This window comes from Silurus meridionalis, chromosome 10 (assembly GCF_014805685.1).
Source record: "Silurus meridionalis isolate SWU-2019-XX chromosome 10, ASM1480568v1, whole genome shotgun sequence".
NCBI lineage: Eukaryota > Metazoa > Chordata > Actinopteri > Siluriformes > Siluridae > Silurus > Silurus meridionalis.
Genome location: NC_060893.1, coordinates 26312801 through 26427600, shown reverse-complemented (window position 1 = coordinate 26427600; position 114800 = coordinate 26312801). Strand labels below are relative to the sequence as shown.

General features: G+C 40.0%; 4 protein-coding genes across 5 annotated transcripts; 3 read left to right on the top strand and 1 right to left on the bottom strand.

Moving 5' to 3' along the window:
• Positions 1 to 25391: 25391 nt before the first annotated feature.
• LOC124392123 lies at positions 25392 to 49187 on the top strand. Its single transcript, XM_046858822.1, has 6 exons — positions 25392 to 25536; positions 42603 to 42686; positions 42802 to 43143; positions 47870 to 48181; positions 48330 to 48371; positions 48545 to 49187. The coding sequence occupies exons 2-6, from the start codon at positions 42641 to 42643 to the stop codon at positions 48640 to 48642; spliced, it is 840 nt and encodes a 279-aa protein (XP_046714778.1). The 5' UTR covers positions 25392 to 25536; positions 42603 to 42640; the 3' UTR covers positions 48643 to 49187.
• Positions 49188 to 57247: 8060 nt separating this feature from the next.
• LOC124392126 lies at positions 57248 to 73683 on the bottom strand. The gene is made up of 6 exons (XM_046858824.1): positions 73554 to 73683; positions 72993 to 73346; positions 58421 to 58576; positions 58292 to 58344; positions 57649 to 57780; positions 57248 to 57411 (listed from the first exon to the last, which is right to left on the bottom strand). The coding sequence occupies exons 1-5, from the start codon at positions 73621 to 73623 to the stop codon at positions 57688 to 57690; spliced, it is 726 nt and encodes a 241-aa protein (XP_046714780.1). The 5' UTR covers positions 73624 to 73683; the 3' UTR covers positions 57248 to 57411; positions 57649 to 57687.
• On the top strand, positions 60648 to 72803 carry LOC124392115. The gene is made up of 3 exons (XM_046858804.1): positions 60648 to 62151; positions 68334 to 68477; positions 72195 to 72803. The coding sequence occupies exons 1-2, from the start codon at positions 60648 to 60650 to the stop codon at positions 68345 to 68347; spliced, it is 1518 nt and encodes a 505-aa protein (XP_046714760.1). The 3' UTR covers positions 68348 to 68477; positions 72195 to 72803.
• A 13481-nt stretch (positions 73684 to 87164) lies between the features above and the next one.
• Positions 87165 to 106058, top strand: LOC124392116. Of its 2 annotated transcripts, XM_046858805.1 has the most exons (7): positions 87165 to 87433; positions 93499 to 93582; positions 93698 to 94039; positions 95149 to 95466; positions 96199 to 96228; positions 96402 to 96848; positions 104752 to 106058. In XM_046858805.1, exons 2-6 carry the CDS (start codon positions 93519 to 93521, stop codon positions 96752 to 96754), a joined length of 1107 nt encoding a protein of 368 aa, XP_046714761.1. In that variant the 5' UTR covers positions 87165 to 87433; positions 93499 to 93518; the 3' UTR covers positions 96755 to 96848; positions 104752 to 106058. The 2 variants fall into 2 exon arrangements, with proteins under 2 accessions (XP_046714761.1, XP_046714762.1); XM_046858806.1 differs by lacking the exons at positions 87165 to 87433; positions 104752 to 106058 and adding an exon at positions 88129 to 88404 and having other exon boundaries at positions 96402 to 96754.
• The last annotated feature ends 8742 nt before the right edge of the window (positions 106059 to 114800 follow it).

The window sequence follows — 114800 nt, the reverse complement described above, 5'->3', positions numbered from 1 at the left end:
TTAATCACTACAGAACACTGGAGAGTGAGAACTAACATGAGCACTGGAGTGTGTGATTATGACTGATGTTCTTTCTACAGTCTGTTAATGTCTAATCAGCATCCTGATCTGCCACACCTGTGAGGTGGATGATTCTCTGGGTAAAGGAGAAGAGCTCACTAACAGATTTAGACAGATTTGTGAACAATATGTGAGAGAAATAGACTTTTTGTGTACATAAAAACGGTTTTAGATCTTTGAGTTCAGCTCCTGAAAAATGCGGCCAAAAGTCTAGTGTTTATAATTGTGTTCAGTAGATCAGTATATCTTGCATCATATTTTAATTATTTTATTCTAAGTGCATATTAATTGTGTTATTTTGGAACAACTTCAATGGTATTGAGAGTTAAATGATACGTTTAAGATGAATTTAATTGCAATATATATATTTTAATATACTTAGTTATGTTTATATGGAACAACTTTAAGTACATTTAGTGTAACTGAATTGTATTTCTGATTATATCTTAATATCTGATTTATAACACACTTTAATGTTCTACTTGAAGTACAGTTGAAGAATATTTGAATCTTGACATTCATGTGTTCCCAGAATATTTACATTCTCATATCAGCTCATTAGTAATGTATCAGCAGAACAACTACAAGAGCTGCAGGAATGTTTTATAGAAAAACACACACACACACACACACACACACACACACACACATACACACACACACACACAGACACACACAGACACAATGTACTACAAAACTAAGCGCAGAAGTAAGTAAAGTATAAAACAAGCAAACAGTTACAGAACAAACATCATTCCATCCAAACAAAACACAAATGTCACCAGATCTTTACAGTGAAGGGCCACATTTCTTTCAGTGAGCCTCGTTATACTCTATACCAGGGGTCACCAACCTTTTTGACACCAAGAGCTACTTCTTGGGTACCCACTAATGTGAAGGGCTACCAGTTTGATACACACTTCAGAAATAAAAAATGTGCTTAATTTACCTTTAATTATATTTTATTATTAATAATTAATTATATATATCATTATCAGGGTCAAACTCAATTGCACACTTTAGGTTGCGGGCCGAACATTTTAAACATTTATTGAACACACTAAAACAATGTTTTTAGTGTGTTCAATAAATGTTTATAATGTTGCTCTCCATAAAAATATCTCCTGTGGAACACCAGACTTGTCACAGCTTCATCATGCAGCTCTTCAGAACCTCTCCCTCAGTAAATAACCTGCTGATGAGACTCTGATTTCTCCTCTGTTTTCACACCAGCTTCACTTTGGGATTTTGCTCTGGTGAAAAACATCTGCTGAAATGTCAGATTCTTCTTTAACTCTTCTACTTTCTGTATCTTCTGCTCTGCATTCAGGTTTTTCAACTTCTCCTGATGTTTTGTCTCGTAGTTCAGTCTCAGATTCAATTCCTTAATTAAAGCCACATTCGCTCCACAAATAAGACACATGTGTTTACCGCCAGTGTCAGTAAACATATACTCAGAATCCCATGGGTTTTCAGAATCAACTTTTCTCCTCACCATTTTGAGGGGCTTCACAATAACTGTACAATAGGGTTCAATACATCAACAGAAGCTCGACTTGATTGACGCTGGAATGTTCTCAGGTAGTCTAGTGTTCGGTAAGACAGCTGAAGCGATGCATTATGGGATCTGTAGTTTGTGTTATCAGCGCTTCATATCGCCAGGACATTCATAACAATAATAATAGATCTTTATAAAATCATCTCGCAGGATGTAATTGTACGTCGGGTCAGATGTGACACTGAGTTTCACACCCCTAATCTATGTGAAGACACTGATCATGTTAATGTTTTCTCACAATAATTATCAACAATCATTTAACAAGGTAGGAACCAGCTATTTTTAGAAAAGGCTCGCGGGCGACTCGTGGTCCTTGCGGGCAACCTGGTGCCCGCAGGCACCATGTTGGTGACCCCTGATCTAAACAGTGGTGCAAAAAATTAAGCCCACTGTCTCCCACTTAAGATAAGAGAGGCCTGTAATTTTCATCATCGGTACACTTCAATGAGAGACAAAATGAGAAAACAAAATCCAGAAAATAACATTGTCTGATTTTTAGTCCAAATATTTTTATTGATGCACTTCAAACAGAAAGACACTTAGGCGAGAGAGACAATGAAACAGTGGTTAATCTAGTCCAACAATAAAAAATTGGTCTCTCACCTTCTAAGTTATACATACAATCCCAATCATGAATGTGAGCATCATGAACAGGAGAAAGAAAGAAAAAATTAAGCAAAAAAAAAAAATTAAATTAAAACACAAAAATTAAAAATAGAAATAAAAAAACAATAAAAAATAAAAGAATTGCAACTAAGTGCATTAACACTCTTAACGATATACGGTCTCCTTTTTCCTTTCTACATCTACCAAGAAGTCAGGGGCAAAGGGAAGAGCTCAAAAAGGCTAAACAAAGAGAACAGGATATTATTTTTTCCCTGTTCCTCTTTCTCTTAAATACAATAAGAATGGTTGCCAGGTGGTGTAAAACTTTTCCGTAATACCAAGTAATGTAAATCTAATATTTTCTATTTAAATAAATTAAGATTGCTGATAAAAAAAGACTAATGTTCATGGAGCGACTTCCACCTACGTCTAATCACCACGAGGCATACCGGAAGTCTCCTACATTGTCTGATTTTTTGACTGACAAATTATGGTCAATAAAGGATGGAGATGGAAATGTGTTGACTAGTGAGGAGAGTGTGTTGAGAAGATGGAGGGAGTATTTTGAGCAGCTGATGAATGAGGAAAATCAGAGAGAGAGAAGGTTGGATGATGTGGAGTTGGTGAAGCAGGATGTAGATAGGATTAGTAAGGAGGAAGTGAGAGCAGCGATTAAGAGGATGAAGAGTGGAAAGTCGGTTGGACCAGATGACATATTGATAGAAGCATGGAGATGTTTAGGAGAGATGCAGTGGAGTTTTTGAACCAGATTGTTTAACAGAATTTTGGAAGGTGAGAGGATGCCTGAAGGAATGGAGAAGGAGTGTGCTGGTACCGATCTTTAAGCATAAAGGAGATGTGCAGTCTTGCAGTAACTACAGGGGAATTAAGTTGATCAGTCACACCATGAAGTTATGGGAAAGAGTAGTGGAAGCCAGGCTGAGAGAAGAGGTGACCATCTGTGAGCAACAGTATGGTTTCATGCCAAGGAAGAGCACCACAGATGCCTTATTTGCTTTGAGGATGTTGATGGAGAAGTATAGAGAAGGACGGAAGGAATTGCATTGTGTATTTGTAGATCTAGAGAAAGCGTACGGCAGGGTGCTAAGAGAGGAGTTGTGGTATTGTATGAGGAAGTCAGGTGTGTCAGAGAAGTATGTGAGGGTGGTGCAGGACATGTATGAGGACAGTGTGACAGCAGTGAAGTGTGCAGTAGGAACGACAGACTGGTTCAAGGTGAAGGTTGGACTGCATCAAGGATCGGCCCTGAGCCCTTTCCTGTTTGCAGTGGTGATGGACAGGTTGACGGACGAGGTCAGACAGGAGTCTCCCTGAACTATGATGTTTGCAGATGATACTGTGATTTGTGGTGAGAGTAGGGAGCAGGTTGAGAAGAGCCTGGAGAGGTGGAGATATGCGCTGGAGAGAAGGGGAATGAAAGTCAGTAGGAGTAAGACAGAGTACATGTGTGTGAATGAGAGGGAGGGCAGTGGAGTGGTGCGGTTGCAGGGAGAAGAGATGGAGAAGGTGGAGGAGTTCAGGTACCTGGGGTCAACAGTGCAAAGTAATGGAGAGTGTGTTAGAGAAGTGAAGAAAAGAGTGCAGGCAGGGTGGAGTGGGTGGAGAAGAGTGATAGCAGGAGTGATTTGTGATAGAAGAGTATCTGCAAGAATGAAAGGGAAAGTTTATAGGACTGTGGTGAGACCTGAGATGTTGTATGGATTATAGACAGTGACATTAAGTAAAAGACAGGAGGTGGAGCTGGAGGTAGCAGAGCTGAAGATGGAAGTGACGAGGATGGACAGGATTAGAAACGAGTTTATTAGAGGGACAGCACATGCTGGACACATGCCCTGTACAGAATAAAAACTATTATATTAACAAACAAGTTATAATATTAATTACATGCAGTGGAATACCTGGGACAGGCTTTTCACCTGGACATTAACAACAAGTGCAGCTACACGTCTGGTAAGATTTTCACTTGATGGTGGTCCTTCCTAGACATAAATACATAATTATAGTTGAAATGACCTCACATAGTGTTCTATAGCTGTCTAACATTATTATGGAAACCAGCCAACATTACCTGCTGATCAGGCTGTTGAATAGGAAACCATTAAGCTCCTGCTGTGCTCCTGCCCCATTTCATTTGGGGTGTCAGGTGTGTTGTTTTCACTGCTGGTCCTTTGCATGCCTCTTGTTTGAGTGGTACAGTCCGAAAACACTGGTATATCAAAGTGTTTACCTCCAACTCTAGATGGCTTATTTGTAGCTGTCGTCATCCATGCAGTGTTTGGCTGCCCACTCACAAGATAAAGAGCATGTGAGCATCTGATATGGTAGTAGAAGGAGTTGAATACTCTATATTCTTCTGCACACCCATCAATTCCATCAATTCCGCATATAACATGGAAATCCGGATTGCGACTATGTGCTGTGTTAATATGGCTCAACAGAGACTTCAAAGTTAAGGCAATGAAAACGAAACAAATCACGCACCTCCAACAGGCCATTGTGAGAAAATGCAGTGTGTGCAAATGTGTTCTGACAGTAAATTAGTTCTTAATGAAAACTTCCGCTAATGGCAAAAAGTCTTGTTAGCACACCAAAAAATGCATACAATATACTTATACGACAAGCAGTGGAAAGAAACTGAGACTGTTACATGAGTAGTTACACGAGTAAGTATGGTGCCACAAAATAAGACGTGGCGATTTTTTAAGCGAATAAAAAAGAGAACTATATTGTATGGCGGAAGAGCACTTAGTTTGCAGCACTTGCACCTCGGCATGCAGTAACACCAGTAATAACCTGAAAGAAGCAATAAGGTTAAAAAAAGGTAAAAGGACAATTAATATTTGGTTTGTCTTTACAGCTGCCAACATTGATGAGGCTTTGCTCCACACCCTTTGTTGTGATGATTTGAGAGACCTTTTCCCTGGCCCAGAACACTTTCTCAGGAGAAACCGAGTGTGGGCTCTTATTAGCCCAAAGGTAACTTATAGTTCGTCAGATGACACATAGCACTTCACACTGGCTTTGTAAGTCTTGTACATTTTGTTATCTGCCTTTTTACTATGACATTCCCACCTTACCCGACAAAGCTGGTCCTAGTGTGTCTACACTTAAAGGAACGCCTCCAGTCAGGGAGCAGTACCGATAATGGCCACTCTGCATGTAAGTTGTATATTGATTGCTATAAAGATGTGAAATATTATGATGGTTTTCCTATAATTCAGTGCTCATCCGTGCAAGCATTTTACTCACATATGACACTTAAAATAGACGGAAAAACCTTTAGCATGGGTGTGAAGGAAACATCACAGTCCTAAACGGCAGCCTATAGATGGTTTTAACATGAACAAATGGCTTTTGCGGACCAAACTTAACTTTCAGTAGACTTTCACATAGAATCAATAACAACAGAGTCGTTCAAGAGTAGATTATTTTCAGATGCGTAACTGCATCAAGGCGCGTGTGTCCAAAGAAACCACCTGTAACAAAGGTCTTAATATCTTCAGTAGTAGTGTAAGGATGGTCAGATCTGTTCATGGTACTAGACCCCGAGAACTGCCATGCAACTTAATGATGCCAGACCCCGAGAACTAACATGCAACAAAACAATAAACCTTCTAATCTGAAGAGAGGATCTCTTTGAGGAGAGAAAGCCATTTGTTCAGCTGCCCAGTCACCCATCCTTGAGCCCCCCTCTTTCCCTCCTAGGGAGATGGCCGGATAAGAAGATCCTTACCAGGTGGTCTAGGTGACATTTGGTTTTAAGGTCACATCCTGTCCCAAGAAAGGGTGTGCAAAGCTTTATCACTTTGAATTTACAAGTGTTTATGATGGTTTGGGTTTTTAAGAAAATTTGGCGAAAGAGTCCAGGAAGCATTCGATAGTCAGAACTTCCCACACAGTCTCTGTGTGTCTCTATTGCCAGGTATAGTGATTCTTTAACAATTCTTTAGTAAACTGCATTGATTAATTATTTGGTTTAATGTTGATCATGTTATGTAACTTTCTTCTGTTATTTGTTTAGATGTGACATTTGTTTATTGAGTATTACCTGGCAAATAAATGTAAAATTCTTGATTAACTCTAAAATTTCCTGAAATCATTTATATCTAGTTGATTATGTAGTCCAGTATTCCTTATGCATGAGCAAGCATTGGCGGCCTACTTGAAGAATATTAGTTTACTGTTATATCCTCTGACTAAGGGACAGTCTGGCGAGTTTGTGTCCGTGAGCATGTGTAGCGGCTATCACTGACTTGGCAAGTTATGACCAAGTAACTAAATAAATTAATTTTAGTTTACCGTTATATCCTCTGACTAAGATTCGGACTGGCCAATGTGCCTCCGTGAGCAGGTATAGTTAGCCGAGCACAAGGTTCTAAGCGACTCCAGGACCATAATAAATAATAAATAATTAAATAAAAAGACGGGATGCTTAGAATAATTTACTCAAATTAAAGAAGAAGTACAACCAATAAGGTGATCAGCTTGAATTAGAGATATTAAAGTTAAATCTTTATTATAAATTGGAGTCAGATTAGAGGTTAAAATTGGATTAATATAACAATATGCAATCTATTTAAGTAATCTTTTACAGCCGCACTAGAAGGACCAACACGCAGCATACCTTCACCCACACCAGTGGATTCTGTCGTTGGGCCATTGGGTGGGCGTCCTACAGTAGTAATACCTTCAGTTCATTAGTAGGGCTGGGCGACATGGACAAAATGTCATGGTTTCTTTTTCCACTGTGGGGCTGATAATAGCTTCCTGGAATGTAATGCAACATTCATTGCCTTTGTAAAAAATAACCTATGTGTAATTATTTATAAACGTATTAACCTTTTTACCCCTTCTCTATTTTAGCAAACAGAGGTTTTTTTTTTTGGAAAAAAACAAAACCCCACCAAGGTGCAGTCTCCCACATCCTTGACCTTGAGTTTTAAGCAAGACGAGCCTTCATTCACAGTAATGCCCTGAAAGAAGAGGAAAGGCCCTCAAAAATCCTTCATGCTTATTCATGTTTCAAGGAACTTCATAATGTAAGCAATAAAGTTCTTTTTTTTCCTTTAAAAAGCAGACATACTTGCAAATTTGAACACTTATTTGTATAGGTGATGGGTGAGCTGTGTCGGATCTTGAATAAAGGCAACAGCTAATTCATTGATAAAATAAAGAAAAGATGGGAAGATGGGAAGACTTATGTGGCAAGGTGCAGTTTTACGCTGTTTGGAAGAAAATGATGAAGCCACCCATGACCCTGGATGGAGGTAAGTCCCATGTAGTAGACTGCAGCAGAACCTCAAATAAAAAGTATTCTTTAGTTGTTTATTGGGAATCGTTGGAGAAACCTGATCAATATTTTTAATTTTAAAAAAGCATGATTTTAAAATTATCCACAACTGTGCTGCTCTACTTTCTATGGTGACAAAAATAAGAATTGTGTGAACCCACCATCGTCCTGATAGTCATCTTGTTTAAAATTTTTATACAGAAGACTTGTATGTTTTTTTTTGTTTTTTTTTCCTCTTGGGCATCTCTGTTACAAGTTGTTTTGAAGTTTTATTACAGTGTCAGATTCTCATGTTGATGTACTTTTTTATGTTACAGTAAGCTTTGTTTTGTGCATGGTAACTATTCTGTGTAAGAAGACATTTTCATTTGAATAAATAATTTTTGACTCTCACTGCATGGTCTTGATTTTAGTTTATATAGCCTTGTTTTAAGTTTAAATGCTTTACTCATTTTAAGACAGATTACCGTATGAAAAAACCTAAATTAAGAAGAATTGTCTTGTGTAATAGCTCTGGTTTTAAGATCTTTTCACACAAATTAAGAAAAGCAAACTCTTACAAGTAACAACTTAGTTTTAAGTAAATTACACTAAATATACTGCCTCAAATAAGTATTTTAATCCTTTGTTTTTTAAAACACTTTGCTATTTTCTGAAGGCTAGGCATGTTTTCTTATTTTAAGAAATCTTATCAAGTGCAATTATCTTACTACACTGACATAATTTGACTTATTTCTAGTTTAGAGCTTAAATAATGCATTTATTTCTTATATTTAGACAGTTATTTTTTGCAGTGTAAATATTTTTTTGCCTCACTGTAGGAATAAACTTGACTTGAACTTTGCTCTTAGATCTCTGGTCCTGGACGTCTGATTTATGAGAAGTTAAAAGTTGGCATTCAGTCAAGCAGCCTAGTGAATGTGGAAGGATACAAATGATCATCTGCAATTGGTCACTTTGTTTCTGAATCTGTTCCCAACACAGGAAATGTGAGTCAGTGTTTTGCACTGGGTTGCATCATGCAGCATCCTGAAACTTCACCCTGAACTTCAGCTTTAAGTCAAAACTCTTTTTCAGGCGTCTGAGACATTTTTTTCAAAGAAACTCGAAAAAAAAGAAAAAAATAAGTCAAAAGTTAAAAGTATTTGCTTCTCTTCATTTTTAGTTTACAAACTCTTAATGAAATGCTTTTTTTTCTAATGAAGCAGTAATGAAACTTTTATTAGGTAGTCATTCTTAAATGTTTTCTTGTGATGCAATACGACTTATTTATTGACATTTTCAAGTTGGTTGTAGCTGATAAATGTTTTGAAAAAAGTACATTATTAAAGGGAAAAAAAGCTGAAGACGAAAACATTCATATAGAAGCATATTGTTCATGTGGAAAATAAGGTTAATAAATGTGGACAACATGCTTTTGTAACATAGCTGTTATTACGGCTCTATAATGACTTTTAATCTCCATGCTGGGCATAAAGACATGAGACATTTACATTTGCGGCATTTAGCAGACGCCCTTATCCAGAGCGAAACACATAATAATAAATCTACACTGGTACGCCAGATTACAAACTTAATATAAATATAACTCTTGAATTCTACAAAGCAAACTTGGAAAGTGCTAATTTAAGTGTTTCAGGAAGAGGTAGGTCTTAGTAGTAAATAGACAAGTTTATTTGTATAGCACTTTTCACAACAGACATTGTCTTAAAGCAGCTTTACAGAAATCAACAGTCAAGGTGAATGGTGTGTATTTTTCCCTGATGAGCAGCCGTGGTGACTGTGGCAAGAAAAAACTCCCTTAAATAGTAATCAGGAAAATCAGGGACTCCGCTGTACGGACATCTAGGAGAAGTTCATTCCACCACCTCTGTGCCAGAACAGAGAAGAGCCTTGAATTGTACTTACCTCTTATTCTGAGAGAAGGTGGTACCAGTCGAGCAGTGCTGGAGGATCTCAGGCAGCGTGGTGCAGTGCAAGATGTGATGAGGTCACTGAGGTAAGTTGGCGCTGGTCCATTTCTTGCCTTGTAGGCAAGCATCAGTGTTTTGAACCTGATACGTGCAGCTACTGAAAGCCAGTGGAGGAGCAGCAGTGGGGTGGTGTGGGAGAACTTGGGCTGATTGAACACAAGCCGTGCAGCTGCGTTTTGGATCATTTGCAGTGGACGAATAGTGTTCAGGGGAAGACCTGCCAGCAGAGAGTTGCAGTAGTCGAGTCTTGAAATGACAAGAGACTGAACAAGCACCTGGGCTCCTGTGTGGACAGAAATGGTCAAATCCTTCAGATGGTGTAGAGAAGAAATCGACAGGAGTGAGCCACATTAGCGACATGTGGAAAGAAGGACAGTTCATTGTCCATAGTTACGAGCAGTGGCTGAAGGGGAGAGCAGAGAGTCATGAAGTGTTATTTGGAGATCTTGACCTGGAGATGAATCACCTGGGATGACCAGCAGTTCTGTTTTGCTGGGATTAAAACAAAACATAAAAGAGACATAAAAACCCTCTCAAATAGACTCCAACTTAGAAAGAATCAACTGGTCAAACACACACTGTAACCTGCAAGTGTTACATTATAGAGCCATTTTTACCTAATCTTACTTTTACATTTAGTTTTGTTGGTGTAACTGAATATATTTATTTATATATTGATTCAGGATTGATCATTTTTATTTCAATGAAATTAATTAATTTAGATAAATGTGACTAAAGCAATTTTTTACGTTATCATTTTCTCTGTGCCTCATATCAGCTTCAGTTTATACTTTTGTCTTCCATCACATAAATCTAAATGAATAGATTTTATTAAAATAAAAATGATGAAAGAAAGAGAGAGAGCTTGTTGTTTTGCTTGTTGTCTCTGGAGGATAGTTTACAGTATGAGGTAGTTAAAACGACTATACGTCGTGCTTATGAGTTGGTCCCTGAAGCCTACAGGCAAAGGTTCAGGAACCTTAGAAAACTTTCTTTACAGACCTTTGTTGAGTTTGGCCGAGAGAAAGAAACCTTGTTGGATAAGTGGTGTGCTTCTAGCAGAGTAAATGATTTTGACTCCTTGAGGGAGCTTGTGTTGCTTGAGGAATTTAAGAATTGTCTACCTGATTGTGTTGTGGTCTACCTAAATGAGAGGAAGGTTTCCTCTGTTTCAGAAGCTGCTGTCCTCGCAGAAGAGTTTGTGTTGACTCATAAGAACGTCTTCAAGCAGACTAAGGTAGAACCGTCAGTAACCACTGATAAGCTTTTAAAGATGACTCGGTCTAGTCGCTCAAATTCTCCTCCTAGCTCTACTAGATGCTTTTACTGTCATAAGCCTGGCCATGTAATTGCAGACTGTGCAAGTTTAAAGCAAAAGCAAGACAGGCCGAAACAAGCTCCTAGTTCTTCCCAACAAATTGCACTAGCGAAAACCATTAGTACTGCTTCAGATTTTGTTGGACCGAATGTTGAAGAATCTGTTAATTCATGTTATCAGCCATTTGTAACAGACGGTAGATGTTCTTTAGTTGGGAAAGATCAAACTCCAGTATCTGTTAAAATTCTTCGACAAGTAGCATATTTTGTGGAGAACAATCTCTTAATGCGGAAATGGTCTCGTATTGATTCGCCTTTTGACAGTGTCTTTCAGATTGTGGTACCTTCAGTTTAAAGGCAAGGTGTACTTCAGGTAGCCCATGATCATTCTTGGTCAGGCATTACAAAAACGTATTTGCGCGTTCTCAAACATTTCTTTTGGCCTGCTCTAAGGAAAGATGTTGTGCAGTTTTGTCGGTCTTGTCATGTTTGTCAGTCTACTGGGAAGCCAAATCAGGTTATTTCACCAGCTCCTCTTTACCCTATACCAGTACTTGGGGAGCCATATGAGCATGTTCTTGTTGACTGCGTTGGTCCTCTGCCTAGAACTTAGTCTGGGAATCAGTATTTGCTAACAATATTGTCTGCTGCTACTCGGTTTCCAGAAGCGATTCCCCTGCATAGAATTACCTCTTCAGTGGTGGTCAAAACCCTTATAAAATTTTTCACCACTTTTGGGCTGCCCAAGGTAGTTCAAACGGATCAAGGAACTAACTTCTTGTCCAAGCTGTTTTCACAGGTTATGAAAACACTAAACATAACTCATCACATGTCCAGTCCTTATCATCCTGAGTCCCAAGGTGCATTAGAAAGGTTTCACCAGTCCTTGAAGTTAAGGAAATACTGTTTAGACACTGAGAAAGACTGGGATGAAGGAGTGCCTCTTCTGCTGTTTGCAGTAAGAGAAGCTGTTTAAGAATCTCTTGGATTTTGTCCTGCAGACCTTGTTTTTGGTCATTCAGTTAGAGGTCCTCTGAAAACTCTTAAGGAGAAGTTTCTAGTAGATAGTGGTAAGAAACACAATATTTTAGACTATGTAAGCAAATTTTGTGAGCGTCTGCACAAAGCCTGTACCCTAGCCCGTGAAACCCTAGGGTTGTCGCAAGGTCGTATGAAGCAGTGGAATGACAAGAAGGCAGTCTCCTGGAAGTTTCAACCTGGTGACAAAGTAATGATTTTACTTAATTTACATTTACATTTACATTTGCGGCATTTAGCAGATGCCCTTATCCAGAGCGACGTACAAACGTGCTTTAATATCTCTAGTAATTAATAAATCTACACTGGTACACAAGATTACAAACTCAATATAAATATAAATATAACAATATAAATATAATTTATAAATATATCTCAAATTCTACAATTCCTATTCCTGGTTCATCCTTGTCTGCCAAGTTTTCTGGTCCATACTCGGTTAAAGAAAAATTCAGTGACACTGACTATGTTCTCTGCACCCCTGACCGAAAACGCAAGACCCAGGTTTGTCATATTAACATGCTGAAAGAGTATCACGCCCGTGAAGGTGTCTCAAGTTCTGAGGACTTGTGTGGTGATGAGGCAGTTTCCGCTGGCTTGGTAACGGTAACACATAGCAGTGTGGAGCCTTCTGTTGGTTCAGATTCAGATGGGTTGATTTTACGAGCACCACAAACCTTTTGTCGACTCTTAAACTCTGATATTTTATCCACCCTCTCTTCCTTCCTAGGCCATTTGCCTGACCCCCAGAAAGCTGATATTGAAAACCTAATTAGTTTGTTTCCAAGAATTTTTCAAGATGTTCCTTCACAAACAACAGTCTTACAACATGATATACAAGTTACCACCACTGCACCCATTAAACAACATGCCTATCGAATCAATGCAACTAAGAGAGAAGTTATGAAAGGGGAAGTTAAGTACTTATTGGAACATAAGTTGGCCAAACAGAGTTGCAGCCCTTGGAGTTCACCTTGCTTACTAATTCCTAAACCTGATCATTCATACCGGCTGTGTACCGATTATAGACGTGTTAATGCTGTTACAGTCCCCGATTCTTATCCCTTGCCAAGGATAGATGACTGTATTGACAATGTAGGTTCAGCTCGTTTTGTGTCAAAATTGGACTTGCTTAAGGGTTATTGGCAAGTACCACCTGCTTTTGTCACCCCTGACAGTTTTCTGCAGTATACAGTTGTGCCCTTTGGACTTCGAAATGCTCCAGCTTCCATTAGACAATGTTCCAGCGTCTTATTAATATTGTGTTGAAAGATGTTCCTCACTGCTCAGCTTATCAAGATGACCTTGTTATATATACCAGGGACTGGGCCACACACTTAGATGTTCTAGAAATGGTTTTCAAACGACTAGAACAAGCATCATTAACATTAAACTTGGCAAAATGTGAGTTTGCCCAAGCAACTGTTACATACCTTGGCAAGCTAGTAGGCCATGGACAGGTCCATCCAGTAGATGCTAAAGTGACTGCCATATTAAATTTTCCTGTGCCTTCAACGCTTCGAGAGTTACGGAGATTTCTTGGAAAGGCAGGATACTATCGTTGTTTATGTAAAAAAAATTCTACTGTTGTTGCATTCCTTACGTCCTTGCTTAGTGCATCCAAACCCTTTGTTTGGACTACAGATTTCCAACATGCTTTTGACAGTGTAAAGGCTATGTTATGTGATTCACCTGTACTTGCAGTTCCAGATTTTTCTAAACCTTTTAAGCTTGAAGTGGATGCAAGTGTCATAGTGGCCAGAGCTGTGCTGTTACAGGAGGATGCCTGTGGAATTGACCATCCTGTATGTTACTGTCCACGTAAATTTAACAAACATCAGGCAAAATACTCTACAATAGAAAAAGAAGCTCTAGCATTGTTACTAGCTTTACAGTTTTTTGAGGTATATGTTGGTTCTGCACCTCTACCAATTATTGTGTATACCGATCACAACCCTCTAGTCTTTTTGTCCCGTATGTACAATCAGAATCAAAGGCTCATGAGATGGTCATTGTTAGCCCAAAATTACAACACTGAAATTAAACACAAAAAGGGTTCGGAAAATGTTGTTGCTGATGCCCTGTCACGAGTTTAAACAACGTTTAATATTGTATACTGTTTTGTTATTTCGCAAACAAGTTTGCTCTTTGGGGTGGGCGTGTTACGTGTCTGCTGTTGTTTTTCTACTGCTCTCCCCCTCCCCCCCTTTTCTTCAGCTCTTTACTGGCTATAGGTGGAGCTACCTGGTAATTGAAATGGAGGCCTGGGGAAAAAAGGACCAATGATGAGCAAGAGCCCGACCAGAGGAGGCGGAGCCTTTCATTTAAAAGCAGCTCTGGATTTCCCCGGCAGGTGAAAGAAATAGAGAGAGCTTGTTTGCTCGTGGGTTGCTCGTGGGTTGCTCGTGGGTTGCTAGTTGTTTGCTAGCTGTCTTGGTTATCCTAGCTCACCTGGTATAGGAACAGGTAAGAATGTGCACGCACCGCACATTCCACCACGTAGGGTTTGCTATTGTTTAGACACCCTAGTTAGAGGGCAAGTGCCACCCACTGTATTTTCTGGTAGCATAGCCTAGAGTAGTCAGCTAATCTGTTGCTGTTTGTTAGTTCGGTTAAGCTTCCAAAATACAGCCTAGAATAGACCCTTTTCTTGTGTTCATTTCTTTAGCACTGTCCATGTTCTTTTGCCAGTGTGAGTCTAGTCTTCTTGACTCTGTGAAACACCCTTGGGAATTGTTTCTTACCTTACTGCACTTGACCATTAAAACAATAACTACTCCAAACTCTGGTCCTGCTTTTTGTTCAAACAGCCCGTAACATCTAACTGGTTATTGTTCCCACACTTCCCTAGGTCTAGCCAAGGTGGAAACGTAACAGTTGACAAACTTTCAGCCGAGTGACCTGATGAATGTGAATTGAGTTCCTGCGACAAAGGATTATCTGTAATTGGTCACTTTTGGAAATGGAGAGATTTATCAATAAAGTAGAGAATAACTGCAGTTCATTACTTCTAATGCTACACTGTAAACTACACTGCACTCGGCTGCAGCACTAGTATTAATACTGGGACTGTTTTCATGATGGCTGGTCTGCAACCACAGTATTTTCCACATTTGACATTTAAATATGAAGCAAAGGACATGTTCTGCTTCCGGACGTGTGGGTGTGTACCTTCTCTCACAGCACACAGCTGCTTTTGCCAATAATCCCCTGACTAATCACCCCTTGGCCAAGGCAGCATGAAAAAATGAACCCAAGCGAGACGAGGAATCAGGAGACTGCAAGATCCCAACAAGATATAGCTATTGTTGGGTTTGTCAGAAGTATGCAGCATTTCACTAGTCAAACTACACACCATGTAACATTTAGGAGTTAAAGTAGAGATGCAGTCAGTACTCTGAGTACTCTGTATTTTGTCACTCCAGTAAAAGTTTCACTTGAGTAAAAGTACAAACGTTTTTGCCTTCAAATGTTCAATATGTAAATTATTCAAAGTGCTATAATGTAGTATTACTATAATGTTACTGTAGCCATTATCTATCTCTCTCTCTCTCACACACACACAAACACACAGACACACACACACACACTCACTCCCGCTGCACAGACTCTCCTGTACTCCGACTCTAAATCGGGGGTGATGTTCTCGGGTTGTTCTCTCCAGCTCTTGAATCTTTACTCACTACACAATTAATAAAAGTTTTTAAATAAAAATAAACTCATAAATACAAGGGAACGATTGATTTTGCAAAATGTAGTTGAGTAAAATATGCATATAATAATAAATATAAATATGTATAATATTTGAGTTTAAAATGTAGTGAAGTTAAAGTTTCCCTGAATGGAAATACTTCAGTAAAGTACAGATAAAAGAAAAAGCTACTTAAATACAGTAACACATTACATTTACTTCATTACTGTCCATCACTGATGTCTCTGTAGTCTGCTGCACTTCATGTTGAGCTGAATCTCTTCTCAGCACAGGAAACATGAGTCAGGGTTTGGCATCACACAGCATCCTGGAACTTCGCCCTGAACTTCAGCTTTAAGACAAGTCTCTTTTCCAGGCGTCTAAGACATTTTCCCCAAGAAACTCAGGAAAAAAAAAGAAAAGGAGTCAGAAGTTCAGTCAGTAAAAAGTTTTTGCTGATCTTCATTGTTAGTTTACAAACTCTTAATGAAATGCTTTTTTTTCTAATGAAGCAGTGAGGAAAATCTTGTGATACAATACGACTTATTTATTGACATTTTTAAGTTGGTTGTAGCATGTTTAAAAAGGTTCATTATTAAAGAGAAAAAAAACTGAAGACAAAATTCATCCATATAGATGTATATTGGTCATGTGGAAAATAAGGTTAATAAATGTGCTCTATGATGACGTTTAATCTCCATGCTGGGCATAAAGACATGAGACATAAAAACCCTCTCAAATAGACTCCAACTTAGAAAGAATGAACTGATCAAACACACACTGTAACCTGCAAGTGTTACATTATAGAGCCATTTCTACCTGATCTTACTCTTACTTTTAGTTTTGTTGGTGTAACTAAATAGATTTATTTATATATTGATTCAGGATTGACCATTTTTATTTTAATAAAATTAATTAATTTAGATCAATGTGACAGGAACAATTTTTTACGTTACCATTTTCTTTGTGCCTCATATCAGCTTCAGTTTATACTTTTGTCTTCCATCACATAAATCTAAATTAATTGATTTTATTAAATAATAAAATAAATTTAAAAAATAATAATTATGAAGCAATGTTTATGGTGACTAATGATTTCCTCACTGTCTGCACAGACATACATAATTTTAACATACAGACTACAACAATTGCATTTAACATAATTTAACATAATCTATAGGTCAGATTAACAATGCAAAAGATAGAATGAGCTAAACTAATTCTATATTAAAAAACCTGATCATGGTTTAAATCAAGGCTTGAACCATTAAATAAATATGTTTCATATTTACATTTTAATTCTTGTTAAATTACCTTTCAGATCTTTGTCTACATCATCATTAAGATCGACATGAGTTTTTTTAGAATTTGACATTTCTAGAAACTGACATAACATAATAAATTACCTTCAGGGGTGGTACATTCTTGAGATGCTCAGACACAACAATGCAGAATGATCTTAGACATCTGGAAAGGAACATTTTGCTAAAATTCCCTTCTAAGACAAACTGTTAGATAATTTTGTTCTATTATCTCATATATTGGAAATGTAGATGAAATTAAAACATTGCTTACTGCTCTCTTCCCTGATCTTCTGTTCTCTGTATTTAAACAAGTTCATTTCAGTGTAATTCAAATCATCAGATAATTTAATTTCTATGTTAATTTTGAGAGACTTCTTTAAGTTGGTCTCTCATTACAACAGCAGCTGCACTTTGAGTTTTACTTGTGACATAAAAACAAAAAGGAAGGAGAAAAAAAAATTGCAAGCAAATTACTGCTGCTAAACCGTCGCTCAACAATGCTGACTGGTAAGAAAATCAAAATCATTTACAGCATCAGAAGCTTTTTTCCCCCTGTTTTGAACTGGTCTTCCAGATCTCTGCAAATGTTTTGCCCAGAAATGAAGATTTTGTCATCATTTCAGAGTGAACACCAGGAACAGTATCAGTGTGGGGTTTTGTTGAACAGATTGAACATTTACTGATTCTAACATTCTAATAAGTTTATTTACCACATCTGAGTTTTAATATTCAATACATTCAATAAACTTAAATATTCCTAAGGTTATTTTTGGTTCTGTTATTTCTTATGTTTTAATATTCATGTGTGTAAAAAAAAAAAATAATAATGATAACCACTGGAGGTGTCTCAAATGGAGGAGGCCAAGTGGAAGCACGTTGGACTCTGCCACCATGAGACCCAGCAGCCTCTGGAACTGCTTCACAGTGAGTGTTTGGCCTTCTTTTACTCTCCCGACTATTGTGAGAATGGCTGCGATCCAGGCAGGAGACAATTCTCCCTGCAACATGGTCAAGTTCCACACTATGCCCAAGAAGGTTGTTCTCTGCAATGGAGAAAGCACACTTTTCCCTGCTTTCAACCCCAGCTCCTTCATGCAGGCAACATCTATATATTTACATATATATATATATATATATATATATATATATATATATATATATATATATATATATATATATATATATATATATATATATATATATTTCTATATATCTATATCTATATCTATATTTCAGAATGCGAATGCTCTGAAGCCGTAGTGGAGGGAGGCTGCACTTCAAGGTACATCCTGTGATGGAGCTAACAGCCTGGCCTTCTGGTGGTGACGAGTAGGTATGTGCACCGTGCAAGGTGTAGACCGTCCCCCTCGATGTAGGGCACTCTGTCAGGGCCGCTTCACCACCGCACATTTGCTCGAGGAGAGGACCACCCCCAAGTTTGGCCGGCTCCTTCGAACTGGGCGTAGAGCGTCGCCACATACAGACTGTGCAACAGTTTCTTTGTGCAACAGCTCACAGCAGACTACACATTGTAATGGTCTTTTCCAGAGATGTCCAGGTGAGACTTGATGCCAAGGGACCAGGAGTGCCAAAAGTATGCAACAAAATAATCGCAATGTTGTATGGAATGATGGCAGATTGCACCCTGTAAGTATAATAATTACTACTTATATTTCTACAACTTTAAGACAAAACCAAGAGACTGATTTAGAGTATGTTTCTGCCTTTGTGCTACTGTAGGCATCCAACTAATGCAGAGTATATTCAAGTTGCCAAGGCACTGATTGTGAAGTCGCTTTTCCTGGGAGATCATGAAGGCAAGGACATAGTTTTAGATTAAATTAGATTAGATTAGATTTAACTTTGTCATTACACATGTACAAGTACAAGGCAACGGAATGCAGTTTGGGTCCAACCAGAGTGCAATAACAGTAAGTGCAGGATATACAGTTTTTACATGATTTACATAAGTTAAATAGAATGGTAATATAGGACTATAAACAGTAATTTACAGATGTACAGTTGTGTTCAAAATTATTCAACCCCCAATGCTGTAAATGGTTTTAGGGAATTTAGTGTACATTTGTAATTGTATTCAGAATGAAATCCTACAAGGACTTCTTAAAGAACCATATGCAACTAAAATGACATCAATTAGTTTTGTAATACAGTAGTAAATGTTTCTTTTGTGAATTCTTCATTGACATAATTATTCAACCCCTTAAAGACTGCCACTCTGAAGAACAGAGGTTCAATGAAGTGTTTTCAATCAGGTATTGAAAACACCTGTGGATATCAGGGAGCAGCAATAAAGCCTAATAAGCACCAATTAGGCAGCTTTAAAATCACTGTGATACTCAGCTCCTTCTAGACATTTACTGGTGTGGTTACAAACATGGTGAGGTCAAGAGAATGGTCCAGGAAGACAAGAGAACAGGTGATTACTCTTCACAGGAAGGGCAATGGCTATAAGAAGATTGCAAAGATGTTAAACATACCAAGAGACACCATAGGAAGCATCATTCGCAAATTCAAGGCAAAGGGCACTGTTGAAACGCTACCTGGTCGTGGCAGAAAGAAGATGCTGACTTCGACTGCTGTGCACTACCTGAAGCGTAGAGTGGAGAAAAGTCCCCGTGTGACTGCTGAGGAACTGAGAAAAGATTTGTCAGATGTGGGTACTGAAGTTTCTGCTCAGACAATACGGCGCACCCTGCGTAATGAAGGCCTCCATGCCAGAACTCCCAGGCGCACCCCTTGCTGTCCCCAAAGAATAAGAAGAGTCGACTGCAGTATGCCAAAAGTCATGTGGACAAACCACAGAAGTTTTGGGATAGTGTTCTGTGGACTGATGAAACAAAATTAGAACTGTTTGGGCCCATGGATCAACGCTATGTTTGGAGGAGGAAGAACAAGGCCTATGAAGAAAAGAACACCTTGCCTACTGTGAAGCATGGCGGGGTCAATCATGCTTTGGGGCTGTTTTGCTTCTGCAGGTACTGGGAAGCTTCAGCGTGTGCAAGGTACCATGAATTCTCTTCAGTACCAGGAGATATTGGATGACAATGTGATGCAGTCCGTCACAAACCTGAGGCTTGGAAGGCGTTGGACCTTTCAACAGGACAATGATCCCAAGCATACCTCCAAGTCCACTAGAGCATGGTTGCAGATTAAAGGCTGGAACATTTTGAAGTGGCCATCGCAGTCACCAGACTTAAATCCGATTGAGAACCTCTGGTGGGACTTAAAGAAAGCAGTTGCAGTGCGCAAGCCTAAGAATGTGACTGAACTGGAGGCTTTTGCCCATGATGAATGGGCGAAGATACCCGTAGATCGCTGCAAGACACTTGTGTCAAGCTATGCTTCACGTTTAAAAGCTGTTATAACTGTAAAAGGATGTTGTACTAAGTACTAAGATTGAATGTCACTTGGGGGTTGAATAAAACTGATAATGATGTGAGCTCAGAAAAGACATTTGTGGTTATTTCATTATAAATGTTATGTTATATTTGTCCGACCTACACGTGCCTCTTTGATTTAATTGTAAGCAGGATGACTGAATGATCATAATCAATGTCAAACCGACCAAAACAATCAATTTCAGTGGGGGTTGAATAATTTTGAACACAACTGTATTTGTACTATGAATATGCAGATGAATATATATATATATATATATATATATATATATATATATATATATATATATATATATATATATATATATATATATATATGTATATAATATACAAAAAATATATATGTATTATGAATATAATATACAGATGAGTATATATGTACTATGAGCATGATTTACAGATGCCTATTACTATTAACAGAAGTTTACAGAAAGATGTGAATGGTGAGCAGCAATACAAAGGGAGCAGTGTGCAAATAAGCATAGTTTGTGTAAACAGTCCATTAGTGCAATAACAAGGTGTGAGGTGAGAAATGAGCAAGTGTCCAAGTGAGCATAAGTTTTTGGGTAGACACTCCATTAGCGAAATAACGAAGTGTGAGGTGTGGGGGGAAATGTGGTAGTGTATCAGCGAGGGGCAGAGTTCAGGAAAGAGACAGCTCTAGGAAAAAAGCTGTTCTTTATTTGGCTGGTCCTGGTCCGGAGGCACCTGAAACACCTGCCAGAAGGCAGAAGAGTAAACAGTCTATGGGTGGGATGAGAGGAGTCCTTAAGAAAGCTGCGAGCTTAACGCAGACAGCGTTTCTTTTGGATGTCCACCATGTCTGGGAGTGGAGTCCCTGTGATGCAGTGGGCAGTTTTCACCATTTCTTCAACAGAGCAGCTCCCATACCAGACTGTCACACAGCTGGTCAGGATGCTATTTATTGTGCAGCGGTAGAAGTTCACCAGCATATCTGAGGAGAGCTGATTTTTCTTTAGTGTCCTCAGGAAAAAGAGGCACTGGCGAGCCTTCTTGAAAAGGCTGGAGGTGTTGATAGTCTAGGACAGGTCCGCCGAGATCCTGTATCCCCAGGAACTTGAAACTGGAGACGCGCTTAACAGCCATCCCATTGATGTGGGTGGTGTCATGTGTATCTCTTGACTCTTTCCTGAAGTCCACAATGCGCTCCTTTTGTCTTGGAGGTGTTAAGGAGCAGGTAGGTTTGGACATTTGGTGCAACCCAGATGAGGATGGGTTCCCTCTTGAGTCTGGTTCCTCTCAAGGTTTCTTCCTTATGCCACCTCGGGGAGTTTTTCCTTGCACCAGTTGCTCATCAGGGACAAACATACTTACAAAGAACATATTTACATTTAATCACCACATTATCTGTGTAAAGCTGCTTTGAGACAATGTTCATTGTTAAAAGCGCTATACAAATAAAAATGAATTGAATTGAATTGAAGTTATTGTTGTTGCACCATGTGGCTAGGTGCTGGATCTCCTCCCTGTAGGCAGTTTTATCATTGTTGGTGATGAGACCGATCACGGTAGTGTCATCTGCAAACTTGATGATGGAGTTAGATCCATTCACAGGCCTGCAGTCGGAGGTGAAGAATCAGTAGAGAAAGGGGCTCAGCACACAGCCCTGTGGTACACCAGTGTTGAGTGTGATGGTGTTGGATCAGATGGAGCCAGATTGAACCTGCTGGGGTCTGTTGGTCAGAAAGTCCATGATCCAGTTGCAGGTGGAGGTGTTAATGCCCAGATCTCCAAGTTTGGATATTAACTTGGATAGAATGATGGTATTAAATGCTGGGCTGAAGTCAACAAACAGCATACGTGCATAAGTGTTCTTATTGTCCAAATGTGTGAGCACAGAGTGCAGTGCCATGGAAAACTGCATCTTCTGTGCTCCTATTGCTGCGGTAGGCAAACTGGTGAGGGTCTAATGTGGATGGCAGAGAGTCCTTCAGGTGTGCCAGGACCAGCCACTCAAAGCACTTCATGGCCATGGGTGTCAGTGCTACAGGGCGGTAGTCGTTCAGGCACGTTGGTTTGGAGTGTTTTGGCACTGGCACAATGCAGGTGCTTTGAAAGCAAGTGGGAACAGCTGCTTGGGCAAGAGACAGGTTGATGTCAGTAAAGACCCCAGCGAGCTGCTCAGCACATGCCCTTAGTACGCGTCCAGGGATGTTGTCTGGTCCAGCGGCTTTGTGTGCGCTGATCTGGCTCAGTGCATTGCAGACATCTGTGGAGGAGAGTTTGATTGGAGACTGATCAGCTGAGAGTTTGAGCTTTGTGGCAGTTTTTTTGTTGTCTCTCTCTCAAAGCAAGCATAGAAGTCATTAAGCTCATTCAAGAAGACGACATCAGTGGCAGCGGGGGTGGAGTGGGAGGATTTGTAATCACTGATGGCCTGGATGCCTTGCCACATGCGCTGAGGGTCAGAGTTGGAAAAATGCTCCTCTATCTTTTGCTTGTAGCAGTGCTTGGCCTCTTTGATGCCCCTCTTCAGGTTAGCTCTGGATGTGCTCTGTAGGCCTGAGCGTCACCTGACCTGAAGGCAGTAGTGCAGGCCTTTAGCAGGAGGCGCACCTCCTTGTTCATCCATGGCTTCTGATTTGTTTATGTGATGATCTGTTTCTGGGTAGTAACACTGTCTATAGTCGAACTGATTTAGTTCAGTACATAGGAGGTGTAGCAGTCGATGTCTGTGTGAGAGTCACTGGTGGCCTGAGTTGCATAGTTGCATAGTTTTTAATCCACTCGTTTTCTCTTTCTCCATAATCTCACCAGATATTATTACTTTAGCTTTACTTGCTGGAAAATGGTGAACCGTTAAGTGTGTGTATTGTTTTGATATCGATTATTGTAGCAGACACCAGCATAGAGAACCAAAATAACAGACATGTTCTTTATTTCTGCACTCTCCCCGCCCCAATCCCCACAACACATGATAGTGCATCAGGCTGGTAATTGGCAGACTATTCACATATCATGACATCCCCCTTATTTTTTTTTTTTTGGAAGAGCAAAAATAACAACAAAAATTTGACAGCACTGTGTAAAGCCTATCACTCTAAACAAAATGTCATACCAGCATGAAATGCCAGCATATTTCAACAGGCCACATTTCCCTTTGTCCCCGTTATTTTTTTTATTTATTTTTTTAGTGACATTAACATGAACCACTATAAACATAGGCCATGAATATTCTATACAGCTTCTCCTCAATCATGTGGCTTTGTGACAACTTGCCCACTTGCAGTCTTAACAGGGAAACTTGGAGACTTTAGATCTCTTTAGAAATATTCCCACTGTGGGACGAATCGGAAGTCTAGTTCTTACTCGTCGACCCATCAGCAGTTGAGCTGGTGATGCACTTATATCCTCAATGGGGGTGCTCCTCAAATTCAGTAGAGAGAGATATAAAATTTGATTTGATTTGATTTGAGATATGATCTTTCCTTTCAGATTTAGCTTTCTTGAGCATGAGCTTAACCCATTTAAACCCCAATTTTTCCCAGAGATGACATATATGAATTTATGTTGTATTTGGAAGTATATTAAACAATCATTGGCAATAATGTAAAAAAAAAAAAATTTAAAAGACCGTGAAAAAATGTGTTTTATCTCTGGTCACAATTGTGACCGGTGGTAGAACACAGGGAGTCTAAGTCTATAGTGTATATAAATACATAAAAAACTCCAGAAATTCGTTTAAAGACTGAATTAAATTGTTGAAGTGTTTTATTTGATTAACAAATAGGTAAACATTGTCTGGCTCAGTTTCAGAAATAGCAGATTAAAAAAAAAAACTAATGATAAAATAACACATTATAGGAAATTGCTTAGAATTTATATATATATATATATATATATATATATATATATATATATATATATATATATATATATATATAAATCACAACTGTGTCCTGGTGTGGAACTCATTGATAGATAACTCCCTCAGATGTTATGAAACATTTTGAAGCACTCTATATGCTTTGGCCTGGCACACTTTTCACAACCGAATGATGTGCGACCATCACAGACATGACAGCTGAGAAACCCATTCCTTTCAAAACAAAATGAATAATTACACAATGATTTCTCTTTTGTATAGCTTTTGGAACACATTTGCAGGTGTTAAATGTTATGATAAAAACAAATCTTCAATTAATCTGCCTACCTGTGTTTATCGGCCAGTGAGCAACACCCTCAAACCTGGTAATATCAGTCACAGCAGCTGACATTGAGGATGGCTTCCCTTGTCCTTTTGGTGCAGTATCAAATTTTTTCAGATGACTTTGGGCAACTACTCGCTGAAATCCAAGGAGATCATAGTCACCATTCATGACACCTCTGTGGAACAGCCAACTGTTGACCACAGCACAAGAGCGTCCAGACAAAAAGGTGAAAGAGAAGTTTGGCTGTATAAAGTAGATCAGAGTCACCAGTGCATCTGCAAGTTTGTGTTGGAAGCCAGTGAAATTCTTATATGTACTGTAAGTCCACTGCCATATGCAGAATCTATTTTTGCACTGTTAATAATTTTACATGATCACTTAGTGCAGGACAGTGTAACACAGATACTACAGACATTTCAATCTTTATTGCCTACTTTTTCTGTTTATGCAGTTCAGTGTTGTTTTTATTTTATTTAAAGCATCTTGTTGATTAATGAGTGTTTAGACATTTTGCATATCTGTCTCTATCCATCACAGTAGAAGCGTTATCTGTTTCTGTTATTCTAATGAAGGAAACGTGTTTGGGAGGATTCAACATCTGTTGAGGACCATGTGAACGTGCTACAATGTGAGTATCAGGAGACAAAACGAACAGCATTTTAAGAAAGACAATTGCTTTTCAGTTTTTTGACGAGGTCGACCAAATCCATCCTTCTCCAAGCAGATCGCCAAACTTGCCAAGGGAAAATCCCCCTTAACAAAACAGTGCACTGAAACAAGACAGGATGCTCTGGCTGAAGATCTACCAGGTGGAGATGGTCATCTCACTGAAGTTTTTTCTCCCTCACTGTAGTGTGTATGAGTCTGACTGCACGTAGAGCTGCCGAGTCTCATGACGACAGAACATCACAGCAGAACAGAGCAGGGAGGAGCAACATTTACATGAGAGATGTGAATGGACCAGCACACACACACCCCCCACCACCACCACCAATACCAACATTTAAAAAAAATAAACCCACATGCTGCTGATCTTCTGGCATGAATGAATGACCTGAGCCACAAGACATTTTCTTCTCTCTCCAAGGTAAGACTTTTCACTTCTTATCTATGTTTTATAAACATTAATCTTCATCTGTGGACTGACAAGACACCGTTATGTTGGCGGTAAAAAATTAACAAAAAGTGAATTGATTTCAGAGACAAGAATAATTTTTTATGGAGGTTATAAACATTTACATTACAGATCAGGATAATCAGTGTTCAGGTTCTCCACTATGTGCTTGTATAAAAACTGATGACTTCGTGTTCCTACATGAGATATTTTGTACATGAACAAATGTATATATGATGTGTGTGTGTGTGTGTGTGTGTGTGTGTGTGTGTGTGTGTGTGTGTATGAGTGAACTAAAATATGTGTTTTTCACTTTATTGTTTTTAAAACTAAAACCAGTAGAGATGATGTAATGAGGAGAAAGAGCAGGATATATACAGTATGTATCAGGTTTTTGCTTCATAAATCAGATGTTCCTGTTTATTTTCTTTTATAAAATGTTTACTTTGCTCGCTACACATTATCATTTTTTTTCCCCAGAACTGAGGTTTTCTCACAATTTGCTTTTCCACAACATATTTCAAACTACACAACTGTGACCTGAAAATACTCGGGGAAAAGTTGAAGTACTGATTATACTTTTTTACTCAAGTAAAAGTAAAGAAGTTTTGGCTCGGACATGTACTTCAGTAAAAAGTAGTTATTACTACTTTATAACTTTGTCATTGCACTGTACAGGTACACAGCAACAAAATGCAGTTTGTCATCTACCAGAATTGCAAAAAGTAGCAATCATGCAAAGTGAAGATACACTGCTACAGCAGTGCACAGATGTGTCGACATCATTAAGAAGAACAGATAGATGTTCTAGGCCTCTGGCATTGAAGAGGAAATGTGCAGAAGTGGAAGGTTATAATATTATGGCATTTATGAAATATGCAAGCTGAATAAACAAGTAAAATATATATATATTATATACACATATGTACATGAATGTGAAATGTTGGGCAGAATGTACAGTAGGGATATAAAGATATAAAGATACATATAGATAAAAATAGTGTAGATGTAATGAGGAGTAATAAAGGTTTACTATGTAATATGTAGATTTTATGTATAATTGTACAGAGGCTGTCAATCAAATTAAATATTTAATCGCAACTTAATCGCACATTTCTATCTGTTCTAAATGTACCATATATTAATACTTCCTGTTGTAATACTTTAAGCAACATGGACATGGAGAAATATGGATGCAACACAGAGCATGAAGACAAAAAATTCTAGTAAATGTTTTAAAATAATAATGGGGGTTTAAATGACGTAAATCATCAGGACACCAAACGGAACCTTTACTATGTTTCCACACGGACAGTTAATGAGGTGATACCAGAAAAACTGCACCTCTTAAAGTCAAGAAGCTTTTATATATAATCATAGACATTTTACAGATTAGAATGATGTATTGTTTTTCTCTATACGATCAATACAGTAATTTAAGTTTGTTTCGACATATTGAGGGAAAAACCCACAAAACGCCACCAGAGGGTAAATTATGTGAATCGTGGTGGATTTGGTGTTTGATTTGAGACTTGGCGCAATAATAAAACAAATGTTAACGGATTAAAAATATTTTCGGGTGGAGTTTATTTATTTATTTTATATCTAAGTAAAAAGGACGTTGTGAATAAGTGTATGTTTTGCTGAAGGTTTTAATTTCGCCTCTTTTATATTTAGTTTTTTATTTATGTATTTATATTTTTATAAAAATTTGTAAAAAACAGAAATGCGCGATGAATTAATGTCTCATCCACTTAAGCTTTATTTCTTATTGCTTTCTGCCTGCTGATTCTTAGTTTCGTAATCTAGTCTACATCTGTGGTGAGTGAGAGACAGGACTTTATACACCAGTTTATTGAAAAAGACGCACAATGACAGGAAATTGGTTGGTGGCTGAAATCAACGCTCAGTGGAAAAAAACTAATTTACATTTCACTAAATCAGTGGATTAAAACTAAATTAACGAGATGGTTTTGAAAATGTAAGAAGTAGAAAGTACAGATATTTTTGTAAAAATTTAATGAGTGAAAGTAAAATGTCTAAAAAATAAATAGTGGAGTAAAATACTGATACCAGAAAAATCTATTTGTACTTCATTACTTCCCTCCTCTGGGCTTAATAGCAGTAGATCTTTTTCAGAAATAAGTTTCTTCTTTTTTATTCGCTTTTTCACAGCTTATATTAAATCTTCTTTACACAATCACACAGATTTGCCACTTTTCCTGCATTTCTATATAAAAATATTAAAATGGAACCTTTGTGTGTGATGTATAACCCACAAATGATTGTTTAGATTTATTTTACAACATGAAAATATGCAAACTGAACACAAATAAATAAAACTACTTCACACTGGACGTCTTCTCAGCAAGATAAACCTGTACATAGTGCAATAAAACTCTAAATAAACAAATTATCAGTGATAACAAAACTCTTCCCCCATGTTCACTATGTTCATAATAATCACCTTTTAAAGCACTTTCAGTAATTCAGGAACTAATTGATGAAGTTTCTGTATTCAGCAAAGACACTTTCACATTTCTCACAGTCAGTGGTGGTTGCATGGACTTTGCAGAAATTGCAGCAGCAACAGGTTTTGTAGGCCAGTGTGCAAACTGGTCAGTGCAAACATCATCTAGAACTCCAATATAGACTTCACTGGTGGTGTTGCTGGTGGTAAAGTTCTTCCACAAACTGTTGGGCAGCTGCTTTGTGAATGCAAAAAATTGAGGCTGGTGGCCTCTGACTGGAAGCTGCTTTATTTCAGTGGCTTTTGGACACCAAGTAGTTTACAGTTACACTGGGAGATCAACCATGCAACATGCTGGTTTACCAGAACAGCTAGAAATACCACCTACATGGCACATGCACCAGTGGAGTCTCATAAATGTGTTCCCAGGTTAAAAGGATAAAAAATATACTTAGGTTTTACTATTTTTCATGCAATTATCATATTTTAATTATTTTATTCTAAGTGCATATTAATTGTGTTATTTTGGAACAACTTCAATGATATTAAGTGTTAAATGATATGTTTAAGATGAATTTTAATTGCAATATCTATATTTTAATATACTTAGTTATGTTTATATGGAACAACTTTAAGTACATTTAGTGTAACTGAATTGTATTTCTTATCTGATTTATAACACACTTTAATGTTCTACTTGAAGTACAGTTAAAGAATATTTGAATCTTGACTTCATGTGTTCCCAGAATATTTACATTCTCATATCAGCTCATTAGTAATGTATCAGCAGAACAACTACAAGAGCTGCAGGAATGTTTTTTAGAATATGTTTTACAAACACACACACACACACACACACACACACACACACACACACACACACACACAGACACAATGTACTACAAAACTAAGAAGTAAGAAGTAAGTAAAGTACATTTACATTTGCGGCATTTAGCAGAGTATAATAAAGTATAAAGTATAATTTCAACAAAGAAGCAAACAGTTACAGAACAAACATCATTTCATCCAAACAAAACACAAATGTCACCAGATCTTTACAGTAAAGGGCCACATTTCTTCAGTGAGCCTCATTATTACATGTTCTGAAAATGAAGGCTCCTGCCTCAGACACTGTGACATTCAGGAAATCTTTTTTACTGTAAAAAGAGAAAAACAAACTTTTTAAGTATAAAAGCATTTTTTTCTGTTTTTATTGCAATACATTTTGTTGCTATAACATTTCTCCGAGTTTTCTCTTTTTTTTCAGATGATAAAAATGAAATGTTCTTCCACACTGCACCCACTTGTGATGAGTATATATACAAATATAAAAATGTTAATGTAAATTCAGAATAGGATTTTATACATAAAATATGTAGAAACAAATAGCAAAAACATGAAGTCTTGCTGAACCATTATGAAGTCTACAGAGAATTTCACAGTTTGACACCAAAAAAGAATGAATTTCTTCAACGTTGTGTACGTACTAATGTACCCAGCCCACAATTACTGTATAATAATGTATAACAATTTCAAATGTATTTATTTTTAGCATTAATAACAATTTTATTCAGTCCACTTTGACATGTAGGTGGGTCAAAAAAAATACATAACCGTTTTCATGCTCGCAGGTCTGCAACCACAGTATTTTCCACATTTGTTGTTTAGCCAAAGGTCATGTTCTGCTTCTGGAATTTTGGGTGTGTTCCTTCTCTCACGGTTTTGGGCAGTAAAAGAGCTGGTTTGAATGGCTCTGTACTCTGCTGCACTTGAGCTGAATCTGTTCTTGGCACTGGAAACGTGAGTCAGGGTTTGTCACTAAGTGGTTGCACACAGCTTGCTGAAACTTTGGCCGGAACTTCAGCTGTAAGATGAGTTTTTTTGCATTAAGAAATGCTACAACCCCATGATGCTTGAAAAAAATAATAATAAATAAAGCAGTAAAAAGTTTGAGCTGCTCTTCATTTTAAGTCTCAATCTCTTTTTTAATACTAAAGAATTAATGTAACTTTAAAAGGATTCGTAAATAGTAATTTTTAATATTTTCTTGTGCTAAAATTGGACTGATCAAGTGACATTTTTAAGTTGGTTGTAAAGGTTTTTAAAAAGTGAACTATTTAAGGAAAAACATTCATCCATGTAGATTTATATTGGTCATGTGGAAAATAAGGTCAATAAATGTGGAATAAAAACAACATGCTTTTGTAACATGGCTGTTATTATGGCTCTTTGATGACTTTTAATCTCCATGATGCCATAAAGACCCTCTCAACTTAAAAATAATTAACTGGTCAAACACACACACACACACACACACACACACACACACACACACACACTGTAACCTACAATTGTTATATTAAAGAGCAATTTCTAGCTGATTTTACTTTTAAATTTAGTTTTGTTGGTGTAACCGTATTTATTAATATTTAATAATAACACATCCAATGACATCCTCTACAATTGTGTCTCCCCAATTGGCAGTATCTTTGGCAGTATCTTTTCCTGCACATGTCTTACCATTTTCTCTGTGCCAAATATCAGCTTTAGTTAAATACTTGTGTTTTCCATCACGTAAATCTAAATGACATTATGAAGGGATGTTCATAAAGACCTCCTCACAGTATCCACAGGCAAGTGTTCATGCTAAAATGTTTAACTTTTAACATACAGAATACAACAATTTTCATTTAAAACATTAATTACACTAAATTTATAAGCCTTATTATCTGTGAATTTTCTAGAAACCGATATGAAATTATACATTACACCCATGGATGTTACATTTCTGACACAATTGCTTGAGATGTTCACAAAATCACAATGCTTCATGTCTTTAGAAAAAAGCAGCATATGATCCTTTTAAACATCTGTTTCCAATCGCAAAGGAAACTCAGACTTTAGACATCTGGAATGGAACATTTTGCTAAAAATAGTTTTCTAAGACAATCTGGCAGATAATCTCACTCTATTACCTCAGATATTTAATGTGAAATTAAAACATTGCTTACTGCTCTCTTCCTTGATCTTCTCTTTTCTGTGTTACTGCTGTCTTCAAGTTCATTTCAGTTTTATCCAAATCATCAGACAATGGAGATTTATTTCTTTGTAAGTTCTGAAAGACTCCTTTAATTTGGTCTCCCATTTCAAAAAGTAAACATAAAAAATTGGCAAGCAAATTACATTGTTCAACATAATGACTTAGTGACAAATCATTTACAGCATCAGGGGTTTTTCTCCATGTTTGTAATATTTTCCAGATGTCTTCTCGACTCTTGAAAGCATTACCGTAATTTCCGGACTATAAAGTGCACCCTTATATAAGCACCCACTGAATTTTACAAATGAATTTTAACATAAATAAGCCGCTACACTAATGTACTTTACACAGGCTTTAACAAAAGACACGTTACACACGGTAAATGAAGGATGTGTTTAAGACACAATAATAAGGATTATGTCATTATTTTCTGAAGCTGATTTCTAAGTTACTTTGACTAACCCGTAACGCTGTTGCCAAGAAAAATAAAAAAGCACGAGTTTTGGAAACCTGTCTGTGTTTATATGATTTCTGTTGTAACTGGAGTTAGCGAGCTCTCCCTTCACCCAGACTCGTTACAACGGCTTGTATCTAAACAGTAGCCAACCAAGAAAGTCGTTGTTCACTGTCTTCCTCCTTCCTTTCACAACTATTTCTCTCAGGAGTTTATCTTTTGGCATCTTCGTGTGTTTAAAAAAAAAGTTTTTTCTCTCGAAGCCGAGCAGCTCAGAACACGGGTGAGGTGCGTTTTTTTCATTTCCGTTCGGAAATTTCATTGGTCTAATGTTATGGGGTTCAGTTTTTTGGCTTGAAGTTTGTGAAACCGGGAAAAACCCAGGAAAAATTCATAAATTAGCCGCTTTGATGTTTAAGTCGCAGGCTTCAAAACGTGGGAAAAAAGTAGCGGCTTATAGTCCGAAAAATACGGTACATTTTCACAATAGAATATTTGTACCCATCAGAAGATAGAGGCATCCACATGGAGATGAGGCAGGGTTTCAAATCAAATCAAATCAAATCAAATCAAATCAAATCAAATTTTATTCATCACATACACATACATACAGGGTACGACATGCAGGGAAATGCTTTATATGACGGTCCGGCATGAGGGGAATAGGATGGAGATAAAGAAAAGAAGCAGATGAATAAAGTATAAAAACTATATAAAATAAAATATAAGAATATAAGATATAAGCGTAGCTGGAGCAGTCGTGACGGCAGCCGACCTCACCGGCGCCATCTAACCGAATCTAACCGGGTTTCCATGCCCATGTCTGCTTTGACATGGCAGATGAACCTCTACCTAGTTCTCTTCACTGCTAAGTTGTTTACAGGATCTAACCTGGTATTTCACTCGTCTGTGCTCTCCTCCTATTTTATCAGTGCTGTTCACCTTTTCTTCTGTAGCTCAGAGTCAGTAAAATAAAACAAAGCAAAGCTGAGAAAAAACATGATTTCTGATAAAACATCAGATTTGTCTGCTCAATAAGGGGTACTTTTATATGGCAGCATGCGATTAAGCGATTACCTGTTGATTTGAAAAGCTTGGCTCTGGATGGTCAAACTGAATGTTGCAGAAGTTTTAACTGCGGTTATTGCCATTGCACGCTGAAGTGACAAAAATTTTAAAAAGACACATTTTACCTGGAGTCGAAACAAAAAGAGATTCTGAGAACTCCATACTGTAACATCGACGCTTGAAGCAGGAGAAAAATAAAGAGGTAACACTGAATTTTCTTCAACTTTTTTTAAGGCTTTGTTTTTTTTATAGGATTTGTTAAGATAAATATATTTTTTGCTGTGATTGAAGAATGTAGCCACCTATGAATCTGCAGTAAATACTATATATTACTGCTTCTTGACTGTGCATTATCCTGCCACATACTGTAGTTTCACCTTCACTGCCAATTTCTTTCTTTGCAGAATTCAGTCCGAGCAGGTTACAAAAACCTTGTTTTTAGCAATGATTCTGAGGTCCAAAGAACAAGTGAACCCAGAAGAAGAAAAACACTGGTAAATGGCTGAATATTCAGTGTTATATTGATGAATCCTGGAGGTCCCCTGGTGGTCTAGTGGCTAGGATGCGGCGCTCTCACCGCTGCAGCCTGGGTTCGATCCTGGTCAGGATCCACTCTAGTGAGAGTCCCAAGCCCCGATAAATGGGGAGGGTTTCGTTAGGGAGGGTTAAGCATCCAGCGTTGCCAAATCAAACATGCGGATGATCTGCTGTGGCGCCCCCTAATGGAAGAAGCCGAAAGAAAGTTTTATATTCATGATTACTGGAACATAGATGTGTTGTGTAACAACAGATTTTTAGTCTACTGGGAATTTGCATAAAGGTTCATTCTCATACATAAAGCCTCAAGTGTACTTTAATAAATTATCATAAAGAGATGATCACAACAACTCGATATGTTTTAGGTTCCTGTTAACTACACTAACAATGAGGCAACCATGAAAATGACAGTGTCCATTATTCTCAGTGCTCGAGACACACAAAAAAAATACAAAATAGAAGACAAAGTGCAGGTAACAGCTGACTGGCTAGAAATATAACGCTGTATTAACATCAGGAAGTCATCAATTTATATTTAGGGTAAAAACAGTCATCCATAATTTGGAAAAGGAATTTTATAGTACGTTTCTTGTTTAGAGTGTAAATGATGTGACCAATAATGATGGAAAAGGGCAGCGTCACCAGATCAACTTGTCTGAGTCTCTTGGAAACCACCATTAAGAACCAAAAACCAATTGTCAGGTAAATACATAACTTATTAACCACATCCACAATTCAATGTCTTTTGTCAGACTTCTGTCAAAGCTTGAAAATCTTATATTTCCTCCCTGTATTGGCTGTTGATCACACCATGACCATACCACTGATTTGCAACCAGCAGCTCAGATACCTCAACCCAGACAAGTTCCAAACTCAGATGTGTCACAGTTTTTGTTATAAAGTACACATATTAAGCCTTTAAATGGGTTATGTGTAGCATCTATGATATGCATCCATATTGTTATGGAAATAGAGACAATTATCATTTATTTACCATTTCCAAAAAAATCTGCATCATTGAATGGAATAAACCAGGTGTGGACATTAATGATTATTCAGGACAAGAGAATTAGTTTGAAGGGGAAATTGAAGGAGAATTGCCCCTACAGCCCTAAACCTTAACCTCACATTCCTAGGCCTTTACATACAGCTACTTCTGAGGGAGCTGCTGCAACATGGATCAGACATGCAGGGTATGTTTCTCCTGGGATCATGAGAACATTAGGATGTTGTCCATGTAGACAAACACAAAGCAGTTAAGCATATCCCCCAAGTACAAATGTAGGTATTCATAACTTCCTGTAGGCCCCATCAGAAGATAGAGGCATCCACATGGAGATGAGGCAGGGTTTCAAATCAAATCAAATCAAATTTTATTCATCACATACACATACATACAGGGTACGACATGCAGGGAAATGCTTTATATGACGGTCCGGCATGAGGGGAATAGGATGGAGATAAAGAAAAGAAGCAGATGAATAAAGTATAAAAACTATATAAAATAAAATATAAGAATATAAGATATAAGCGTAGCTGGAGCAGTCGTGACGGCAGCCGACCTCACCGGCGCCATCTAACCGAATCTAACCGGGTTTCCATGCCCATGTCTGCTTTGACATGGCAGATGAACCTCTACCTAGTTCTCTTCACTGCTAAGTTGTTTACAGGATCTAACCTGGTATTTCACTCGTCTGTGCTCTCCTCCTATTTTATCAGTGCTGTTCACCTTTTCTTCTGTAGCTCAGAGTCAGTAAAATAAAACAAAGCAAAGCTGAGAAAAAACATGATTTCTGATAAAACATCAGATTTGTCTGCTCAATAAGGGGTACTTTTATATGGCAGCATGCGATTAAGCGATTACCTGTTGATTTGAAAAGCTTGGCTCTGGATGGTCAAACTGAATGTTGCAGAAGTTTTAACTGCGGTTATTGCCATTGCACGCTGAAGTGACAAAAATTTAAAAGACACATTTTACCTGGAGTCGAAACAAAAAGAGATTCTGAGAACTCCATACTGTAACATCGACGCTTGAAGCAGGAGAAAATAAAGAGGTAACACTGAATTTTCTTCAACTTTTTAAGGCTTTGTTTTTTTTATAGGATTTGTTAAGATAAATATATTTTTTGCTGTGATTGAAGAATGTAGCCACCTATGAATCTGCAGTAAATACTATATATTACTGCTTCTTGACTGTGCATTATCCTGCCACATACTGTAGTTTCACCTTCACTGCCAATTTCTTTCTTTGCAGAATTCAGTCCGAGCAGGTTACAAAAACCTTGTTTTTAGCAATGATTCTGAGGTCCAAAGAACAAGTGAACCCAGAAGAAGAAAAACACTGGTAAATGGCTGAATATTCAGTGTTATATTGATGAATCCTGGAGGTCCCCTGGTGGTCTAGTGGCTAGGATGCGGCGCTCTCACCGCTGCAGCCTGGGTTCGATCCCTGGTCAGGGATCCACTCTTAGTGAGAGTCCCAAGCCCCGATAAATGGGGAGGGTTTCGTTAGGGAGGGTTAAGCATCCAGCGTTGCCAAATCAAACATGCGGATGATCTGCTGTGGCGCCCCCTAATGGAAGAAGCCGAAAGAAAGTTTTATATTCATGATTACTGGAACATAGATGTGTTGTGTAACAACAGATTTTTAGTCTACTGGGAATTTGCATAAAGGTTCATTCTCATACATAAAGCCTCAAGTGTACTTTAATAAATTATCATAAAGAGATGATCACAACAACTCGATATGTTTTAGGTTCCTGTTAACTACACTAACAATGAGGCAACCATGAAAAATGACAGTGTCCATTATTCTCAGTGCTCGAGACACACAAAAAAAATACAAAATAGAAGACAAAGTGCAGGTAACAGCTGACTGGCTAGAAATATAACGCTGTATTAACATCAGGAAGTCATCAATTTATATTTAGGGTAAAAACAGTCATCCATAATTTGGAAAAGGAATTTTATAGTACGTTTCTTGTTTAGAGTGTAAATGATGTGACCAATAATGATGGAAAAGGGCAGCGTCACCAGATCAACTTGTCTGAGTCTCTTGGAAACCACCATTAAGAACCAAAAACCAATTGTCAGGTAAATACATAACTTCTTATTAACCACATCCACAATTCAATGTCTTTTGTCAGACTTCTGTCAAAGCTTGAAAATCTTATATTTCCTCCCTGTATTGGCTGTTGATCACACCATGACCATACCACTGATTTGCAACCAGCAGCTCAGATACCTCAACCCAGACAAGTTCCAAACTCAGATGTGTCACAGTTTTTGTTATAAAGTACACATATTAAGCCTTTAAATGGGTTATGTGTAGCATCTATGATATGCATCCATGTTATAATTATATTGAAATAAACCCCTAGTTTAAAATAAAACATAATTAATGATAAAGATGTTCAGTTGGAAGAACTGTTAGAAAGTGGTGGGAGATGGTGGTGGGGCACTTGCCCTGGCAGAGATCTGCTTTCTGTAAGTGCTCTTTTAGTTACTGATCTGCTGATTTTTTTTGTTGTTGTTTTTTTCTACAGGTCAGAAGATGAAGAGCTTCTTTCTCCACCAATCTCCAGAGGACAGAGTCTGCTTCTTCTTTGTCCTTCATTCTGAATCACAACCTCAAAGGAGCAGCTCTTGAAGACCTTCTTAAAATTGTTTAATGAACATTCACATTTATGGCATTCAGCAGATGCCCGTATCCAGAGCGATGTACAAAAGTCGCTATCAGTAAAAAAAAATTTACACTCATTCATCGGATTACAACCTTATATATAATCAGCCTACACATTTTTGAGAGTTTTTTTTTTTATTCAAGAGAGTGCAAACCTGCAAAAGTGCTAGTTTATGTGTTTAAGGAAGATAAGGATCCTCTCCCATTACTTCAAGATATCCGGTGACTTCCCTGTTTGTCATCCTCAAGATCTAGAGGAAGTTCGTCTTCATCATCAGTACCTCTTTCTCTGAGAGAAGGTGGTGCCAGTGCTGGAGGATCTCAGGCAGTGAGGTGCAGTGTGAGGAGTGATGAAGTCAGAAGGTGCTGGTGAATTTTTAGCTTTCGCTCATGTGAGCGAGAACGAAATTTTGATGCCGGACAACTAATTGATCTGTTTGAGCTAATATAGCTAATAACCAATCATCAATATAGTTTAAGATGTGGATGCCCTAAAGTCTCAAGGGACCCAGAGCCACATCCACACACTTCATGAAGGTGAGAGGGCAAGACCAAACAGAATGACCTGATATTGGTACGCTACGGACCCAAAAGCAAACCTCAGGAACTTCCTGTAAGAAGGGAGGATAGATACATGAAAGTATGCATCCTTTAGATCTACCGTGACAAACCAGTCCTCGAATCTGATCTGAGACACGACCTGCTTGAGAGTCAGCATCTCAAACATTTAAAGACCTGCTGGAATGCTGCAGACTGTTTCTTGGCCTCCTGAAATTGGTCGAACAGGCCAGTTGGCATTAGAGGTGTGTTCAGCAGTAGAGCCCTATTCCTATTAGAAAGATCCAATAGGGTAAGCCATAAATGTCTTTCCGTAGAGGCTAGTCAATTCAAGTTTATTTCTATAGAGCTTTTCACAACAGACAAAGCAGCTTTACAGAATTTTAAGAGTTAAGGTAAATGGTGTGCACTTATCCCTGATGATGGTGACTGTGGCAAGGAAAAATTCCCTTAGATGTTATAAGGTAGAAACCTTGAGAGGAACCAGACTCAAAAGGGAAACCCATCATTTGGGTGACATCAAGAGTGGGACCATAAATCTTTAAACAATACAGAAGACTGGAGAGTGAGAACTAACATTAGCACTGGAATGTAAGATTATGAGTAATGTTCTACAGTCTTATACAGTCATTTGTGGTTATAAAAACTTGGAGATACTGAGCAACTCAGAAAATAGCTCAACATTTGCGATCATCACAGATCCAACACCAGCTTCTCTGTGCCAGAGCCTTTAAACACTCAAGGAGGTCCAGTGTCCCAACTCCATATGAAGTGGGATCCAATTGGTGCTGGTACGTCTCTAGATGGTACGGGATGTTTGCGGGGTCAGCATCTATTTCTTTAAAGTGTTCTGTATTGTTGAAAGATTTATGATCAAACTCTTGATGTCACCCAAATGAGGATGGGTTCCCCTTTTGAGTCTGGTTCCTCTCAAGGTTTCTTCCTCAGTACATCTAAGGGGGTTTTTCTTGCCACAGTCGCCACGGCTGCTCATCAGGGATAAATGCACACCATTCACCTTGACTGTTGATTTCTGTAAAGCTGCTTTGAGACAATGTCTGTTGTTAAAAGCACTATAGAAATAAACTTGACTTGACTTGACTTTAAAGGTCCACAATTTTCATAAGATTGGATGTGACTGGGGCTGGAGCAACCTCAGGATGCCTCGGGATGGTAGAGAATGAGAAGCAGTGGAGAGGAATTAGCGTAGCTGCTGTTCATGATATTAACAGCACAAGTTGATAATGTGCATTTGATCAAATGTACTGGGGCACAAGGTTATGATGTGATGTGTGTTATGTGTAGGCTTTGCTAAAAAGATATGTTTTTAATCTCTTTTAATAGACGATGCAACCCCTGGGGAGAGATAGCTGGCCAGCGTCTCTTCAACCCGGGGCATCGACCCATAGCCATGTTTCTTTAGTCGCATTAAGTTGGAGTACAGCACTGCCTTGGTAATAAAAATCTGGGACAAATGCAGTTTTGCAGACACATGGAAATTCCAGTTATCCATGCATCAGCTTTGAACAATTTAGTGCCAAATCATAAACCGAATTCAAAACAATGAAAAAATAAGTGCTGACCATGTATTTGGTTTAAAGAGAAGAAGCCCAACATTACAACTCTGTTAACTCCATATATTAATGAGCTTTAGGAGCTGCAGCAAAATGGAATATAATGGACACACCCAGAACCAAAAACATTAATCTGCATTGCAGTCCCTGGGGTCTCATTTATAAACGTGGAGTACACAAAAAACAATGCTGGGAACATGCATACAGGGAGTGCAGAATTATTAGGCAAATGAGTATTTTGACCACATCATCCTCGTTATGCATGTTGTCTTACTCCAAGCTGTATAGGCTGGAAAGCCTACTACCAATTAAGCATATTAGGTGATGTGCATCTCTGTAATGAGAAGGGGTGTGGTCTAATGACATCAACACCCTATATCAGGTGTGCATAATTATTAGGCAACTTCCTTTCCTTTGGCAAAATGGGTCAAAAGAAGGACTTGACAGGCTCAGAAAAGTCAAAAATAGTGAGATATATTGCAGAGGGATGCAGCAGTCTTAAAATAGCCAAGCTTCTGAAGCGTGATCATCGAACAATCAAGCGTTTCATTCAAAATAGTCGACAGGGTGGAAAAGAAGCGTGTGGAAAAACCAAGGCGCAAAATAACTGCCCGTGAACTGAGAAAAGTCAAGCGTGCAGCCGCCAAGATGCCACTTGCCACCAGTTTGGCCATATTTCAGAGCTGCAACATCACTGAGTGCCCAAAAGCACAAGGTGTGCAATACTCAGAGACATGGCCAAGGTAAGAAAGGCAGAAAGTCGACCACCACTGAACAAGACACACAAGCTGAAACGTCAAGACTGGGCCAAGAAATATCTCAAGACTGATTTTTCTAAGGTTTTATGGACTGATGAAATGAGAGTGAGTCTTGATGGGCCAGATGGATGGGCCCGTGGCTGGATTGGTAAAGGGCAGAGAGCTCCAGTCCGACTCAGACGCCAGCAAGGTGGAGGTGGAGTACTGGTTTGGGCTGGTATCATCAAAGATGAGCTTGTGGGGCCTTTTCGGGTTGAGGATGGAGTCAAGCTGAACTCCCAGTCCTACTGCCAGTTTCTGGAAGACACCTTCTTCAAGCAGTGGTACAGGAAGAAGTCTGCATCCTTCAAGAAAACATGATTTTCATGCAGGACAATGCTCCATCACACACGCCCAAGTACTCCACAGCGTGGCTGGCAAGAAAGGGTATAAAAGAAGAAAATCTAATGATATGGCCTCCTTGTTCACCTGATCTGAACCCCATTGAGAACCTGTGGTCCATCATCAAATGTGCGATTTACAAGGAGGGAAAACAGTACACCTCTCTGAACAGTGTCTGGGAGGCTGTGGTTGCTGCTGCACGCAATGTTGATGGTGAACAGATCAAAACACTGACAGAATCCATGGATGGCAGGCTTTTGAGTGTCCTTGCAAAGAAAGGTGGCTATATTGGTCACTGATTTGTTTTTGTTTGGTTTTTGAATGTCAGACATGTATATTTGTGAATGTTGAGATGTTATATTGGTTTCACTGGTAAAAATAAATAATTGAAATGGGTATGAATTTGTTTTTTGTTAAGTTGCCTAATAATTATGCACAGTAATAGTCACCTGCACACACAGATATCCCCCTAAAATAGCTAAAACTAAAAACTACTTCCAAAAATATTCAGCTTTGATATTAATGAGTTTTTTGTGTTCATTGAGAACATGGTTGTTGTTCAAATTAAATCCTCAAATAAAATTAATCCTCAAAAATACAACTTGCCTAATAATTCTGCACTCCCTGTATACCACTTCCTACACCAAGGATGTAATTTAATAAAAACATACTTGACAGTAAGTAAACAGTAAGTAAACTGTAAGTAAACTGAGCGCTGCATAAACATCCTTGAGACACAGAAGGTGAGAATGGGGAAATGGCGACACCAATGGTGAAATGGTGAACTAAAGTCGGATTGTATAGAAAGTAAATGTGAGAAAATGATCATAAGTATTGATGCCTTTCACACATTTAATTTTACACCGTATCATACATAATATCCACTTTATCACAAATATTAAATTAACTTGTATTTGGACTTATTTTGGACTCAAATCCTAAATCAAAATATTTTATTAACGTCTCACTATCACATTGTCCACTATGGGAGTGCAGTAGGAGCAGATGCACGACTGCATGGAATACCAACACAGTCTTTTACGTGTCTCTCAGAATGAGAAGTAAGTTCAATTTAAGGCTCTTCTCTGTTCTGCCATCGAGGTGGTGGAATGAACTTCCCCTAGATGTCCGTACAACAGAGTCCCTGACTATCTTTAAGCGATGACTGAAGACCTACCTCTTCCTGAAACACTTAAATTAGCACTTTCCAAGTTTGTAGAATTCATGAGTTATATTTTTATTAAGTTTGTAAACTTGCGTACCAGTGTAGAATAATTCAATACTAGAGATTTAAAGCACTTTTGTACGTCGCTCTGGATAAGGGCGTCTGCTAAATGCTGCAAATGTAAATGTAAATGTTTATTTTGGGGTCATTTAATGTTCTATCTCAAGGCTCTGTGGTTGGTTCTCTAATGATTTGATATTGTTATTTTTAGTCATATTCATGCTGTGTGTGATTATTTTGTGTTTTCTTTGTTGTGAGTTTGTCTCTCAAACTATTTGACCTCGTTCCTTTGTAGTCTCAGTCACCATGAGGTCTCCCTCCTTTTCCTGCACAAACACACACACACACCACACACACACACACACACACACACACACAGTCCACTGCAGTTATGGCAGTGATTCTGCTGTACAGTGATGTTTGCTCAGGGGGACTTAGGACTTGGGTGTAGTTCAGAATCAGTGGCTTCTCCATAAATAAAAAGATTTTGCACACTGTACAAATGAGTTTGTTTGTTGAGAAATTTTAAGAATTTCTGCTGTTATGAATTTGCTGATATGCCCTAAAGGTGTGGGAAGACAATGTCTTTTTCTCATGTATGGTTGTATTTTGCTGTCTGAGGTTCTTGTCTGGTTGAGAAAATGATCTAAATCACTTGATTCATGAGTGTATAAATCATAAGACCCACCTGATTCATCACCATCCATGTCTATGTGTGTCTTCAGGATCAAGTCTTCATCAGAGCCACTGTCACATCCTTCATACTCACTGTCTTCTCCTTGGAAGAGTTTTAGTGTAGTTTAAACATCAAATTGTTTCCTGTACTTGTTGATGTTCTCACTAGAAAAAAGTTTAAATCACCTCAAAATAAGTTCAATTTATAATATTAGAATCTCATTTGTTATTTTAATTACAAATATACGAGTTTCATAATAAATGTATTTAACAACTTCTTAAATTTTACCTTATTTTTATTATATGTATAATATACAGAAAAGTGTAACACCTCAGAATCTACATTTATTTTTAATTTGTTTGTGATATCAGCACATGATCTGAGTTCATCACTGCTGCTGTGACTCTAAAATCCACCAACAGGGGGCAGTAAAGTCATGGTGCAGTTACTGAGGTGATGAAGGCGTAGTGAAACGTGGGATTTTAAATGAGTGATTTGTGTTTTTTCAGGGTGTAAAATTGACACTAATACTTGTTTGTGTGATTTTCTGCAGAAGCTGATCTTCCACTTATATTTAATGTGTTTAATAATCTGCCTTTGTTTGTGTTTGTATCAGGAAATCTGTAAAAACTCCACAAGAGTCTTCCAGGCATCATGATCCTCCTTTCTATTTCCATCTTCTGGCTCTCTGTCTGTGTGGGTGAGTGACCTGGTTCAAGTCCAACAACACACAAGTGTCCTCACATTCATTACAATATGCTACAATTTTTATAAAATGCTCCAAATCATGTAGATTGTAATGTTTCCCCCCACAGACCCCATCAGTGCAGATCCTCCCATTACTGTAGAAGCTCATGTGGGTTCCACAGCTCTCCTGCCCTGTAACCTGAGTGAAGACTTCACCCAAACACCACACATTCAGTGGCGTGCTGATGATAAGATTGTGTTTGAGAGAAACATTAATAGTATAGATGACGGTAAAGGATATAAAGGACGTGTGGACGTTCCTGAGGACGAGCTGCGTAAAGAAAACTGTTCTCTGGTGTTGAAGGACGTCAGAATCACTGATCACGCTTTCTACACATCCTTTGTACTGGAACATGTGGAGGCTACAAAAACTTACAAAACAACAAAAATCAACAGAGTTCACCTCAATGGTGAGTAAATTATTAAACATAAAATGTAGATATAAAAGTCAAAGTGTTTCAGATAAAAGAGAGAAATATGGACATTTTATTTGCTCACATCTGATCAAATTATTTAGAATGATCAAATAAAAAAAAAAGATATAAATATAGACGTGAATAAAAGGTGCACTATTGTATTTTCTAGAAAGCTGATCAGAAAAGGTCAGAGGTCATCTGGTTGTGATTGGAGATGTGCATCAGGACTGAGATCCTGCAGGATGGAACAGTTTAAACAAGCAGTCAGATATGAAGCTGACAGGACAAGGACACAAAGACAGAGCAGCATCCAGATGTTTATCAGGTGGTTAGGAAGATGCTGTAGTTCCTCCTCTTGATGTTTTCACAGAGCACAGTTTACACTCTGTTTTGATTTGATCATTAATTGTGAAATCCATCCAGATCACTACAATATTGTCAGGATTATGGACAGGAACTCTGTTTCCCACAAGCCACTGCAGCAGGTCTCATGTTTGTTTTTACACCTGATTCATGTTTCATGATCATTAGCACTTGTGGATGAAGATCTCACCGTTCACTGCACACTTTGTCTTCTGTTTGTTGTCTCATGCTGTCGGTTCCTGCTTGTGCTCAGGATTCGTTTTTCTACTTTACTTTCTGATTGTTCTGGATTTTGTTCCTTGGGGTTTGTTTGCACTTTCTGTAAGAAATGATCTGCACTTGTAGCTGCTCCTGCCGTGTTCCATGACAAATCTACATGAGGTTTTACTCTACAGAGTGTTACATGATATCAGATGCTGCTATCTGAGTATTTTTACTGCTAGAACTGAGTGAACACCAGGAACAGTATCAGTGTGGGGTTTTGTTGAACAAATTGAACATTTACTGATTCTAACTGTCAGGGATCCACCAGCCACACCCTCACTTGAACCACACATTCCTTCAAGCAGCTCCCCGTCCTACTAATCATGTACACCTGACTCTCATCAGCTCACGCTACATAAGCGCACACTTCCAAACACTCCCTGTCCCTTCTACCGATTAGTCTGGAGAACTTTACTGGACCTTATGTCTGCTCTGTTCCTTGGACTATTCCATATTGGATCACCACCAAGGATTTCTTTCATTGAGACTCACCTCAGTGGATATATCTATTGAACTGCTCTTTGCCTGTGCATGCTGTCTTCCCAAGCTTAATGATGGGTTGTTTTAACTTCATTCCCTTTGTTATTAAACATATCTTTGTTCTGTTGAACTTCGGCTTCTGCTCGTTCTTCCAGCCTGACAGAAGAACGGACCATTTACCGACCAGGGAATAAAGAAACAGAACAGCGTTACCTCGTTATGGATTTCCAGTCTAATGACTCAGATGATCCCATGAGAAAGCTAACCGAGGCAATCCGCGAAGCTTTCATGTCGGCCGCTTCCTGCTTCGGGTATCTTTGTACATTGAAATGCAACCCCAGCGATTTCCCTCGGAGGCAGCCCGGGTTGTGTTTTTGATCCCGCTGCTCGCCAGACGTGCGTTGGCTTGGGCGACAGCGCTCTGGAGTGCAGAGAGCCCAGCAATTATGTCATATGCTGGTTCGCAGCGCACTTTACGGAAGTCTTCTGCACGAGCACCTGTAATACTTCCATGGCCGACCAACTCCTCGAACTCCACCAGGGGGCGGATAGCGTTGCGGATTACAGCCTCTGTTTCCGCACACTGGCTGCCCTTAGTGGTTGGAACGAGGCAGCACTGCTTGGCACATACCGAAGAGGTTTAAATCAGAAGCTTTAGTTGGCAATGGCGCCATGCGACGACACCCTGGGATTAGAGGCAAAAGATTCATACAAAGATCAATGGGCATTTCCCAACGCTTGACTGCCTGCCGCACTCCTGAAGCAGAAACCACCCAAGCCTCTGCGCTATCTACATACCCAGAACCAGAACCCATGCAACTGGGCTCCCACAGACTGTCCTCCCAGGAACGAGAACGCCGTATTGTGGAGAACAAGGACACAGAGTCGACCAGTGCCCAACACGTCCTCCTCGATGGATGTTGAGTGCTGTAGACTTTCCTTCTGACATCTCGCATTTACCCAAGCTACCCGTATCCCTGATAACCCCTTCTCTCACACTCTCTGTCTCCGCTCCAGTCGACTCCGGATTCGTGGGGAACTTCATTTCCCAGGCATGCCTGGACCACCTCCAGCTACGCCGTGAGACAGGAACTCACAAGCTAGCTGTCCACACCATTCAGGGACGCCCGCTGGGAAGGGGCTGGATCAGATACTGCTCACCCTTCCTTGACATCCTTGAGTGGAGCTCTGAGTGACTGAGGAACTGCCTACACCCACTCCCCATGCCCCGCCAGGGACTGTGCTATCAACCTGATGCCTGAGGCCAAACTACCTAGGGGTCGGATCTACCCCTTATCAGCTCCAGAACACCAAGAAATGGGACAGTACATCCGGCAGGCCTTCCTACAGGGTTTCATTACCCCATCCTCATCTCCTGCAGCCTCCAGCTTCTTCTTCCTGGGCAAGAAGGACTCCAGCCCTGCATTAACTACCGGGGCTTGAACGCACAAATTGCTTCACTGCCGTACCCTCTCCCCCTGGTTCCTGCCGCCCTGGAGGAGTTACTAGAAGCCAACATCTTCACCAATTTCGATCTGCGGAGCGCATACAACCTGCTACGCATACGCCAGGGTGACGAGTGGAAAACAGCGTTCATCACCCCCTCGGGTCACTACGAGTACTGGGTGATGCCATACGGCCTGTCAATTTTTCCGGCGGTGTTTCAACACTTCATGAATGAGATCTTCCAGCCCTTCCTCCACCAGATTGTGATCGTCTACATCGACGACATCTTGATTTACTCCTGGACGCCACATGAACATCACAACCACGTAATCCGGGTCCTAGAGTTCCACTGCACGGAGATGCAGTTCCTGGGGTACAACATCGGTGAAGCAGGCATCCGGATGGACGAGAGGAAGGTAGCGGCAGTGATTGGCCAGTCCCTACTACAATAAAGGAGTTGCCTACTACAATAAAGGAGTCCCTACTACAGTAAAGGAGTTGCAGAAGTTCTTGGTGTTCGCGAATTTCTACCGCCGGTTCATCTGTGGCTATAGCCAAGTCTTTGCTCCACTCACTTTGCTCCTCAGGGGGAATGCCAAGTCCCTCACATGGGACACCAATGGACAAGAGGCATTTGAGGAACTCCGGCGTAGGATTTGCGTCGCTCCCCTCTGCCATCATCCCGAACCTTAGGTCCCGTTCGTGGTGGAGGTAGCCGTGCCTTCTTCAGGCGTAGGGGCTACCCTCTCCCAGCTGTCAGCGAATCCGCCCTGGCTCTACCCCTGCGCTTACTTCTCCAAGAAGATGTCACCGGTGGAACAAAACTATGACATTGCCAACCAGGAACTTCTTGCCATCAATCTGGCCCTGGAGGAGTGGAGGCTTTGGCTTGACGGGGCTACACACCCGTTCACTGTCATTACCGACCACAAGAACCTCCAGTATCTCCGTGAGGCCAAGAGACTGAACCCCCCGCAGGCAAGATGGGCCCTCTTCTTCACCCGCTTCCACTTCCAGATCACCTATCAGCCGGGTTCGAAGAATGGCAAGGCAGACACACTATCTCGCCTGTACGGCCCAGAAGAGCCTACCGACCCTGTACCCATCTTGCACCCCAGTTGATCGTCTGCCCCATCATCTGGGATCTTGATGAGGTCCCTGGTTCAGGACACCCAGGCAGGCAACGAAACCCTCAGCTTAGTACAAGCCTGATACTGGTGACCGGGCATGGCCACGGAGATCGCCACGTTCGTCCGCGGGTGCAGTGTTTGCGCCATGGCAAAGACCCCTTGACTTCGGCTCCCCTGTAGAAAGCTGAGCCCCAGGTACATCAGGCTCTTCAGAGTGGAGAGGAGGCTTAACAAGGTGACCTACAGGCTGGACCTGCCTCCCCAGTACCGCATTAACCCCGCTTTCCACATGTCTCTCCTAAAGCCCTATGTTCCGCCGGCGTCGCGAGGCCCAGGCGAGGCAACGGTGCCACCACCTCTGGAGATCCTGGACCAGCCCTCGGTCTACTCGGTACAGGAGGTGTTGGACTCACGTTGTCGTGCTGGCGGTCTGGAATACCTGGTGGACTGGGAGGGTTATGGCCCGGAGAAGCGGTTGTGGGTAGCCAGGCAGAACGTCCTTGACCCAGCGCTCCTTGTGGAGTTCCATGCAGCTCATCCGCAGCGTCCGGCGCCCCTGGGGCCGACCCAGGCGGCGGATCTGAACGTCGAGAGCCGCCCTTGGGGGCAGGGGTACTGTCAGGGATCCACCAGCAACACCCTTACTTGAACCACATATTCCTTCAAGCAGCTCCCTGTCCTACTAATAATGCACACCTGACTCTCATCAGCTCACGCTACATAAGCACACACTTCCAAACACTCTTAAGCTTAATGATGGGTTGTTTTACCTTCATTCCCTTCGTTATTAAACACATCTTTGTTCTGTTGAACTTCGGCTTCTGCTCGTTCCTTTACTAAAATTCGAATGAGTTTATTTACCACAATATTGTACTTCATCTGAGTTTTTACATGAAAGTCATGAAAGCTGAAATATTCCCAGTGTTTTGTTTAGTGCCATTAATTATTATAGTTTAATCTGTGTGTGTGTAAAATAAATTAAAATTAATGTTCTTACATAAAATCATTTTCTATAAGTTTTTTTTTTATATCTCTAGTTTTTCAGAGTGTATCAGCTCAGGTGGGATCCACAGCAGTGCTACCATGTGACTGGAGACATCTGTCCATCCAAACACCTCATGTTGAGTGGCGTATTGGTGATGAGACTGTGTTTAAGCGACTGGGTAAAGAGTCATTTCAGGGTGAAGGATATGAGGGACGTGTGGATGTTCCTGAGGAGGAGCTGCTTAAAGGAAACTGTTCCCTGGTGTTGAAGAATGTTAGAGTTACTGATGAAGCTCGGTACAGCAGCTACATGGTAGTGATAAACTACTACAAATTGGTCCAGAGGGTGAAACTCTCAGTCAGTGGTAAGTGGATTAGTATCAGATGATGCTGAATACGACACGTACAGTATCAGTTCCACAGTTATAAAATAAATGCTTCTGCAGTTCTGGAGTAAAAATATTTAGAAGAAAAGAATGAACAATTAAATTCTCATTGCTTTTCCCTCTACAGAAAAACCTGAAGTGAGGGACAATGATCCATCAGCTCCTCCAGGTGAGTAAACATCATATTTATTTGTTGTACTAATAATTAATATGATATATAATAATCTTCATCTCCTCTAAATCTATGAGTCAAATTCTCCGATAAAAGATTTATCACATTTCTACACAGACCTTTTAATATTTTATTAAATAATATTTAGAATAAATTATTTGTTTCTCCAGATGAAGCTGATGGAAGAAACCTGATGATCATCATTATTTACATCCTGTGTTTTCTTCTCATTTTTATTGCAATTTTTACTGTTAGAAAATCAGAGTAAGTTTATAAACTTGCAGAGACTCCAGTGATCTCAGGAGCTCCAGCTCACAGAATAATAGAAATGAGGAAGAGCTCAGTGTGTCTCCTTAAAATTAACAAGTGACCTATAAGATGGAGAACATTTCTGATTGCTCTTCACATGAAGCTGTGATGCTGAAACACCACAATATCAGCACATGAGAAAGAATCAGTATTTACCAAGAGCATTTTATACCTTACAGCTACTAGCAGGTGCTTTATTGTTTTCATATATTTACATTTACCGCACTTATCAGACGCCCGTATCCAGAGCGACTGACATTTATATCATTTATACAACTGAGCAGTTATGGGGTTAAGAGCCATTCTCAGGGGCCCAGGAGTGGCAGCTTGGTGCAGCTGGGATTTGAACTCATGACCTTCAGACTTAGACATATGATATTTTTGGTTTTGATCAAAACAAAATACAGACATTTCTATTATTCTGATTTGATTTAGTGATTATGGGGTGCTGAGTGTTGAAACAATTGAAAGTTGTAAAAGTTCAACAGTTTTTCTTCTGTATGATTTACAGATAAACGACTCTGTATCCAATTAAAATCATTATCTCTCTGATGACATGTGTTTCTGTAACTTTGTCTCTTTTCTTGTTTAGCTTGATTCTGTGATATTTTGTCTAGTTGTCTGTTGCTATTTTGTTTTTGAATTCTTGCTGTTTGTTTACAGTGCAGTTTGCTCTCTGTTTTATGTTCTCTCTTTTCATGGGTTTTTTCTTCATTTTTCTTTCCATTCCTATTGGCTATAAACTCACAATCACCAACATCACCACCATTATCTGTGCAACTGCCTCTGAGTGTCCGCACTGTATTTCACGGTGATTTCCGCATTGTGGCGCTACTGAACTACTTAAATATATCAATCAACATCCTCATAGACTTTTTTAATACAAAGAAAAAGTGTCTCGAGTTGATTTATTCAATACAAACTTGTTATCTATCTATCTATCTATCTATCTATCTATCTATCTATCTATCTATCTATCTATCTATCTATCTATCTATCTATCTATCTATCTATCATTTGTCAGAATTTTATTTGAGAAAAACTGCCAAGAGTCAAAATTTTATAGCTCTGAACAATCAGCCGTGAGGTCTGTGGAAAAAAATGACCACATTCTTCTTGTGTAAAGTAGAAATGAATCGGGGACAATGCACAGAGAACATTAGTCTAAGAAAGAAGAGATGTAATGTGCCAGGTTATAGCAAAATAAATGCTAATTTCCACCTGCAGTCCCTAGACAGATGTTACATTTGCAAATGGTCATGAAATACATACAGTACCATACGTGGAAACATTATTTCACTCACATCATTAAAATCACTAAAAACACTCTCCACTTCATAATTTAACATAAGTTATACAAGAAAAACCTTGAACCCAGCCATTAGGGAGGCACAAGCCAGTGCATTCTTAGTGCCGGTCCCAAGCCCAGGTAAATGGGGAGGGTTGCGTTAGGAAGGGCATCCAGCGTAAAAACGTGCCAAATCAAATATGCGGATCACAAATGAGAATTTCATACCGGATAGTTCGAGGCCCGGGTTAACAACGACCGCCACAGGTATCGTTAGCCGACAGGGTACCGGTGGAAAATGGGCTACTGTTGGCCGAAGGAGGACAAGGAGAAAAGGAAGACCTCTACAGAGACGACAGGGAAAGGAGCAGTGGAGGAGAGTGGAGTAAGGCCAAGAACATTTGAGGTGGATTTAAACTGTTTTATCATGGTGTGGATATAAAAAGAAATTGTGTAGGGGTGATCTTGAAGGAAGAGTACAGTAAAAGTGTAGTGGAGGTGAAGAGAGTTTCTGATAGGGTGATGATCGTGAAGGTGGAAGTTGAAGGGATGATGATAAATGTCATCAGTGTTTATGCTCCACAAATTGGCTGTGAGATGGAGGAGAAGGAAAAATTCTGGAGTGAATTAGATGACGTGGTAGATGGTGTACCTAGGAAAGAACGATTGGTGATTGGGGCAGACTTTAATGGGCATGTAGGTGAAGGAACAGAGGTGATGAGGAGGTGATGGGTAGGTATGGTTTTAAGGAGAGGAATGTGGAATGGCAGATGGTGGTAGATTTTGCCAAAAGGATGGAAATGGCAGTGGTGAACACTTATTTTAAGAAGAAGGAGGATCATAGGGTGACGATAAGAGTGGAGGAAGGTGCACACAGGTGGACTATGTGCTATGCAGGAGATGCAACCTGAAGGAGATTGGAGACTGTAAGGTGTTGGCAGGGGACAGTGTAGCTAGACAGCATCGGATGGTGGTCTGTAGGATGGTTTTGGAGGCGATCACATGAAGCTGTGATGCTGAAACACCACAATATCAGCACATGAGAAAGAATCAGTATTTACCAAGAGCATTTTATACCTTACAGCTACTAGCAGGTGCTTTATTGTTTTCATATATTTACATTTACGCACTTATCAGACGCCCGTATCCAGAGCGACTGACATTTATATCATTTATACAACTGAGCAGTTATGGGGTTAAGAGCCATTCTCAGGGGCCCAGGAGTGGCAGCTTGGTGCAGCTGGGATTTGAACTCATGACCTTCAGACTTAGACATATGATATTTTTGGTTTTGATCAAAACAAAATACAGACATTTCTATTATTCTGATTTGATTTAGTGATTATGGGGTGCTGAGTGTTGAAACAATTGAAAGTTGTAAAAGTTCAACAGTTTTTCTTCTGTATGATTTACAGATAAACGACTCTGTATCCAATTAAAATCATTATCTCTCTGATGACATGTGTTTCTGTAACTTTGTCTCTTTTCTTGTTTAGCTTGATTCTGTGATATTTTGTCTAGTTGTCTGTTGCTATTTTGTTTTTGAATTCTTGCTGTTTGTTTACAGTGCAGTTTGCTCTCTGTTTTATGTTCTCTCTTTTTCATGGGTTTTTTTCTTCATTTTTCTTTCCATTCCTATTGGCTATAAACTCACAATCACCAACATCACCACCATTATCTGTGCAACTGCCTCTGAGTGTCCGCACTGTATTTCACGGTGATTTCCGCATTGTGGCGCTACTGAACTACTTAAATATATCAATCAACATCCTCATAGACTTTTTTAATACAAAGAAAAAGTGTCTCGAGTTGATTTATTCAATACAAACTTGTTATCTATCTATCTATCTATCTATCTATCATTTGTCAGAATTTTATTTGAGAAAAACTGCCAAGAGTCAAAATTTTATAGCTCTGAACAATCAGCCGTGAGGTCTGTGGAAAAAAATGACCACATTCTTCTTGTGTAAAGTAGAAATGAATCGGGGACAATGCACAGAGAACATTAGTCTAAGAAAGAAGAGATGTTATGGGCCAGGTTATAGCAAAATAAATGCTAATTTCCACCTGCAGTCCCTAGACAGATGTTACATTTGCAAATGGTCATGAAATACATACAGTACCATACGTGGAAACATTATTTCACTCACATCATTAAAATCACTAAAAACACTCTCCACTTCATAATTTAACATAAGTTATACAAGAAAAACCTTGAACCCAGCCATTAGGGAGGCACAAGCCAGTGCATTCTTAGTGCCGGTCCCAAGCCCAGGTAAATGGGGAGGGTTGCGTTAGGAAGGGCATCCAGCGTAAAAACGTGCCAAATCAAATATGCGGATCACAAATGAGAATTTCATACCGGATAGTTCGAGGCCCGGGTTAACAACGACCGCCACAGGTATCGTTAGCCGACAGGGTACCGGTGGAAAATGGGCTACTGTTGGCGAAGGAGGACAAGGAGAAAAGGAAGACCTCTACAGAGACGACAGGAAAGGAGCAGTGGAGGAGAGTGGAGTAAGGCCAAGAACATTTGAGGTGGATTTAAACTGTTTTATCATGGTGTGGATATAAAAAGAAATTGTGTAGGGGTGATCTTGAAGGAAGAGTACAGTAAAAGTGTAGTGGAGGTGAAGAGAGTTTCTGATAGGGTGATGATCGTGAAGGTGGAAGTTGAAGGATGATGATAAATGTCATCAGTGCCTATGCTCCACAAGTTGGCTGTGAGATGGAGGAGAAGGAAAAATTCTGGAGTGAATTAGATGACGTGGTAGATGGTGTACCTAGGAAAGAACGATTGGTGATTCGGGCAGACTTTAATGGGCATGTAGGTGAAGGGAACAGAGGTGATGAGGAGGTGATGGGTAGGTATGGTTTTAAGGAGAGGAATGTGGAAGGCAAATGGTGGTAGATTTTGCCAAAAGGATGGAAATGGCAGTGGTGAACACTTATTTTCAGAAGAAGGAGGATCATAGGGTGACGTATAAGAGTGGAGGAAGGTGCACACAGGTGGACTATGTGCTATGCAGGAGATGCAACCTGAAGGAGATTGGAGACTGTAAGGTGTTGGCAGGGGACAGTGTAGCTAGACAGCATCGGATGGTGGTCTGTAGGATAGTTTTGGAGGCGAAGAAGAAGAGGAGGAGAGTGAGGACTGAAAGAAGAATGAGATGGTGGAAACTGAAGGAGGAAGAGTGTAGTGTGAAGTTCAGGGAATAGGTCAGACAGAGGCTCGGTGGTGTTGAGGTGTTGGATGATTGGTCAACGACTGCAGGAGTGATGAGGGAGGCAGCTAGAAAAGTACTTGGTGTGACATCTGGAAATAGAATGCAAGACAAGGAGACGTGGTGGTGGAATGAGGAAGTGCAGGAGAGGATAAAGAGAAAGAGGTTGGCAAAACAGAAGTGGGATAGACAGAGTGATGAGAAAAGTAGGCAGAAGTACAAGAAGATGCGGCAGCAGGTAAAGAGGGATGTGGCGAAAGCCAAGGAAAAGGCATATGAGGAGCTGTATGAGAGGTTGGACACTAAGGAAGGAGAAAAAGTTTTTTTTGAAAAGGTGGAGGGAGTATTTTGAGCAGCTGATGAATAAGGAAAATCAGAGAGAGAGAAGGTTGGACGATGTGGAGTTGGTGAAGCAGGATGTGCTAGGATTAGTAAGGAGCAAGTGAGAGCAGCAATTAAGTTGATGAAGAGTGGAAAGTCGGTTAGACCGGATGACATACCGGTAGAAACATGGAGATGTTTAGAAGAGATGGCAGTGGAGTTTTTGACCAGGTTGTTTAACAGGATTTTGGAAGGTGAGAAGATGCCTGGGAAATGGAGAAGAAGTGTGCTGGTACCGATCTTTAAGCATAAGGGAGATGTGCAGTCTTGCAGTAACTACAGGGGAATTAAGTTGATCAGTCAAACCATTAAGTTATGGGAAAGATTAGTGGAAGCCAGGCTGAGAGAAGAGGTGACCATCTGTGAGCAACAGTATGGTTTCATGCCGAGGAAGATCACCACAGACGCCTTATTTGCTTTGAGGTTGTTGATGGAGAAGTATATAGAAGAACAGAAGGAATTGCATTGTGGATTTGTGGATTTAGAGAAAGCGTACGACAGGGTGTCAAGAGAGGAGTTGTGGTATTGTATGAGGAAGTCAGGTGTGTCAGAGAAGTATGTGAGGGTGGTGCAGGACATGTATGAGGACAGTGTGACGGCAGAGAAGTGTGCAGTAGGTACGTCAGACTGGTTCAGGATGAAGGTTGGACTGCATCAAGGATCGGCCCTGAGCCCTTTCCTGTTTGCAGTGGTGATGGACAGGTTGATGGACGAAGTCAGACAGGAGTCTCCCTGGACTATGATGTTTGCGGATGATATTGTAATTTGTGGTGAGAGTAGGGAGCAGGTTGAGAAGAGCCTGGAGAGGTGGAGATATGCGTTGGAAAGAGAAGGAGAATGAGAGTCAGTAGAAGTAAGACAGAGTACATGTGTGTGAATGAGAGGGAGGGCAGTGGAGTGATGCGGTTGCAGGGAGAAGAGCTGGAAAATGTGGAGGAGTTCAGGTACCTGGGGTCAACAGTGCAAAGTAATGGAGAGTGTTAGAGAAGTAAAGAAAAGATTGCGCAGGATGGAGTGGGTGGAGAAGAGTGACAGGAGTGATTTGTGATAGTAGGATATCTGCAAGAATAAAATGGAAAATTTATAGGACTGTGGTGAGACCTGTGATGTTGTATGGATTAGAGACAGTGGCATTGAGTAAAAGACAGGAGATAGAGCTGGAGGTAGCAGAGCTGAAGATGTTGAAATTTTCGTTGGGAGTGACGAGGATGGACAAGATTAGAAATTAGTTCATTAGAGGGACAGCACATGTAGGATGTTTTGGTGACAAGTTGAGGGAGGCGAGATTGAGATAGTTTGGACATGTGCAAAGGAGGGACATGAATTATATTGGTAGAAGAATGCTGAGAATGGAGCCACCAGGTAGGAGGAAAAGAGGAAGGCCAAGGAGGAGGTTCATGGATGTGGTGAGGAAAGACATGCAGGTAGTTGGTGTGAAAGAGGCAGATGTAGCGGACAGGGTGTTATGGAGATTAATGATCCGCTGTGGCGACCCCTAATGGGAGCAGCCGAAAGAAGAAGAAAGAAGAATACAAGAAAAAAACTTACTTCACTCACATCATAAAAACACTCTCCTCTTAATGAATCTAGCACTCACTCACTCACTCACTCACTCACAGTCTACATTGTTCATATTAGTCATTTAGTGCTTACAAGTTTACTTTGTTAATAGCCACTGTTTGGTCAGGCGTGTAAATGTGCTATAGTTTTTACATAAAATAATATAATTTGGAAGTGTGTTCCAAAGGCTTGCTGCTTTATAAAAGAACGAATGTTGACCATAAGTGGTTCTGCATCATGGAACGCTGGATTCTCCTCTGACTGTCACCCGTGTGGTGACACACAAACAGAATTGAAATGAATGCTCTTACAAACAGAATTGAAATGAATGCCATCAGTTCATGAATTGCCAAATTCCAGTCCGGCTCTGTTCTGCGGGCTTGATGGACCGTGCACTCCCTGATGGTCTGCAGCATTCCCACGTCTAACAGGCAAAGGAAGCTTTGAAACATGCTTGTAATTTTATGCTGTCAGAAGATAAACAAATAGAGAATGGTAAATTTACATGAACCTCACTCTAAATGGGTGAGTCTTTTGCTGTCTGCCTCAGACAGGGCTTCCCTGTACCACGGTGCATCTTCCGTGGAGGCATGTTGGATTCTTGTTCCGTCTCCTTTTCCGATTCTTCTGAGGAGGTATCAGTGGCCTGCTGGACAAATGAAATCTCTCCTCCATCAGAGTCTGCTTCGTCCATTTCCTGAATCCAGGCCAAAGCCTGTTGTGTGGAGAGGTTCTTCCTGTGTGGCAGTGAAACCGAGGCCATCCTGATGTGCATTCTCAAAAAAATGTGAAGAAGAAATGATTCCCCCGGCTGGGTCAGTCCGCTTTTATGCACAGCACTGTGCTGTAGTCATGCAATGCCACTCCCTTACATACACAGTCACAATGGACAGAATCACGACCAACTGTTAGGAAAGTTTCCTATCCAGCTCGAAGGACAAAATGTTAGGATTTTCACTATCTGGTGTGCGCTGATCAGGGGATTATACTCGCCCCAGCGTGTCAGTCAAAACATAGTACAGGATTCAGAACACTCAACTTTACTGGGTATAGAACTGATCTTGTATGAGGTGATTCTTGCTATCTTAGCTGCTGTTCAGTAGGTTGCGTGATGCAGAATGCATGCTGAAAGGCCACTGCTGAGTGACTCTGCTGAATGGTCAGTGCTGAGTGACTCTGCTAAATGGTCAGTGCTAAGTGAAAGGTTGCACGATGTCGAATGGCCACTGGTAGTTCAAACTGTAGTTCACCATCTCCCTCAGAGTCTAATGAGTTCAGGCGACCCACCAGAGCTTGAATTTGGAGGGAGAACAGATCAAAACTGGCTGTATCTCCAGGCACTAGAGGCAGACACACAGTTTACCAAGCAATGACAAGCTGCCTAGGACATCACAGGAGATTTAGCAACTCCGTGAAGATTAGGCGGCCATTCTGGAGGAACTCTGACAACTAAGAGTCCTTTACAAGAATATGCAGAATTTAACAGTAAAGCTGAAGACAACTCTGCTAGTTCAAGCTCTAAATTCAAGCCCTCGTGGGTCTCCTGAACTCACTAGGCTCTCTGAATCTCAGTAAACAAATGCAAATGTGCCAGGCCTCACAGGTGTTGGGTGGTTTGCACAACAAAAGCAGGGGGAGAATCGAGCTGAAGAACTGTGAAAATCTCCGCAGGGGTGATTCACACATCAGGATGTGCACCAGAAAATAAAAAGTCAGTAATTCTAGTGCTAGGGAGATCATTTATATAGATGCTAAAAAGCAAGGGTCCCAAAATAGACCCCTGCGGCACTCCCATCGAGGTGGCTCTAAACGCAGATTTGATGTTATTTACTTGTACACACTGATGTCGGTCACTCGAATAAGATCTTATCCAGTTTTGGGTGTGCTCAGAGAGACAATATTGATTTAATTTACTATAGAATATCTGGTGATTAACAGTATCAAAAGCTTCACGCAGATCAAGGAAGACCGCTCCCGCCACTCTTCCCTGATCCACATATGCCACTTGTGCATTTCTAATGATTTCAAGGAAAAAAATGGCTTTGGCCTTTCTAAGCTCGGCTGTAACTTTATTTCTTAAATTTGTAAAAGAAAATCGAATAACATGGGAATGAAGTCAGAAATGTACAGCAGCTCAGCTCTTGTTGGGATTAAGTTTAAGATGATCTTCTATCCATGGTGAGATCTCTAATAAACATACTGAGATCAAAGCAGAAACATTAATAATTAAAGGAGGAAAGGAGAGGAGGAGATGAGGGTCATCAGCATTTAGCAGCTGAAAAACAAAGTGTGTAAATAATGTAAATAACAAAACAATAAAACCAAATTTAGAGGTTTCATGTGTAAACTAAAATTAGATAACCTCATTAAAGCTTTAATTTCTTGCTGCATAAATATGGATATTTTTATTTAATAAACAAAAAAGTCTATCTATCCATCTATCTATACAAACACACACAGAGACATTTCATATTTAGAAATTCTATTTAGAAAGAAAGAAATATTTGTGCACCTTGTGCTTGTCAGTGTCTCTGCAGCTGTGAGGTAACAGTTAGGAATCAGTCCTGCAGTCTGACTTGATGTTCGTAGCAGATGCAGTGGACATTCTTTTGTACTGAACAGTGGTATAATAAATGTTTTCAGCCTGCAGAGAGATTCAGGTGATGAATCAGCACTAAACTTTTTACTTCTGTTTATTGTGGAAATTTGTTTATTATTGTAGCATTGGACTGATCAATGTTATTTAATCATAAAGAAATGAGTTCAATTCATCAGAATACTTTCTACTGGATGCTTTCATAAGGACTGGGATTTACTTCAAGATCTAAAAGTTTACTTTTATTTGTTAATATTGTAAAACCTTAACATATAAGTAGACCATTAGAAATAAACATGTCGATGCCAATCCAATCAAAACAAACCCATTTCCCAGCCACATAACAGTCACTTTATAGAAACTCTAATAGCTCAATGTTCAACCACCAACTCTGAACATCTAAAAACCCCCAGTAACGACAAGCAAAACAACAGAAAACATGAATTGCAGTAAAATCAGAATAAATAATTGGAGTATTTTTTTATTATTAAATGTGAATAAAAAAAAATAAAAAAAATTGCAATGATGTTTGTTTTGCCATTAATGTAAGAGTTCCTACCTTATCAGTGGAGTCGGTGGTGTGACTGAAGAAGCTGCATGATGTTAATTTTCCTTAAAGAGAATTTCATTAGTATAAATATAAAATCATAAATAAATATTCAGCCTAAAATTTCACCTCTAGTCTCACCTAGAACCCTGCTGCAGAACACACACATGCAGATGGTTATTAGGACGGAGACGAAGCACACACACATTACAATCACATTTCTAATCCAGTCGTTAACATTTCTAGCAGGCGGCTGTGAATCTGAAGCCTCTGATGAAGATCCATTATTGCTGCCACCTAAAACACACACAGAAGCACACAGAGATCTCAGTATAGTGCTGAGGGAAACTTCAGGCTTCTGGAAGACTCAGTGTGAACTTTACATTCCACAAGCCAGTGAGTAAAGGATTTGTAGCGATTGGCCAGGCAGAGGGACCGAGCAGGGAAGGATGATCTGCAAGTTAGAGCAATAAAGGATGGAGATGGAAATGTGTTGACTAGTGAGGAGAGTGTGTTGAGAAGGTGGAGGGAGTATTTTGAGCAGCTGATGAATGAGGAAAATGAGAGAGAAAGGATGGTTGGATGGTGTTGAGATGGTGAAGCAGGAAGTGGATAGGATTAGTAAGGAGGGAGTGAGAGCAGCGATTAAAAGGATGAAGAGTGGAAAGTCGGTTGGACCAGATGACATACCGATAGAAGCGTGGAAATGTTTAGGAGAGATGCAGTAAACTTTTCACCCAGATTGTTTAACAAGATTCTGGAAGGTGTGAAGATGCCTGAGGAATGAAGAAGGAGTATGTTGGTACTGATCTTTGAGAATAAGGGAGATGTGCAGACCTGCAGTAACTACAGGGGAATAAAGTTGATCAGACACACCATGAAGTTATGGGAAAGAGTAGTGGAAGCCAGGCTGAGAGAAGAGGTGACCATCTGTGAGCAACAGTATGGTTTCAAGCCAAAGAAGGGCACCACAGACGACTTATTTGCTTTGAGAATGTTTATGAAGTATAGAGAAGGTCAGAAGGAGTTGCAATGTGTGTTTGTGGATTTAGAAAAAGCATATGACAGGGTGGAGAGAGGATTTGTGGTGTTGTATGAGGAAGTCTGGTGTGTCAGAGAAGTATGTGAGGGTGGTGCAGGACATGTATGTGTGACAAGTGTTTCTATCTCATCTAATTTACAATAGGTTTACTATAGTCTGTTATATTAATGGTTATATTAGAATACATTTTAAGGTTGTCAAAGTTAAAAACTGTATTAAGGTTGTCACTGTTAAAAACTAGACGAGTAATATTGAGAAGTGGAATGTAGATAATTCTGATCCTTCTATTGGTTGATTATTCGTCGATCTATTGGTAATGCCTCAGGGCTTCTGTAGGGGGATTGCATGCGCGCGCTTCTCTTCCTCATTCAATACAGACGAGTGAAGGCGAGAGCTGCGTCATGTGTGTTTCTTGAACCTTCTCCCGTTACTTTTCCCCTTTTTAAGGTACTTACCAATCACAAAGCAATGTAGATAATAACATATGTTTATAATGCATTTCGTTATGGTGTTATGGTTTTATATGGGTAAAATAGAGACTTTTGCGTTATTTAAAGAGTTTCATGCTAACTGCAAAGATGTGTAATTTTATGCTAGCAGTTGGAGACCTCGTGGCTCCGTCGTGACCGAGTCTCGACATATATGAGTGTGTACTGTGTCGTTTGTGTTTAAGCTAGTTACTACTACATACATGTACACATTTTTGCTGTAAAGTTATTTTGTATTTATCACTACAAGGGTGAATCCATGTGATGCTGAGATACTGAATACTGCTGGATGCTGTTAAAAGTACAATTCATTTTTGTGTTACTTGAGAACTCATTTAAAAAGGAGTATTAAAATGTATTTTGATAACTTTAAAACAATTAACATTTTATATGGTAATTAAGTTAAAAAGATAATTTAGAGAGCATTAAAAATGTCGTGACTGGTTGATGAGTGCACAAATGTTGAAATGTATGTTTTCTTGTATACATTGTTCAAAAGCATTCAATACAGACGAGTGAAGGCGAGAGCTGCGTCATGTGTGTTTCTTGAACCTTCTCCCGTTACTTTTCCCCTTTTTAAGGGTACAACATTTTGGAGGCACTGCTGGGATGTTTGGCTTGAGGATCACCCCTGAGCTGTAAGTGGAGTCCTTGCGTTGATCATCCCTTCAAACAACCCAGGTATCCGAGAAAAGAGTTCAGCAAGGCAGTGGAAGTGGTCTTCAGACAAATCTGGCATCTTGTATCCTGAAGTGAGCAAAACTGACCACTAGGGTGTAGCAAAAAGCCATTAAGTCAGATTAACCTTCATTTAACTGTCTGTGTCCTCTCTAATAAAATGGAGTCTGAATTGGAGAAACTGCAACTGGAGATTAAAGGAGCATTGTACAAACTGACTATTGAACAGCTGATTAAATTATGCAATACACTGCAGATTTCAGGACCAGGGAAAGAACATGTAACTGGTAAAACTCGCAGTCAAGTGATTTCACATGTAATAAAGTATCTTGAACGGGAAGAATTGGCCAACCTAGAGGATGAGGGTATGTCAGACCTTCTCAGTGTACACGACATAATAGATAAAATCAATACGGCAACGGACGGAAGTGAATATGAAATCTCCAGCCAAATTGAGTTACAGGAAAACCTACAGAAAGAGGTAGAGGCGTTAAGGCTTTCGTTGAAAGAAAAAGAGAACGCAATGTATGACCTAATGAAAACAAGCACGAACCCCCCTGCCAGTTCCAGCAAGCCAGAGAAAAATATGGCCTCAGCATCCCTTAATGGCTCCATGTGGCGCAAAGATTTTAAGATATCTGGCCAGATAGGTGAGCCAGGGCAAAAAGATAAGCTAACATTTTCTAGCCTGGCCAAACAAATTGAAACTGGGCTCAGCAAAGACTATCCAGAGTCAGAGATTATTGATGCTGTAATCCGTGCTATCACACCAGGTCTGCAGTTACGAAGTTACCTTGAAGGGAAAGACAAATTAACACTGCCTGCCCTTCGTAGGATCCTGAGGTGTCATTACCAGGAGAGAGGCGCAACAGAGTTATATAAACGACTCACTTCTGAGGTTCAAAATAGTAAAGAGACCCCTCAAAACTTCCTGCTCAGGGCAATGGATCTGAGACAAAAAATCCTGTTTGCTTCTCAGGAAGCTGATTCAAGTCTAAAATATGACCCAGTATTAGTCCAGAGTCTGTTTATGCATACAGTCCTAACTGGCCTCCAGAGTGACAATATTAAAGGTGACCTACAGCCCTACCTCCTCCAGACAGATACCTCAGATGAGCTGCTGTTGGAGAAATTGAACATTTCATGTGCCAATGAAAAAGAGAGGCAAGACAAAAAGAAACATGCTGCCCCATCACGTGTAACTAATGTGAATACTGTACAGTCAAGTGAAGTTCCGATGGAAAAGAAAACCGCCACCTCACAAAGTTCAGCTATACTTCCCCCTGATCTGCTTGCAGAAATCAAAGAAATGCGCTCTGACATGGTGCTATTGAAAGACTTGAAAACTGAGATCTGTCAAATCAGGGAAACCATACAAAGACCCACAACTGCACCGCCACAGTGCCTCTCACCAAGCAGAGAACCAGCAATTGTACCCTCCCCTTACCCAGTGTTTTCACCCTCACAATCCTCACCTTATAATGCTGATTCAAATGACATGCCATTTTACCACCAGCAGGCACCAACGGCAGTGCAGGAATATCGACCAGCATTCAGCCCTGGGCGGATGAGAGAGACAGCCCAGTTCCAGCAGAGGTTTGCACCACAGAGGTTTTACCCAGCACGACGCCCTCAGCCAAGGTGTCTCTCCTGTACTCAAGCAGGTGAGGAGTACTGTCAGCACTGCTTTAGATGTGGAAGCAGTGAACACTTCAGAGCAGGTTGTAAAGCACAGAGACCAGTGGAGCCCGCTCGGAGAATCCCTTTAAACTAAGAGGGGTTGCCCCCTTGGGACATGGAGCAACCAGTGATATCGATAAGTCCCATTTTTGTGCAGGCTGTAAAGAAGAGAAAGGATGTAGGGAATTAAAATGTTGTTCAGTTTGTAAAATCACTCTATACTGTTCAAAAGAGTGTCAGGGAAACCATTGGCCCACACACAAAAGACTTTGTAAGCCATATGCATGTTCAGTTATCAAGAAGCAGGCAACTCAGTCACAAGATAAAGTAAAGTGCAAGGAAAAGCTGGGTCCAGAGAAAATACCTACTGTAAGTGAGTTAGTGGGAAAGAAGTGTGTCATCTGGTGTTTCCTGCACAAACAGAAAACCCAGGCACTTTGGGATACAGGTTCCCAAGTGTGTGCTATTGATGAGGTATGGAAAAACAGCCATTTACCTGATGTTCCTCTCAGAGATGTATCAGAGCTAGTTGACCCTCTTGACCCTTTGCAATCGAAGCAGCCAATGGAACAGAAATGCTGTATGTTGGATGGCTCGAAGTGTCCTTTAAACTAACTGCTGGTGACGATGAGCTGAGAATACCCATGTTAGTGTTAAAAGGCAAACAACAACAATGTCCTATTATTGGCTTCAATGTCATCGAGCGTCTTGTCCTAGATAATCTACGAGGTCAAACGAAGCATGTGGATAAAGACAACCTTGTGATGGCAGTAAGGATGGCTTTTCCTCATCTCAGGAAAAACAAAGCCAAAATATTTATTAATGCTGTGAGTGTAGGACAGACATGTGACTATAATGTGAAGACAGCCAATGAGAGAGTCAGTGTGCCTAAACATACCTCCATCCAAATTGAGTGTCGAGTACAGGCCCCAGTTTTCAGAGAGGATAAGACTTTTATCTTTGAACCTGATGATAACCCACGTTGGCCTGAAGGACTAGAGTTTTGTGACACGCTTGTGTCAGTAAAGGCAGGGGTGACCCCAAAAATTATTGTCACTGTGCAAAACCCTACAAGTCATGACATTATTCTGTCAGGAAGGACTGTTATTGGAACTGTACAGTCAGCCGGGTCAGTGTATCCTGCCAACATATTTAAAACAGACAACCTACCAACCGCATCCATTCACCATGTCCAGGCTCAAAATTCTATTGGAAGTACCCCTACCGAAGAACAATGGGAACCTCCTGTTGATTTGACTCACCTTAATGAACACCAGAGGCAGACAGTCAGTCAGATGTTAAGAGAAGAGTCAGAGTCATTCTCCAGGTCTGATAATGACATAGGCTGTGCAGAGAATCTTCAATTGGATATTTCACTAAAAGACAGCGAGCCAGTGTCAAGAACTTACCTCTCTGTTCCAAAACCTTTATATAGAGAGATGAAAGACTATTTACAGGACTTGATAGCACAAGGGTGGGTTGAAAAGTCGACCTCTTCCTACTCCTCTCCAGTTGTTTGTGTCAGAAAAAAAGATGGTACTATGCGCTTATGTATTGACTACAGGGAGCTCAACAAGAAAACCCATCCAGACCGCCATCCCATCCCCAGAGTGCAGGACATTATGGACACCCTTGGAGGAAACACCCTCTTTTCACTGCTGGATCAGGGTAAGGCGTACCACCAGGGATTCATGGCAAAGGGAAGTAAACATTTAACAGCTTTTGTTACCCCATGGGGCCTATATGAGTGGGTTCGGATCCCGTTTGGACTCATGAATGCACCTGCAGCATTCCAACGTTGCATGGAACAGTGCTTAGAAGGCTTAAGGGATGAAATCTGTGTGCCATATCTCGATGATGTTCTTGTGTTTAGCAGAACGTTTGAGGATCATGTCAGTGACGTCAGAAAGGTGCTGCAACGGCTGAGGGAGCATGGGATTAAACTGAAACCCAGAAAATGTGACCTGTTTAAGACAGAAGTGCGGTACCTTGGGAGAATTGTGTCTGCTGAGGGAAACAGAATGGACCCTGCTGATACTGCTGCGGTAAGAGCCCTAAAAGATAAGCAACCAGGTACTGTTGGCGAGTTGAGAGCAATTTTAGGACTGTTGAGTTATTACCGGCAGTATATCAAGGATTTTTCACGTATTGCCAGCCCTTTGTATGACCTGCTCAAAACACCTGTTGAGATTGAGACCCTGAAAAATAAAAAGAGAAAGTGGCAAACAAAATGAAACAGTAGAGGAGTTTCATCCAACACAGCAATTGAGTGGTCTGATGTGCATCAAACCATATTGGAACGGTTGATAGAATGTCTTATTCAGCCCCCTGTTCTAGGTTTCCCAGAATATTCCCAGCCGTTCATCCTCCATACTGACGCTTCCAATCAGGGGCTAGGGGCGGTATTGTATCAAAGACAGAATGGAAAGCTACGTGTGATTGCTTATGGGTCCCGTACTTTGACTGCGGCAGAAAAGAATTATCATTTGCACTCAGGCAAGTTAGAGTTTCTAGCCCTAAAGTGGGCGATCACAGAGAAATTTCGCGACCACTTATACTATGCACCATTCTTCACTGTCTACAGTGACAATAATCCACTCACCTATGTACTGTCCACTGCTAGACTGAATGCAACAGGCTGCCGCTGGGTGGGAGAGCTGGCCGACTTCCATTTCACAATAAAATACCGCCCTGGTAAAGAAAATATTGATGCAGATAGTTTGTCCAGAATGCCTTTGGATGAGGAGACGTTTATGAAAGAGTGTTCAGAGGAAATGTCGTATGATGTGATTGGAGCAGCGACACAAGCAGTGGAAAGTCAGGATGAGTCAAGCGTATCTTGGTCCATGGGTATCTCAGCTGAATGTGAAAAGCTAACTACAGACACATTACTCCATCCACTAACATCAGGACAAGTTAAAAATGACCAGAGGAATGACCCCACTGTGGGACCCGTGGTTCAGTTCAAATTGACAGGAGATAAACCATCAGGTCACAAACTAAGACAGCTCAGCCCACAGATTACAAGCCTTCTTAGAGAGTGGGACAAACTGGACATGAATGAAAACGGGGTATTGTACAGGAAAACAACAAGTAGAAAACAACTGGTTCTTCCAGAAAAATATAAAAGTACTGTGTTAAAGGAACTTCACGATGAAATGGGCCACCAAGGTGTAGACAGGACTACATCACTGATCCGAGACCGGTTTTACTGGCCCTATATGCAAAAAGACATAGAAGACTATGTCACAAGGAAGTGTGCATGTCTCAAACACAAGAAGCCAAGTCGTGAGACCAGAGCCCCGATGACGAGCATTGTCACCACTCAACCATTCGAACTTGTCTCAGTAGATTTCTTGCATCTTGACAAGTGTAAAGGTGGCTATGAATATATTCTTGTAATCATTGACCACTTTACACGTTTTGCCCAGGCATACGCCACAACTTCAAAATCAGGAAAAACAGCAGCAGACAAAATATTTAATGACTATACACTTAGATTTGGCTTCCCCACAAGAATACACCACGATCAAGGTGGTGAATTTGAAAACCAACTGTTCACACAACTGAAAAAGTACTGTGGAGTTGCTGGGTCAAGAACTACTCCCTACCACCCCCAAGGGAATGGACAGGTAGAGCGGTTTAACCGAACACTACTTCAAATGTTAAAGACCCTCACAGAGAGACAAAAAAATAACTGGAAAGACTCCCTAAACAAACTGACCTTTGCATACAATTGTACTCGCAGTGAAGTGACAGGATTTTCCCCCTTTTACTTACTGTATGGACGCTCCCCACGGTTGCCAGTTGACATGTTATTCAACTTGACCTCAGAACAAGGAAACTGTAATCACCATCACTACATGGAAAAGTGGAAGGAGGGCATGGAAGAAGCCTATGAGATCACAAGAGAGAATGCTCACAAAGCTACGATTAGAAGTAAGAAACATTATGACAGTAAAACTAAAAGCTCAGTATTACAGCCTGGAGATCGTGTTTTAATCAGGAACATGGCACCTCGTGGGGGTACAGGAAAACTGAGGAACCATTGGGAGGATATTATCCACACAGTTGTGCGCCAAGTGAATCCAGATATTCCCGTTTATGAACTCAGACCTGAGAAAGGAAAAGGGAGATCAAGGGTTTTACATCGTAACCTTCTCCTCCCATGTGACCACCTGCCCCTTGAAACGACAGTGCAGCCAAGAGCAAGGAAAAGGAATGTGGAACAAATAGAGGAAGCACAGCAGTCAGACGAAGAGGATGATGGAGAGGAGTACTATCCAGTGTCACTTCAGCAGCAATCTGAGCTTTGCTCACCTGAGACAATGAACCCTGTGTGTAGTACACCTCCGGAGCTCGAATGCACACAGGCTAAGGAAAACATGCCACCTGAGCCAGATAGAGAACAAGTAACGACAAACCAAATGGAAACCTCATTGGAGGGAGAGGACAGTTTTGTTGAGGATATGTCTTTAGAGGAAGCTGTCCCCTTGCTTGTTTCAAGTGGTGAGATGCTTCAGCGGCCCAGACGACAGCACAGACGGCCGAGAGTTTTCACGTATGATAAGCTTGGATCACCAACCTGCCAAAACATTAGGACATTACAAAAACCAAATTGGAGGGTTCCGTGGACATACATTGCACAGCCACATCACTTACAATACTTATGTTACTAAGCGCATGAAAGATAGAAACTGAACTGAGTAAATGCATACACATTACACTCAAAATGGACTGTTCAGCACAGAATACACATTCAAATGGACTGTTGAACATAAGGTGGACTGTGGTTACACCCTACACTCACATTCATATGACACTGTTGCAGTGAATCACACCACACTCGTGGACCTTTGTAAAAGGGGAGTGTAATTTACTTAAAACATGTTGCACAAACAGAACTGTTAACACGGCAGTCATGTGCCTAAGTGGACACGAAATAGAGACCAAAACAGGGAACAAAGACATTAAAAGATATTGGGTACTTACCTGTGCTTGAAGGAATGTATGAAAAGAGTTCCAGTCTGTAATATTGCACTATATAAGATACGATGTAGCAGAAGTGTTAATCTGAAATAACCGTGCATTGTGTGTTGATTAATAGAGTATGGTTTAAACTTTATTTATTTTTATTTTTATTTGCACTAAAGGTCAAAGGTTACATTCGGATGTTGGGGACAACATCAATTTTGAGGGGGAGTATGTGACAAGTGTTTCTATCTCATCTAATTTACAATAGGTTTACTATAGTCTGTTATATTAATGGTTATATTAGAATACATTTTAAGGTTGTCAAAGTTAAAAACTGTATTAAGGTTGTCACTGTTAAAAACTAGACGAGTAATATTGAGAAGTGGAATGTAGATAATTCTGATCCTTCTATTGGTTGATTATTCGTCGATCTATTGGTAATGCCTCAGGGCTTCTGTAGGGGGATTGCATGCGCGCGCTTCTCTTCCTCATTCAATACAGACGAGTGAAGGCGAGAGCTGCGTCATGTGTGTTTCTTGAACCTTCTCCCGTTACTTTTCCCCTTTTTAAGGTACTTACCAATCACAAAGCAATGTAGATAATAACATATGTTTATAATGCATTTTGTTATGGTGTTATGGTTTTATATGGGTAAAATAGAGACTTTTGCGTTATTTAAAGAGTTTCGTGCTAACTGCAAAGATGTGTAATTTTATGCTAGCAGTTGGAGACCTCGTGGCTCCGTCGTGACCGAGTCTCGACATATGAGTGTGTACTGTGTCGTTTGTGTTTAAGCTAGTTACTACTACATACATGTACACATATTTTGCTGTAAAGTTATTTTGTATTTATCACTACAAGGGTGAATCCATGTGATGCTGAGATACTGAATACTGCTGGATGCTGTTAAAAGTACAATTCATTTTTGTGTTACTTGAGAACTCATTTAAAAAGGAGTATTAAAATGTATTTTGATAACTTTAAAACAATTAACATTTTATATGGTAATTAAGTTAAAAAGATAATTTAGAGAGCATTAAAAATGTCGTGACTGGTTGATGAGTGCACAAATGTTGAAATGTATGTTTTCTTGTATACATTGTTCAAAAGCATTCAATACAGACGAGTGAAGGCGAGAGCTGCGTCATGTGTGTTTCTTGAACCTTCTCCCGTTACTTTTCCCCTTTTTAAGGGTACAACATATGAGGGCAGTGTGACAGCAGTGAAGTGTGCAGTAGGAACAACAGACTGGTTTAAGGTAAAGGTTGGATTGCATCAAGGATTAGCTCTGAGCCCATTCCTGTTTGCAGCGGTGATGGACAGGTTCACAGACAAGGTCAGACAGGAGTCTCCGTGGACTATAATGTTTGTGGATGATATTTTTCTTTGTGGGTCGAGTAGAGAGCAGGTGGAGAAAAGCCTGGAGAGGTGGAGGTACACGCTGGTAAGAAGGGAAAAGAAAGTCAGTACAAGTAAGACAGAGTACATGTGTGTGAATGAGAGGGAGGGCAGTGGAGGGGTGCGGTTGCAGGGAGAAGAGGTGAAGAAGGTGGAGGAGTTCAGGTACCTGGGGTCAACAGTGCAAAGTAATGGAGAGTGTGTAAGAGATGTGAAGAAAAGAGTGCAGGCAGGGTGGAGTGGGTGGAGAAGAGTGATAGCAGGAGTGATTTGTGATAGAAGAGTATCTGTGATTGTGAAAGAGAAAGTTTATAGGACTGTGTTAAAACCTGAGATGTTGTATGGTATAGTGACAGTGGTGTTGAGTAAAAGACAGGAGGTGGAGCTGGAGGTAGCAGAGCTGAAGATGTTAAGGTTTTCGTTGGGAGTGACGATGATGGACACGATGAGGGAGGTGAGATTGAGATGGTTTGGACATGTGCAGAGGAGAGACATGGGGTATATCAGTAGGAGAATGCTGAGGATGGAGACACCAGGAAGGAGGAAAAGAAGAAGACCAAGGAGGAGGTTTATGGATGTGGTGAAGGAAGACATGCAGGTAGTTGGTGTGACAGAGGCAGATGTAGAGGACAGGGGGGGTATGAAGACGGATGATCTGCTGTGGCGACACGAATTTCCCTCTTTATTTCATGTCATTGAGGTCGACTTTCTATGTGATGTATTTCAATATGCTGTATTGTTTTATTCCTGATTTTTATTCTTTAAGCTCCATTTACTTAACATGTTTTTATTGCTTTATTTTCTACTCGATGTTATAAACCATACTCAGTGTTTCCATCCAGTCAAAATACAGTAAATATATTCTGCTGATTAATTAACGACACTACATTATTTAGAGACACACACATTTATTACACTATAACCCTAATCCTAATCGAGCATCTATTTTCTGCCTTATTCTCTGATAAAAATGGGGAAAAAAAACATGAATCAATAGAATAAAGTTTGTGACAACATCAGGAAATGGAGTGAGACTGTGTTGGAAATTGTATAATAATTATAAATAAAGAAAAGTAGAGCAGAAGCACAATCTCCATACATATATTAAAAACCATGACATTATTAATTAATTATTTTTAAAAGTACATTGTTATAACCTTAATAAATGTGTGTAAATGTTTGTTGTCTGTTTAAGTGCTGGAAAATTCATTTCCAGTGTCTGAATAATAACATTTATAAAATATTATTATATATTAATATTTACAAGTGTTACGTCCCATTGGATGTTTGTGTTTTAAACCCCATATATTATACTCGGTTTACGTGTCCTTTTCCCTGGCATATTCACAGAATGGATCACAGTATGAATGTTACAGCTTCACCCTAGACATATAAAAAAGAAGACGTAACATTTAATGGGGGCTTGTCCGGGATTATCTTCCCAAATAGTTCAAAATACTGTGGCCATTTTGTGAATGCTGGTGGAATATGACCGTGTTTGAGTTGGTATAACGAGGTGACTTGCGTGGAATTACGAAGTAGTGTCTGTTTGCTGGCTGTGCATCGTGACCATGTTTAGCTTGTCGAATTTCATTGTTTCTCCTTCATTAGAGCAGATTGATCTTTGTCGGAAGCCAGATTTATTCCTGATAGCTGACCACTACCAGATCGTTGTTAATAGACAAGGTCTTAAAAGAGACATAAAGAGTGAAATACTAGGCGCTTGGTAGAGTTAAGAATACTCCCCATGTCAGACACGGCTGAAGGCGTGGATACCGGTCAGGTTGGAAGCCGTAGTGACGTTGTTGTTGGGCCTCTCACTGTTGGAGATGAGGATCCACAGAGTGGCATAGCTGATGCTGCAGTGGAGGGCAGCCCGAAGCTAAGGCCGGCTTGCCGCCTTTGATCCATTCTCTCCCAGCTCTGTTGACTCTAGAGGGATGCGCGACTGAAAGTCCGCCTGGCTCGGTTACAATCCGATGCCCAAGAGAGAGCTCAAACACGTCAGGCTGAGATAGCCATGCGTCTGGAGGTGCGCAGGCTTGAAATAGAGGCTGACACGCAGGTAAGGCTGCGACAGCTGGATCTGGAGGCGATGAAAGGGGCTGCTGCTGGGTCCGCTGCGCAGCCGACCCGCAAGAGTCTAATTCTTCTCCTCCGGTTGATTCATCCTCGCCTCGTTTGGCGTCAGTAAGCATATTGCATTAGTACCCCAATTTAGAGAATCTGAAGTAGATTCTTATTTCAATGCTTTCGAGCGGTGCTACTTCCTTCGCTGGCCTAAAGATGTTTGGTCGCTTCTGTTACAATGTAAATTGTTTGGTAAAGCTCTGGAAGTTTGCTCTAGCTTATCGCTAGAGGAGAGTTTAAACTATGAGACCGTAAAATCTGCTATCCTTCGTGCATATGAGCTAGTTCCAGAAGCATATAGGCAGAAATTTAGGGGCCATAAGAAGAATTCTACACAAACCTTTGTAGAGTTTGCTCGAGAAAAAGGAATACTGTTCGATAAGTGGTGCACTGCTAGCAAAGTGAAAGATTTTGATTCGATGCGAGAACTTGTCTTATTAGAAGAGTTTAAAAGTTGTCTGCCGGAACGTGTTGTAGTTTACCTGAACGAACAGAAAGTAACTTCTTTGTCACATGCAGCTGTGTTAGCGGATGAGTTCGTTTTAACGCATAAGACTGTTTTCACTTCTGTACACGCTGAGAAAACTCAGAAGCTCTCTGTTTCTCTCCAATCACCACGTTTTCATTCTAGATCCAGTCCACCGCGATCTCGGGAAAATCGTGAGTGTTTCTATTGCCATAAATCTGGTCACGTAATAGCTGATTGTTTGGCGTTAAAACGTAAAACGCAATCACAACCTAAAAGTGTTGGATTTGTAAAGACTCTTAACTCAGCTGTTGCTTTGCCTTGTGAAGAAAGGATTGATGACAGTTACACTCCTTTTATTTTTAAAGGGCTCATTTCTTTGACGGGTAATAGTGAGGATCAGAAAGAAATTAAAATGCTTAGAGACACGGGTGCGATGCAGTCATTTATTGTGGCAGAGAAATTACATTTTTCTGAGGATACCTCCTGTGGTTCGAGTGTCATCGTAAAGGGTATTGAGATGGATTGTGTAAAGACTCTTTTATGTAATACCCCTGTTCTTCTGGCTCCAGATTTCTCTCAAGGTTTTAAACTAGAAATTGATGCAAGCGCTGCTGGAGCTGGCGCTGTTCTACTGCAAGAGGATGTACATGGTATAGATCACCCTGTTAGCTACTTTTCACGAAAGTTAAATTATTCCACCATTGAAAAGGAAACTCTTGCATTGTTGCTTTCTATACAACATTTCGAGGTATATATCGGATCCAGTAGTTTACCAATCGTTGTGTTTACTGACCATAACCCACTTGTGTTTCTATCCCGTATGTACAACCAGAATCAGCGTTTGATGCGGTGGTCTCTAATAGTCCAGAATTATAATCTGGAAATTAGACATAAAAAGGGATCTGAGAACGTTTTTGCAGATGCTCTTTCGAGAGTTTAGAGATGTCACCAAGCTGGTTGGTTCTTAAAGGGTGGGAGTGTTACGTCCCATTGGATGTTTGTGTGTGTGTGTGTGTTTGTCTCTCTATTGGTTTACCTTCCTGTCAATTTCTCAAGGTTCCGCCCCCTTTGGACTGCAATTGGCTGGGGAGATAATCAACGTGTGTGACCTGACTGCACCTGTGGCCAATCCAGTAAACTGTTGGGGTTTAAAAAGAGGACTGCAGGGACATTGGAGAGAGCACCATGAGCACCATTTGTTTTTGCTGTGTTGTGTTTGGAGCATTGCTTGCTTATTGTTTGTATCACATTCGTTGAATGTTATCTTGTTTGTTTTGAGTAGTTTTATTCTAACAACAACCCTTGTGTTTTCCCCAGGAGTGTTGGGCAGGTAGTATGTCACGTGACTTACATCTTGCAACACGTAGGTGATACTATGTATAGAGACACTAGCTAGGAGTGTGTGCTACTTCTGTATTTTTGTTAGTTTAGAGTAGGTAAGCTAGGGCGTATAGAGGCGCCGGAAGAATTCTGTTTAGTGTTAGGTTAGTGGTTTATTACTGAGGTAGTTGGTTTTGTTGTGTTCTTTTCTTTAGCGCCACTCTCCGCCTCTCTCTCCTGTGGGATTATTTATTATGCCTTGGTTTTTCTGATTAGTGTAAATATTGTGTATATACTCCATTCCCTCCTGTTCCTCCTTGTGTGAATAAATCCTTTTATATTATACTCGGTTTACGTGTCCTTTTCCCTGGCATATTCACAGAATGGATCACAGTATGAATGTTACAGCTTCACCCTAGACATATAAAAAAGAAGACGTAACAACAAGATATTTTATAATAAATAAATAAATAAATAAATATGCACAAAATCCAAGACATCAGTAAAGTGTGTAAATGAAGTTTAGTTACTGACCTGTAAAGTTCAGTCTGATGAGTTTCCCAAACTGAATGTGTGTCTCATCATTTCGTCCTCCACAGTAATAAAACCCCAGATCCGTCTCTCGAACTCCAATAATCACTAAACTGACTGAACTGCTGCTTTCTGTTAAATAAAAGTGACTCTCATCTACATTATAATCCACATAAAAGTGTTTGTTCAGCTTCCTTTGTCTGGCTGATATAATCTGCCTCAACCCTGCTGAGATCATCTGATACCAGGATTTCTGTGAGTAATTAGTGATGTTACAGAGCAGAGTGATGTTTGCTCCTGGAGAAACAGATATGAGATCAGCTGAAATGTTCTGAAGGAGACTCGGCCTAATGAGACCTGAAAGAACAACAGCACATGAAGAGAGAAGATTCATCTCCACTCTGTAAACTCTAGAAACACACAGCTCACAGCTCAACTCCCTTTAAAACATGTTTGTTGTAGAACTGAGTGCACTAATCTCTATACAGACGTCCTGAACACAGCTAATGTGGAAAGTACTAATGATTTAGTCCAAAATCTTCTATTTATTTGTAGTGAACTCACCAAACAGCAGCTGCAGAGTAAACAGAAGCAGATACGCTGCCATTTCTAACACACTCCCTCCTCTGAGCATGTGAACAGAGATGTTCTAGTGTTCTGCTTTAACTGCTTCACCTCCTACATCCTGTCCTTCTCTTCTGCTGTAGAGTTCAATACACTTCTTACATCTTATTTTACATACTGACATTTATATTTCCTTCATACTGAGGAAATAAATACATTTAAATACAGAACTGACATAAAAAATCTGAGGTAAATCAATGAACAGACAAATTAATAACCACATTAACAAAAGATACACACAAGGAATTGAACCAATGAGCTGATAAAGAAGGTTAAGCTAATGCTAATTTAAGAAACTTGAACACAACAAAAACTAAATTTATACAAAAAAAATAAAGTAAAAAGAAATAAACAGTGAATCTAATGAGGTAATAAAAAACATGTCTACAAAGTTAAAAAGAAAATAAAGCAGATAACTAAATAAAACAAATTAAACGTTATTGAGTGTGTCTGGGGTTTAATTCTCCAATATAATGATGACATTTCCACACCAAACACCACTCTCCCCCGAGCCCCCTCAATACATGAGAAACACCACATATTACTTTAAAAATCATTTAACTAAAATTCAGTTAATTTATATTATATTTTATTAAATATAAAATGGATGATTTTAAACAGTTAGATTGAGATTTCTGAAGATTACTGATTTACACTGAATTGAGTTGTGTATAAATAATTGTGTGTATCTGCAGATTGTTCTGTTTAAAAGCACTGATGGAGGAAAAGAAACAACTCTGAAGGGTCAAGAACAGAAACCAAAATGGGAAACTTATATTCCTATTAATATCTGCTGTTAAAACCACAAACACACACACACACACACACACACACACACACACACACACACACACACACACACAGGAGAGGAAATTACACTATGCTAAATAAGAACAGGAAAGTGCAGGTCAGTGTGAAACTCAAAGGAAGTGTTGATCACATTTGATAATTAAACTGATCACAGCTTTTACATTAAAGATGATTAATTAAAGTAATAAACATCAGAGTGAGGAAAAAATGTTCTTTTACATCTTCTATCATTTTAGATCATTTTATATATAATGTGTGTGTGATCTGTTTAGAAGCTCAAGCACGAAACACATCAATAAAAAGTGATAAAAGGACACTGTTTGTGTACATCTGCTGTTGGTGTAGTAACCACACTGTGCATCAGGTAAAAACCAGCTACATGTGTATCTGATCCGCCCAAAGACAAAGTGACAAAGTTTCACCCCTTTTCCAGATCTCCAGTTTAGACACTGCAATTTTAAGTGAATTCTTTTATCCATCAACTTCTCCACCCAGCATCCATTCAGAGCAATCTGACGCCCATTCACAGCCATGGCCATCCACCTTTCCCATCCCTGTTTTTATAATGATGTGGAGTTACATTTACATTTACATTTACATTTGCGGCATTTAGCAGACGTCCTTATCCAGAGCGACGTACAAAAGTGCTTTAAATCTCTAGTAATGAATAAATCTACACTGGTACGCAAGATTACAAACTTAATATAAATATTACTCGAATTCTACAAACTTGGAAAGTGCTAATTTAGGTATTTCAGAAAGAGGTAGGTCTTCAGTTGTCGTTTGAAGATAATCAGGACTCTGCATCTAGGGAAAGTTCATTCCACCAACTCGGTGCCAGAACAGAGAAGAGCCTTGAAGTGTACTTACCTCTCATTCTCAGAGAAGGAGGTACCAGTCAAGCAGTGCTGGAGGATCTCAGACAGTGTGGTGCAGTGCGAGATGTGATGAGGTCACTGAGGTAAGATGGTGCTGGTCCATTTTTGGCCTTGTAGGCAAGCATCAGTGTTTTGAATCTGATACGTGCAGCTACTGGAAGCCAGTGAAGGAGCGCAGCAGTGGGGTGGTGTGGGAAAACTTGGGCTGATTGAACACAAGTCATGCAGCTGCATTTTGGATCATTTGCAGTGGACGAATAGCGTTCAGGGGGAGACCTGCCAGCAGAGAGTTGCAGTAGTCCAGTCTTGAAATAACAAGAGACTGAACAAGCACCTGGGCAGCCTGTATGGACAGAAATGGTCAAATCCTTCGGATGTTATAGAGAAGAAAATCGACAAGAACGAGCAACATTAGCGGAAAAAAAACAGTTCATTGTCCATTGTTACCCCAAGGTTACGAGCAGTGGCTGAAGGGGAGAGCAGAGAGTCATGAAGTGTTATTTGGAGATCTTGACCTGGAGATGAATCACCTGGAATGATTAGCAGTTCTGTTTTTTCCTGGGGTTGAGTTTTAGTTGTTGAGCACTCGTCCATAAAGATATGTCTGACAAGCATGCTGAGATCCGAACGGAAACTGTGCTATCTGATGGAGGGAAAGAAAAGATGAGTTGAGTGTCATCTGCATAGCAGTGATAAGTAAACCCATGTGAGGATATGACTTCACCAATGAAGTGGGTATAGATGGAGAAAAGGAGGGGACCAAGTACAGAGCCTTGTGGGACTCCAGTGGTGAGTCTGCACGGGGCAGATGTGGATCCCCTCCATGTTACCTGGTATGAGTGACCTTCCAGGTAGGAAGCAAACCATTTCCATTCTGTTCCGCAGATACCAAGGCTCTTGAGAGTTAAGGCTAAGACAAGGTAATTAGGCATTTCGAAAGGATGGAACACTTCTGTCAGTTCCCAGGGACATGGAAATTGACATTCTTAAGCAACCTGCAGAAACTATATACTATATAAGCCTATCATGGAAATGAAGAGATTGACAGTGTAGCAGCTGCCTTAATTGAAAAAACACCCTGTCTCAAAGAGCCAAGCTCTACAGCTGGATGGTATGAGTGGGAAATTAGTTTGAAGTTTAAGATTACTGATTTACACTGAATTGAGTTGTGTATAAATAATTGTGTGTATCTGCAGATTGTTCTGTTTAAAAGCACTGATGGAGGAAAAGAAACAACTCTGAAGGGTCAAGAACAGAAACCAAAATGGGAAACTTATATTCCTATTAATATCTGCTGTTAAAACCACAAACACACACACACACACACACACACACACACACACACACACACACACACACACACAGGAGAGGAAATTACACTATGCTAAATAAGAACAGGAAAGTGCAGGTCAGTGTGAAACTCAAAAACAGGAAGTGTTGATCACATTTGATAATTAAACTGATCACAGCTTTTACATTAAAGATCATTAATTAAAGTAATAAACATCAGAGTGAGGAAAAAATGTTCTTTTACATCTTCTATCATTTTAGATCATTTTATATATAATGTGTGTGTGTGATCTGTTTAGAAGCTCAAGCACCGAAACACATCAATAAAAAGTGATAAAAGGACACTGTTTGTGTACATCTGCTGTTGGTGTAGTAACCACACTGTGCATCAGGTAAAAACCAGCTACATGTGTATCTGATCCGCCCAAAGACAAAGTGACAAAGTTTCACCCCTTTTCCAGATCTCCAGTTTAGACACTGCAATTTTAAGTGAATTCTTTTATCCATCAACTTCTCCACCCAGCATCCATTCAGAGCAATCTGACGCCCATTCACAGCCATGGCCATCCACCTTTCCCATCCCTGTTTTTATAATGATGTGGAGTTACATTTACATTTACATTTGCGGCATTTAGCAGACGTCCTTATCCAGAGCGACGTACAAAAGTGCTTTAAATCTCTAGTAATGAATAAATCTACACTGGTACGCAAGATTACAAACTTAATATAAATATTACTCGAATTCTACAAACTTGGAAAGTGCTAATTTAGGTATTTCAGAAAGAGGTAGGTCTTCAGTTGTCGTTTGAAGATAATCAGGGACTCTGCATCTAGGGAAAGTTCATTCCACCAACTCGGTGCCAGAACAGAGAAGAGCCTTGAAGTGTACTTACCTCTCATTCTGAGAGAAGGTGGTACCAGTCGAGCAGTGCTGGAGGATCTCAGACAGTGTGGTGCAGTGCGAGATGTGATGAGGTCACTGAGGTAAGATGGTGCTGGTCCATTTTTGGCCTTGTAGGCAAGCGTCAGTGTTTTGAATCTGATACGTGCAGCTACTGGAAGCCAGTGAAGGGAGCGCAGCAGTGGGGTGGTGTGGGAAAACTTGGGCTGATTGAACACAAGTCATGCAGCTGCATTTTGGATCATTTGCAGTGGACGAATAGCGTTCAGGGGAGACCTGCCAGCAGAGAGTTGCAGTAGTCCAGTCTTGAAATGACAAGAGACTGAACAAGCACCTGGGCAGCCTGTATGGACAGAAATGGTCAAATCCTTCGGATGTTATAGAGAAGAAAATCGACAAGAACGAGCAACATTAGCGGAAAAAAAACAGTTCATTGTCCATTGTTACCCCAAGGTTACGAGCAGTGGCTGAAGGGGAGAGTAGAGAGTCATGAAGTGTTATTTGTAGATCTTGACCTGGGGATGAATCATCTGGGTGACCAGCAGTTCTGTTTTTCCTGGGGTTGAGTTTTAGTTGTTGAGCACTCGTCCATAAAGATATGTCTGACAAGCATGCTGAGATCCGAACGGAAACTGTGCTATCTGATGGAGGAAAGAAAAGATGAGTTGAGTGTCATCTGCATAGCAGTGATAAGAAACCCATGTGAGGATATGACTTCACCAATGAAGTGGGTATAGATGGAGAAAAGGAGGGGACCAAGTACAGAGCCTTGTGGGACTCCAGTGGTGAGTCTGCACGGGGCAGATGTGGATCCCCTCCATGTTACCTGGTATGAGTGACCTTCCAGGTAGGAAGCAAACCATTTCCATTCTGTTCCGCAGATACCAAGGCTCTTGAGAGTTAAGGCTAAGACAAGGTAATTAGGCATTTCGAAAGGATGGAACACTTCTGTCAGTTCCCAGGGACATGGAAATTGACATTCTTAAGCAACCTGCAGAAACTATATACTATATAAGCCTATCATGGAAATGAAGAGATTGACAGTGTAGCAGCTGCCTTAATTGAAAAAACACCCCTGTCTCAAAGAGCCAAGCTCTACAGCTGGATGGTATGAGTGGGAAATTAGTTTGAAGTTTAAAAACTACAGACAAAAGCTGAGAGATGCAGGTTGTCAGGAACTGAAAGTGAATTCTGAAAAGAGAGGTCTTGGGGAGCCAAGAGGAAAGCGAAAACAAAGTGAAGAAACCTAGACGGTGTGAAACTGATCTTCTTTCAGATCTACCTCAGAGCAAAGACCAGGAGACTCTAGATAAGGAAAGAGAACAAATAGCTGTGGAGGTGAAGAAGAGCACTACAGACATCAGCTTTTTTGATTCTGCTATTAACAGCACGTTTTCTTTTAGAAGACAAGTCGTCGTTGAGGAGGAGTCACCAGTGTCACAAATGAAAGTTCGATGGCCAGCACTTTCACAGAGAGACAGGAAAATTGTGTTGACTTGTTTCTGTGTGCTTTGAATTTATCAGAATATCTTGGGCTATATAAAAGTTGTGCTGTTCTGGTAGAAGATATGGGCAAACTTAAAATCCTAAGATTATATGAGCACTTCTGTCATGTTGAGTAAAATGAAAATGTTTTAACATCCTGCATGATGTTTTCATTTAGTACTGTTGAAGACTGTCACTGAGACCCTGGCATCTTTGTTAAATTTGTAAATGTATTTTTGTTCTTATAGATCAGCAAAGAATTCACCAGGCTCGTGTCAAAAGACCTGAGCAAGGCCTTTTTTGAAGGCCTAGATGGTCATCTCTCGAAGCTGATACAGTTATTCAGGTCAAAGCGTTATGAGGACATTCCAGAAATGACTTCAATACTGCAGATCAGGAAGTCTATTATTAGTATTTCTCTCACCACAATTTCTAAATGATGAATTCGGTGATCATTTACTCATTTTCATGTTTGTACAAACCTCTATGACCTTTTATCATCTATGAATCATAAAACTAGTGATAGTGACACCTTTTCATACGAGTGTCTAAAAAGTAACCTATACGATTTGTGTGCATATTCCAAGTCTTCTGAAAACATACATTCTCTTTGTATGATAAAACATAAAATGTCAGTCTTTGTTTAGAATAAAGTTTGTATCGGCTACTAGATTAATATCAAACCTCATTGGTTCTTTTGATCAAATGTCGTGACACAAGAACAACTGAGGTTTGATGTATTATGTGGTAGTAACATAAAAACTCATATGATCAGTTTATTACACAAAGTTATTGTATTGATGAGACTTACACACAGAGTATCACGTTCAGAACCCCGTTTATTAACTGCTGCCGGTGTTACACACTGTCAGAACTTAACAGTATGGTTGCATTACACTGCCCTCTAGTGGCCATATACAACATACACATCGCAATACATCTCCCTTTTTTCAGATTTTTCTCAAAATTTTCTTAACTTTATACAACAACTGGTTTTATTGAGTACAAATATTGCACTAAATTATTTTCATTTATCAACAATGTGTAACATTTCTTCTTAAATTAACCTCTTCCCATTTCTTCTATTAGTCTTTTTGGCGTTATTATTTGTCTCTGAGGACGTTTTGTTTGTTCTACAGCATCCTTTCTATTTTCAGTTACAGATTCTTTAGCAATGTCTTGCATTTCTAATTGTTTATTTTGCTTTGCAATTTCCAGGTCATTTGTCTCACTTTCATTGATATTTATTTCACTCTGAGGCACTTTTAGCAAATGTCTTCTGTTTCTCCTCATTATTTTTCCATGCTCTGTTAGCACTTTGTATGACCTGGGCGTAGTCTCTTTAATCACTTTGGCCAGTGGTCCCCATTGTCCAGCACATGTCACTCGAACAATTTCTCTTTGGGCCAGTGGACTCAGTGGTCTTGCTGTTTTGTTGTAGTGTTTAATCTGTCTTTCGTTTGCAGAATTCCTCGTACTCTGAACCATTCGATGCTTTACCGATGGTAACTTTGTCCTTAATTTTCTATTCATGAGCATTTTTAGAACTTCTCCATGATTTCTTTGATATCGCTATGAGAGGCTTATGGTCTGTCTCCAGTATCACTGATCTTCCATAGACATACTCGTGGAATCTCTCACAGCCGAACACTGCACCCAATGTTTCCTTCTCTTTTTGGGCATAGTTTCTTTGTGATGATGTCATCGTGCGAGATGTGTATGCAACTGGGTACCACTCCATGTCATGTCGCTGGAGTAAAACAGCTTCTAAACCCACTTGTAATGCATCTGTAGAGACCTTTAGAGGCTTTTCCTGGTCATAAAATTTCAAAACAGGTTCTTTTATTTAAACTGCTTTTCAACCACGACCACTTTTTGCCTGCTCTTCGTTTTACTGCCCCACAGTGTCTGTTTCTAACAAACTTCTCAATGACTGTGTTTCCTGACAGATTTGGAACAAATTTTCCCAAGTAGTTTGTTAACCCTAATGCTCTTTGCAGGTCTTTTTTGTCTCTTGGCTTTGGCATTGCGTCTATTGCTCAGATTTTTTTCCTTTGTCTGGTTGTATTCCTTCTTCAGACAGTCTTTCTCCCAGGTAAGTGATTTCTCTTACTCTGAACTGGCATTTGTTTTTGTTTAACGTTAATCCATTTCTTTGTGCTTGATCCAGGACCTGGCGAAATCTTCCATCATGTTCTTTCTTAGAGCAGTCCCATATCACTATATCATCAATGAAGACTCCGATTCCTCCTATTCCATCAAAGAGCTGTTGTACTGTTTTGTGTAATACTTCAGGTGCTGAGCTGATGCCAAAAGGTAGACTTTGGAAACAATGCCTTCCAAACGGTGTGTTGAAGGTGCATAATTTTGTGCTTTCCTCATCTAGCACTATCTGATAAAATCCAGACGAGGCATCCAATTTGGAGAAATAACATGCTCCACACATTGCACTTGTAATGTCTGACTTTGTTGGAGGGCTGCAGTGCTCGCGTTGAATCGCCTTGTTTGAATCCTTTGGATCTATACACAGTCTTGGATCTCCAGCTGTTTTTTTTACTATTACGAGAGAATTCACCCATTCTGTAGGTTCTTCTATTTTTCTGATTATTCCTTCCTTCCATATGACATGGACTCTCTTTATCAATCCAAACTGTATGCACAATTTCAGTCCTAATATAGCTATAGTCTGTTTCCATCCACAAGTACAAAAAACACATCCTTCTTCTTTCCATTGTAGGATAGACTGACTCTGCATATTCCTTTTGTAGGTATAGATTTGTTGTTATATGTTTTCAGATGCACTTTTCTTTTATTTATATTTGGTTTTCTTTTCAATCTCAGAAAGTCTTTTATAGGTAGTATATTTACCTGTGCCCCTGTTTCAAGTTTTAATGTGATGTCACCTCCATTTACTTCCATGTGTGTAAACCATTCTTCTTCTGGAGTTATTTGTTCCTCTTCGATTGAGTCTACGAAGATTGTTGCTTCATCATCTTCCTTGTCACTCCTCTTTTCTACTAGCTGTACTTTTTTCTTTGAATAACAGCATTTTGCATAGTGATTTTTTCCTCCACAATTTCTGCAGTCTTTTCCAAAAGCTGGGCATTTTCTCGGTGCATGTTTATTTTCACACTTTCTGCAACCTTTGCTTTCTTGACCTTGCATTTTCTTTTTAGACATTACTCTGTCTTTAGCACGTCAAACTGCATCCACTTCTGCTATCTCTTTTCCTCGCTAAAAGTCTTTAGCTGAGCTCTTGCGCTTTCTGATGCCTGGCAAATTTGTATTGCCCTTTCTAAAGTAACGTCTGTCTCTTTTAACAATTGCATCCTCACTCTTTTATCTTGTACTCAAATCACTATTTGATCACTTATCATGGAGTCACACAATGTTCCTGTCAGGATCTTCTTCTTCTTCTTCTTCTTCTTCTTGTGGTGTTTTATGGCGGTTTGGCAGACCAACAAAAGGTGCATTACTGCCACCTCCTGATCTGGAGTATGGAGCGAACACAGAATAAGGTAAAAAAAAAAAACAAGGAAATTAAAACCTAAATTCTGTCTATAGTACCTGTATTTTTTTTAGGTATTTAAATAACAATTCTTGAATCGAGTTCTCGATTGCCCATACTCGCTTCCCAACAGTACCTTTAGAGAAATATTGCCCTCCTATCCACCTAATTCCTGAATTAACTGGAACCTGTCCCTTTCATATGCTGGACTCTTATCAAGAACTGTTGATGCTGGACACTCACTGTTTCCTGTCAGGATCTCCCGGACACACTGCGTGCACTTCCGGTTTCACGGCGCACACTTTCGGTTCCGCAGTGAGCACTGGTGAGGTTGGTGTGAGGTTGGTGTTAATCTTGCCGTTTTCCTGCGCCTCCAGGAGGCAGGTACTTGGGGCCAAATTATCTTACCGGCTCCTTAGCTCCTGAGATAACTCTTGCCACCATGCTCCTGCTCCTGCTCCTGTTCCTGTTCTTGACCCCTGGTCTGCTCTGCCTCCCTAGTTACCTTGTTTGAACTCTGGACTGTTATTTTTCGGTTTTTGTTTTTGCTCTGCATCTATTTGCGGGCTTTTGATACTTTGGACTGTTTTTCGGTCTCGCCTGGGACCTCCAACTGCAAAGTCACGCCTCAGAGTCCCTCTCCAGACGACGTCATGCCTTCGAGTCACTCTCAAGGTGATGTCTCACCCCAAAGTTCCTCTCAGGGTGACGGTTTGCCCCCAAGTTCCCCACAAGGCGACGGCTCGCCCCCAAGTTCTCCGCAAGGTGACGTCTCGCCCCCGAGTTCCTCAGAAGGCGATGTCTCGCTCCTTCGACTGCGAAGTCACGCCTCAGAGTCCTTCTCCAGACGACGTCATGCCACCGAGTCACGCACAAGGTCTTCAAAAAGGGCGTCGCTCTTTTCCGGACCTACGTGGTGGACGTCACTCCACTCCAGGCCTTCACAGGGGATGTCGCTCTGTTCCAGATCTTCGCAGAGGGCGTCGCTCCGCCTCAGATCCCGCAGGGGACATTGCTCTGCCTCAGGTCTCTCCAGACCTTTCATGGTTTCTTGGCGGTGCTTTCCAGGCCTCCTTCTTCGACTCTGGATGGTTGGTGGGCCTTCCTCGGAGTGCCCTGGCCCGCATATTGTGGGTGGTTTCGTGGCATCAGGTGCTGCCCCTGGAAGGGGCATAATGTCAGAGATCCACCTGCCACGACCCCCCTTGGTAGCTGTCACACTGCCTCGTTCTGCTGCATCCGGCATTAATGAGAAAGAGGTGTTTCTCATTACCGATTCCCCATAAACGCATTCATTCCCATTTCACTTGTGTCGGACCTACTTCATGGCTACGGACACCGACCTTACTAGAGGCTGCCAGCATTCTCTGCTGGTTCTGTGAATTACCTGTGTTCCGTGGATTACTCTTCGTTCCATGGATTATAATTTCCGTGGGGATTATACTCGCGTGGTGATTTTTCCTGACAGTGGTTCGTAGCTCTCAATGACTCTGTGTTTATAATAAACATAATAGAGCTACTTCCGCGTCCGAATCATGGTCCGCACCCTAACATAATAATACTTCATGGGTTGTATTTTGATGGAATTTGTGTAGATTTGTGTATTTGATTTCAGAAATTCCGAATAGATAACTTCGTGGCAAGTTAACTATGTACGATGTTTGTCCAGATGTACGATGTTTCAACGCTGCCCAACGAAGAAAAAAACACCCGCTAATTTTATTTTTCTATATCTCCCTTAAAGTTATTGGTATTGTTATTACTGTTAGACACACAATTAGTTGACATGAGCAGAGCAGTACATATTAGTGCTAGTACAAGTAAGTCTTTGAACTTCAACCTGTTTGTAAGGAGTGACCGTGTTTAAAACGCTGTATATTCGAAAACAATGAAAATGTGCTTTATATATATTACATGGCAAAGCACATATATTGCACAATTAATATATTAATATTGTTGCATTTTGAAATTCACTATTTTAGCCAACTTGGGTCAGAAACTGTATGGCATCATTACCGTTAGATGAAAAGTGAAACACCTTCCACTGTAAGTATTTACTTTTTTTTTGCTACCTTTTATGACCAATTCTTAGACCTAATCACAAATACTAAGGTGACTATGCAAACTATTGCAAGAAAATTTGTGTACTACACTCTAATCTGTGTAATACTCAAAAGAAAAAAGAAGTTGATTTATGAGGCTTACAATTTTAAGACTGATTTTATATTTTATATATATATATATATATATATATATATATATATATATATACACACACACACACACACACACACACACACACACATACACATACAGCAGGGAAAAAATATTGAATTCATACAAAGAAATCAGAACATTTAAGTGTACAAGTTGAGTTATAATAAATAAAGTGAAATGACACAGGAAATAAGTATTGAACACACTTTATTTAATACTTTGTAGAAAAGCCTTTGTTGGTGATTACAGCTTCTAGATGCCTCTTGTATGGAGAGACCAGTTGTCTGCATTGTTAAGGAGTGATTCTGGCCCATTCAAGCAACTTGATTTTCTTTCTTTGAAACCACTTCATTGTTTCCTTGGCCTTGTGTTTGGGATCATTGTCTTGCTGAAATGTCCACCCTGTTTTCATTTTCAGCTTCCTGGTATATGGCAGCAGATTTTTATCCAGAATGTCCCGGTACATTTCTCCATTCATCCTGCCTTCAGTAATATGAAGTCTGCCAGTACCCCTTGCTGAAAAGCAGCCCCAAACCATGATGCTTCCATCCCTAGACTTAACTGTTGGTATGGTGTTTTGGGGGGGTGGGCAGTACAATTTCTTATCCAAACATGGTGTGAAGAATGACACTTTCGCTTTCATCTGACCATACTATAGTCTCTCAATAATCCACAGGCTTTTCCAAATGCTCTTTCACAAACTTTAACTGAGCCTCAACATGCTTTTTGTTCAGCAATGGAGTCTTGCGTGGTGAGCATGCATGGATGCCATGGCGGTTCAGTGCATTGCTTATAGTTTTTTGAAACAACAGTACCTGCTGATGCAAGGTCTTCCCGAAGTTCTGCCTGAGTGGTTCTTGGCTCTTGTTGAACTCTCCTGATTATTCTTTGGACTCCTCAGACAGGGATCTCACGTGGAGCACCTGATCGTGGCCAGTTTATGGTGAACTGATGCCCTTTCCATTTCTGGATAATGGCCCCCACAGAGCTCACAGGAACATTCAGCATTCTGGAAATGCGTCTATAACTATTCCCATAAAAATGCTTTTCAACAATAAGATTACGAAGATCCTGAGAGAGTTCTTTGCTTTTACCCTTCATGAAGTCTTTCCTGTGTGCCTCCTGGGTATTAAGAAGCCTTTATAGGCCATCAATTAAGACTAAAGCAGCTGATATCATTTAACACTGATAGGGGGCAGGGTTTCTCTCTCAATACTGACAGATTTCAGGTGATCTCCTGGCTTTCTATGCCATATATATATATATATATATATATATATATATATATATATATATATATATATATTATTTGTAATTATTATAATTTAATTATTTGATTAGAATTTTTATTTTAAAATTTAAGTTGGTGGAAACCATTCTTATCCAGAAACCTGGTGAGTAGTGTATAATAAATTAATACAACCGAACAAAGTCTTTGGGGGACGAAACAAGATGGAAAATGGTCAACATCTTGGCAGCTGACATGACGGAATAGAATGGGTAATCTTCATGATCATTGGTGGATATATGATCATAAGTTCTAAAAATGTTTTGTTGTTTAAACTTATTGTAATTATTATATTTTTTTACTGCAGTACATCACCACCAAGACAGGTCAAAGAAAAACATGCCGGAGGAAATGTGACTTTGTTCCCTCACCTCAATGACCATTTTTCCAAAAATGGCTACGTAAGTGTCAGCTTTGAGTTCTAATTCTGTGTAATGCTGCTGATCTCACATACCCATGATAGAGGTGGTGTATTTTTCTGTTAAATTGAAAGACTTTATCCGTATTTTTCTCATTCTAACGAACGTCATTATGATGGTGAAAGCGGTACTGGGTACTTAGCATGGAAAATCAAAACTATACAAAGAGGCTTAAAAAAATCTCATGCTTTTTTAGTTTTTCACATATCTCATTCTGCCATCTTTGACAGGAGTTCTGTTGCAATGTTGCCTTTTTTAAGGATTATCTTCATTAATCATTCCTAAAGCAGTGTTGAAGCTTTTAAATTGTTTTGTTGTTCATCAGAACAAGGAACGTCTGCTAAAGCGGGGTCTGGTGGACCAACTGTAAGAAGGCATTTAGAGTTTAATCCAGAGATCATCTTGAGTGAGGATAAGGAGATGTTCACTTCCAGAACAAACATTTACAGATAATGTACCCCCACCCCCCAACCCCCTCTTGTCATTCAAGATGTTCAGAAATTCAACACAAACTGTAAGTTAGTAAACTATGTTTACCTCAAAGTTTCAGCCTTTTATATTTAAATACCTTAAAGATACTAAATGGAAGATATTCTGGTTTTATTTCAAGTTAAATTTAATTTCTGACAGATAAAATAGCAGAAAGAATTCAGACACAACACATTCAAAACACTGCTGCTGTGAGTCCTGTTTACACATGTTCAAACAGGTTAACAATGTAAATTCTTTGGAACTACTGAGAGCTTCATAAACAACAGGACTGCGAGGCAGCAAGAACAAGGCGTGAAGCAACTTTTTTAAATGGCTTATTTAATGATTTGATAGTAAAACTCTGTAGTGTGAAATCTACAATTCAAAATCTCTCTCAAATTCAACCCTTGAGGAAGTGAGAAGAAAACTCTACCTATTGGCTTCATTTGTTTGACACTGAACTCTAAAAACTAGCTGCTGGCAGAACCTTCAGAACTCTATTCTATAACTTCTATTAAATTATATTGAATCACAAAAAATGTTCATCTCAAAGGTAAGGCTCAGTTTAAAATTCTTATTTCTGTTTATATGAATCTAATTGTAAATCTGTGATATCTGCAGTTTAAAAATTCCACTGCTGTCAGAAAAACTAAATCCTCAGAGGATGAAAATGGTGGACTCTTTAAATATCATCCTGGACATACTTTCAGTGTAAAATTTTTTTAGAGACTTTTTAGAAGAAGGTTTTCAAGGTTTTTAAAATCAAATGTAAATATCAGAGATTTTACTCAATTCCAGGAAATGATCAGGTTAATCAGTGTTCAGGTAGAAGAATCACAGACTCTCGACCAGATTGTGTTCTTGTATAAGAGCTTCATTCTTACATGATTTATTTTGCACATGGACAAATATGCAGTCCTAAGAATTAGAGAAGTATTTCTGTGACCTCTTTAATTTTAAAATGGTGTAATGTAGTGACAGCAGGAGTTTTAGCTTTTAGCAGTGTTTACTGTACTTTGCTTACAGCAGTAGCTGAGTTCAGGTTGAGGTGTATCAAATCACATGTAATTTGGGCAGGAACACGATCTACAGGAATTACTGTTCGTTTTATTTGATACCAAATAAAAGACTAAAACTGGTATCCTGTTACTCGTAGCAGGTGAATGTGGCAGGTCTGATACAGCTCTTCCTGCCTGCATGTTGTTGGTGTAGCTCTTTGCCGATTGCCCAATCATTGCACAGACAGAGAATATATAAACTTGTTGGGTGCTGAGGTCTTGCGCCATGTTGGAATGACACCCTGGATGAGATTCTGTGGCTAGTGTTTGTTTGAGGTTTCTGCTCTGCAGTTGAAAGGTTAAGTTAGAGTTATTTGGTTGGTGTGGGTATTTGCTTGAGGTTACAGAAGTCATAACCCATCCTTCTGCATGTACATTGTCCCTGGATAGACTGAACAATCCATCGTTCCTACAGTGCGGTGTTGTCCACCTAGCTGATCAGATTTCAGAAGATCCTACTCATATGGTATGTGTTTTTAAATGCTTTAAATAAATAGATTTGCATAGAGAACTGCAGTTTGTTCTGGGCAGTTTGTTCCATGTTGGAACGGCACCCATTTAGTTTAGTTTTGATTTGTTGTCACTGAAGTTCTGTGTGTGTGTGTGTGTGTGTGTGTGTGTTTCTGCATGTGCGTGTTTGGAGCAATTGCTCTTTGAAGTATCAGTGTGGCAGTTCTGGGACCGGTGAGTGCCTAAGGCCAGGGTGGTTACTGAATTTCCCTTTATGCGTCAAGTCACGTTTCAAGTCAAGTCAAGTTTATTTCTATTGCACTTTTCACAACAGACATTGTCTCAAAGCAGCTTTAAAGAATTTAACAGTTAAGGGGAATAGTGTGTATTTATCCCTGATGAGCACATTGGAGAATGTGGCAAGGAAAAACTCACCTAAGATGTTATGATGAAGAAACCTTAAGAGGAATCAGACTCAAAAGCAAAACCTCATCCTCATTTGGGTGACATCAAGAGTGTGAATATAGTCTTTAAACAATACAGAACACTGGACAGAGAGAGAACTAACATGATCACTGGAATGTAAGATTAAGAGTAATGTTCTTTCTACAGTCTTATAAAGTCATTTGTGGTTATAGAACTAGGAGCTACTGAGCAACTCATAAAATAGCTCAACATTTGTGATCATCACAGATCCATACCAGCTTCTCCATGCCAGAGCCTTTAAACACTCCCGGAGGTCCAATGTCAAAACTCCACATGTAGTGGGATCCATTTGGCACTAGTACGTCTCTAGATGTTTTGTGATGTTTGTGGGCATCTACTTCTTTAAATGTCCATAATCTTTATGATTTGTGATCATCACAGATCCATACCAGTTTCCAGTAATGTTCTTTCTACAGTCTTATAAAGTCATTTGTGGTTATAGAACTAGGAGCTACTGAGCAACTCATAAAATAGCTCAACATTTGTGATCAACATGTCTGAGCCCCAAAAACTGTCAGGAAGACAATTCCAAAGTTTAGAAGCTAAATGTGAGAATATTCTACCACCTTTAGTGGACTTTGCTATTCTAGGAACCACTAGAAGTCCAGAGTTTTGAGATCTCAGGGAGCGTGACGGATTGTAGCATGTTAGATGACTGGAAAGATTATTTGGAGCGAAACCATTTATTATTATTATTATACCTTTATTTAACCAGGAGGTCCCATTGAGATTCAGAATCTCTTTTACAAGAGAGACCTGGCCAAGGTAGCAGCCAAATCACAACAAATGCATACATAACAAACACCAAAAGTACATTTTCACAATAAAAGAAGTACAAAATATTAAAAATAAAATATAAAAAACACAATGAGACTCTTAAGAAAAACAAGAACATGTCTCCATCACAACACTCTTTATAGTAGTTTTACATTCATTTAAGGACATAAGGGTTTCTAACTTTAGCTCTTTTTGTAGATTATTCCACCCCCAAGGTGCTAAATAAGAAAAGGCAATTTTTCCCAATTCGGTTGTAACTCGTGGCACATTAAAAAGCAACCACTTTGAGGAGCGTAGCTGATAGGTACCAGAGCAAACAGAGAGGAGGTTACAGAGGTACAGTGGAAATTTACCAAGTATAGCTTTATAAATAAAGATATACCAGTGCTGTTGTCTACGAATTTTAAGTGATGTCCAACCAACTAAATCATAAAGAATGCAGTGATGGGTAAGGGACTTTGTATTTGTTATGAATCGTAGTGATGCATGGTAAACTGAATCTACATGACGAGGATGGAAAATGCAGCATGCATGTACAATATATCTCCATAATCAATTACAGGCAGAAAAGTAGCTTCCACAAGTTTCTTCCTAGCACTAAAAGTAAAGCAAGATTTGTTTCTGTAATAGAAGCCGAGCTTGACTTTAAGTTTCTTAACTAAAGCAGTAATATGTTCATTGAAGGAAAGCTTATCATCTATCCATATCCCCAAGTACTTGTATGAAGACACTCTTTCAATTGATTTCCCATCTAATGACAAAATGCCACAATTGTCGAGTAGCTGTGCTCGAGCTTTTGAGAAGACCATAAACTTTGTTTTCTGTGTATTTAAAACCAATTTTAGACTCAATAATGTGTATTGCAATGCCTGAAATGCAGTCTGAAGTTCCTGCACTGCTACTGAAATGGTGGAAGCCTGGGTGTAAACCACTGTATCATCAGCATATAAATGTAATTTGGCTTGAACATCTCTATCCAAATCATTTATAAAAATTTAAAACAGAATGGGTCCTAAGATTGATCCTTGAGGGACACCTTTAGTTATCTCAAGAAAATCAGATTTATAACCCTCAGCATAAACACATTGAATACGATCTACCAAATAATTCTGGAACCATGCAACAGCCTTCTCACTTAAACCAATTGAACGTAGTTTGGTCAATAACAATCCATGATCAACCGAATCAAATGCCTTAGAAAGATCAACAAATAATGCAGCAGAAAGTTGCTTCTTATCTAAGGCCCCAATAATATCATTTGTCACTAATGTAGCAGCAGTGATAGTGCTATGGCCACTTCTGAACCCTGACTGAAAATTATTTAAAATATTTTTGTCAGTCAAATACTGTTTTAACTGTACATTCACAAATGATTCCAAGATCTTTGACAAAACAGAAAGTTTTGATATTGGACGGTAATTATTCAATTCTGATGGGTCTCCACCTTTATGTAAAGGGAGAACATAGGCTGCCTTCCAACTTTTAGGAATGGAGTTAGAAAGAAGACTCAAATGAAAAATATGCGCTATGGGCTCAGCAATAATATCAGCTGCCACTTTTAACAGAAAGGGATCCAGATTATCTGTACCTGCTGACGTTTTGTGATCAATGTCTTTGAGGGCTTTATGAACTTCTGAAACTGAAATCGGTTTAAAATTAAACAATTCCCGATTTACATTTTCAGATGCTGACATGGCTGGACATGGGACAGATTTATTTACGGTTTGATTAGATATGAATCCAGCCTGAATTTAGTGCTTTGTAGGTAAGTAGCAGTAGTTTGTAGTCAATTCGAAACTTAACAGGAAGCCAGTGATAATATTGGGGTTATATGGTAATATTTTCTTGACCTTGTGAGAACTCTGGCTGCTGCATTCTGGACAAAGTGTAGCTTGTTTATTAATGATGCAGCACATATTGCATTTAGAAATTTTCCCACTGTTGGACAAAAAAAGGTTTATCTTATCCACCTTGTAATGCATTACAATAGTCTATTCTGGAGGTCATGAACGGATGAACGAGCTTCTCTGATCTAAAGCTGGTTATCATCAGCGTAACAGTGGAAGCTAATTCCATGCCTTCTAATAATATTTCCTAAGGGAAGCATGTATATTGTGAAAAACAGGGGTCCTAGAACTGAACCTTGTGGCAGAGCATAATTTACTATCATTAACATGGATAGCTCTCCATTTAAAGCTACGAAATGGTAACGATCAGACAGGTATAAATGCCTGTCCCTGAAAGCTGATGTAATTCTGTGATCTACGAGGAGTGATCTAGGAGGAGATCATGATCTATAGTGTCAAATGCAGCACTAAGATCTAGTAAAACTAACAGCGAGATGAAGCCTTGGTCTGAAGCTAAAAACAGGTCATTAGTGATTTTAACTAGAGCAGTTTCTGTGCTATGATGGAGACTAAAACCTGACTGAAGCTCTTCAAAGATATTGTTCTCTTGCAAATGGGAACAGAACTGGGCAGCGACAATCTTTTCAAAAATCTTAGACATAAATGGGAGATTTGAAATTGGTCTGTAATTTGATAGTGTGTTTGGATCCAGAATATTTTTTTTTAATGAGGGGCTTAATAATTGCTAACTTGAGGTTTTTATTTTTATTTTTATTTTTTAGCCTTTATTTGTCACATATACATTACAGCACAGTGAAATTTGTTCTTCGCATATCCCAGCTTGCTTAGAAGCTGGGGTCAGAGCGCAGGGTCGGCCATGATACGGCGCCCCTGGAGCATAGAGGTTTAAGGGCCTTGCTCAAGGGCCCAAGAGTGGAAGCTTGGCGATACCGGGGCTTGAACCCCCGACCTTCCCATCGGTAACCCAGCGCCTTAACTGCTGGACCTACCACTATCATTTAGGGACGTGACCTAACGATAGTGAGGAGTTAATAATATTCAGCTCTAGCAGCTTTTAGCGCCTGTCTGTAGCTAAGCATACTGTCTTTATACGCAATTCTAAAAACTGTGCGCGCAGTGTGCCCGGGAGATCCTGACAATGTCTGAAAGTACAACTTTAAGTACGAGCACTTCAAATGATTTAAACCTGAATCCTAATCTCTGACTAACATTAAGAGAGGCACTAGAGATGGTATCTACATCCCCCCACAACCAGTGTCCTATGGTGTGTGTGTGTGTGTGTGTGTGTGTGTGTGTGTGTGTGTGTGTGTATCCAGGTGTAGAAACTGAGGGGGCTTTATTGTACCCTTTATTTTCTGCTGTCATGTGTTTTATCCTAAACCGCAGATGTCCTTGACTGATTGGGTTGTGTCTTTTTTTATTTTGTTAATTAGTTGATTTATTGTCAACATTTTTTTGGTTGATTTGTTAAATTTTTTTCAAGATAAAATTTGTTTTGAATCCACATTTCCTGCCAACTCACTGAACTTATCTGCTTTGCCTTGAGAGCATTTATTTATTTACTATGGTCCCAGGTGAATTTCCTGGGTGGAATAGTCATTAGGACTTCCATTTTGGAACTTTGGTAAAATGTTTATTAAACCTAATTTACATTTAATTGCACATGATTTCACTTACAAGTTTGAAGATTACTGATGCTCATTACATTATATTATAGTACCACTGAGACCACAATCAGTTCACAACCAAGTTCTCGTTCTGGGTGAAATTTCACTCCTCTAAAATCCACAACATAAAACTACTCATGGTAGAAACTGTTTACAGGATAGAAACATGAGATTTTAACAGTAGGGATTTGTTGGTCTTTCAGTGTAGAAAATTGACCCTGTTACCCCCACCCTGTTTGTGTCATTTTCTAAATAAACAATTTTTTTTATAATTTTTTTTATATATTCTGCCTTTGTTTGTATTTGTATCAGGAAATCTGTAAAAACTCCACATGAGTCTTCCAGGCATCATGATCCTCCTTTCTATTTCCATCTTCTGGCTCTCTGTCTGTGTGTGTGAGTGACCTGGTTCAAGTCCAACAACACACAAGTGTCCTAACATTCATTACAATATGCTAAAATCTTTATAAAATGCTCCAAATCATGTAGATTGTAATGTTTCCCCCCACAGACTCCATCAGTGCAGATCCTCCCATTACTGTAGAAGCTCATGTGGGTTCCACAGCTCTCCTGCCATGTACCCTGAGTAAAGACTTCACCCAAACATCAGTTATTCGGTGGCGTGCTGATAATGAGGTTGTGTTTGAGAGAAGCTTTGATGATACACATGAGGGTCCAGGATATGAAGGACGTGTGGACGTTCCTGAGGACGAGCTGCATAAAGGAAACTGTTCTCTGGTGTTGAAGGACCTCAGAGTCACTGATCACACTTTCTACAGATCCTTTGTGCTGGAACATGTGGAGGATACAAACACTGACAAAATACAAGAAATCAACACAGTTCAACTCAATGGTGAGAAAACATAAAAAATATACAAATATAGTCATAGTGTATCAGATAAAAGTTATAAATAAGGACCACCATTATTTGCTTACATCTGATCACATTATTCAGAATTAACAGAAAAGTTATAGACATGAATAAAAGGTTTACTATTGTATTTACTAGAAAGCTGATCAGAAAGGGTCAGAGGTCATCTGGTTGTGATTGGAGATGTGCATCAGGACTGAGATCCTGCAGGATGGAACAGTTTAAACAAGCAGTCAGATATGAAGCTGACAGGACGAGGACACAAAGACAGTTAGAGCAGCATCCAGATGTTTATCAGGTGGTTAGGAAGATGCTGTAGTTCCTCCTCTTGATGTTTTCACAGAGCACAGTTTACACTCTGCTTTGATTTGATCATTAATTGTGAAATCCATCCAGATCACTACAATATTGTCAGGATTATGGACAGGAACTCTGTTTCCCACAAGCCACTGCAGCAGGTCTCATGTTTGTTTTTACACCTGATTCACGTTTCATGATCATTAGCACTTGTGGATGAAGATCTCAGCGTTCACTGCACACTTTGTCTTCTGTTTGTTGTCTCATGCTGTCGGTTCCTGCTTGTGCTCAGGATTCGTTTTTCTACTTTACTTTCTGATTGTTCTGGATTTTGTTCCTTGGGGTTTGTTTGCACTTTCTGTAAGAAATGATCTGCACTTGTAGCTGCTCCTGCCGTGTTCCATGACAAATCTACACGAGGTTTTACTCTACAGAGTGTTACATGATATCAGATGCTGCTATCTGAGTATTTTTACTGCTAGAACTGAGTGAACACCAGGAACAGTATCAGTGTGGGGTTTTGTTGGACAGATTAAACATTTACTGATTCGAACATTCGAATGAGTTTATTTACCACATTATTGTACTTCATCTGAGTTTTTACATGAAAGTCAAGAAGCTGAAATATTCCCAGAGTTATTTTTTAGTTTCATTATTTATTATAGTTTAATATCTGTGTGTGTGTGTGTGTGTGTGTGTGTGTGTGTGTGTGTGTGTGTGTGTGTGTGTAAAATAAATTAAAATTAATGTTCTTATATAAAAGCATTCTCTAAAAGTATTTTGTGTCTCTATAGTTTTTCAGAGTGTATCAGCTCAGGTGGGATCCACAGCAGTGCTGCCATGTGACTGGAGACATCTGTCCATCCAAACACCTCATGTTGAGTGGAGTATTGGTCGTGAGACTGTTTTTGAGCGAAAGGGTAAAAAGTCATTTCAGGGTGAAAGATATGAGGGACGTGTGGACGTTCCTGAGGAAGAGCTGCTTAAAGGAAACTGTTCCCTGGTGTTGAAGAACGTCAGTGTTACTGATGAAGCTCGGTACAGCAGCTACATGGTAGTGATCAACACAAAGAAACCTGTGTTGGTCCAGAACATTAAACTCTCAGTCAGGGGTAAGTGGATGAGTATCAGATGATGCTGAATACGACACGTACAGTATCAGTTCCACAGTTATAAAAGAATGAAAATGACTAAACTCAGGTGAACAGGATTCTGGATTTAATGTAGATGTCAGTGTTTCTCAGTTCTGCTTGAAGCTGCACTACACAGTTTACTGTTTGGTTTTGTTAGACTGAGTGTGGAGAACACACACCTCCTGTCCTGCATTTCAATACTGTTTTATACCTCACACACTCACTGACTTCCCCGTACTAGATCAAGTGTGTTTCCTACATTACACACAGGAATTTTTCACTTCTGAAGTGTAGAGTGACGTTCAGTCCTCATCTAAAACACACATGAACTGACATGTGACATGAGTTTCTATAGTAATGTGAGTAATTTATTATAAATTTGATGTTCTGATCTAAAACTCCTTCAGCATCTGCAGTGTGTAAATGTTTTAGAAAATGAAAAACAGCACAACAGCTTCATAAACTGTATAAAAATCCCAAAGCAAACAGCAGAAGTGTTTAAACACATGCAGGAGACTGAAGAAAATCCCTCATCAGATCAACACACACTGAATGGAGACAAGGAGAAGTAGATCCATCAGAATTAAAATGCAGGACAGGACTGGGAAAAACTCTGCACTTTTATTTATAAGAATTTTGACACTTCTGCAGTTATGAAGTAAAATTTTTAGAAGAAAAGAATGAATAATAAAATTCTTATTTCTTTTTCAGTCACAGAAAAATCTGAATCAGCTCCTTTAGGTGAGTAAATCTCATATTTATTTGTTGTAGTAATAAATATTAAATGATTTATTAACTGTCAAAATCTCAATTTATCTCAGTTTATTATCAGATAAAATATTTATCACATTTCTACCCAGACTTTATTTTAATATTTTATTAAATAACATTTAGAATAAAATTTGTGTCTCCAGGTGAAGCTGATGGAATGAACCTGCTGATCATCATCACTGTTTGCATCATGTGTTCAGTTCTTCTTATATTTATTGCAATTTTAATATGGAGGAAAAATCAGTGTAATTTCACACACTGCAGAGACTCCAGTGATCTCAGGAGCTCCAGCGCATGGAATAATAGAAATGAGGAAGATCTCAGTGTATCTCCTTTAAAACAACAAGCGAACGACAGTGAGATACAGGAGAACATTTCTGATTCAAGTCAAGAGTCAAGTCAAGAGGCTTTTATTGTCATTTCTACTTTACACAGTGATACACAGTACACAGAAAAAATGAGAAAACGTTCCCAAAGAAATGTGGTGCTACACTAAACAACATAGAGCTACACAAAGCTACATAATGTGCATTGAGTGCAAACTTTTTGATTGATGCTCACATGAAACTGTGATCCGGAAACACCACACTATCAGTGTAACCGGTGACTCGCGACGCCAAACTTTACATGCAGCCGGCGACACCGGTGGAATAACTGGACTCTGCGTTGTGACTTTACTGAATCAGATACAGGACAGCAGGCTTTGATTCTTCTCCAGGAGCATTTTTATTTCTGACACATGAAACAAATAAGCAGCCTCTTTAGATGGAAATGCCCTTTTCATTCTAAAATACACACGTTGTACATTTATCACCATGTGCTCTTACTTCCATACACTTAAAGATAAGATTATTACTCAAAAGTATAAGATGACACGATTAACCACACAGATAAGTAAAATAACATTATACAAAATAAATTTAAGTGAAAATATAAGTTCAAAAGATTAAAAATAAATGAAATATCAGGAGACTAAAGAAAAACCTACCTCTTCCACAAGATAACATTACAAAAGGGAAGAGGAGGGAGCAGCAGAGGAAGTTAAATCACATGTGGCATCACAACTCTTAAAGGGGAAGCGCTCATTTTACATCAGGTAACCATATGAGATAAATACAATTTTGTGTGAATTCTTATATTTAACAGTGTATTTTCTATACCTGTTACACTCACCCCAGAATTTACACAAAATATGAAGGTAAACACAAAGCACTGGTCATAAGAATCACTCGGCCTACATGACAGGAAAAAAAATGCAGACATCAACGTGAAAGTTACCCAACCATAGGATACAAACGTGAAAGAGATTGGCCAAACCTCCACACATGTTGTAGGCATAGACAAAGTGCCCATTACACTTTGAAACACTCAGACCATTTGCTTAAACATATAGTTTTAAACATAACATATAGTAAACATCATCATCATAGGCAACGCAATGAAAATACAGACCTAAACATGAATAACAGGAGATCCAGGCTCCATACCAAGTATGGTTTCCAATTGAACCATGGACTCAATTAATCTGCGAACGGGTCTAATTACCCTACCAAACCTGGTAAAATAATGATTGGCAGTATCAGGGTGAACCACTGGGTCATGTAATTCATTGGAAACAGGAACATTAGAGAAAGAGGCATCAGTTACAGTGTCAAAGTTAACAACTGATACATCATCACATGCTTCAGAAATAGGTTGAGAGCAATGAGATGAGACCCATGTAGCAACAGGATCATCATCACAAACAGCCATGTGAGAGATGACAGAGAGAGACTCCACATGTGACAAATCATCAGTTAATGGTATTGTAGACTCAACCAGACCACATACAGATTGAGAAGGAGTGGAACAATGATCAACACAAACACTTCCACAAACAGAAGATTCAAAATCAGCAGTCGGCATAGGGAGAAAATTAACTGGTAACAACAGATTTCGATGCACCACTCTCTCACGACCAGATCTGTCACGGATTTTATAGATGTGCAGGGTCGGGTTGGAGGAGACAACAGAATACATGGTGGGCTCCCACTTATCGGCAAGCTTTCTTTTCCTCTGCAGCCTTTGTTAGCAAGGAGGACCTGATCACCAACTGACAAGGGAAGACCTTTAACTCTCTTATTGTATTGATCAGATTGATGTTTTTGTTCTGCAGTAGAGTTCTTTTGAGCCAGCACCATAGCAGACTGTAGATCTCCGACAAGAGATTGGACATAATCATGGTAATTACAGGTAGACTCATCACGAAGGACACTTCGAAACATCAGGTCAACAGGTAATCTCGGCACCCTCCCGAACATCAAATAAAACGGAGCAAATCCAGTTGTCTCATGGGTAGTACAGTTATATACAAATGTCATCGTTTGCACTAACTGTGGCCACTTCTGTTTTGATTCAGGAGGAAGGGATCTCAGCATGCTCCCCAATGTTCTGTTAAACCTCTCAGCGCCACCATTCCCCATTGGATGGTACGGGGAAGTTCGTGACTTGTCCACACCGGCAAGATGAAGGAGCTCCGCTATCAGCTCACTCTCAAAATTGGCTCCCTGGTCGGAATGAATACGTTGGGGAAAGCCATAAATGCAGAAGAAGCCATCCCAGAGTTTCTTGGCAACGCTCTTTGCAGATTGGTTCCGACAAGGAAAAGCGTGAGCTAGCTTGGTGAAATGATCCGTGATTACCAAGACATCCACCGATTTATTGTGCCTGTCTTCAGCGGCCCAGAAATCAATACAAACAAGCTCCAATGGGGCAAAGGTTTTGATACTCTCAATGGTGCTCTGGCTGCCGGCTCTGGAGTCTTACTTAGGACACAGCGGGTACAAGTCTTGACATAATCACGTACATCTCGTTCCATGCCAGGCCAATAGAACCTCTGGCGGACTAAAGACAGGGTACGTGGTTGACCTTGGTGACCGGCCAGGTCATGAACACCAGCAAGAGCTTGTTGTTTCAGGGAATCAGGCATGGCAAACTGAAACTTCTTTCTCTTAGTACAGGGATCTTTGACGGCTCTGTACAGGATGTCATTAAGCAAAAAGAGTTTGTCCCACTGTCTCAAGAATCTCAGAACACGCAAATCCTCACTCATACGCTCACGCCTGGAAGGTCTGCGTTTCCTACTAACATAGAAGGCTACCCTTGAAATAACCTTGTCTTCATGCTGCTGAATCTGCAGTTCAGGCAACGAAAAGGCATGAATGTTGTCGTGGCAGTCAGGAACCAATGAACTCAAGTGATCGGCCAAAGACGTTGCTCTGGATACAGCCCCTAAATCCCAATCACCACAAGACGACAAGATGGAAGACACATCCTCAGCAGCCATGGAGATGTCCTTTTCAGAGCTCTGATTGAACCCGGTGTCAAGGATCTGTGGCTGGCATGTAAGATGAAATGCATTCTGCACAGAATCATCCTGCACATTGTGCACATGTTTCAGCAATTCAGAGTAAGGCTCGGACAGGAGTCGTTGGCTCACTGGCTTTACGAACGGGTCACGACTGAGCGCATCCGCCACTACATTTAACCTTCCCGGGACGTACTTGATCTGGAAGTTATGCAGGGGCCAGTTTGAAACCCAGCGCTGCTCGCATGCATCCAGTTTAGGTTTCGTCATGATGTATGTAAGCGGGTTGTTATCAGTCCATACAGTGAACTCGTGACCTTTAAGCCAGTGGCTGAACTTGTCACATATGGACCATTTGAGCGCCAAAAATTCTAGCCTATGCGCAGGGTAATTGGCTTGGCTGCGGCTCAAAGACTTGCTGGCAAAGGCTATTGGACGCGCTTTATCCTCACCAGTGGGAACTTGAGAAAGTACTGCGCCCAAGCCGTCTAGAGACGCATCAGTGCAAAGAATGAATGGCCGCTCAAAGTCAGGGTGAGCAAGCACCACACTTTCAACAAGAGATCTTTTTAACTCCGCAAAGGCGGCATCACAGGCAGGAGTCCAATCTTGGGGAGACAGCACACGGTAAGTGCCAGATCGATTCGGACCACTTACACCTTTCACAGTCCGTTTTTGACCAGCCGTCAGATTGAACAATGGTTTTGCGATCCTTGAACACCCAGGAATGAAGCTTTGGTAATAGAGGACCATGCCCAGAAATGATCTCACTTTCTTCTGCGAAGGTGTTAAGCCATCATCTTTCATCAGATCCTTTTTCTGAAAGGCGGAAATGATTGCCACCTTGTCTTCGTCTACGGAAATTCCAGAACCACTGATTACATGGCCCAAAAACTTGATTGAGCGTCTGAGAAAGTGACACTTTTCTGGGACAGCTTCAAATTACTAGCCCTCAACCGCGAAAATACCACTTCCAAGCGCTGCAAGGCCTCCAGCTCAGAACGGGCAAAAATCAGTAAATCGTCAAGATAGCAAAGCAAACTTGAAAATTAAGATCTCCAAAATGCTAAGCATCATCCGCATAAAGGATGCCGGACTGTTACACAGACCCTGAGGGAGACGGTTATATTCATATAACCCCATGGGCGTTGAATGCTGTGTAATGTCGGTCAGCCACATGAAGCGGGATGTTGTAAAATCCTGATGTTAAATCTACAGAGCTGAAGAGAAAATTTCCACCAAGAGCAGCCAGGCAATCCGCCTGATGGGGCAAAGGATGAGCGTCCTTGATCGTCTTCGCGTTAAGCCAGCGAAAGTCGGTACAGATTCTAAGAGATCCATCCTTCTTCCAGACCATGACCAGAGGAGACGCGTATTCGCTGATGGATTTGCTAATAATGCCTTTCTCTTCCATTTCAGATAGGGCCTCTCTCAACTTCTGGTAATGGGCCGGAGGGATTCGGCGGTAAGGTAAGCGAAACGGACGATCATCACACAAATGAATTCTGTGGACAAAGTCTGATGCTTCTCCACAATCAAGTCTGCCTCTGGAGAAAACATCACGGTAAGACACGATGAGATTTGTCAGCTCCTTCTTCCATGACTCTGAAACCTTGCATCCATCAATATCAATATCATTCAACCCATACTTGTGCAGAAGCTGCTCAGGGTCAATGGGTGGAACTGGTTTGGGCAAAGCTGAATCAGTTGTATCAAGAGGTCTGCACACACCTTGTGCAATGGTAACATCCTCTACTGCCAAACAAGGAGAAACGTCAGCCAGCTTTGTATTACGCCTCAGAGTAATTGGAGACTGGGTAGTATTTAAAATCTTCATCGGGACCCAACGATCACCCCACATCGGAGACACCACTCGTCCAACAAGAACATTGCGAGGTGCTGAACGTGAAGTAGTGGGTTCAATGATGACGGTGCTACCCGGTGAAATAGGTGTGTTTGCTGGTAACTTTCCCCATACAAGGTGCTCACACTTTGGAAGTAAAGTGACTGCCTGACAAAGCTTCACTGATCCAAGTTTATCGGGTTGAGTGGAACCAGACCAACGGGAAGTACCAGTCAACAGCTCAAGAAACTCTTCACACTCTGAGTTACTGTTTTGGCAGGAGATGAGCTCCCAGTACTTCTTTTCAGCTTTCATCTTTTGAAGCATGCATTTGATGACATTACTGCCGATAATGAATTCGTCCTTCTGACCAGGCACTACTAAGGTAGGTACAGTGAATTCAAAATCGTAAACTTTGATTTCCAGGTCATAAGCACACTTCGGCTTGGTAGTAAGGCCGCCGCAGCCAACTAAGACCACATTATCTGGAATTACTGAAGGTTGTGGGAGGACACCATCAGTACGTAACTTGGATTCACCTTCTGAACTTAGAGTGCAAGCCATACTACCAGAATCTAGCAAGCCATTCAGTACCGACAAGCCATGAACAGTCACAGGAGCATAGAACAGATCACTTGCTCCATCAATTTTCTGAGAACCTACAAACAGCACTGTTTTATTGGGAGGCAGCAGTTTGCAACTATTTACAAAAATCTCTTGTGGGTCTGACTCGGCTTTCAGGGGAAATATGCCACTGCCCATGCTAACCCCCTCCATGCATGGGCTTTCTAGTTTAACTGAGTGCTAGGAGAAGGTTGTTCTAGGTTCGCTGCCATGGGGCAACTACTCTTAAAGTGTCCAGGCTTGAGGCAGTTACGACAAAGTCTCTGACGCATACAGTGAGTATATGTGGTGTGCTCTTTGGACTGACACACTCTACATGCCTGGCTCACGTTGGACTTAAAATCTGAGGATCTGTTGGGACATGCAGTGTTAGACAATGACAGTGAAGCAGTGCATAATGATAGGACTTTATCCATCATACCAACCAGATGCTGCACATTAGTATTGGGAGAGAAAGGAGCAGCGTTGGGATTGAGCTGAGCGTCTGAATATTGTGACTGCCCGGATGAGAGTTCAGGCTGTTTGGTGGAACTAGGTATAGGATCGTCACATACAGTCACAGTGTTCTGATGGCAAGCAGACCCAGGTGTGTAGCGAGGGCTCTAGCGGAATCTCTTTTCATGTTCCTGCGATGGCAGTCCAAACGCTCCTGTATCTCGGTAGCACTCCATTGTTCAGCAGGTTTGAACTGAAGAGACAAAGCAAGACTAGGATCCGGACAGTGAGAGACAAACATCATAACAGCTTCAGCCGCAGGGTCCTCAACGCACTTGTTGCGCCTACGTAAGCACTCATCAGCCACATCGATAGCCTTATTAAGCCGTATCCAGTAGTCCATTGGACTCTCATTTGCCTTAGGAAGGGTGTTATAAAAGTCAGCCATAGGCATGTTTGAATACATCAACTCACTGAAGTTGCGCTTCAGAATATCAAAAATTGTGCTAGAGGGCACTGTAGTGGTTCGCCCTGGGGCACTGCGCAAAGACACTTTGACTATATCCCTTGCTTTCCCTGCTAATCTACCCAAAATTAAATCATAGGCCTCAGCGTCATCAGTGCATTTCTTACTGTTCAAATAACTGTACATCATGTCTTCCCATTCATGCACAGTAAACAAATCACTTCGATCACCTCTAAAGAATGGGGGAGGTGTGACATCATGTTGGATAATGACTTTCAATTTAGAAGCATCAACACATTCATTTGAACACTGCACACATGACTTTGACTGCTCTTGGCTGTGCTGTTGTGCTAAACTGAGATTGGCTGAAATGCTCTCACCAATTTTCTGTGCCAAATCAGAAATAATACTCCCTAAAGACTCAGGAGCGATAGTATCAGCATTTGGTCGTGTAAATGGGGTAGAACAGGCAGTTGGGCTCACAGAAGCACCAATAGCTGAATCAGGCATGTGTACATTGTCAATATCTGAATTAAAGACTACTCGACCCCTCCCAAAACATCTGGGTGAAGTTTCAGATACTGTCTTAGCACAATATTCAGCAACCCCACTACCCCTACCTACTGAAAACACAGCATTAGGTCGTTTCACGGGGCTAAAATTATCCTGACTCATTGTGTCTTCAAACATTTTCCAGCATAACCAGAAAACACAGTAAAATGAAAATCTGCAGTTAAGAAAGTAAATAGAGCATCAAAACAACAAACTTGAGAAAATAAACAAATGCTTCACATATGTAATAAACTCACAAATAATAAAGTAGAAAACTGCACACAAATAAAGTCCCCAAAACGTGTAATCTCACCTCACGTGAAGCAGCGTTCGTTCAATACAGTCTTAAGGGCACTAAGTAGTAGACAGAAGACGAGATGAAAACGGGTGACGAGACGAAACGAGCTGAAGTCACCGCGATTGTTGAAACACACCCCCAAATGTACGTGAATCAATGCGCAGTTCACCTGTAGTCCGCCAAAGCAGCAGCTCCGCGATCGATAAGCAGCCGATCGCGTGAAATCGAAGGGTTCACGGCACCACGTGTAACCGGTGACTCGCGACGCCAAACTTTACATGCAGCCGGCGACACGGTGGAATAACTGGACTCTGCGTTGTGACTTTACTGAATCAGATACAGGACAGCAGGCTTTGATTCTTCTCCAGGAGCATTTTTATTTCTGACACATGAAACAAATAAGCAGCCTCTTTAGATGGAAATGCCCTTTTCATTCTCTTCCACAAGATAACATTACAAAAGGGAAACAAAAAATAAAATACAACAAACATACCTGACACATGAAACAAATAAGCAGCCTCTTTAGATGGAAATGCCCTTTTCATTCTAAAATACACACGTTGTACATTTATCACCATGTGCTCTTACTTCCATACACTTAAAGATAAGATTATTACTCAAAAGTATAAGATGACACGATTAACCACACAGATAAGTAAAATAACATTATACAAAATAAATTTAAGTGAAAATATAAGTTCAAAAGATTAAAAATAAATGAAATATCAGGAGACTAAAGAAAAACCTACCTCTTCCACAAGATAACATTACAAAAGGGAAAAGGAGGGAGCAGCAGAGGAAGTTAAATCACATGTGGCATCACAACTCTTAAAGGGGAAGCGCTCATTTTTACATCAGGTAACCATATGAGATAAATACAATTTTGTGTGAATTCTTATATTTAACAGTGTATTTTCTATACCTGTTACATCAGGACATATGCACAAATATACAATACAAACATGTAAAACAAGGAACTTGCTTCAAACAAAAGAGCTTAGAACATGGAAGAAACCAATGGAGAGCACAGCAAAAACCACTCGACATCTACATAAGCTTCAGAACGAGATGCTGGAAAAACTGGTTGATGACACTGCTGCTGCTGTCTGTACTGCTTTAACATGTTCACACAGGTTAATAACAGATTTATTTAACACGATTGAGAACAACATGAACCACAGGACAGAGGCAGTGAGAACAAATCATATTTCACATTCTTTATCAAGAGCAATAACCATGTTTATCCTACATGTACAAACCCCAAATTATGTTCTAACACGTCCTTTCCAATGGATTCTAGTTTGTTTCCAGCAGTCTCAGTGTGTATGATGGAACGAAGCCCCGTCAATTCCTGAACATCACGTTTAGAAATTCATGATTCTCTTATCAGAAAAAGGGAAAAACACTGTTGTTTTTTTTTTCTTTTGCCTCCTTTTGTTTGAGTTTATACAGAACTTTGTTTCTCTTTCTGGACAACCAGTCAAGTGCATCCATTGGACAGCATTCTAGGCCTCGGCCCACCAGCCTGTCACATGATTGTCACTTTTTGAGAAGATGTCCCTCAAAAACACACAATACAAAAAATGTGTAGTTAAAAATATTTATAATTTTGATATGATTTTTTGATCTGCAGCTTCTGGTCAGTGTTTCATTAGCAACAATCAGTTCAGATTTTTACGTTGTAGTGTGAATTGTATTATACTGTGTGTTTGTACAGTATTCTTGTTCCAAAGTCAAATATCTCATCAGAACATTCAGAACACGGAGAGCAGATCCGGGAGCCGTGGACTCGACTCCTCCAGAGAGGAATTAACATTACAGTTACATTACAGAGTTAAGAAGAAAAAGTTAATAAATAGGATGTATGACAAATATGTAAATATCAATACACTAATTTGTTTGTTTGTTCGTGTATTTTTTCATTCATTGTCAAATGCTCCACACTCCAGTAGGAAAATTCATTTAAAAAACAGACTATATTACCCAGATTTCGTAGCGGAAATTTTCAAGAAAGGAACTGAAGCAATTGCTTTAAATGTACTGAGTTTTGTTTTTGATAGGTTTTTAAGAAATTTGTTTTAATGCTTGAAAAAAACAAAATTTAATTTTTATGCTTTTACAGGTCACATGACATGTTTGTGCTCTTTCATTTTATTGACATTTTAAATTAAATTTTTACATATAATTTAAATGCATAAAAAACATTTGGTTTAGAAAAAGCCAACTTCTTTTTGTGTTTTTGATATTTTACTAAAATAATTAGTTGTGTATATATATATATATATATATATATATATTTTTTTACATTCCATAAATGTGCCATTACATAATAATAATAATAATCATCATCATCATCGTCATCTTCAAATATGGGGATTACACACTGAAATTTAGACTTGTTAATGACTGACAGTTTGAGTTTTTGAAAGATTTTCCTGTTCTTGTTATTATTATTATTATTATTAATAACAATAATGTCTAATAAACTTCACCATAAATACCTCTGATCTGATGAAGGCAGCAGAATGTTCATCCACTGGTCATGTGATTTACAGGAACCCAAATCTGCTCACTATGTAAATGGAACTGCTGGTTATTTGTTTTCTTTTTAAAGCTGTTTATTTAGCAGCCCTCCTTATTGCCCCAGCACACCTGCTCCACACCATGAGGGCAGGAAGTCAGTCATGTGAGGGCAGAAGTTATAAAACAAATCTCATCGATCATGTGATCTTTAATCACTACTGGAGCCTTAAACAAATAAAGATTGGCTTTACACTAAACCTATTTTTAATGAACCGTTTAAGTTGTAGAAAAAAATAACAGCTAGCATAACCATTTACAGAAGTGTCATACACAACACCTTGTGCTTCCTCCTGCACTAGTTTGCTGCCCTGTAGTTTGAGCTCTGTAGCTCTCAGGTGAAATCAGACAGAAATCACGGGTGTACGCTTTTACAGAAACATGCCAAAAGCATTTTATAGATTTTACAATCGTGTATCCAGAAAGTATTCACTTTGTCCACATTTTCTTGTGTTACAGCTTTATTCCAAAATACACTGAACAGAATTATAAACGCAACACTTTTATTTTTGCCACCATTTTTCATGAGCTGAACCCAAAGATCCCAAATGTTTTTATGTACACAAAAGGCCTATTTCTTTCAAATATTGTTCACAAACTGTGTGACCGTTCTGTACAACCCAGACTGAACACACACTCGTACTCAATTCTCACATCCACGTCTCAGTACCACCATATTACAGTGCCCTCCACAATTATTGGCACCCTGTTTAAGATGTGGTCATTGACTTCTAAAAATTCTCCTTTTTTTTAAAACAACATAGAACCCAAATGCAAAAAGAGAAAATCCAACCTTTATTTAAGTACATTACTTTGGTGGTAAAAAATCACACATTTAGAAAAAAAAACTTAAAATCATGTGTGCCACAATTATTGGCACCCCTGGTGTTAATACTTTGTACAACCTCCTTTTGCCAACAAGACAGCACTTAATCTCCTCCTATAACATTTCACAAGATTGGAGAACACAGAGAGAGGGATTTTTGACCATTCTTCTTTCTAGATCATCCAGTGTCCTGGGTCCTCTCTTATGCACTCTTCTCTTTAGCTCGCCCCACAGGTTTTTGATTGGGTTGAGGTCTGGGGACTGAGATGGCCATGGGAGGACCTTGAGTTTGTGACTGCTGAACCACTTTTGTGTAGATTTTGCCACATGTTTTGGATCATTATCCTGCTGAAAGACCCAATGACGACCCATCTTCAGCTTTCTGGCAGAGGCCATCAGGTTTTTATTTAAAATATCCTGGTACTTCAAAGCGTTCATAATGCCATGCACCCTAACAAGGTTCCCAGGGCCTTTGAAGAGAAACAGGCCCACAGCATCACAGATCCTCCACCATACTTCACGGTGGGCATGAGGTGCTTTTCGGCATACTCATTCGCCAGACCCACTTAGAGTGTTTGTTGCCAAAAAGCTCAATCTTAGTCTCATCTGACCAAAGCACACGATCCCAGTTGAAGTCCCAGTACCGCTTAGCAAACTCCAGGCGTTTACGTTTGTGAGTGTTAGTGAGAAAAGGCTTTTTCCTTGCATGCCTCCCAAACAGCTTGTTGGCATGTAGAGAGCGTCTGATGGTTGTTTTGGAGACTCTGTGACCCCAAGATGCCACTCTTTGATGCAATTCTGTGACGGTGAGCTTGGGAAATTTTTTTACTTCTCTTACCATCCTCCTCACTGTGCGTTGTGGCAAGATAAACTTGGGACCTCTTCCAGCCTTGTTTGTCACTGTTCCAGTTGTTTTAAACTTCTTAATGATTCCTCTGACTGTAGATACCGGCAAGTTAAGGCGAGTGGCTATTTTCTTGTAGCCATTGCCTGACTTATGAAGGTCGACACACATCTGCCTTACTTGAATGGTGTGTTCTCTTGTCTTTGCCATGTTGACAAATGGGTAAGAGAATTAGGCCTCTGTGTCACGTCATATTTATACCCCAGGGAAACAGGAAATCATGAATTACTAATTAAAAGTCCCTAGATACCCTGACCAACCTTAGCAACTACAGAAAAATATATATAAAAAAAAAAAAATTCAGAGGAATTGTTAGGGGTGCCAATAATTGTGGCACACATGATTTCAATTTTTTTTTTTTTTTCTAAATGTGTGATTTTTTTACCACCAAAGTAATGTACTTAAATGAAAGGTTGGATTTTTCTCTTTTTTTGCATTTGGGTTCTATGTTGTTTTAAAAAAGGAGAATTTTTAGAAGTCCACGACTACATCTTAAACAGGGGTGCCAATAATTGTGGAGGGCACTGTATATCACTTCATTTCTACAAACTGTTTACATATTGTTTTTGCACATCTTTTTGACTGCTCCTATTTGCTGGTTTGCACAAACCTTTTTTTTTGTGTACATTTTGTTTAATTACAGGTTCACTCCTGTACTCAGTTCTCTTTCACACAGCGCACTGTGTAATATACAGTAGATTTATTGGCGGCGCTATTTTGTGTTTTTGTCTAACACTGTCTTGTGTTGTCTTACACTGTCTGTCTTCTTGACTTGACAAATCTGTATAAATCTGTGTTAGTGAGCACTTCTCCTTTGCCAAGATCATCCATTCACCTCACAGGTGTGGCAGATCGAGATGCTGATTAGACAGCATGATTATTGCACAGGTGTGTTTTAGGCTGGACACAATAAAAGGCCACTCTAAAATGTGCATTTTATCCCAGCACGATGCCACAGATGTTGCAGGTTTTGAAGGAGCATGCGATCGGCATGCTGACTGCAGGAACGTCCACCAGAGCTGTTGCCCGTGAATTAAATGTTCATTTCTCTTCAATGAGCCGTCTCCAAAAGCGTTTCAGAGAATTTAGCAGTACATCCAACCAGCCTCACAACCACAGACCACGTGTAACCACACCAGTCCAGGACCTCCACATCCAGCATCTTCACCTCCAAGATTGTCTGAGACCAGCAACCTGGACTGCTGCTGCAACAATCGCTTTACATAACCAAAGAATTTCTGCTTATAATATCCGAAAGTGTCTGAGGAAGGCTCAGCAACAGCGTGTTCCAGTTGCTGCCAATATCCAGCAACTTCCAATATTCAGCAATTAAAGAGGAGTGGACCAACATTCCACAGGCCACAGTTAACAACCTGGTCAACTTTATGTTCCGGAGATGTGTTGCACTGTGATTAAATTTAATTGTTTTAAATTTAATTGAATTTTTACTTTTTTTTTAATGGACACACACATTTATTATCTCTGTATTACCAGTTTTTTTTACCATGGACTTGGAATATAAAAAAAAAAAAAAAACAGATTAAAGTCTGTGGAACACAACACTGGCTGCTGGGGGAGCCCCTGGTCTATGGAGTTGTCTGGCCATCTCCACTGCGACCACCCCCACACTGTCCAGATCTTTGATTTCCTCTAAGGTTGTCACATTAGGGGAGCTGGTGAACATCACAGGGACAGACCTGTCATGAGGGGAGGACCTGGCTGCACGTATAGACCTCTGGTTAGTGCATCGCTGGAGGTCTAAACTAACAGCGGAGGAGCGTGTTTAGCTGAAGGAATACAGCATCAGTGAGATTGGCGATACAGAGGAGGAACCATTAACCCAGCTGGACGTCGCTCCTGATACAGGTGTGGTAGACCCCTCCTGGAGTGTGGGGGTGAAGGGGAGATGAACTTTGGTACAGTGACTGGGAAGCTGCTCTACAGGGCCTGTGTTAAGGTTTTAAATAAGAATAAACTGACTGGGAGGGTGGACACCCAGCAGAGTAATGTTCTTGGTTTTAATGTTGATATTAAACAAGAGTGTGGAGACACTGTTAACCAAAAAATACCTTCAGTGGAGGATTTTACACTATTATCTCTGTGAACTCTTTTATTTGTATTTTAAACCACAATGTTTTACATTACTGTCCGTTTTATTCACATAGAGAAACTGTATTTCATGCTTTTATACACTGCTCCAGATTACAGTCACTGTTTGAGCTTTTAAACCATATTTTAAGGTCATTTAATGTGACTTTTACTCCTCAGTGTTTTATTCTTGGTTTTAAGTACGTCAAGAGAAACAGGTTTATGTGCCAACTAATTAATTTTATTTTTGGGCAGGAGAAAATGGTCATAAACCCGAGCATGAAAAACTAAGTGGTTCAAAATGCTGATTGCGATGCCATCAGAATCTTCTCCAGGCTTACAAAATCCAGAATTGTTGTTGATTTTAAATTTACAGGAGTATGGGGGATCTAAAGATGTTCTAGGCTGTATGGTGTTTTGGAGAAACTCTGTTTTCAGTAAAAGAGAAAGATTTGCACTTTGCACCAGAGCTCAGCTAAATATTTACACCAACCTTCATCTTTTAACTCTCATTGTCTGATTTTATTTATGTTTATTTAATGTGATTTAATTATTTATCCATTATCTGTTTATTTGACTTATCAATCCAACCTGATACCACCCAGAAAATAACATAACTTATGTCAAATAAAGGATTGTAAAAGTAAAAAAAGTGTGTCTCTCTCTCTCTCTCTCTCGGTCGAGTTAAACATGCTCCTGAGGTATCAGTGATCACTCTACCTGCTCCTCTTCTCGGATCTGGGCACTTCATCCTGGCCTGCCTATGGATGGTGTTCTCTATAATTGGATGCGACTCATGAAATTCCAGAGTAAAAATGGGAGCTTTGAGGATTTGGACTGTAGTTAATGTCAACAGTCTGCTACACTGACTCAGGACTACAGTTTGCTCTAATCTCCATCAGTGCACTTCATCATCATATATCTGTAATAAATGGACATTCAGTGCAACCCAGATGAAGATGAGGTTCCCTCTTGAGTATGGTTTCTCTCAAGGTTTCTTCCTTGCTGCATCTCAGAGTTTTTCCTTCACTACAGTTGCCACTGGCTTGTTCATCAGGGTCAAACCTACACTTATTATTATTTTGCAGATTGTTTGGATCAATGTGATGGCCAATGGTGGACAGTAGTTCCCATTTGGGAGCTTTGAGTTGCATCACAACGCTTCTGGAAAGCCCCTGCGTTGACCACGCTCTGAACCAAGTGTAAAATCTGACCAACATCTGCTAGTTTCCGATGAATCCCACAACCGCTTCCGTAAACATGTTGACGCTATCAAATCTGCGCCTGAACATGTCCACCGATTGGTCAGTCCAGCGTGCGACCTCCCTCTAAACCGGAGCTTCCTGTTTCAGCCTTTCTTTTTTCTACAAGCTTTTATACAAGAGGAAGATGGCGGCATGGTCCGATGTCTCAAATGGTGGGCGTGATTGTGCCTTGTTGCTGTTCTTAAATGGTGTGTAGCAGTGGTTCAGTGTCCTTTCGCCCTGGTGGGCAGGTGATACTGCACGCTTGAGGTTGGCACTGTGAAAGTCTCCCACCACAATGAGCGCAGCATCCGGATGCTGTTTTTGGTGTAGCATTAGTGTCTCATGTAAGTCCCATACTGCAGTATCCGTGTCCGCTTACTGAATTTCCAAGGTAGATAGAAGGGCCGGCATCTGATGGTCAGTAGTTCCAGATTTGGTGTCCAGGAGCATCAGGGGGAACAATGCTTGCACTGTCACACCAGTGATTGTTCACCATCAGACACACTCCACCTCCCCTTGACTTCCCCGACTCCAGTGTTCTGTCCATGCAACCTTGGCCAGCTGGATTCAGCCATGTCTAGGTGAAGCAGAGAAGGTATCAGTCCCTAATGTCCCTCTGGAACTTGCCCTGAGCTTGTCAAGGTTGTTTTCCAGTGACAGGACTTTGGCTAATGAGATTCTAGGTAAAGAAGCGGGGTGCGCGTGCCCTCAGCCTATACCTGACGCTGGATAGTTTCCTTTGCGGATGCCGGTACGGGTCGTGTTCTTTTGTTCTTCCTCAGGATCTTGCTTGGCCAGCATGGGTCCGGGTTTAAAAATGGCGAAAGGTGAGTGGATTGTTCACCAATTAATATGAGTGGCTCTGTCATATGTAATGATGACCATATTATATAAAGAGAATGGTATCTATGAAAATAAATATATAAAATAAACCAAAAAAGACAAAGCATATCCAGAGCAGTCGTGACTGCAGCCAACCTCACCGGTGCCATCTTGTGTAAGTGAGAGCTATAGACCATTCTATTTTTAGACTTTGGTACAGGCCAATTAAAAATGGATGGCGGGTCGCAGTTTGGACACACTGCTCTTAATAATGTGTTCAAATGTGAGCAAATAGATATTTCTTATTTCTAACTTTTATCTTATGCACTATGAAATATTTTTATATTTTATGTATAATTATTTATTCAGCATTGAGTTTAACTGTGTTGATATTTGTTTTACTCAGTGTTTGTATTCTCCACAAGCTCCTTCCATCCAAAGGATTTGTAGAAAGTGTGATCAGTGAATCTGATGTACTTTAACACCAAAGAACAGTTTCCTTCATGCAGCTTGTCCTCAGGAACATCAACATGTCCTTTATATACTCGAAATGAACATGTACCATCAATGTGTAGCGTGTGGGAGCCCAAAAGACCCCAGTATGTACTTGTTACCCGACTACGCCACCCTGGGATCTACCCATGGGAAATACTAACTTAAATTAAACAGGTTCGGTGTGTACCAAATAAAAAGGAACAGAGACAGATTTCTTATTTTAGTGTTGGATTTTTATTAACCTCCTCAACACTTCCAGAATCAGTTAAAATATAAACCCTTATTTTTAATACCTTATTTTATTTAAAACTACAACATGAATCATATTAAAAGGATACCAACTGTTACAATTACCGATTAACACCAACCATTCCAGTGGATACAAAGGAAGGCTGACAGGCCACGGGTGCAGGCCCACTTTAACCCCAAAAAGGTTCCAAGGACCAACACCCACAACCAAACCAGTGCTCCCAGATGATCCACTGGAAAGGAACAGATGCACAAAATCAGTTGGTTATCATACCATAAAATATCTGCAAACAATGCCCCTATAGTCTTTTTAACAGTCAGCTAAACACGGCATCCATACAACATGATGGGTGCCTTAAATAAAGAAAACCAAACAAACATTAAATCACAAAACCCAAAAATAAAGGGTAAAGAAGGACAGCAGTGACCAAATGCAGTTCCCCTCCATTTAACCAGGCCTGCACAACAATACCGGACTTAAACAGCACATCCACAGTCCAGCCGCCAAAGAGCAAATCTGATCACCCTCTTATTAGATGCACAACACTTGCACATGAAGGATAAAAGCAGCCTTATTAGAGGAGAAGTCTGACGATGAAACAAACAGACAATCAAGCAGCCACCATTCCTCACAGCTGCTCAGACACTTTATAAGGGTACGGGATCCGAAGCGTTTGTTCATTCGCTCACGCTAATCGGGACACTTCCTCTTAAAGGGGCAATGCACTCACTGGGGCCTACCTCTTAAAGGGGCTACGCTTTTTTATACTTTTATAAAAAAAGGTACATTTCAAGATAAAAGGCCCCATAAAGGACCTTACTACAATCGCTTCTCTCAAACACAACCTTATTATTAGCATGCCAACGAATAACTGATGTTTTGCTGAAGACTTTACTCAGGTGACATCGCAGGAGAGCTTTGGAACTCAAATGTGCTTCTACAGTAATATCTGGAGTCTGTGGGGGGGGAACACTACAATCTACAAGATTTGGAGTATTTTATAAAAATTGTACCCTATTGTAAAGAATGTTAGGACACTTGTGTGTTGTTGGACTTGAATCAGGTCACTCACCCACACAGACAGAGAGCCAGAAGATTGAAATAGAAAGGAAGATATGTCAGAAATCCAGCTTGCCGTTTTTCCCGTGCCTCCCGGTATTTAAGCATTGTTCTTGCCACCCTGCCTGCTCCTGCTGCATGCAAGCACGAGGGCAACCCTTGTGCTATGTTGTCTAAAGATTTGGAAAGATACGCAACAGGGCGATATCTGTCACCGTGTTCCTGGGCTAGGATCCCCGCAGCCGTACCACCACGTTCGTGCACATATAGGTGAAAAGGTTTAGTATAATTTGGCTGACAAGTCAACAAAACCCTGAGGAAGACGTGTACAGGTGAATTGACGTCCAATATAGGTAAATGTGAAAAGCGTCTGCGTCTCTGAGGCCAAAGGGACACTGTAAAAAGCAGAACAAAGATCAATCACAGTAAAAAATCTGTGCGTCGCTGGGATAGAGTTAACCATGATAGCTACATCGGGCACCAAAGGAGCTAACGGAATAACTCATTTATTAATCTCACGTAATTCTTGTGTTAGCCTACAGCATTTTTTTATCTGCCTTCAAGACGGGATTAATCTGTGTGTTATAAGGTGAATGTGTCTCGATCAAAACACCTTGTGACAATACATTTTCAATAACTGGAGCAATGCCAACATTTTTCTCTCTTTTGACAATGGATATTGTTTAACAAAAATCAGATGGTGTGTT

Excerpts from the sequence above, each read along its gene's own strand:
- LOC124392123 (XM_046858822.1), top strand. The coding sequence starts at position 42,641 with ATGATCCTCCTTTCTATTTCCATCTTCTGGCTCTCTGTCTGTGTGG. Across the intron at positions 43,144-47,869 it reads CAACAGAGTTCACCTCAATG|TTTTTCAGAGTGTATCAGCT; the intron begins GTGAGTAAATTA and ends TTATATCTCTAG. Across the intron at positions 48,182-48,329 it reads GGTGAAACTCTCAGTCAGTG|AAAAACCTGAAGTGAGGGAC; the intron begins GTAAGTGGATTA and ends TTCCCTCTACAG.
- LOC124392115 (XM_046858804.1), top strand. The coding sequence starts at position 60,648 with ATGGAGTCTGAATTGGAGAAACTGCAACTGGAGATTAAAGGAGCATTG.
- LOC124392126 (XM_046858824.1), bottom strand. The coding sequence starts at position 73,623 with ATGCTCAGAGGAGGGAGTGTGTTAGAAATGGCAGCGTATCTGCTTCTG. Across the intron at positions 58,577-72,992 it reads CATCAGACTGAACTTTACAG|GTGGCAGCAATAATGGATCT; the intron begins GTCAGTAACTAA and ends TGTGTGTTTTAG. Across the intron at positions 57,781-58,291 it reads CCACCGACTCCACTGATAAG|GCTGAAAACATTTATTATAC; the intron begins GTAGGAACTCTT and ends ATCTCTCTGCAG.
- LOC124392116 (XM_046858805.1), top strand. The coding sequence starts at position 93,519 with ATGAGTCTTCCAGGCATCATGATCCTCCTTTCTATTTCCATCTTCTGG. Across the intron at positions 93,583-93,697 it reads CTGGCTCTCTGTCTGTGTGT|ACTCCATCAGTGCAGATCCT; the intron begins GTGAGTGACCTG and ends TTCCCCCCACAG. Across the intron at positions 95,467-96,198 it reads CATTAAACTCTCAGTCAGGG|TCACAGAAAAATCTGAATCA; the intron begins GTAAGTGGATGA and ends TTTCTTTTTCAG.